Here is a 103,339-nt window from a genome sequence, read left to right as displayed (position 1 = left end):
TTTATTTCCTGGTTTAATATTGCAAGGAAGAGTGAAAATGTCAATTTCATTAGGAAATGACTTTTTTTTTTAAAAGTTTCGATTTTAAGCAACATGTTTCATGATAGTGTTAATCAGAGGGTTTCATGACACAACTTTCCACCACCACACGGTGTTCCCCACCTAAACCTACCCGCCATCCCACTGCCCTGCTAAGTTCTGTAGACCAGCACTCACATGCTGTTGCCTTGGCCATTCCTTAAGGAAATTACTTTCTAGCTATTTCTGAACCTGCTCTCTTCGTTTTGCTTGGTGCCAAAGAATAATAATTTTATTGTGCCCCTTCCCTTCCATGTGTTAGTGTTGCTGTGACAGTGGGTAGCTGATTGCTGCGTTCACACAGTTGCTTGCTGGGGGTGACACACTTTGGTCATGGTGCTCACAACTAAATTGAAGTCATAACTTGGCTGCAGTCCTCCAGAGGAGCTGCCTTGCTTGTGCTGCTGGGATCCTATGGCCAGAGCTGCCCCCTGCCTGGGTGATGTGGAGCAGAGCTGGGCACGGAACTCTCGTCCCCGTACCTGCCAGGCCAGTGCTATCCCACTGCCTCATCCCTGGTACAAGAACAGTCACTTGCCCGAGGGATAGGACAGCAGGAAAGGCTGTTGCCTTACACACAGCCAACCCGGGTTCCATCCTTGATATTCCATCTGGTCCCCCAAGCCCGCCAGGAGTGGGCCCTGAGCACTGCTGGGTGTGGTCCCAAAGGCCAAAAACAAACAAACAAACAAACAAGAATAGTCATTTTATTCTGCTACTGTTCCTCTCGCAGAACACTACGTTCAGAGCTCTACCTTAGAACTGGGCTCCTGGGATCCAAGTGAATGGGACCTCTGGTGTCTCTATAGTCAAATCCAGGTTCTCATCAGAACCATGGAATGTACAGCTGGAGGCTGCCCCTCAGTACTGCCAGGTGCGGCCCTTGGGGCCCCATCACTGCTAGGCCTGAGTAGCATCGCACACAGACAGCCCAGTAGGCCGAGTATTGCTGGGAGTTGCCCCTTGCTCCCTAATCACTGCTTAGGATGAACCCCTGCAAAATATAAGAACTTGGTGATTTTAAAGGTGTCTTCGACCTTTGAGACTATATGACATTAATATCAGCTCCACAGAAACTATTGCAGAAAATTGAAGAGAGGGAATACTTAGCAACTCATTTGTTGCAGAAAATTGAAGAGAGGGAATACTTAGCAACTCATTTGAAGGACAATATTATACCAAAACCAGACAAAAGCAGTACAAGGGGAAAAAAATCACAGAACAAAATCACTCATGAACTTTAAATACAAAACCCTGAGCACAGAGCCAGGAGTAAGCTCTGAGCACTCAGGGTTATGGCCCAAACTCCTCCCCCCAAAAGAGAAGTAAACAGCATAATTAAATGGGATTTCTTTTCATTTAATTTCCCCCATAATTAAATGGGAAGTTAAGTGTTCAATATTCAAAAATCATTAAGTATAATCCATTTTATTAACAGACTAAAGTAGCATAATCACATGATTATATAATTGATGCATAAAATTAACAAAATTAAATACCATCCCATAATTAACACTACAAGCAAAGTAGGAATACAGGCAGCTTCCTCAAGCTAATATATAGCTGACCCTATATTTTATTTGTTTTTTGTTTTGGGGTGGGCACAACCAGTAGTGCTCAGGGGTTACTCCTGGCTCTGCACTCAGGAATTACTCCTGGCGGTGCTCAGAGGACCACATAGGATGCTGGGGATTAAACCCAGGTCAGCCATGTGCAAGGCAAGGGCTTTACCCACTGTACTATCACTCTGGCTCCAAGCTTATCCTATATTTTTTTTGCTATTTGGGGTCACACCCAGCGTTGCTCAGGTGCTACTCCTGTCTCTGCACTCAGGAATTACTCCTGGTGGTGCTCAGGGGACCATATGGGAATGCCAAGGATCAAATCCGGTTTGGCCACATGCAAGGCAAATGCCCTATCCACTATACTATTGCTCCAGCCTGATGATCCTATTTTTTAAAATCCTAGAACTAACACATATAATAGAGATTGACTGCCTCTTCAGACCAGGAACAGCAAAGGCATTACTCACACAGCAATTAAGTCAACATGCTCACTAGTGCAGTAAGAAATGGAAATTAAATATAGACTGGAAAGAAAGAATTCAAACAATCCCTATTTGGAGATGACATAATCATCAACACAGAAAATCTCAAGGAGGGGGGCGAAAGATAGTACAGTGGATAAGGTGCTTGCCTTGAATGCAACTGACCTGGGTTTGATCCCTGGCACTACATATGGTTCCCAAGTCATAACAGGAGGGATCCCCTAAACACAAAACCAGTAGTACAAGCCCTAAGAACTGCTGGGTATGAGAGGAGGAGGAGGAGGAGGAGAAGGAGGAGGAGGAGGAGGAGGAGGAGGAGGAGGAGGAGGAGAAGGAGAATATTGGTGGAGAAATGGACATATAGATCAATAGGACATAATATAACCCGGAAATGGACCAAAGAAGGCAAATTCAATGAAAAAGTCTTTCCTGCAAATGAAAATTGGACATCCATAGCAAATACACACATGACTTCATACTAATGTTTCTCATATTTATAGTTTGCCTCTTTGTAATTAATTTTTCATATAGTATAACCGGGTTGGAGCGATAGCACAGGTAGGGCATTTGCCTTGTAACACAGCCGACCTGGCCAACCCAGGTTCAATTCTTCAGCCCCTCTCGGAGAGCCCAGCAAGCTACCAAGAGTATCTCGCCCTCACGGCAAAGCCAGGCAAGCTCCCCATGATGTATTTGATATGCCATACACAGTAACAAGTGTCACAATGGAGACATTACTGGGCCTGCTCGAGCAAATCGATGAACAATGGGAGGACAATGACAGTGACATAGTATAACCGTTCCCAGTTACCTTTTCAAAAAGGAACCTGACTTAAGTATCTGAAAATGTTTGCTTGTGCATACAAAGAATGTCAGGAACAGGCTGAACTATGGCCCATTCTTTCACTGATACCATCTAATTTTTTCTATCCTTTGATTGACTTTAAGTTCCATTTTAGTGAAACTAAGAATGCTTAGTAATATTTTTGGTCAGATTGAGATGAGAAACCAGCAATGATGCTAGACAAAGCAGTATGTTTTTAAGTTTGATGCTTTCTTTTTTAAATTTTATTTTATTTCTATAAAGTTGTTCACATGATTCATTAAGGTTTTATGCTTTCTTATCTTTCATTTATTCTCTTCTTGAATTTACTAAAACATTTTTAGCCAAATGCTGAAATGCAATCATTGAAGAAGCTTAATACTGCAAGTAAAATGCTGAATGATTTACAGAGAGGAGAAAATAACATAGTCTACTGATTTCTATTTTTCTGTTTCTGATAACTGTTAACCAAGCACGACTGTACATATAATCTTCACATAGAAAATTGGGCGAGGAAAAAATATTCACAATATTCCAACTGCTTTGTTGAAGTATAATTGACATTGAATGTTTTGCACATATTGAAAGGACAATTTGATAGTTCTTGTGTGTGTGTGTGTGTGTGTGTGTGTGTGCGCGCGCGCGCACGCGCACACACACACACCAGGGATAAACAATACCTGCAAAGCGTGTGCTCTACCACCGAGCCACATCCCAGACCTTGATGAGCTATGATAACTGTGAACATATGTATGCACCAAAAAAATCATTACCACATAGAGACAGACTGCTGGGGGTGGGGCAGGAAGGCGGTGGGCAGGGCGGAAACTAGGGATGAGAAATGTAAACTGTTGAAGGGATGGGTGTTAGAACATTGTATGACTGAAACTCAATCATGAACGACTTTGTAACTGTATATCTCACAGTGATCCAATTTTTTTTTAGTTTTGGAGCGATAGCACAGCGGGTAGGGCGTTTGCCTTGCATGCAGCCAACATGGCCGACCCGAGTTCGATTCCTCCGCCCCTCTCGGAGAGCCCGGCAAGCTACTGAGAGTATCTCGCCCGCAGGGCAGAGCCTGGCAAGCTCCCCGTGACGTATTCGATATGCCAGACACAGTAACAACAAAGTCTCCAATGGAGACGTTACTGGGCCCGCTCGAGCAAATCGATGATCAACGGGAGGGCCTTTTAAAAAATCATTATCACAGTCAAACTAGTAAGCATGTCATTCATCACATCCCCATCATTTTCCTTGTGGCCTTCTGCTTTTCCCAGCCTTCACCTCCAAGCAACTAATCTTTCCTTTTGTGCTGTTTTGGAGCCACACCAGCAGTGCTCAGGGTTTATTCCTGGCTCTGTGCTCAGCGATCACTCCTGTCAGGCTCAGGGAATATATGGTGCTGGGAATCGAACCCAAGTCAGCCACATACAAGGCAAGTGTCCTAAAGGATGTACTGTCACTCCAGCCCACAACCACAGTCTTTCTGTCCTTATTAATAAGTTGACATTTTCTCGTGTTTTAAAGAACTGGAATCGAATATTGAATACTCCTTTCTCATCTGCTTTCTCACTCAACATAATATCGATGTAAATTTTTTCTAGCGGTGCTCATGATTTACTCCTGACTGCACTCACACACACACACACACACAAGAACTATCAAATTGTCCTTTCAATATGTGCAAAACATTCAATGTCAATTATACTTCAACAAAGCAGGATTCTGGGGACCATATGGGGTGCTGGGGCATGAACCTTGGCCTGCTGCACTCAAGGCAAACGCCTTGCATCTTTAGTGCCTTACTATATCTTCCACCCAAACTCAATTATTTTGTTTGCATTATCAATAGTTCAGCTGGGTAGTATTCCACTGTTTAGACAATTTGTTTCTTCATGTTGGCAGTTCATTCACTGATAGACAAATATTTGAGTTATTGGGGGATATTATAAATAAAACTACTTTGAACACTTATGTCAGAATTTGTATAGCATAGGATTTCATTTCTCTTATATCAGTTTTTATTTTAAGCCATTCAGATAAGTATGAAGAGGCATTTCATTTCCTCAAGGATTAATGCTTCTGAGCATTATTTTTCTGTACTTATTTTTCATTCCTATGTCTTCTTTGATGAATTGTCTTGTAAGATCTTTTGATCATATTTATTTTGGGTCATGTGTTTTCTTAATGATAGAGAAACATTTTTTATTTAATTTATTTTGGGTGGCAGCACACCCAGCCGTGCACAGGGCTTACTTCTGGCTCTGCACTCAGGGATCACTCTTGGTGGGGCTCCAGAGACCAGATGGCGTGCCAGGGATCAAACCAGGTTTGGCCACGTTCAGTGCAATCACTCTACCCACTGCACTCCAGGGCCAACAGAGGAGACTTGTTGTTACTGTGTTTGGCATATCGAATGCGTCACAGGTAGCTTGCCAGGCTCTGCCGTGCGGGCGAAATACTCTTGGTAGCTTGCCGGGCTCTCCGAGAGGGGCGGAGGAATCGAACTCGGGTCGGCCATGTTGGCGGCTTGTAAGGCAAATGCCCTACCGCTATGCTATCGCTCCAGCCCAATCAATGGCTTCCCTTTTTATCCTCTTAAAGTTGTCTAAATTTTGATGAAGTCTCATCAGCTTTTTCATTAGGTGAATGGGTCATCCCAAGTTGTGCTCAGGGACTCTGCGTCATTCATGGAAATACTCTGACTGGCTCTTCTGAACTGATGGTTCAGTGCCCGAGATTGGCAAAGCTTGGGCCTCTTGGTGGTGGCTGTGGTCACTAGGGCCACCTCCAGTGGCTGCTTGTGGGTCACTAGGGCTGCACCAGAGGTACTTGTGCTCAGTGGCCAACAGTTTTACCCCCTGCAGAGCTGGTGTAGAAGGTGGAGTCAGAAGGTCATTGGGTGTCACAAATGACACGCAAGGTTTTGTGCATGCAAGGTATATGTTTCAGCCCTTTGAGCTGTCTCCCTGATCCCAAATTTATCAGTTGTCTAAATGGAAGATTCTTTTGCTACCCTATCTAAGAAAACTTTGACTGACCTAAGGTCACAAAGATTTTCTTCAAGGTTTTCTGGTTTCTGGGTGGCGGGGAAAGGGATGAACCCAGCAGTGCTCAGGGCTTACTTCTGGCTTTATACTCAGGGATCACTCAGTGCTTGAGGAACCATATAAAGTGATGGAGACAGAATCTGGGTCTGCCACGTGCAAGGCAAACACATTGCCTGCTGTACTATCTCTCCAGACCAAGGTTTTCTAGAAACTTTATAGTCCTAGGCTTTACATTTAGGTATATGATTTGTTTTTGAAATATTTTGGTGAATAATATGCTGAATATATGGTGTGAAGTATGAATCCAAGTTCATTTTTCTAGACTGAATAGTATCCAAGCATTCTAGTACCATTTGTTGAAAAGCTATTTTTTGTTCACTGCATCGCCTTTATACACTTGTTAAAAATAAGTGGTGTCTCTCTATTCATCTGGATTTATTTATAAACTTTTATTTTGTTCTTTTAATCTACTTTACTATTTTTGGTTTGGGGGCCACACCCAGCTGTGCTGAGGGCTTAATCCTGGCTCTGCACTCAGGAATCACTTCTGACTGGGCTCAATGGACCATATATGGTGTTGTGGCTTGAACCCCAGTTGACTGTTTGCAAATAAGTGCCTAATTCTCTGACATTTTTTAAAGAAAAAAGCCTGCTAATTATTTGGGATTGTGTTGAATCTAAAGATCAATTTGGGGAGGAAACACATTAAACAATAAACATTCCAGCCCATGAGTTAGGTATGCCTCTCTACTTAGCTGTTCTTGATTGTTAATCAACAGTATTTTGAAGTTTTAATTTTTTTTGTATTTTATAGTTTTCGGTATACAGGTCTTCCAGAGCTTTTGCGGATTTATCTATCTCCAAGCATTATATATGTTAATGTGCATTAAATTGCTTTTCAAAATTTCAATTCCTAATCATTTCTTGCAGATATATAAAAATAAAATGGATGCCTGGATATTGCTCCTGTACATTCTACCTTGCTAAACTCATTTATTCTAGAAGCTTTGTTGTAGGTGCCATCAGATTTTTTACATGGATAATCATGAACAAAAATTCAATTTCCTTTTCCTTATCTGGAAGCCTCTTGGAAAAATTACTTTGTTGAAATTTAATTCTTGTGCATGCAATTCACCCAGCTGATTGTATAATTTGATGATTATTAATAAACTCAGAATTGCATAATCATCACCAAAGTCAATTTTAGAAGAGTTTAATATCACAAAAGGAAGCATCATACCCATTAGCAACCATTCTCCATTTAGCACCCTACTGGCTCCAGCCCTCGGTAGTCCCCAGTCAATTATCTGTGCCTACAGATTTACTTATTCTGGACATCTCACATGAAAAGAATAATGCAACCGGTGGCATTTTGTCTGATTCATTTCATTTTGCACAATATTTTCAAGGTTCTGTGGGTTATAGCACCTATCAATAATTCATTCCTTCCACATTTTTAGGGTACCAGGAATAAAACCCAGGGTTCCACACATGTGAAACACATACTATACCACTGAGCTACATCTCTGGATTCTTCCATTTTTCTAAGTGTGGTAAAATATACAGAAAGTCAATTTACCCCTCACATATCTGTCTCATCTCCACTGCCTCTTGTGCCTCTTTTTCAGTTTTGTTTTGTTTGGGGCCACACCTGGTGGTGCTTAGGGCTTACTCCTTCTGGCTGTCTTCAGGGATCACTCCTGCAGAGGCTCTGGCGACCATAAGTGGTGCTGGGGATGTGATTAATCAGTATTCTTCCTGGGCAGGCCAGGTTCAAGGTAAACTCTCTACCCACTGTACTATCAGTTGGCTCCTATTGTGCTTTTCAATAAGCATCAAGATTAAATCAAGTTCACAATTAATCCATATCATTTTCATATCCCAATATCTTTAATTTTGTAACATCTATAGCTTCTTCCCTTTCCTACAAAAATGCAACTCTCACAAGTCTTAGAAAATAAGATTTGGGCATGTTTTTAAGGTCATTATTCAGCCTGCATATGTTTAACTTTGTAAGACATTGCCAAACTTAGCCAGAGAGAAAGTGCAGGATAAGGTGCTTTCCTTACACACAACTTACCCAGTTCACTTCCCAATATTACATATGGGATCCCCCCAAAACCACCAGGATTGACTCCTGAGCCAAAAGTAAGCCCTGAGTACAGCTGGCTGTGACCCCCCAAACTTAATACCCCCAAAATTACATTTCCAAAATTTCCCCAAGTGAATAATACTTTACATCCCCGCAGAAACATCTAAGCACTTGAGGTGTCCCCTATCCTGACTGGTCACTTGGTATTATTAATCTTTTTGTCTTGTTCAATTTAGACGGAGAATGGTATTATATTTTGTTAAATTTTAATTCTTCCTCCCTTCACTTTCTTGTTATTGCAATGACGGGGCTCACGACTCTCATTACTCGCCAGAGGTCACACATATTAGCTGTGGTGATCCCACATACTAAGTTGTGGTGCACTCGAGATAACACCCTCGGTTGAGATGGTGGGAATCCCAATCAGCAGTGCTGCTGAGATCATGCTGGGGAAACGGGATGATGCCAGGAATTGAACCCACTGGCCTCAAGCCTTCAAGCCATGTGCTCTGCAACTGATCCATCTCCAGGCCCCTCCCTCAATATGATTTTCATTTACATCTCCCTAATGGCTAGTGATACGGAACAACTTTGCTTATGCTTATTTGTCATCCATGTATCTTCCTTAATGAACCATCTGTTCAAATATTTTGGCCGTTTTGGGGTTGAGTTATTTGTATTCGTATTGAGTTTTGCTAGTTCATTATGTGTTTCCGTTATAATTTCTTTATCAGATAAATATCTACTCTGCAAATAATTTCCTCAGACTATTGTCTTTCTCCTTTAGTTTGCTGAATAGGGGATAGACCAAGTGTTTCTCAGTTGCCCAGGCCCACATCCAGTGGTGCTAAGACCTCGCAATGCTCAGCACAGCTGTTCATAAGGGCCTCTAGAGTCACTCTTTTAGATGCTTGGGGACAGGTGATGGGGGAAGCAGGCAATGGGGGAGAATGCAGGGGGAGCACGCACTGCTGTAAACTAAACTCGGGGTTTCACACACGCTAAGCATATGCTTCACCATTTTAGCCACATTCCAACCCTCTTTTTTTCCTTTTCTAAAGAGTATTTCTTGCACTGCTATAAATTAAACTCAGGGTTTCACACACGCTAAGAATGTGTTTCACCATTTTAACCACACCCCGACTCTCTTTTTCCTTTTCTGAACAGTATTTTTCAAAGACAGAAAATTTTCATTTTGGTGAGGTCTAATTTATCAATTTATTATGGATTATCCTTCATAGTGCCTGAAAAAAAGTCCCAAGGATTTTCTTTTGTGTTTTTTTTTCTAATTTGATCTGGGTGTTATATCTGAGCCTGTGGTGTATGCTTATTTAATTTGCATACATGATATGAGGTATGTGATGGGGTTCTTTCATCCTTTCTTTTTTTGCACTTTTGGGAACTACTCCAAGTGATGCTTGGGAGGACATGCAGTCCTGGAGGCCAAACCAAGGGTGCCTACGTGCAATGCATACCCTCTAGACCTTTGAGTCACTCCCTCAACCCTGTCGTTCCTTATTTCCTTGTTTTAATGTGTGAATGAATGTTCAGTGATTCTAGAAATATTTGTTGAAGAAACTGACTTCCTGAAAATCACAGAGATGGAACCAGAGGGTACGGCAGGCAAGGCACTTGTCTTGCATGCAGCTGACCCAGTTTCAATCCTGGGCCACATATTGTCCCCTGATCCCAGCCAGGAATGATCTCTGAATGCAAAGTCAGTAGTGTGCCCCCCCAAAATCAAAATAAACAAAATTGTAAAAATCACAGAGCCCAGAGATGTGTCTCAGTTGTAGAATGCATGCCTTGCATAAAAAGATTCCTTTGCACCTGTGTCAAATATCAGTTGACCTATCAATGGACCTATCTCTGGACAAATTGTTCTGTTCCAGGAACCTATGACTCTATCCTTTTGCCAATGTCACACTGTCTTGGTTACTCTAGTTTTATATTACATCTTGAAGACAAATATAGTGATTTCACCAGCTATGATTTTCTTTCTCAAAAACTAGTTTTTGCTTTATGGTACATAATTTTTATGATAAAGTCAACTTGAAAATTTCCACATTTTTTTTTCTGGAGCTAAAGAGTATGAGCTGGTAGGGCATTTGTCTTGTACGTGGCCAACCTGGGTTCTATCCCCAGTACCATATATGGTCCCAAAGCCCTTTCAGGAGTGCTCCCTAGGCAAAACACCAGGAGGAAGCCCTGAGCAATGTTAGGCCTGGCCCAAGAACCAAACAGAGTGGGTGGGGGTGGGGGGAGTTTTGTGTAATTTTGGTTAAAGTCTAAGGTAAATTTTACATGGAGTCTAAGGTAAATTTGGGGGAGAATTTATATTGTATTATCTGTTTCTCAAAAAAACAAATTAGCCCAAAAGTAATCACCCAACAACTTTGGATATCTATTTCAGATTCTGTGGGTAAAGAATTTGGGTGAAACTTAGCTAGGGCCCTTTTCCCAAGGTTGCAGGACTGAGCTGAAGGCTCTGCTGGAGCTGGTTCTGCTCCAAACTCACTCATGTAGTTGTTGACAAGATTAATTTTATTTTTATGGTGACAAGAATGGAACTGAGGGTCTCCCATATGCATGCCCAGTGACCTACCACTGTTCCATCTCCCCAGCCCAGGATTCACTCTCTTGAAAGCTGATAGACAGAATGTTTCGATTAATTACTGAATGTTGACTGAAGGACTTTCTCATTTCCTTGACATGGGTCTCCTTACAGGGCAGCTTACAACATGGCAGCTTGCTTTCCTTAGAGCATGCATCTGAGATTGCTCAAGGCAAAACCCATAAACTTGCTGCCACCTAATCTAGACAGTATCATCATTTTTGCTTCATTCTATTCATTAGAAGTTGGGGCCGGAGCAATAATACAGTGGGTAAGGCACTTGCCTTGCATGAGGCTGACCTGGTTCGATCCCCAGCATCTTATATGGTCCTCAGAGCACTGCCAGGAATGATCCCTCAGCGCAGAGGGGTAACCCCTGAGCATCACCAGGTGTGGCCTAAACTCTCCCCCTAAAAGTGAATGAGTAGGACTAAACCAGTAAAGGAGGCAGAGAAGTTATCCAAGGCAATGAATACCAGAAGGTAGAGCTCATGGCGAATCATCTAAAAGGGCACTGCCATAGATATCTTAATAATGAACCTTCTCATTTATGAAGACAATATGTCATTATTTCTCTTTAGATACCCTGATTTTCTTCATTGCTGTTTTGTAGTTCAGCATAGATCATGCACATATTTTGTAAGACTCATACCTAAGGATTTCAGGTTGGTACCGTTGTATATGGCATTATTTAAATTTTTCCATTTCTGAGTATTTATGACTAGTATGACTATGGCTGGAATGATAGCACAGCGGTAGGGTGTTTGCCATGCAAGCCACCAGCCCAGCCGAGCCGGGTTCAATTCCTCCACCCCTCTAGGAGAGTCCGGCAAGCTACCGAGAGTATTTCGCCCGCATGGCAAAGCCTGCCAAGCTCCCCGTGACGTATTTGATATGCCAAACACAGTAACAACAAGTCTCACAATGGAGACGTTACAGGGCCCGCTTGAGCATATCGATGAACAATGGGAGGACAGTGCTACATGACTAGTATACAGAAATACAGTTGATTTGGTTGTGGTTTCCCCAACTCCAACTGCTGTGTGAGATTGTTCCAGCTGAACTTGACAGAGTTGCCCTTTGGCACTCCTGCCTTTCTGTAAGGGTCTCCAAACTGCCCTCTCTTGTTGTTTAGGCTCTAGGCTTGTTTCATGTCCAACCCCACATCCATCCTCAGTGATGGCTAATAAAAACCTGAGTCTAGGGGCTAGTGGGGAAGTACAGGACTTAAGGCACTTGCCTTGCATGCACCCATCCCTAGTTCAATCACATATGGACCCCTAATACTGCTAGGAGTGACCCCTGGTAACAGTCAGGTGTAGCCCATCTAACTGCAAATTATAAATGAATAAATAAAATCTGACTCTATGTTATCAGAAAAATCAGCATGTACCTCCGGACTCTCTAGATCTCTAGCTCTTCTAGCTCTGGTGGGTTTGTGTTTAACTGTCATTGGGCGGGGGGACACCCAGTAATGTTCATGGTTTACTCCTGGCTCTGTGCTCAGGGACACTCCTGTGAGGTTTGGGGGGGCGGTATATGAGGTGCCAGGGATAGAACCCAGGTTGGCTGCGTGTACAAGGCAATTGCCTCGCTTGCTGTATTATTGCTCCTGCCTTTCCTATAATTTCTGCTCTCCACTCTACCCCAGGGATTCTTTTCTTGCCACTTTGTATATTAAAATATGAGGAGTTCATTCTTGGCATTTAATGTGTTCTGGACTAGAAGGGGTTTCTAGACAACTAGTCCAGAATAGTGTTGGAAACACAAGTCCCACTGTTAAAATACTAGTATTTTCCTTTGCAGAAATAGTTCCTGTGCAGCTCTATAATCTATATAACAAGAAAATGCCATGCACCCTGCTTTATAAACTGTTGAATGTCATTTAACAATATATTTCGAATATATCTTCTTATGCGACTAAATGTGTTGGTGGTGCTATGAATGGGGTGCCGCAGGAAAGCAGTTCTGAGACAGAAATTTGAGTGCAGGTGGCTTATTAAGGACTGCTCTTGAAATCAACACCACTGGAGAAGGAAATAAAGTGGGATTAGGCAGAAAGGAAAGGTAAGCAATGGTGCAGCAATAACAAAGGCACTGGCTCTGGAGCTGGGAGGACCCTGCAGAATTGCCCCCAAACTGAAGAAAGCATGCTGGGTCTTTATGCTCCTGTAGAGTTTAAAATGAGTTGCATCAACCACAACACCCAAAAGGAGAGAGAGAACAGAGGGAAATGCCCTGCCACAGAGGCAGGGGGGGATGGGGGGTTGGGGGATGGGAGGGATACTGGGATCCGTGGTGGTGGGAAATGGGCACTGGTGGAGGGATGGGTACTTGATCATTGTATAATTGAAACCCAAACACAAAATTTGTAAGTCTACAACTGTACCTCATGGTGTCTCACTAATAAAAATTTAAAAAAATAATAAAATAAAATGAGTTGCATCCTGTTTAGCAGAGGTGACAGGGCAATGTAGCTGACTTCCATGGGGTGCAATTGCTGGTGGTCCCTGGCTAGTGAAGCCCTCAGCCTCTTTCACACTCTAGAATCTGGAGACCCCAATGGGGGAAAGGGTGGCATCCGGGAAGCACAACATAGTATTCACCATAGTTAGGGCCTCTATGGGCTCCAAATAAGAGGAAATGGAGCCCACCCTTACTTAACAAATAGCGATTTTCCCCCAACTTAGTATCAGGCTTTCAGTAGATCATTGATGATGTCAATAGTATCTAACCCTTCTATTAGAAAAGCACAAGACTTTCTCAAAAGGCTCTAGGGGTTGGGGCCGGAGTGACAGCACAGCGGGTAGGGCATTTGGCAGACCTGGGTTCGATCCCCAGCATCCTACATGGTCCCCTGAGCACCGCCAGGAGTAATTCCTGAGTGCAAAGCCAGGAGTAACCCCTGAGCATCACCAAGTGTGACCCAAAAAGCAAAAAAAGGCTCTAGAGTCAAGAGAGTAGGTCAGGCACTTGCTTTGCAAGAGGCTTACTTGGGTTCAATTCCTGGTACCCCCAAGCACCACCAGGAGTGATCTCTGAGCTCAGAGCCAGGAGTAAACCCTAAGCACCGCCAGATGTGGCTCAAAAGCAGCATAAGATACATCTCCTTCATTTCATTTACCAGACCTGGATATCATGGCCACTTCTAGGTACAAACGAGGCTAGAAATGTGGGAACAGGACTGTCATGATTTTCTGCCTGGAGCAGTAAAAAGCTGCTGCCCTGAACTGTATCTGGGTTCTGTTAGTACGGAAAAGGGGAAATGATTTTAGTCATGCAATTAGTGGAGCCTGACACAAATAGACCTCTAAAAATTCATTCATTTTGAATAATTGGATGTGGATACTAACTAATGGAACAGTCCCTATTTGCTGGACATTTTTATTGTTTTCAACAGTTTGCTATTAGCCACTGTACCCTCACCTGCCCAGATCCTCAGTTATTTCCTGAGAATAAAATGCTAATTGAATTTTCTAGACCCAAATACTTTTCTTTTTGAATGCTTTCTTTTAATTGAATCACCATGAGATATAGAGTTACAATGTTGTTCATGATTGGGTTTCAGTCATACAATATTCCAACATCCGTCCCTTCACCAGTGTACATTTCCCACGACTAGTGTCTCCGGTTTCCCTCCTGTACCCCCCAGACTGCCTCTAGGCAAACACCCCCCATGTCTTGGTATCTCTGTCTCTCTCTGTCTCTCTGTCTCTGTCTCTCTCTTCTTTTAGGTACTGTGTTTTGCAGTGCTGTTGCTGAAAAGTTATGACTATTTTTTGGTTTGGAGGGGGCCACACCCAGTGGTGCTCAAGGTTTACTCCTGGCTCATGACTCAGGAAACACTCTTGGCAGGACTTGGGGGACCAAATGGGGTGCCAGGGATCAAACCCCAGATTGGCTGCATGCAACACAAATGTCCTGTCAGCTGTACTATCACGATGATCTCTCCTTTTGAATGATTTTGGAGCCTATTACCAAGATGTACCTCAGAAAGACTGTATAGATTTGTTTCCAAGATCAGGGAGTGATGAGACCCAGCTGCCCTAGATCTTTATGGGCTCTACATAATTACTTTCATCTTAACTCTCCTCAGTCTTCTACATAAAATCTAGACCCTTATCTTAATTGCATTGTTGCTGCTTGGCATTTGTCATATTTATTCATTTCTTTGAACTGTAATCCAAACTTGGGCTTCTAATATATATAGTGTTTTGATGTCGTGTTATAAAAGTTAATCACAGCAGGTCTGGTACAGTTTTGGTAACACTCAAGGTCCTGCTTGAAGCTGACTCCTGGCCAAAGGATGAAACATTGATATTTAAAGTATTTCTATGTAGTCAGGAGTGAGTCCAAAGAATTTTAGTTTGACACAGCTTGTCAGTTTTGTTTATTAATAACAATGATATAGACCAGTAAATAAGGTGCTTGTTTGCATGTGGCTAACCCTGGTTTGATACCCAACACTGCATCTTGTCCCCCAAAAACAAACACTACCAAGAGTGATCCCCAAGCATAGAGCCAGGAGTAAGCCCTGAGCACCGCCAAGTGTGGTCCCCACGTCCTGCAAAAAAGTGCCAGTTAGTGCAGCTACTATTTTTGGCATATTTAATATGCCAAGGGGAGCTTGCTAGGCTCTGCCGTGAGGGCAGGGTACTCTCAGTAACTTGCCGGGCTCTCCAAAAGGGACGGCGGAATCACAATGGAGACGTTACTGGTGCCCGCTCGAACAAAGCGATGAACAAAGTGAGGGCAGTGCTGCAGTGCTACAGTGCTAGTGCAGCTATATTATCAATCCTTGTATTACCTTTCTTTGAACTCTAGTTAATAGGGTATCGTGGGGGCTAATGAGAGAGTATGAGGCCAACCCTGGTGTTATCCTTGGCACTGCATATGGTCCCCCGAGCATGGCCAGGAGTGATCCCTAAGCATAGATCCACAAAGAGCCCCTGGGAATGGCCTAACCCCTTCCCCCCAAAGTTAGAAGGCTTGAAGAGGCTTATTTCTTCCAGGAAGCCATTAAGCAAAACTTATTAATTGTATGCAGTAAAATTTTAACTTTTTATGTTTTGATTTTACACATTTCAATGCCATTTTGTTCAGATTTTTTTGGTCTCAGATTCTACTAATTTAAGTATTTTGAACTTCAATTTCATTTCATTTGTCCTCATTTTGTAGATTTCCCCATTTCCTTACATTGATCTTTTTGTGCCACTGTGTGATTCTTTTAAATAACATTACATTGATTTTTTAAAATCCATTCTGGGAAATTTTATCTTTAAATACAGAAGTAGATTTCACTTATATTTATCATTATAATAGAGTTATTTATGATGTGTTCTATTTTTCTATGGTGATTTTTAAATGTTTTGCCACTGCAGTCAAGGAGATAGTACAATAGGTAGGCCATTTGCCTTCACGTGGCCAACCTGGGTTCGATCTCTGGCATCCCACATGGTCCCCCAAGCACCAGCCAGGAGTAATTCCTGAGCACAGAGCCAGGAGCAACCTCTGAGCACTGCTGGCTGTGGCCCCAAAACAAAAAAGTTTTGCATTTCCTTTATTTTGCATAATAATGCTTTCTTTGCTTTTATCATATTCATTCAGCGCAAAGTACCCATATTAACACTGTTAAGTATGACCTTTAATATTCTTTGGGTGAAGAGGATATATAAAAGGTGTTTTAATAACAATTTAACTGGGCAGGAGAGACAGTACAGGGGTTAAAGCACTTGCCTTGCAGTTGGCCACCCACAGTTATGTCATCTACTTCTATGAGCACCACCATAAGGACCCCTAAGCACAGAGCCAGCAGTAGTCACTGAGCACCACCAGCTGTGGCCCAACTCTCTCGCCCAAATAAACTTGTTTTCCTTTGAATGAGTTTGTGGCTCTATTTGTAAAACTGCTAAATAAGATTTATTTGCAGAAAGGAACTTTTAAAACATTCTATAGGGACCAAAGAGATAGGATAGAGCTTAAGGCTTACAGAGTCAGCCTTACATGCAGCTGGATCTGGTTTCAATCACATATGGTCCCACATAAGGTCTCAGACAACTGCCAAGGGTTACTCCTGAGCATAGAGCCAGGAAGAGTCGCTGAGTAGTGTAGAAGCAAGGCCCAAATTCTCACCACTACCACTAGAAAATACATCAGGATCCTCCGTGAACTGTATTACGGATTCACTACCAGGATCTCACCATTCTACAAAGAAGTGATCATCGATGTCAAGAGAGGGGTTCAGCAGGGTGATACCATTTCACCGAAACTCTTCAGTGCCACCCTCGAGAACATCATGCAACGACTGGAATGGGAAGGAATGGGAGTGAAGATAGATGGTCGGCAACTACACCACCTCCGCTTTGCTGATGACATTGTTCTAATAACACCAAACATTAGCCAAGAGGCACAAATGCTGGCCTACTTTGACCGTGAGTGTGGAAAGGTCGGACTACAGCTGAATCTTACAAAGACCATGTTTATGAGAAACAGCCTCATTCTTCTTTAATTTTTTTAATTTATTTTTTATTTATTTTATTAAAAAAATTTTTAATAGTGAGACATCATGAGGTACAGTTGCAGACTTACACATTTTTGTGCTTGGGTTTCAATTATACAATGAGCAAATACCCATCCCTCCACCAGTGCCCACTTCCCACCACCACACATCCCAGTATCCCTCCCGCCCCCATCCCACCCATCCCACCCTGACTCTGCGGCAGGGCACTCCCCTCTGTTCTCTCTCTCTCTTTGGGTGAACAGTCTCATTCTTGACTCTCCATTTGGTCTCAGCGGAATGACCATCTTCGAATGCAACAGTTATGTGTACCTAGGTCGAGAAGTCAACATGATGAATGACCTGGCACCTGAGTTGCGCAGGAGGAAGAGAGCAGCTTGGAACACCTTCAAGAGCGTCAAAGAAATAATTAAGAGGATGAAGAACCTCCAGCTCCAGGCACATCTCTTTGATTCCACTGTTCTTCCTGCATTAACAGACGCCTCAGAGACGTGGGCCCTATGCAAACAGGATGAGAATGCTATTCGGGTCTCCCAAAGAGGAACTGAAAGAGCTATGCTTGGAGTATCATGCTTCTCTCAAATGAGAGAAGACTTCTTCATCAAGATCCTGAACGATCGGTTTGAGGCTCTTTGTGTTCCTAGAAAGAACAGATGCCATTGGGCTACTCTAGCACGTGACAGGGACAAATGGAGATGTTACTGGTGTCCGCTCGAGCAAATCGACGATTAACGGGAAGTCAAGTGATCAAGTGAACACCACTACAAAGGGGAGTTGGGTAGGGCCATAGTATATTAGGTAAGGTGCTTGTGTTGCACGACCCCCAGCACTCCATATGGCCCCTTGAGCCCCATGCCAGGAGTGATCCCTGAGCTAAAAATCAGGAGTAAGCCCTGAGCACTGCCAATTGTGGTTAAGAAAACAAACAAACAAAAAAAAAACATGAAGTGCCCTAGCAACAGAGCAATGATTTCCACACTTTATGGTAACAGAACTATGTTTAGGGAAAATTCACAAGAGTAATGAAGCAACAATAAAGGGACACAATCCATTTCATGGCCTGACCTGGCAAAGAGTTTGGGAGGTATTTACTTTAAGAAATGACTTTCTGTAGGTAAAGGGGTATACCTGATAACATGTCAGTATCTGTACTGCAAACCATAAGGCCCAAAGGGGGAGAGGGTGGGGACGGGAGGGAAACTTCGGTGGTGGTGAAAAATGTGTACTGGTGAAGGGATGGGTGTTGGAACATTATATGACTAAAACTCAATCGCGAACAACTTCATAACTGTGTGTCTCACGATGTTTCAACTTTTTAAATGTTTAAAAGGAAAATAAAAGAAAGAAATTACTTTCTAGGTTTCTAGGTTGACCAGAAATCAGATTATGGATAAAAAGGCTAAACTGAGTCTGTGCGCTGAAGCAGAGCTTGTCAAACATGAAAGTGCACATGAATCCCCAAGGTACCTTGTGCAATGCTCTTGTGAGGCACGAGTTCTGACTGGGGCCCCAGATCTAGCACATCCCACTGGCTGCCGGGTGGGGCTCATGAGGCAGGGGGCCTGGGGGACTGGAGGCCTGGGAGCCTCCTCCCACTGACTTTCCCGAGAAGTCAGCTACCTGCAGCTCCAAAGACATCTAAGAACAACCCGGGACAGGGAGATGGCAAAGACCCTATCCCTCTAGGGGAACTGTAGAGGGCAGAGCCAGAGCACAGCAGTAGGGCGCTCGCCTGGCACACGCTGACCCCGGTTCCATCCCAGACATCCCCGAGTCACGCCGAGAGTGATCCCTGAGTGCGGAGCCAGGATGAAACCCCGAGACCTGCCTGGTGTCGCCCCGCCCTACCCCAAAAAAAGGGAATCATAGAAAGGGGCTTGGTAGCCACTGGTTTAGAGCCACGTTTCTCATTGGGTGTCCTATGATCCCCCTGTGTGAGCCACAGGTGAAAAATCGCATCCATGGGGGCCGCCATATGAAATGAGGGGATCACAGAGGGAAGTGAGATGTAAGAACAGAGAGAGAATTGACAAAACAGTGGGCAAAGGGTTAGAAACGCTGGCGTAGAATCCCCTGTGGGCTCTCTATGGCCCAGGAGGCTTGGAGAGGAGAAAGGAGTCGGCTACTTTGGGGTGAATTGCATCAGCCATGTCCCCACCCAAGGAGGTCAATAGAGGCAGAGAAAGAATGATGAGAGATGACAGATATGAACAAAGAACACCAAGATACTGATACTTGCTGTTCCAAGTCGAGAGCTGCAATAATGAAAGATATATTAAGGAAAGGTTTTATGAAGCTTAGGAAAGATCTCTATCTGCACCCAACTTTGGAGAAATTGGAGCTCAGCAACAATTCAGCGAGTATGGTGTTTGCCGTGTATGTGACCCACCCGCGTTTGATCTCTAGCACCCCAGAAAGTCCCCAAGCCCACCATGAGTGATCCCTGAGTGCAGAGCCAGGGGTAAAGCCTAAGCACCAATGGGTGTGGTTCAAAAATTTTGGGGGAAAATTATCTTCACATAGAAACATTTGGCACCCATTCTTTTTTTTTTATTAGTGAGACACCATGAGGTAGAGTTGTAGACTTACAAATTTTGTGCTTGGGTTTCAATTATACAATGATCCATCCCTCCACCAGTTGGCACCCATTCTTAACGACAAGGAATCCACACCTGCAACCACGAGACGGGAGGAAACCCAGCATTTCTCGAGAGCTTACCTTGCTGGAGCCCTGCGTGCTACTTGACGCTTCACGTGAATCTGCTCCTACAAAGCTCAGAGTGTCCCACAAAAGTGACCGCGCTGGCCTGGCAGTCAGGTGACTGGACTCAGCAACTCGTTTGCTCGGGCTGCCTCTGCGCTCCAGCTGTCTCAGCTCTTTCATGCTGGGCGGAGGGGACGGGAGGGGGGCGGCCCAGCGCCCTCCACTCCCACCACACACAGACACAGACACACACACACACACACACTTCCTCTGGGCACAGCAGGTGCCGCCACACTCCTCTCCTCACTCCCGACCCCACCGGGGCAAAGGCGCTCGCTCTTCTAGCTTTACCAGGCCAAGTCTTCCGTTGTCTTTACATGGGGTGCCCACCCCTTAGATCCAGCACATTGGCCAAGAGAGTGAGGAAATCCATGAAGGGGCCAGGGGCTGTGGGTGCTTCTATAGTTAGAAGCCCAGCTAGAGCCGAAAGGTCTGAGTGAGAGAAAGCAAATACACAAACGCAGGGAAGGAAGGTTTGGCCAACAAGAGCAGGAGCCCACGACAAGCAGGTCTCTGGGTTGCCACTTTGCAGATGACCACCCTAAGAATCAGCGTCAAGTACCCCACTCCTGGACACGCATCCTGTATGACTGGGGGCAGAATACAAACCAAATCGATCTAACCTGATCTCACCAACCACTACCACGTGCAGCTTTAGAGGGCCCTGCCCGCCCCACCCGGTGTGGCCCCAGTAATCTCCGGCACTATATCCTCAGGACTGACGTTGACCCTCTAGGCGCGTTGACCAAAAATTGCCTGGAAAGGCCCCCCGAGCTTCCTGAGTACCTCTGGACGAACCTCTTCTCCAAATGACTTTTTTCATCTGACTTGGGAAGGAAGTAACATTTCAGAAGTATTTCCTTACTCTGAGTCTTCCAACTCTTTTTTTTTTATTCCATTGTCTTTATGGGTAGGTGCCAATTTGTTTTCTCTTGAACCTTCCACACGAATGAGACCTTTCCAGACTTAATGAGCATGCGCGTTGCCTGTAGTTCCTGTTACTAGCCCGTTTATCTGCAGCTGCAAAGAGTTAGGTTGATGGCCTGGCTTCCAGTCCTCTTGGCCTCCAGCAGCTCTCTGCACTCTGGTAGTTACCACCCTGCTCTCATCAGCCCTCCCAGTACTGGAAACAAAGGGCAGTATGTGAAATGGTTCTTCCTCTTCGTGCTCACTGCTATGAGTAACAGGGAGGATATGCTTTACACCCCAGCCAGTCTGCCCGTAATTCTTGATTCCTGGGTTGTTTTGAATTAACGTAAAAAATGTTTTCCAAAAACATGGGTAGAGGGATCTGAGTGATAGTACAGTGGGAAGGGCACTTAGCTTGCACGTGGTCAATCAGGGTTCGATCCCTGGCACCCTATATGGTCCCCTGAGCACCACCAGGAGTGATCCCTGAGTGCAGAGTCAAGAGTAATTCCTGAGTACCACCAGGTGTGGCCCACAAGCTAAACAAAATAGCAACCATATGTAGAGGGAGGAGGACCAGGAGTTTTGAGATAAGGGGCAAAAGGCAAGAACAAAATTGTCTGCCTTATGGTATTCTTCCTTGGAATTGAGAGAGATGTGGGTCTTTGGCTAGTAAAGGCTGAATATCTCTGGCAGGTCATGGTTGGTAGAGCAAGAACACCATACCTTTAAAAAATAAAAACCCTTCCAGTTGCTCTCCTTCCTAAAGGGAATGCTGAGTAGTCCAGACGGTGAGCTATGGATGTTTTTCTCAGTCTAATTCCATTTGCCTTAAAAATTATTTTCAAAGCTGCTCACACTTTTATATTACATTGTCTATCAATCTCTCATTATTTTAATGGGTTTTTGTTATTTTCCTGTAAGGTCATGGGATAGTTTAGTGAAAAATTGTGAGGAGTTTCTCTGGAGGGCTGTAAGATCCAATTTTTCTTTTATCCTCTTTCAACAAAGAAATCTGCAGATCCGCAGAATATTCATGAATATGACTTTTTTTTTTGCTTAACATCTGCTCCCATAGCTCTGTCAGTGAGGAATTCATCATTCCCAAAGCATTCCATATGCTTTTCCACTCTGCATTTACCCATGCAATTTCCCCTGGCACAAATCCTCTTCATTTCTTGGACTCTAGCTACTCAAGAACAGGATGTTTCGATCCTCTTGCTTTGAGCCCGGAGGACACTGTGACTCCATGTTTGTGAGGACTAACATTTGAATCAGAATTGTGCCAACATTGGTGAAATTTTGTGAATATTTTTCTGAGCAAGCTCAAATCAATTGATATCAAATCTCTGATATCAATTTTCGAAGTAATTCACATAAAATGTTTCAAGTATCTCTACTTGCTTTTATTTAACTAAAATTATTTTCATCTGGAAAATTCTTAGTCATATCATTGTCACCATAAAGTATTGTTTTAAAATTTGTCTAAATAAATATATTGTTAAAAATACTGTTAACTTATTACAAAGTCTGTGGGCCTAAATTTTGTCGAAATATGATTCTTAGGGCCAGAGCAATGTACAGTGGGTATGGTGTTTGCTTTTCACACAGTGACCCCGGTTTCAGTCACCAGCGTCCCACATGGTCCCCCAAGCACCATCAGGAACAATTCCTGAGTGCTGAGGCAGGAGTAACCCCGGAGCATTGCTGGGTGTGTGCCCCCCACCAAAAAAAGAGAAAGATATATGATTTTTTTTTAGTTAGGAATGTAGCGCAGTGTTAAAGTATTTGTCATGTATGTGAGAGGCCTTGGGTTCCATCCCTGGTCCCCTACACACATACACAGACAGAGAGACAGAGACAGAGACAGAAAGAGAGGAGAGAGATGTGTTTCTTTCCATAGTTTTAATACCATGCAGGTAAGAGAATTTAATATCAGAAAATAGCAGTGGCCCACCCACACCCTCTTGGCACTCAACCTTCAGTACACAAGCCTTTGAGGAAAAACACTTAAGATTCTCACCTAAGGGTTTTCTCTTGGCTGACAATTCTGGGCCAGAAATGCTAGGGGACTAATGTGCCTAAGCCAATGGTGGTTAAAGGATACCTATCCTGGGGCTGGAGCAATAGCACAGCAGGTAGGGCGTTTGACTTGCACGCGGCCGACCTGGGTTCGATTCCCAGCATCCCATCTGGTTCCCTGAGCACCGCCAGGAGTGATTCCTGAGTGCAGAGCCAGGAGTAACCCCTGTGCAACACCGGGTGTGACCCAAAAAGCAAAAATAAAAAAAAAAGGATACCTGTCCTCTGAAGATGTTGAGGTACGTTCTACATGTTTCTCCATGAGGGAGTGAAAGGGAGGGCACTGAACTTAGGTGCCCCTGGAGAATTGCTTGATGATGCAATTTTTTAATTGATCTTCACACCCCCTGTCTTACCATTGCCCGCCCTGCTGATGCCTTCTAGAATGACCTCCAAATTATCAAACTAATTCTCATATAAATCACCTGTGTTCTCCTTCTGCCCTAGTCTTGTGCGAGTCAATATTACAGGAGTCAATATTACAGGGACCATAACCTGAAACTAGAAATCTAATTGAATAAAGTTTCTAAGGATGTCAGTTTGATTATGTTGATTTTTTTCTTTTTGGTCACACCCAGTGGTGCACAGGGGTTACTTCTGTCTCTGCACTCAGGAATTACCCCTGGCAGTGCTCAGGGGACCATACGGGATGCTGGGAATCGAATCCCGGTCAGCCGTGTGCAAGGCAAATGCTGTACCCACTGTGCTATTGCTCCAGCCCCATGTTGATTATTTTTAGTCTAAATTTTAGTCTAAATTGTCCATGGTATTTTACAAACCAGTCTTCAGAGCATTTTTTTTTCATTCGTTGCAATTTTTACTAGCCAGTTTTATGCTGTTCCCACCAGTACCAGAACCCACTTGAACAGAAGACTGACAGGCTGCCATTAGTGGTGGATAAAGGCCTGGGGGCTGGCTGCATGCCTAGGTCAGAGCCTCCACCTGTGCTTCATGGTACATTCTCTCAAAACCCCTTTCTCATATTTCTTACCTAGAAAAATCCTGCTTTATCCCCATGACCAAGTAGAAAATGCCAGTCTTCCATGAAACTTCCTGATTCTCATCAGTAATTTTAGTAACTTGCTGCGCTCCCACGTTATCCTGCCTTTACCTCTAATTTAGTATTTTTCCTTAGCGTTTTCAGGGGGGCACTCCCAGGGGTACTCGGTGGACCACATGGTGTTGGGGATCAGATCTGGGGTTCTCATGTGCGAAGTGTGTGTTCCTGCTCTTTGAGCTATGTCTCAGGGACCCTGAATGCTTTTCAGTTGTCTGTAACCCCACTAGACTGACAGCAGAACAGCTCTTCTGTGGTTTTTTTTCACTCCCACCAAACATCATTCCCACCATTCCCACAAAGTTATTCACTAAGTTTATATTATGTTTATATTTTGTTTGGTTTTGCTTTTTTTGGGTGGGGGGTCACACATGGCACAATGCACAGGGGTTACTCCTGGATCTGCACTCAGGAGTTAATCCTGGTGGTGCTCAGGGGACTATATGGGATGCTGGGAATCGAACCTGGGTTGGCTGAGTGCAAGGCAAAACACCCTACCTGCTGTGCTATTGTTCCAGCTCCTATATGTTTCTATTATAGAATGTATATCTAAGGAAAATGCTGTTTTTTAAGCTTTTAATTAGGATTTGTTTTGAATCTTATGTATACAATGACTTTCTCGATCATGATCAACTTCTATCCCTCAAATGTATTTGATCATTTTGTTCTATTAGTGTAATTCTCATCTCTCTTATTTTATCTACATCTGCTTTCCACATTTAATGAAATTTGATTATGATTTTTAAATGACCCAAATAATTAAATATCATTATAGTAATGGAATACTCAAGTGTGATGAGTTGATGAGATGGTGCTAGAGAGATGGTACAGTGGGTACGGTGCTTGCCTTGCATGTGGCAGATCCCAGTTTAATCCCTGACATCACTACCAGGAGTGATCCCTGAGTACAGAAGTAGGAGTGTGTGTGCCCCTTGTACAGCCAAATATTGCTAACCCCCTTCCCCATAAAGATGAAAACCCATCCATACAACACATATCTTGGGCTAGAGAGATAGTATAGACATTAGGGCTCTTGCCTTATATGCAGCCAACCCTGGTTCAATCCCTAAAATTGCATGATTCCCCAAGTACCAGCAGAAGTGATTTCTGAGCAATGCTGGTTGTGTCCCACTCCCCTTCCACAGTTGATGATAAACCTTCAAACTTAATAATGTAGCACAAACATTCCATTGAGAGATGCATAAATTATACGAGCAGGAATTAACAGTAGAGCAAAATGACATGTGAAAATTACTCAATACCGTAATCAAAGAAACAAATTAAAATACAATTTTCATTTATTACATTTACCTAGTGATTTAATTATTGAAAGATATGATAAACTCATTCATTGCTGATATGGATATATACATATTTCTGAAGCTTAATTTAGCAGTACTTGTCAGGGATTTGAATCATTTCTTTAGGGCTACTCCATAGAGATCACTGACTTTACCTCCCGTAGCCCTGATGTGATCAATGGACCATGTAGTACTGTGGAACAAACTGGGGACTCCAGTATGCAAGGAATACACTCCAGACCTTTGAGTCATCTCTCCAGTCTGAAATATTCTTGGTGGGGGTGATTTGGGCCACAGCCTACAATGCTCTGGGTTTATTCCTGGCCCTGGTGGTGCTCGAGGGACCGTGTGGAATGCCATGTGCAAGGAGAGCACCCTACCCTCTGTACTATCTCTCCAGCCCCTGAAATGTTTTTAGTTCACCTTTAGAAAACTACGTTGGGTGTTGTTCTTTGTTTGGCTGGTTCGGGGACCACACCCAGGGGTGCTCAGAGCTTACTCCTGGCTCTGCAGCTGGGAGCGGTGCTCAGGGGATCATATGGAAGGCTGGAGATCGAACCCAGGTCAGCCACAAACAAGGTAAGTTCCCTACCCGCTGTGCTTTTGCTCTAGCCCCAGCATTGGGTGTTGTTGAGTCTGTTGCCTTTCAAGGTGACATGTGAGGTAGAGAGCTAGGGGTAGGATTGGGTATGGGAACACTGGTGAAGGGAAGTTGACATTGGTGATGGGATTGGTGTTGAAATATTATATGCCTAAAACTCAACTATCAATAACTTTGTAAATCATTATTCTCTAATTCAATTTAAAAATTTTAAAACTACATTGGGGCCAGAGAGATAATATAGGAGGTAAGCCTTACACACAACCTACCTCAGACCCCAGAAGTGCATATAATCCCGTGTACCATCAGGAGTAATCCCTGAGCAGAGCCAGGAGCAAGCCCTGAGCACCACTGGGTGTAGCCCAACAACCAAAATAAATGAAAAGTACATTGATGCATCAGAAGTGTGGGTGCTGACAAATGTGTATACCTATATTCAAATAGGAGAACTACTTTTAAAATGTAGTGATGTCTCATAAGAGAAGAATGGTAGAACTGATACCTTATGATATTGTGTTAAAACAATTATTGTGGACTTGTGAAATTGTTCCAAGTTTATGTGGAATACAAGACAGGAAACTATAGTGAAATCTGATTATTACTGATGTTGGAATTTTCTATTAACTCATTTTGAGTATGTTTTTGTTTTGTTGTACCTTCCATAAATTTTTGTCGGTGAAATTACATTTTGTATATGTTGAAGGCATTTATAATTTTCAGTGATTTACCTAAACAAATTCTATGAATTTTATTTTCCACTCACTTTTCCCACCCCACCAGTCACTGCTCTTTTATTTAAAAAATTTTAATTATTAATATATCCCCACCAAGATTATTGAGCTAAGGGACAACACCCAGAGACCCACCTTTGCACTGAAAATTTCCCAAGCCCCGCCACTCTCCCCCATATACATCAAAAAATAACACATTTGAGGGGTTGTTCCTGTCTCTGTAGTTGATTGAGCCCCAGCAGTGCTCAGGGTACCCTATGTGGTTTGAGATTCAAACTGGAGTTGGCTGCATACAAGTGCCTCATCTCCTGTTTGGGGGCCATGTCCAGTAGTACTTAGGGATACTTTTAGCTCTGTGCTGAGGGGAAACTCTCAGTACTGCTCAGGGCAATCAAACCAGGGATTCCTGCATATATCTGTTCATTCCACTGACTTCTCCAGCCCTTTTTATTCTGGAAACAAGAATTTTTCTATCATCCTTATGCAGGAGCCTTGCTAAATTGTCTATCTTCCAATTTTAAAGCATGTGATGCCAAAGTGAGAGCCTTGTAAGCTTGGATTTCCAGGGACCAACTATCAATTATTGACAGGCCAGGAATTAGGCTTTTTTCTGCAGCAGATGCTTGTCTCTTGCCAAGGTTTACACAACACATACAAGTGTCCTTACACTTTCTCATTGTGATAATCCAGACTGAATTGGGGTACAAAGGAATAAAAGAAATACTTCCAACACTTGAAGTCAACGAAACTCCCACCCTTTGCTGATGAATATGTGATCAGGGCAATGCAAAGCTTGAGCAATTTCCAAATCTACTCCAGCTTTTGTTTGCAAGGTGTCTTACTAGCTAAAGTAGTAGCTCCACTTAAATGAAGTCTTATCTATCCCTTTAGGACCAATATGGATAAGGTGGACTGTCCCAAGATAGTGTAAATATTTCTGGGAGCTGGAGAACAGGAGTTAAGGCACTTCCTATATGTAGCCCTTACTGCTTGATTCCCAACAGTTTGGTTCCCAGCACCCACCACATGGTCCCCCAAGCACCACCGGGAGTGATGCCTGAGCAGCAGCTTGTACGTTTCAAAAACAGAAAAGTTTCTTGGGAGCTTCCCACTCTCCTGCTAAACCCTATCACTACTTAGACCCCAGGCTAAGTGCAATGTAGGCTGCACTGAGAGGGCATTCTCCACTCCAAATAAAGGCAGGACCTTGCAAGGGCCTAATAGAACTTCAAGGCCACAAGGCTGGCTTTGTGGCCACAAGGGAACAAGGGCGTTGGGATGAGAGCAGCCCACCTAGTCATCGACTCCCACTGATCTGTTGGGTGGGGTTGAGTATTTTCTTAAAATGATTCCCTAGCTGCATGCTTTCCATTCATATTTATTTTGGGGAGGGGGCAGGTTTGTCCATTGCTTTTAAGGGAGCAAATCTGATGAGCTGCATACTTGGTACAGTAGCTCATACAAGTTGTACAAATTATGCAAGTTCATCCTACTCCTTTGAGGAGGTGAGATTGTTCCTGTCGGAGGAAATCTTTTTGTTGTTTGGGGGCCACATCGGTAGTGCTTGGAGCTGAATCCTGGCTCTGCGCTCAGGGATCGCTCTTGGAGGACTCGGGGAGGATCTAACCCAGGCCAACCTTGGCCACATGCAAGACAAGTACTCTACCTGAGGTACTGTCACTCCAGCCCCTGCAGGAGGAAATCTTTTTGTAGATTACAGTAGCTGCAATATGGCCTTCTGTACTTATTTTGTTATGTCTTCACCTATTTCAAAATTATTCATGGGTCATATATCTATCTCATAGGAAAAAGTCGTTAATCCCAGAGACAAAATGTCTCATTTACACTGAGTTAAACAAAATCAACACGAATTAACACCAGAACTTTTTAGAAACTTTATTAAGAATCTGATTATACTCTCTGAGAAGTGAGCAGTGGTCTTGCTTCTCAAGACTGCAGCCAGACTCCCCCTCCCCCCAAGGAGTCAAAATAAAGAACACACTTCGGTCTTGATTGAGTCTGGATCCAAAACACTGTGCTTCTATGGGAGTACTTGTTGACCACTGTGATAGCTGATCTACCTAGATATGGTACACGCATCAGTAGAAAGAAAGAAAGTCAATTTTGGTCATCAAATTCTTTAAAACAGCTGCCCTTCTTACCAAGAGCATTTCATGGATTTGTACCGAGTTTATGAAGGACTACTATGTGCCACACATGGAGTCAGACCCGTGGAAAACAAAGATTTTTCTTAGAGTATCTACCCTCAGGAATACAGAGAAGAGCAGATCACATAAGAGCCTTAGAGGGAGTGTGTGGGGGGGGCAAGGGGGGGTGCATTAGGCAGCCACAAGGTATTATGGTTAAGGCCAAGAGGACAGGTTAATTTAACAAAACTGACAGACCATGATGATCCCCAGTTGTTTTTAAAAAATTATTTGCTGGGCTGAGGATTCAACCAGTCTTACACATGCAAGCCAAGTGTTCTACATACTGACACACATCCCTGACCCCTCAGGTTGTTCCTTGAAGCAGAAAAAGATGATTCAAGTCCAGGAAAGGATGATGGATAACAGCATGTACAAAGACAGAGGCTGAACTCCAGCCTCAGAACTCCAGGTAGTCTGCAAAGCTAGAAAATGGGATGTGAGAGACTGAACAGACAGAAGGAGTATGCTAGGAAGCCTGTCTTATTATCAGGTGGATGGAACAAGAACAGATTGTTAAACTGAGTCAGGCATTTGTCTTGAAAGGTCCCTCTGTTAAGTACTGTAAAATACGGATTTTGGAGGTAGATCAAAGGGAGAACTAGGAAACCACTAGGATTTATGAGGGCATGAAGGTAGGGAGATTCAGAACTGACAGAATTGGATGTACTAAGATGTTGTTTGGGATGAAGGAGAGTGTCATCCAGAGACCCACTGTTCAGGGAAAAGAGATCAAGGGGTTGGTTTGGGATGAGGTAATGTGTTCAGTTTTGCACTTCTTTGTTTGAAAACGGTGATAATTAAAGAGGTTCACAGGCTATGTTGGAACACAAGAGTTGAGAAATAGAGATTTAACAGATACTGGAATAAAAGCATTATGTATAGATGAGATTAGGCAGGAAGTGTGTACACTGAAAAGAAAGCAGAACATATGTAAACTCATGAAATTTTTAGATGCTGCAATAAACCTTAAGTGTTTATACAAAAATTATCAGTAGATAAGGGTACAAAGAATAAAAGGAGGTCCTTTCATCCAAGAAAACTATGAAATAGTTATAGAAAAATAATCATATCCAACTATGATGCAAAATGAACTGGGAGTTCTAAATGTCCTGTGTATAAGAAGCAATTAATTCCATGAAAGACGTAAAGGTTTTAGGTTTGAGTTAGAGTTCACAAACAGGAAGGGGAGAAAAGTAACCTGAGGCTGAATATTAGGACACAAAGGTTATAATTAAATGAAATATGGATAGTGATACAAAGAGGCTGGCCAGGCAGTTGGATCAGGATGTAGTGAATTCTAAGATTTCTCACACTCCATTTTAAAGACACATGTGCCTGATGTATATAAAAGCCTCTGGTTCCAATTCAGCAACTTATTAAGAATTAGCAGCCTAATTTCGGAAATGCCTCTAAGAACAATAACCTTTCAGCATCTGTATTGCAAGCCATAATGCCCAAAAGAGGGAGAGTGAGGTAGAGGGACAGAGAGGGAGGGGGGTAGAGAGAAGAATAAGAGGGAGGGTAAGAGAGAGGGAGGTAGAGAGAGAGGGAGGTAGAGAGAGAGGGGGAGAGAGGAAGAGAGGGAGGGAGGGAGGGAGGGAGGGAGAGAGGAGAGGGAAAGGGAGAGAGGGAGAGAGAGATACTGGGGACATTGTGGTGGGAAATATACACTGGTGATGGGATGGGTGTTGGAACGTTATATAAAAACCCAATCACAAACAACCTTGTAACTGCATCTGACTGATTCAATTAAAAAATCAGACCAGAGTACGGGGGCAAGGCACTTCACTGCTGGGTGTTACCCCTCCCCAAAGAATAATGTAACAAAAAATGCTAAAGGAAACCTAAAAAAAGAAAAGAAAAAAACACTATAGATTTAAGCTTATAAACGCTCTTTCTCAACACTGTTTCCATTATGCAAAACTCTTGTTAGTGGAACTCTTAATTACTTGGCTTCGTTATGAAATTTCCATTGCATATCAATGTAAATAATTTCAACTTAATGTTCTCATCTGAATCTGTGGCTGAAAGTATCACTAGAAATCACATTTTTGTGGCACTTCCTTGGCAAACTGAAGGAAAACAAAATGTATACTACTGAACAAGTCATGCATGACTTTGAAAGCAATGGATTATATATAGTAAATAATAAGAGATAAAGTATATTTTAAAGATTAAAAATATTTTATTTAAACTTTCTTCATAAACACTTTTAACATTTTTTCAATTTAAAAACAGAATGGATAGCATAAACATGTTCGAATAGATTATATTCACGGCTTGGGAAAAGTTACCTGACAAAAATGTAAAGGCTTTCAAAACAGGTATAAAAGGCAAACCTTAAATTATTCTAAGATTTTTAAGTTGGCCCTACGATTATTTGACTACTGGCCCAAAATGTACCTAAAGGTCAAAATATTTTTCTATAGACAAAGTATGCCCAAGAGGTATAGGGCATATACAAGTTAGGTAGAAAATAACCTCTCCAATCACCTCACTGGAACATTCCTTCAGAAAGCAAACACCTAATCCTTACTGATACACTGATTAATAAGTTTTTTATGTAGTTGTTCCCAAAGATGTAAAAAGAAAATCCAACATTATAAAGGGGGAACAAACCAACCTGATGGCATTATTTCAACGGTACTTGTACAATATTTAAGTAAGATTGGTATACTGAAAGAATATGACTTCCATGAGTCCACCTATTCCCATCTATGCTTATGGAATTTACTTTATAATCTCTCAATAAACTAATTTTTTGGAATCTTTCACCATAAATTTCTTTTTAGAAGACAGTTATTCCCAAACCAACTGTAATTCGATTAAACAAAACATATGATCCCTAAAAATGTTCAGAGTACAAAAACAAAACCAAAAATGTATAATAGGAAAACAAGAAAAATGGCACTAGCAGTCTTACTGCCGTATAGCCCTCAATTATATCTAATTTACACTATCATCTATGTTGTGTTTTACTTCAGTCTAAAACTTTAAATTATGTATCCTCAAAAGAGCTAGTCTTTTGAGATATAGCTTATAAACTGAAATAACAATTTATATTATAAACTGAAATGTTATGACCTACAACCACATATACATATATAAAAATAGTCCCACTGAACGTCTGACATGTTTAGATTATGCAGCTCAAATAATTTGTTATAAAATATTTTAAAGCTTAGTTTCATGTAATTAAGACAAAACTCTCCATTTTTACCACTTCTCCTCACACAAATGTGTCCTTTACTATGACACGAGCAGGCTTCCCAGAATGAGGTGTCCAAAGGTGCTGCTTTAGAAAAGATAAGTGAAGGGCTCAGTCAATATTTCACAAATTATAGTAACACAGAGTAGAGAAATGAGGACACAGTGAAAGCTGTCTCAAGAAAACTAATTCTAGTAAGCATTGCTTTTCAAAAACCAGTAGTATTTCTTCCAATACAAAACCTTCAATGTGAGAATTTTGACTTTTATGAAAAGGTTGTAGTGCAAGGATTTTCTTTAAGCAGATTAAAATAAAAACTTCGAAGGTCAAAGACATGGAAGAGAACAAACACTTCTAATTAGATGCAAGTAATGAAGATTAGCTATATTTGTCAAGTCTGGCATTGAAAATTTAAAGTAAAAATTAACACAAAGAGCAAAACAGTTCAACTGTATTGTTTCAGATCTCTTTGAATTTTTAGAGAACTATTTTGAGCGTATACAATGTTTATCAACAAAAATGGTTCCAAATGAAGCACACAAATACTTGAAAATATTCTATGAAAAAAATTTCCATAGTTTAGTATAACAAAAATAAATCTCTTTCAGCAATTAAACCAGAGTTTTAAATGGGAATGTAATTATGGATTTAAAATAACCTAAACTAGCACTACATATAAACAGAAGAAGTTTCTCATACATTCAGAACCCAAGCAATAGCAACTATTTTTAAAGCTCAAAACTGATAACAGCTAACATCAGGTCAGACATGACTTACATGTGAAGCTGAACCCAGAGTTAGTTCAAGTTAAGGTTTCACAAATTTTCTAAAACATGAACTTTGAGCTTGGCCATATGCCTTGAAAATGGAAGACCAAGAATATTTCACTTATTTGCCCAGATCTTAGCCTAATGAGGGCTAGGAAGTCATATCTAAGCAATTAAAGAGAAGCACCACTGGAGTATATATATAAAGCCTCTCATAGGTCTTGGACCGAGATCCCATCTCGGTCTTTACCAGCAAAATGAGGAAAATAACAAAAACATTATTGTTATTTTCTTTAAAGCAAGAAAGCACACATAACTATACCCAGTAATATATTAGGGAAAAGAATGAAATGGCTAACCAATGCCTAGTTTTCAAAGTAAACTAATTTTAAATAATTTTTTAAACGTAGAAAACTTTTACCCATATTGGCATGGGGAAAAAATTATTCTTAGAAACTGAAAGCAAATGATAGGAACATCTGATAAAAATTTAAGTGTCACATACAAAAATAAATGTTAATAACTTGATTTCTAAAACCTATGCCAATATTTTTCTTGTTCAAAAACTACCTGTGCATCTGGCTAAATCTTAAATGCCTTCAGTTTGGGGACTTTTTATTAGAGTAGTTAGACAACTAGTCTAACTGCAAACAAAACCAAAAAACAAAAGTCTTCACATTTCCATGACTTCACGCTTCCATTTTATGTTCAGTGGTGGCAGCAGCAAAAAAAAAATTTTAAAAAAAGTGTAACTAGAAAATTTATACAACAGCCATATAGAAGGCATTGCAATATTGCACTGATATCCTAAGATCTGGCATGTTTTGCCAGTGTAGTTTTCTAGTCTGTATGACACACAGACTTTTATTTGCTCAGGAGAAAATGGCACCAATTTGAATGATCCACTCCCCTATTATTCTTGCTTAATTTTGTCTACTACATTTTTCCTTCAAGTTGAAACAGTTGAAAGGTGCGGCAAATCCTAAAAACACTTATTACAAATGCTTTTCAAACAGTTCTTTTTGATCCATTCTTAGCTTTTGGGTTATTCTCCATGCTAGTAGCTTTCTGTGAAAGAAAAACTGGGGATTTTACACCCCCAGTGCCGCTAAGTATTTTGTACTAAATAAACAAGTAGATATGACCAGTAAGATTCTAATTCTATCCCTTACCTCTATGTCAAAACTGAGCTCAAATTTCCACGAGTTGCTACTTTCCATTCAATAACAGATGCAGCAGCAGTATTGAATGTAAAGAAGGGGTTGCACTTACTTTCAGGGGGCCTTTACTAGGAGTCTGGTATTACCTAAATTCTCTTTAAAAGTGCTTGCACGCTGCAGGGCCAGGGCTTGTCATATACCACTCCAATTCTCACTAATAACAGGGTAACATTAAACAAACTGCAAAGAAAAACATCTTCAAAAACAAGACAAACATCGATAAAGAACACTAATGTTTACATTTGGAAATAAAATACAAAATGTTAGTTTTCATAAATCCATACATGTTTCAGGAATACAGAGTTCAAATATTACTGAATCAGTATGGACTAAAGACAGGCTACTCTGATACCAAATGAGGACTCCAGTTACTTTAACTTTCTAAAAATGTTAATACACGAAAAGACGTTACATCTAAAATTCAACAGTATGGCAAACTGTGTGCAAGTGCACTAGCTTAAAAATATAGAATCCTAACCACGCATAAAAGGGGATGTGCCTTATATATTTATAAGATGTATGCAAGTGTGGATATGCTTTCACTAACACAATGCAGATAAGAGAAGGCAGCTTAGAAATAGTGTTCTGAATATAAAAAAGTTACCTTTGTAGAAAATTTATATTTTTGCATTTTCAGCAAAAAGCCATGCAAAAAAGGTCATGAGTTTGAAACTTAATAAAACCAAAAGGTCTAACAGACTGAAATACACTGAAAGAAGTCTTCGAAAAGATTTCAGATAGATATAGGAACTGAAATTGCATCCCAGGTCTTCTCTCACAAGATGCATACCTCCTATACTGGTATCTGAAAGAAATGTTTAAAGCATAAAATCAACTTCCCGGGTAAGTGGATCATTCTATTAAACTGCTTCTGGAAGTAGATTCAAGAGCTAGTGCTTAGAATTAACTTATTGCATGAATTTGAGGTCACTAAAAAGAAAAAGAATGCTAGCACAGAATGAAAATTTATGATATAAGACCAATGGCTTTGATAGTAAAACTGGTGAGGTTTTTCTTTATGCTTTAACTACGACACAAACAAATGTTCTTGTTTGGCTTCTTTTTTGAGTGAAAAAGACGTCGTTTTAGTTGCAACGTCTGACCTCATCCAGTATATATTCTGGGAAATGCAGGTTGCAGACTTGTAAACCATCCAGCTTGCAGGGCATTCGTGGATACTCATCTTCTTTCCATTTGTTTTCATCAGGATCAAAAGTGAGAATGGAATCGCTGTAGTGACCGTTGTAGCAAAGGCCTCCAAGAACCATTATTTGTTTGTCCAGCACAGTCACACCATGACCACTTCTACCAATTGGCATGGATGCCAATATGGTCCACTGATCAGTCTCTGGGTTGTACACTTCGGTGGACGGGCATCCCTGAGATTCAAAAGAAGCCCTCAAGATCACACAAACACCACCGAAGACATAGAGCTTGCCGTTGTAAGAAATCATTTTGTGAAAGCATCTTGCGTAATTCATTTTGCTTCTATTCTCCCAGCAGTTGGTAACTACTTGAGTTCTCCGGGTTCGTTGCTCGATGGTCCCTTCTTTGCTGGGGTCAAAGACACACACTTGTTTGGAGGTGGAGGATGAGGTGATACCACCAGTGATAAACAACTTGTTATTGAGCACAGTCCCTTCATGTCCATATTTGTTAACAGGATAAGGATCCACAAATTCCCACTGGTCATTGGTGATGTCGTATCTCTCAGTAGAATAGAAAGTCTCATCTCTGGTTCTGCCTGCTACAGCGTAAATGAACTTTCCAATGACACCAACTGCAAATTCTGATCGTGGTACAGACATGTCTGCCATTCGGAGCCAAGAATTTTGTCTTGGGTCATATCTGAATACTTTAGAGGAAGCATGGAATTCTCCATCTGGGCCTAGCTCTTCTCCGCCCAACAGGAACACAAAGTTATTGACAATGGCAAGGCAGTCTGGGCGCAGAGGAACTTGTGGGCCCTCAAGCTCCCACCAGACTCTTGGTTTCTTTAAAAGAAGTATTTTGCTATTAACCATACTATGTCCAATCATTCCTCGGAATACTGTAGTCTGGGGTTTGGCAGATCGAATACGGCTAGACTTCATATCCAATAAAGGTTGCTGGTGAACATTCTGAAAGTAATTCAACGCCTGGTCAACTTCATAACGCAGCTGTCGGGAGTATCTGTAAAATTCTGATGTTTTAACCTAAGAATGCAAGTTTGAAAACAACACAAAAATTATTTAACCAAAAAGAAAGACCACTAGTATCAAATAATATAACAAAATCTAGTAAGACAACTTAGGGATTTAGGCAAGCCTTACTAAAACTTTCTTCTAAACTTTCTTCTAAACTTTCTTCCTATTATTTTCTACAAAGCTTTTATGCTTTTTATATCTGTAATAATCTCTGGTATTTCTAAGCTTTTTAAAGCAAACAATTTATTTTCCAGGAAACCGCTTAAGTCCCCTTATCAAGTACACTAATCCCCTTATCAAGTCCTGGGCTACAAGTGGCAGCTATAAAGATAGAGGTTTCATAGTAGAAAGAAACCATGGGGATGGTTTTTCCCAACCACAAAAACACTATTAAAAATAAACACTAAATAATTTGGGGGATTTGTTAGTGAGTTAGTAAAGCATCGAATATATACAAAATATTGATTCAATCTGTAAGAGAGAAAAGACAAGTGTCTGCCATAGAGGCAGGCTGTGGGGAGGGTTAGTGGGAAGGAAACGGGATCATTAGTGGTGGGAAATGTATACCGCTGAAGGGATATGTGTTGGAACGTTGTATATGACAAACAAAATCATGAAACTTGTAACTGTATCTCACAGTAATTCAATAAAAATAAGTAAAGATGATCTGATATCATGATACAGTACTAATTCAGATGACAAGAAAAAACTTGAGTTGGAAATTTTTCTTGTTTTAACAGTTGTATCTACCTAATTATAAGACCTCATAAATCACCTTTAAATATGCTAAATACCATGAGATTAGGGCTAGAGCGATAGCACAGCGGCAGGGCGTTTGCCTTGCACGCAGCCAACATGGCCGACCCGAGTTCGATTCCTCCGCCCCTCTCGGAGAGCTCGGCAAGCTACCGAGAGTATCTCGCCCACACGGCAGAGCCTGGCAAGCCACCCGTGATGTATTCGATATGCCAAACACAGTAACAACAAAATCTCCAATGGAGATGTTACTGGGCCCGCTAGAGCAAATCAATGAACAACGGGAGGGCCTTTACTTTACCATGAGATTAAAAAAAATAAGGTGGTTCCTCGAAGGCATGTTTCCTCAAAGAAATTAGAATATATTTGAAGTAAAATATTTACCAAAAAGTAAATGTGTAAGTTGACAGGTATGAAGCTGCACAGTTCATCTGAAAATGCTGTTAAACTTTAGCTATATAATGCTTAAAGGAATACTTTGTGAAGAGACAGGAAGCTAGACCAAACAGAATAAACCTGTGTCATAACTAATTTGTGTCATAATGTAGAGGGAGTCAAAATCTTTTTATGAACTCTTTCCTTTTATCTACTCTTTCTCTACCACCGTCCCAAACAAGTATTTGAAAATGAAAAGTACCACAAACTTGTTATTTTAATAACTGCATTTCAAAATGAATTTTGCTATCTCCTGATAAATGACTTCTTAGATAAAATTTATTATGCAAGCATCAAAACGTCATATGCTATCACCCTCAACACATCTGTGCTATCTACAGGGATAAATTTTAAATATGCAGTTCAGTATTAGTCCAAATGTCACTATGTGGCACATGACTATACGTATAAACAGATGTTTTCCCAGTAAACAATGGGCCTGACCCCTGTATTTTATTAAAAATATACTTCAAAAAATTAAAAAATAAATATATGTATATACTTCAGTATTTTAAAACAAATGTTTCACATTTTCACTGTCTATTCATTTCTTCTATGAATTGCCTAATAATGTGACTCACTCATTTTTCTCTTGAGATCTAAAAAGCAATACCCTGAAAACCAGCAAGAAACATAAACCTCAAATTAAATAGTTAAGCACCCACTGTGCACAGCCAGTGGTCTGAGAACTACACAGGTTTTGAAGTAACAGAATCTTGTCCAGAACAGTAATTAAGCACCACATCCAGCAGTCCAGCATGGTGATTAAGAATCTGATTTAGGAAATATGCAACTTAGGCACTCACAAGCTATGCAGTCTTGTGCAAGCAAGTAACTCATCTTTTTGTTTTTTGTTTTGTTTTTGTTTTGGGGACAAACCTGGAGATGCTCAGGGGTTACTCCTTGCAGGAATCTCTTCTGGTGGTGCTCAGGAGACCATATGAGATGCCAGGCTCAGCGAGTTTCCAGCAAATGCCCTACCTACTATACTATCACTCTGGCCCAGAAACTCAACATCCTTAAGCCCATTTCCTCATCTGAATTGTTGGGAAGAGGAGCAGCATCAACGCCTTATGACTCTAAAATGTAAGACAAATAAAATAATCTATGTGAAAGAGAGTGTGGGGCCTATCATGTGGCAGTGAGAAAAAAATGCTGTTAGTATTACTGACCAGAGGACATATCTATGCAAGTGTCCCTCTGCTTCCGTCAATGCAGCTGACTGTGCTTTTGGTCAATGCAGCTGTGCTTTTGGTCTGTGTAAAATAAGGGAGACTCTTTCTGCACCTTATCCTTACCAGTAAAACACGACTGGTGAAACATGACTAGTAACACACAAGGAGGGAGCTTTAGAGAAAGCAGCAGTGTTATTTGGAGATCAAGAAAGAAAGACTGCTGCACATATTGGATAGGCAGATTTCAAGTTTTTCAAAAGGAAATTAGGATTTATTCCAAGATCAGAAACTGTAAAGAAGCTTGGAGGCTCTCAAAAACATAATGATAAATGCATAATTGCAAAACACACTGATGGGGGGGGAGGAAATATCTAAAAAATCTGATGTGCTTCAGAGAACATTCTGGAATTCAGATGTTTAAAAAAAAAAAAAACCTCTTGCAACAGATGGTAAAAAAATCCAGGAAAATAAAACAAGTGTGATAAAGAGTGAAATGGAGTTATAAGATTGTGAACTGGGGCTGGAGAGATAGTATAGCAGATAGGATGCTTGCCTTGCATGCAACTAACCCAGGTTCGTTCCCCAGCATCCCATATGGTGCCCCCGAACACCACCAGGATGAATTCTTAAATGCAGAGCCACGAGTAACCCCTGAGCATTGCTGAGTGTGACCCAGAAAGAACATAAAAAACTAGTAATATAAACACGTTAAAGCCTCAGTATTGAACTGTGACTTCACAAAGTGCCAGCTACTAAATAGATGGCACTGGTGAGGCTAAGTATAAGAAAGTGTGATTATTAACAAAGACAAAAAGAAAATAGCTTCACCTTCACCCTATTTTATTTCTGTTCTCAGCTAAAAATGCTTTAGTCTTTCAAAGACCAAATACAGTGACTAATAAGAAACTTAAATTCAAGACGGCTCGGGCAAAAAAAAAAAAAAAGCAAGCTAGATATTCTAAGTTCAAGCCATTCAATCTCATAAATCATGTCCTGGGGTTCTGAGAGGCTTACAAGATAAATGCTGTTTAATTGCCTTCTGTAATCCACGAGGAATCATAAAGAATAGGATCAGATTAAGAACCAGCCACACTCCTGAACTATAGTCTGGTTAGCTTGAGGCTGATCCTGAATTATTTAAAAGAAAACAAACAAACAGCTCTTACAAAGTGCTACACACTAGGAGGCAACACGAAATCAAGTAATGCCAAAACTAACCACTTTCAATTAAATGTTGACAATGTCATAGCTCAAGAAAAGGATGAGAAAAATCTGTAACTTGTACAAGATAATTAACAAAACCTCATCAAAAGAAATATTGGGGACCCATGAAGCACCTGAAATTGCAGCAATAATGTTAATGCATTTATTAGGCAGCATGAGGTGGCAGAAGTCCATTATGGTATAATCATGCACTTCATATACCACTGAAGTTCAAATACAAAGCTTTAAAGACTATTCTCATTTCAATATAAACTATGTTATATGGCAAACTTAAGCATCAGTAAAAGTTTAGGCTGAACAAAAAAGTAATTTCACTTTCTTTGATCAGGTAGAATCACAAGTGTTCAGTTGCATCACTATAGTTCTACATCAATAAAGCAGACCAAAGACAGAGAAGTGATCCAAATCGTATAAAGAGTGGTCAAGAGAATAAGGATTTCTTCAGCCAAAGAAAGGTTTCAGAAAGTCAGCTGTTTTCAGGACCAGTAAGTGAAAAGAGGGGAAAATTATATATTAATATAAGAAAAATATTTGTAATTTTAAAATGTTAAAATAAGGGATATTCACTGCATTATTATTGGAAGCGAATGAAAACTAGAACACAAACATTTAAAATGTCTTGCACATGGCAGACTTGGGTTCAATCCCCAGCACCACATATGGTCCCCTAAACTGGCCAAGAGTGATCCCTGAGCCCGGAGCCAGAAGAAAGCCCTGAGTACAGCCAAGTGTGACCCAAAAACCGAAAATGAGTAAGATGTCACATCTAAACATCTATGAGTAAGATGTCACATCTAAACATCTAATATAATGATAGTCTCAAGTGAAATAGTGACTGCTTTATATAGGCAGTATATGGAGGAGGAAATATATGTATTATGTACACAAGATAAAATTTCCAATGAGCTCCTGGGGAACTTAGCCCTTTTTTTCCAGTTCTGCATTAACTCTGATTTGACCTTTTCATAGGACCTATAATAAAGGGGACATGGGCACATTATTTCCCAAAAGTTAGAAACTGCCAGGAACCACTAAGTACCCTACAAGGAAGGTAATGAAGATGTGCGAATGTATACCATGTAACACAGGAGAAGGGATTTTTTAGTACCTAAGAAGGCTAGGAAGAATGGCCTATAATGACTAGCCATCTTGCAACTCTGGTTCTTACAGATCCAACTATGCCAGTTCAACTGTTTCTTAGAATCATTTCCTAGTGTTTGCATTTATCCTCAGTCCTCTCCCACTGGAACTCTGTACTTCTTTAAAACTTGGGATGCAGACTTTATGTGTCACTTCAACTAAGTCCAAATCAAAGCTATACATTCTTGGAGTCAGAGAGAAAGTACAGTGGGTAGGGCACTTACCTTGCATGCAGTCAACCTTGGTTTAATCCCCAGCATCCCACACAGTCCCTCAAGCCTGCCAGGAGTAATCCTTGAGTGCAAAGTCAGGAGTAAATCCTGAGCACCGCCAAGTGGTTCCAAAACAAACCCAAGCCCCCCCAAGCTACAAGCCCCAATAAAATTGAAACCGTGCTTTAGCTCCTGTTTCCCCCTTCCAAGGCCAGTAGTTCTAGATCTACCTTATCCTTTCCTCAAAAGTACTTCCTATTGTTTTTCTCTAAAACCACACTAAAAGTATCCTCTTAATTAGATCTAACAGGCTTTAAAACAAAAATGTAGGACTGAAATTGTTTATGCGCATGAAATCACTTAAAATGTAATAATGAAAGGAATAATAAAAAAGAAATATGTGGCACATCTTTTCCTAAAGGAAGTACATTGGGAACCAAGGAGAAGAGTACAGGGGTTAAGGACCTTGCATTGCATATTTCCAACCCCAGTTCAAATCCCTGGCACCACATATGACCTCTAAGCCTGGCCAGGGGCCACCCCTAAGCACAGAGCCAACAATAACCCATGAGCACCACTGTGTGTGACCAAAAACCAAATACAGTATTTGGGGAGAAGGGGGAATGGCTCAAAGAGATACGGCTTGTGCTTTGTATTCAGAAGACCCAGTTTCCATCCCTGCCAGCACCAGTGTCCTCCAAACATACCCCCCCCAAAAAAACACACATTTTTTCCAGCACTGACTACTCATAGAGCAACTTAATTATCCAACAGTATCAGATATCCTCAGAGGAAATATGAAAAACATTACTTTTCTTTCATGTCTGGAACACCTTTTTTAAAACCCTTTTGTAAGATTTTTAAAAGCTGTCTTACTTAAACCTTAAGAGAGCAAGAGAGAGTAAGGGGTAAAGGCATCCACCTTGCAGGTGGCCTACTCTGATTCAATCCTCAGCACCATGTGATGCCAATACGTCCAGGAATGACACCCTGGGAGTATCACAGAGCTGGCATTATCACCCAAGCACCACAGGGTGTGGCCTAAAACCAAAAACAAAATAAAAAAAACCTGGAAAGAAAACTTTCCATACCATTTTTCTTGTTTTGAAATTTCAAAAGATGTACAAAATCATTTGCTTTACTCTGAATACAAAATGGAAGCATGCATTACTTCTTAAAAAAAACAATCTAAGGGTCAAGGGATAGGAGGTTAAGGCACTTGCCTAGAATGCAGCTGACCCATGTACCACCTATGGACCCCCAAGCATTACTAGATCTTCCTGAGAACAGAGCCAGGAATAACAGCCCCAAAACACTAGGTGTAGCCCAAACGCCTGCTCCCCCCCCCAAAAAAAAGCAATTTAAAAACTGACCATTTCAAGTCTTTAAATATAACTGTACATACATGTACTTAAAAACATGAGCAATTAATTTTAAATGTTTCTTAATTATATTAAGTTGAAGAAGTAATCATCGAGCATATTAAGTATCTAACCATTATAACTGAGCACGTTTCTTCAATGTGATGCAATCCACCTTACTAAACTCTTAACTTTTAAATGTAAGGTAAAGGTAAAGGCCCTCCCGTTGATCGTCGATTTGCTCGAGCGGGCCCAGTAACGTCTCCATTGGAGACTTTGTTGTTACTGTGTCTGGCATATCGAATACTCTCGGTAGCTTGCCGGGCTCTCCGAGAGGGGCGGAGGAATCGAACTCGGGTCGGCCATGTTGGCTGCGTGCAAGGCAGACGCCCTACCCGCTGTGCTATCGCTCCAGCCCTACCCTGGCAATTACAATTACAACAGGCATTTCTGAAGTTTCCTATCTGATCAAAAATCTCCAACTTATGGGACTGGAAAGATAGTACCACAGGTAAGGTATTTGCCATGCATGCAGCGAACCAATCCCCAGCACCCCATGTGAACCCCAAGACCTGCTTCCAGGAGTGATTCCTCAATGCAGAGCCAAGATTAAGCCCTGGAAACTGCCAACTACGGCCCCCAAACAATCAAATTTTAATTTACAATTTTAAAAAAAAAACAAAACAGGCTTATCTAGAATTTCAAACTATCAAACAACCAATTTAAAAATAGCTATTTTGCCTTTTGAAGTTTCTTTTGGGGGGAGGGTTGATAGATCTCACACTAGGCAGTGCTCAGGGGTAACCCCTGGTGGTACATGGAGAGCCATATGTGCCCCTGGGTATTCAAACAGGTTGGAAAGATGAAACAGTGCCTCAAAACCCCTGTACTCTCTAGTTGTTATTCCTTCAATTCCCAACACACACTAAATCAAAGAAACAAAATGGCTCTTACTAGTTTACTCATCAGTTAAAGTTGGGGTGGGAGGATAGGTGCTAAAAGCTGGAACGATCCTTGAACTCAAGATCCCAGGTATTTGGCTTCATACTGTCCCTGTAAGTTTCCAGTTTAGATCTCCAGGGCACCACCCTTTATAAAAGGAGTCAGTTGTATAACAGACTCCTCTATGGCCCCTTCCTACATGGAATAGGCTAACCCAATTTTTTTAATGGAAGATTGAGTCCTGGCTCTCAGTTTTCTCATTTCTTCTCCTTCGTGATCTAATCTCTAAGAGAAACATTCAAGACGAAGGTAATTATCATGAGGCTTTAAAACTAAAAGAAATGATACTTTGAGGAATACAGCTATATTTAATGTAATTTTGAGATTCAGTAAGATGTAGAACAGTCTTCATTGCAAAAAACATCTACTCTCATATGAAACAGTACTTAAAATCACGTTCAGAATTTAAACTTAAACTAATTTTTATATTGATTTACTGATTTCATTGATTTACTGATTTAATTTATCCCTTTGTCCTGAAATACTGAGCACAGAAAAGCTGAAAAACATCACTTCCTGCTAAGCACAAATACTTTCAATAATACAATTACTCAAATATCGATAGCAAAGATCTATTTTATTAAGGATTCACCCTCCTATGTAAGTCAAAGTATTACATAATGATCAGAACCTTCAAAGACTGTTTAGGGTAAATGAGGGTAAAGGAAAAGATTACTCACCACAATATTCTAGTTCAGTTGCAGCAACTTTTTTAGTCACCTATTCCTTCAATTTTTCTAAAGTAAAAAATATTTAATTAAAAGTAGTACTAAAGAATTTAATTGGCTCTAAGTCTCCTCCCAATTTCAGTGTGATAGTAATAAAGAACATGCCTTCAAAGTACACATCTAAGGCCAAATACTACAGCAGACAAGGTACTTGCCTTGCATGTGGCCATTCCCAGTTCGATCCCCAGCACGACATATGATTCTCTGAGCACCCAAAGGGAGTGATCACTGAGCACCACACTAGGGGTAAGCCCTTAGCATGGCAGTGTGTGGCCCCAAACCAAAAGAGTGTACAAGTCTAAAAGAAGATACAATCTTTAAAAAAAATTAAGCCAGAGTGATGGCAGTGCGTAGGGTGCCTTGCATTATATACAGCCAATCTGGGTTCGATTCTCAGCACTACATATAGTCCCTTAACGCCACCACAACTGCTAATAGTGATTACAGAACAAGGAGTAGCCTCTAGCACCACCAGGTGTACCCCCCAAAAGATGTGGGTGTTGATCTGAAGCATCTCTGGCACTACAAACAGTGCCCTGAGCCCTGCCAGGACTGATTTTTGCATGCAGAGCCAGGAGTAAGACCTGTGCACCACCAGCAGGTGTGCACCCAAAATAAAATCCCCCCACAAAAATTTTTTAAAAAGTAACTTAAAAACTTTGAGACTTTAAGGGTTTTTAGGGGGGCACACCCAGCATTGATCAGGAGCCACTTCTAGTCATGCTTAGGAACAACATGGTGCCAGGGATCAAAACAGGGACACATGTAAAGCAAGCGCCATAACCACTTGTACTCTCCCCAGTCCTGTAAACATTTTATTCTTAAGTACAGAAGAGTAGAAATAAAGTTATATAAAATATATCCTAAGGGCCTGAGAGAGTACAGTGGGTAAGGGGATTGCCTTGCATGTGGATGACCAAGGTTTGATCCCCAGCATCCCATATGGTCCTCCAAGTATTGCCAGGAGTCATTCCTGAGCACAGAGCCAGGAGTAAGCCATGAGCACATTTTTAAAAATCATAAAATTAGCTCCTGGATGAGCAAGGCTTTCTGTGAAAACATTTTCTGGGTATATATTAAACTTGAGGATTAAAATTTTACAAAGCCTAAATTTTTTCCCGTGCTCCTTTCCTGCTCCCAAATGGTCCTTTTCCATTTTTGCTTATCATTTGGCGTTACCCCAAATTCACTGCTTTTTGGTCATACAATTCAACATAGCTATCCCCATTATATGTTTCCCTTCCTCTTACTCCAATTTCCAATTCTATGCTTCTGTTTTTCTCTCTCTTAAGAGGAAAAATGAATTTTTTAACTTTCAATAGGTATCTGCCTGCTTATTAATATACCCTTTAAGATATCTCTCTCCCAGAGAGTTAAGAGTCAACACACTAGACTGCTACTACTCTCCAGGAATCTGTGAATCAGGAGTGACAACAACCCAAAGCCATGAAATATGAGCACTTTACATCTGTAATAAAATCTGTAATAAAAGTCAAAAGGCTTGTGAGAAGAAAAATATCTTTGATAGTTTTGAAAAACAGACATAGGAATTAACTACAATCATCCAAGTTGATAGGACTGAGAAGAAGGAACAAAGGCATCAACAGTGAAATAGGCTTGAACCCACTGACCTAGTTTCCAACTTGCAAATATGTGAGCAAAATCTGTTAAATTTCAAAATTTCAAACTTATATCATGTCATTATTTTATATATGAAGGGAAACTAAACTTTGCTATTGGAAATTCTAATCTTATTTCACATTTAAAATGCAAGCTGCTATCTTTAAACAAAATCTCTATACTGTTTTTTAGGGGCTGGAGTACATGCTTTGAATATAGAAGGTCCAAATTTGATCCTGGCAGCACATGGTCCTGAGTAATACCAGGAAATGACCCCTGAGCCCCTCACAAAGGTGTGCCCTAAACCCAAACAACTCATTTATTGTCAAATACAGCCCTGTTGGTTTCACATACCACTATGATGTTAAAAGTGAAGGGGAATCTGTTTTTTCTCCTAGATTTGCCTGGCTCTAGCTAAAATTAAACTTTTTTTCAGTTTTCTTTTCTTTCTTTTGGTTTTAGGGCCACACCTAGTGATGCTCAGGGATTATTCCTGGCTCTTCAGTCAGGAATTACTCCTGGGAGTGGTCAGGAGACAACATTGAATGCTGAGGATTGAACCTGGCTCAGCCACATGGAAGGCAAATACCGTACCCGCTGTACTACCGCTCCAGTCCCTTTTCAGGGTTTTCTGACTAAACTGTAAAGACACAATATAGTTAATGATTTGGCTGTTGGACAAATTTTGAACTAGTTAACTTCAAGACTGGTCAAAACAATTAACAGTTCCAAACCAAAGGAATTCTAGAGAGGTCTACGACACCTACATTTTATGTAATTGCATCCTTGCCCAGGAAACTGTCACCAAGTAGACTGTGTCACAATTACCCAGAACATCACAGTACCCAAGTATCACACTATTTTTTAAAAATAAAAGAATATATTTCCTTATGCACCAATTACTAATGAGATATAAATCAACTCTGCTGGTAAGGAAATACCTGGATGATTGTCAGATTTTTTTTGTGAAACCTGTTCTGAGAGATGCTACATTCTTAGCAAGGTCTTCAAGGTATATTCAAGACCTTTGAATTCTATCAGTTTCAGGGTTATTCCAGGACAGCTTATTCCCATTTTAAAATGTAGCTTTTAAAGCCACAAATTCTGGTCGTGAGATAAAAGACATTTTCTTTAAAGTATTATAGTTTGCAGGGCCAGAGTGATAGTATATGAGGTAAGGCACTTGCCTTGCATGCTTCCAACCCAAGTTTGATCCCGAGCATCCCATATGGTCCCAAAGTACTACGAGGAGTGATCCCTGTATGCAGAGCCAGAAATAAGACCTGCGAACGGCCTAGTGTGGCCCAAACCACCCCCTCAAGTATTTTTAAAACTATTATCACTTGAAGCATTATTACTGACCAGACAACTGTATTTATATAATGAAGCTATCTTTTAAATAGTGTAATAATCATCTCTAAGCTGTAAATATCCTTGTAACAAATGAATAGAATGCAAATGATTTGTGAAAACCAAAAACAGTGAAAACCAGCTTTTACCTGATTTTGGTATACTTTAACAGCATTAGGCGTCTAAAATGCCATGAGTTAATTTATCAAACAACGTATATTTGAAATAAAACAAAATACAAGTATATAATCTGCCTCCTTAATATTGTCAATGATAAAATATAAACAACCAATGAAAAATTAATTGTAAAAATGAATATGTTCTTTGTAGGATTCAAGAGATTTTCTTTCCATTTCAAAAACTGAAAGATCTTATGATTATAATTAAAACTATTTTAAGGGGCTCATCGGTATGCTGAATCTTACCTTATGCATATTCATGAACTGAAGATGCCCTGGGTTCAAAAATATCAAAAATGTCACAGTACTAAAGAATCAACATATGGGTATTTTAATGAATAATTTAACAATTCTGCTAAAGATGTTTTCATACAAAAAAAAGCAAAGACACATTTTGCCAAATGTACAATTATTTCATGTGATTCCGAGCACCACTAGAAGTGGTCCTTGAGAGCATAGCCAGGAGTTAAGCCCTAAGCACCGCAGGGGTGGCCCCAAAACAAAATAAAGCATACAAACAAAAATAACAGAGGCAAAGCTCAGAGTTAGTAAAAATAAATGGCAGAGACATTTACATTATGTAAAAACTTAAAAGTTTCTAGTTCTACAAATAATCATCAGAATTCTTAAATAACTATGTCAAAAGGACAAGTTCCTTAAATTTATTTTCAGCTTTGATTATACAGTAAAAATTCCAGATGTTTCCCCCACATACTTTTTTTCAGTGCCATTAAATTTCTTAAACTATGTTTTGTTCATGCCAAATTAGAATTTTTTTCAACTCTATAACTTCTAAATGACCTATGCTGGGTTAACAGCATGCTTCTTGCATGTACCTCATGGGTTCTTCCTCCCTACATTATCAAGTCTACAGAAGAACTTACACTGGAAAGCAAGACTCCAACTCTGGTCTGGCAGTGTCACTTATTCTGAAAAAAGCTCAAGCAGAGCATTCATATATAGCCTGGCCACATATAAAAACATTATGTAAAAATTTATCTTCAAAGTAATGTTTCTCAACCCTTAGGGTTACCATCTGATCTTGCTTTCTTCCTATGGGCCCCTGCCCAACCAGCTGAACCCCTAGTCTCATGCTATGGTGATGATTTTCACCTCTAACCCCCTTGATCTCTGGCTATGTTTCTACAGAATATTCAGTACTAAAGTTAAAACAGTTTATTTCAACTGGGGGGGAATCTAGAAGAGAACTTGGAGAAGACACTAAAAAAAAATAAACCCCAAAATTTAGGCACAGCTCGAGGTTAGAATTCAAGTCCCTAGACTCAGTAGGGGACTAGTTTTGTGGGAGAGGTAGAATTCCCCTCTTTCCTTCATGAAACCACTAACATTAAAATTATTATGGATTCCTTTACCATTATGCAGTTACTTCTGATTTTTCCCAAGTCAAGAAAACCATCAGATATTCCGTGTAACAGTTAAGTTCATTTATACTAACTGTACATAACATTTCTAAATTCAAGAGATGGATTAAACATGTGAAAGGCTGTTGACTATGTGCATATTTTCAGCTCACTTCCCGAACTTCTAGAGCAGTACTGTGCAACAGAAATAGAATCTGAATCACAAATGAAAGCCAAATTTTCACTTTCTAGTAGCCACATTTTTAAAAAGTGGAATTGATTTTACATCAGAAGCAGCCCCCTAAGTACCAAATTGGGAGTAGACCCTGAGCACTGTCAGGTGTGAGCCCCCACCCCAAAACATAATACTGATTTTCATGTACCTCATTTAGCCCAATATACCCAATGATTTCAATATATGATATAAATTCATAAGGTACCTTGCACCGTCAGTTTGGATTTTAAGTTCTCAATTCAGAATTACTGTATTTCAAGATTTCAGTAATCATAAATCATATTGAACCATAAATCATATCAAACAGTGTAGTTCTAAAATCATGAACACTTTTGGGGTAGCGGGGTTGAAGGTTGAGCCACACCTGGCTATGCTTGAGTAACCATTTGTGATGTCAGTGTTTCAAAGTGTGGTTGGTCATGTGCAAAGCGAGTGCCTTACATCCTATACTATCTCTCTAGTACAAACACTAATTTTCTTTCTGTTTTTTAGTTTTTAGGCCACCAACCCAGTGATATTCATGGGTTACTCTTGGCCCTGTACTCAGGAATTACTTCTGCCCCTGCTTGGAGGACCATATGGGATGCCAGAGAACAAACCTGACTCAAATACATGCAAGGGAAGTGCCCTATCGGCTATACTATCTTCCTGGCCCCCAAACACTAATATCATAAGGAGTGATTTGGGGCTGGGAAGGATTCGAGTTCATATGTAGCATGAGGAAGCCCGTGGATCAATCCCCAGCATCATTATGAAGCCCCTGAGCAGCACCTGGAATTATGCTAAGCACTGTGCTATGAAATGTCCCCTGTACTCATCAGGTGTGACCCCAAAATAAAACCCAAAAAAGGGATTCTTTAAAATTTTGACTTTAACTGTAATTTATTTTGCATTTTAGGCCACACCCAGTAACACTCAGGGTTGCTCCTGGCTCTGCACTCAGGAATTAATCCTTGTGGTGCTCAGGGGACCATATGAATTACTGGTGATGGAATCTGGGCAAGCTGCATGTAAGGAAAGAACCCTATATAATGAAATACCTTCTCTGGTCCCATATAATTTTTCATTTTGAAGAGCGAGAAATTCTATGAATTTAAAACAAGCCTACCACAGAAAATTGTGAGTAAAATTTTTTCAGTATTTTATTAATACTGGGCCATGTACTAAGTACAGGAAAAATAGATGTGCCCAATTTTCAAATTTTTAAGCAAACAGAATCCATGTGAAGGTACAACTAACTTTTTAGGTGGGAGGGATACTCAGGAGGCCCAGGGCCCCACCTTCGATGCTCTGCCACTTTGCTGCTGCAATCGCAAGGGCATAAGGATGTGGTGTTGTTCAGTATGACTCTGCAGTGCCAGGGATTTACCTAGGCATGGCCCAGAAGCCCCAAAGATCGCATCTGGCTAGGCATGTGCTATTTCCTAGCCCCTACGACTCACTATTTACACAATTTATAAAATTATCTTATGGTAACTCTTAAAACTGATCACGTGTATACAGAAAGGCTATCTTATCTCAACACCTAAATGTCACTTAATGCTATCATCTATTACACGGTCGCTCTCATAGAAAATTCTATTTTCTAGAAGTACTTCCATTTTGACTGAAGTTTCAATATATTGTTTTAGTAGGAGAAGGTATTTATATTGAAAGACAAGTCAGGATTCCCCGAGGAAAGGGAAAAAATAATGAGGAAAAAAATTCAAGAGACAAATGATTTCATACTTTACAAGGGGCTGATTTATCACTAAACAAAAAAAATTAAGAAATACATGCTCTATTTTCTATTGTTTGACGTATTAATACAAGAAGATATGAAACTGACTAGCTATTAGAAGTTAATAATATTTCACAACATTTTGAAGGGGAGAAAAACATGCCAGGTTGCTGAGTGTCATTCAAAGGTGCAAGTTTGTTTGTTTGTTTCAAATGGTGTAAACAACCTCCTTTGAAAATATTATATAATCACCAGGTATGATAACTAAAGCTGAGGAAATATTTAAACATGAAAGGTGTCGATCAAAGATTTAAGTGTGCTTTCTAGAAAGAAAAAAAAAGATTCAAGAGGTAAACAGAACCCCAGAGGTAATCATGTGATTAGAAACCAATTAAGCTAAGCAATTACTGAAACTGCTTTCTCTCCTTTGGGCAAGAAAGGATCACAAATGAGGCTGATATAAAAATGAAAGTGCGAACACAAAAATTGGCTAAGGCTGTTTTGTTGGAGAAAAAGATTTTTTAAGATAGTAGAATATGGTATATGTGCACAGGGATGCTTAATCCATGTAAACAGAGGACTTAGAGTCTATTGTTTAGAAATGCCAAAAGGATAGTTTTAGATGTGTTTTTTTTTCAAAACGGATAGTTTTAGATATGTGTTTTTTTACATTAAATTTAGTTAGTATTCAGTTAAATAAGTAAAGAATTTAGTATTCAATAAAAGAGAGGAAGAGCTAGGGAAGAAGTTTCCAAGAGCGATTTTATATGTCCTTATAGTTCAGAGGAATACAAAACTTATTGTACATCATTCAAAACTACAAAACTAATTTCAACATTATTAAATTTAAAAAAAAAAGCTAGTCTGACCTAGTTCAGATTTAATTACTTGAGAATGAAAGCTAAAGCAAACGTGTAATATTTTGCATTAGAAATTACTATGCTTCAATTTTAAAAGTACTTTAAAAAAATGAATCTGGTCTTGCACCTACCTGGTTCATTTTTCACCCACAAGATTTGTTTTTAAAAACCTAAATGCATAAACTATGACTAAAACTAAACTTTATGTAGACATAACTCTTATTATAACCTATTCTCTTTATGGCTCCTGACCAACGCTGATAATCTTATCTATCAAGACATTCGGTATTAACTAAATTACAAGTCTTGTTAATTACTTTCAAATGCACCAACCTTCTCAAAAACACTGGAGGGAGTCATCAAACAAAACCTGATGTTCTGAATGATGGTATCAGTGTGTCGCCAGCGTCTTCTATCATGTCGTAACCACGACTGTACAGCCTCATACAGCTCTATTTCTGGAAATCTGCTCAGATAGTCGTTATCCAAATAAGACATGAGCTTCTCAAAGCTCAGGTACGAGAGGAAGTCGGGCCTGGACATGAGAGGAACAAAATTGTCGAGGAGAAAGGTGTCCAGCTTCTCCCTTACTCCTTCGATGTTAACACCAAAATCATCCAGCAACCTCATTATTTCTGCACAATTTTCTAGGCAGATTTTTGCTAACAAAAATGAACAGCAAAATTTCACCACCTCTATAAGCTGAACATACATAGCTGCCTGAAGAATCTCATGAACGGTATTCATACTCAGTTCTATAGTTCCATAGTACATAAATTGAAGGACATGGCTGAAACCAGTAGCAGTTAGGCCTTTTAAATGAATTTTGTCCTGATCTCGCTCCCTCATATCTGCAGTAAACATGATTCTGAAGTAGTCACTCTGGGTGGCCAAGAGTGCTTTATGTGCCTGGAACTGATGATCTTCAATAACCAGAGTGACATCGAGAAGCAATCCCTCCTCATACAGTGCTCTGAACCCAGCAGAGACACTGGTATCATGGATGGAGGAACAGAATCCTTCCACGTCCCCTGCCATGAATCACCTGGAAAATAAATAAAAAACACGTTAAGTGTGAAAAATAAATGTTAAAATTATATATAAAAAGGTGGTTAATCATTTTCATACGTTCTGAACACATTAACTTAGAATTTAAACACTCTTTAATGACCTCACCTCCACTACTTAAGTCCTGAATGTGAAACCTCTTTGGGAAAAGAAAACCTAAAGGTTTACAGGTTAATGTTTCTTGCTTCCCTTCCCAGGGAAAACAATCCATTAACTATCAAACAATTGTAAATAATTAACTTACAATATATGCCTATGCCATTCATTTCATGCTGCTCACAAATATATTTAAAAATGTCCCTGTATTTTGAACACAGAATGAATTTCTTAGCCAAATAAGTCAATAAAGAAATTTACCCCAAAAGGACAGCTTATCTTGAAAACTCCTAAACTTATCCAAAGAAATTAATCCGCTGAATACACCAAGTTGTATACACAAGGTTTTACTTATCTTTATATTAAAAAACCAGAAAGCATTCAAAAGTTATTAAGTACAGTGCATTCCTATAATGGATTTCTATAACAACTAAAAAATGATAGCAATATTCCTACATATTCTGACAAATACCTAGTAAGCTAGGTATTGTTATGTGAAAATTTTAATTCAAAAATTAAATGCACTTTTCACTTTTCAAATGATAAAAAGTCTGGGAGATTATATACCAAAACTGATGTCCCTGGATATTGAGATTTCAACATATTTTCAAGTTTATCTTTTCCCCTTAACTTACCTCATTAACCTTATTTTTAAGAGAAAAAACATCAACCATGATATAATGCTTATAAACAAATAATTTTAAAGGAAATTAAACCTCATTTTTGTGTATCAAAAAATGAATTCAAGACAGTGGAATTATAATTAGATCTCCTAAGTAAGCAAAATATACTAATTCAATCTATTAGACTGTTTATGAAGCAAAGCGATTTTCTCCTTTTCAGAAAACGCCTTTCCCAAGCATCTGTCGTCTCCTAAACTCTCTTCCTCACACAGATCCAAGCTTCCTTCCTAATGACCCGTCCTCTCATGCCTGAATTTCCTCCCAACCCATCCCACTGTGCCCTGTGAAACCTTGTTGGATATTACTCTCAATTCCTACAACCTCCTCCCTGACCCACCCCACACTTCCAATTCCCAAATCCCTGGGCCTTGCTACAATCCAGAATTTGGCCTTTATCTGAGATCTTTCATATTTTTTCACTTTGGAGATTACACCTAGTGGTGCTCAGATATCACTCCTAGTGGTGTTCAGGGAACCATGAGGTGCCAAGAATTGAATCTAGGCCTACCGCATGCACAGCATGTGTTCAGTACACTGAGCTATCCAGTCCATATCTGAAATCTTCACCGACAACATGCCACTTTTAACCTTTTTTTAGCCTATCCTGCTTACTGGGCTAAGAGCATGTTTTGCGTGCAGAAGACCTGGGTTTGGTCTCTGGCACCCCATGGACCTAAAACACTGCCAGAAGCAGCATATGAGCACCATACTCTCCTGTATTCTGCTATCAGAAGTCACTCTTAAAAATTCTTCTGTTCCCAGGGAGGAATGCCCTGCCACTGCGGCAGGGTGGGACGGGGGGGGGGGGGGGAGGATGGGGGGTGGGAGGGATGCTAGGACCCGTGGTGGGGGAGGATGGGCACTGGTGGAGGGATGGGTACTTGATCATTGTATAACTGAAACCCAAGCACAAAAATTTATAAGTCTATAAGTGTACTTCATGGTGTTTCACTAATAAAAAAATGATAAAAAAAAAAAAGTAGAAGGCAACCAATCTTAGAGGGAAATATTATATTATTTCGTTTCTGCTTTGGGGTAGGGATTGGGATTCGGGATGGAAATACCCAAAATATGATTGTGGGAAGGTGTAATGAGGGTGGGATTGGTGTTTGAATAGTAAATGTAATCAAATATTGTGAACTAGTTTATAAAATAAAAAAATATTTAAAAAAAAATTCTTCTGTTCCCTTAGGTGAGCTCCTCTGTAAAGTAACTGGTATCAAAGGCAACTACTATTACAATCACTCCCAATCTCACCAATGCTTCCCCTTTGGTTACTAAAAGGAAAAGCACCACCATTATGTATGGTGTAGACACTTTTTTTTCAGGAGTCCCCTTTTGTACAGTTTAAAGTGAAAAAGCCGTTTTAATGAAAAGTAAGGCACCACTGTTAAGAGTTATCACTGGATTTTACTTCTTTTCTCATCAATGTTATTTACAACACTGTATTTAGTTTATCAACATGTTACTTCATTTACTCTGTGGTTATTGTGAGATCATCCACACAGAGATGAGAGCAATAATACAGCAGGTAGGGCATTTGCCTTGCAAGCAACTGCCACATGGTCCATCACAGGGTCCCAGCACAACATTAGGTATCCCTGATTAGGATATGTCCCCAAATTTAGAAAGTACATAAAACAGTAATGTTTTAAGAAATAAATATGAGGAGCCTGACACAGTACAGTAAGGCCTTTGCCTTCCAAGAGGCCAACCTGGGTTCAATTCCTGGCATCCTAAATAGTCCCAGAGCATCACCAGGAGAGATTCCTGAGTACAGGTCAGAATTGATTCTGAGCATTGCCAGGTGTGACCCAAACACACACACAAAAAGAAGAACTATGAAAGAAAAATATACCAAAACATAAAAATTATATTGAGATAGGAATATTAGACTGCTTTTTCTTTTTTGCTAATTTGTTTTACTTTTTTGCTAATGTTTTCTAATATATCTACAAAAAATTTTACTGTTTTTACAAAGTATATTTAGGGGGCTGAGAGATTAAGCTCAAAGGGCTGAGCACCCAACTTTGCATGCAGACGATCAGGGTTCCACATTTAATAATACATGGTTACCCAAACATTGCCTGGGAGTGAAAGCTGAGCACAAAGCCTGAAGCAGCCCCCAGAACTGTGAGGTGAGGTTCAAAACACAAAAAAACCCAAACCCAGTGGTTACAGCTTAGCCCAAATTTCTCAGGATCTTTCTCCAGATACTCCCTTTGGTGTATCACTCCCCCAGCGTCATGACACTCTCTTCCTGATATTCCTTGTTGCTTATTGCTCAATCATCTATTGAGGCTCAGTTTTAAAACTATCTCTTAAATACTGGTGTTAGCCAGGATTCTGTTTCCATTAGTTTTCACTGTCTTTATGTGATGACATCTACAATTACTGTTTCTACTGATAGCTTTTACCAATACTTTGATGGTCTCAGTCCAAATGTTTTTTTAATTTATTTTGGAAGGGAGGGTTTGGCTGTACCTGTTAAGTGTTCAGGGACCTTTCTTGACACTATTCTTAGGGTTCTCTTTTGGATGATCTCAGGGGATCTCTTGTGGTGCAGGGAATCAAACCTAGGTCGGCCACATGCAAGCACCTTATTTCTGTATCTCTCCATCCCCCCAAAATACCCTAATACCCATACATACTATTTATATTGTATTTTCCATTAAACACCTCTTTTACTCTGGATGCTCCAAAGGGATCTCAAACCATATCTAAACAACAGAATCCTACTCTCCACAGTTTTCTTCTGTATTAACCCCATCTTTTATCAAGCATTCTTGTTGTCTTTCTACCCGTACCTAACGTACCCAACGTACCCTTAGATCTTACTGATTATACCACACATTTTCACTTACCTAGGCTAAGTATATGCAAGATAAAAACACATCAATTTTTATTGTATTTCCTTAATATGAAAGCTATAGACTTTCAGTTTTGTAAAGGTATAATAAAGAGGACTACCTGTAATCTGGTAAAAATACGTAAAATATTTTAGACACCGTATCCAAAATTTTGGCAGAACTACTTTACTATCAGGTTCAAGATTAAAGATTTTTCCTTAATTGAGCTTCAGAGTTTTCTAAGTGATATAAATAGGAATACTTACACAAATGTCTACAGTAAAGTAAGTAAAGGCCCTCCCGTTGATCATCGATTTGCTCGAGTGAGCCCAGTAACGTCTCCATTAGAGACTTTGTTGTTACTGTGTTTGGCATATCGAATATGTCACGGGGAGCTTGCCAGGCTCTGCCGTGCGGGCGAGATACTCTTGGTAGCTTGCCGGGCTCTCTGAGAGGGGCGGAGGAATCGAACTCGGGTCGGCCATGTTGGCTGCGTGCAAGGCAAACGCCCTACCGCTGTGCTATCGCTCCAGGGGAAAAATGGAACAACAAAGTGTGGTGTCTGAATAATAAAACATTCTGATTAGAGAAGGCTTTCAATATCACACTATCAATTTTCAAATTTAAATTATAAAAGCAAATTAAACTGGATAAAAAATTGATCCACTTCATTGTATTTCTGAGGATCATCATGGACATCATGGATTCCAACCCTTCAAAATGTATTGGCCACATTTAATGGAGGTTAGTGATAGAGGGTGAGTATCATTGTCCATATACTTCAGAGTAGATCACTTTGTGTTTCACTAAATTGTTCTTCTGCAAACACCTAAAATATCACATACTTCACTTTTTGTTAAAGTTACTACCTCATACAAGAACTGTAAAGATTTCAGTTACCTAATATTTACCTTTTTTTGAAAGGGTGCATTTAAAGAAATCATTTAAAAAGAAACACCATGCTTTTAAAAAGAAGTGTTCTAGATCAAGTTATAAAAGCAGCGGGGGATCAGCGGGAGAAGAGGATTGGTAAATTGTGGGTCAAAAGATTGCGTTCATCTAGGGAACATAAAGTAACAAAATAGGAGACTAACACCCAAGAATAGCCGAGATAAATACCAGGAGGTTTACTCCATGGCTTGGAGGCCAGCAGCACACTCTAGGGGTTAAAGGCAGCTCAGATAGAGGAGGGAGCACCAAATAAAGGGTGTGGGGAGGATCCGCACAGGATGGGAGATGTATGCTGAAAGTAGACTAGAGACCGAAAATGACTGCCACTCAATTCCTCTTTTGCAAACCACAGCACCCAAAAGGAGAGAGAGAACAAAAGGGAGGGGAGTGCCCTGCCACAGAGGCAGGGTGGGATGGAGGGATGGGAGGTGGGAGGGATAGTGGGATTAGTGGTGGTGAAGAATGGGCACTAGTGGAGAGATGGGTACTCGATCATTGTATAACTGAAACCCAAGCACAAAAACCTGTAATGTCCACAACTGTACCTCATGGTGTTTCACTAATAAAAATTTTAAATAAAATGGGAAAGATTTAAGTGCAGCACCTGCCTGATGCCCAGAGCTCTCTTCTGAGTAACTAGCCTGAGGGGGATTCCTACCAAAAAGGCTTTCCACTTTGTGATCCTGTTCCTATTCACATATGACCAGACTGGGCTCCAGGGTATGAATTAAGGTGGACACTTTCTCAAGAATCTGAATGAGATATGAAGATAAAGGGAAAATAAACACGCACCGACTATATGACCAGAACTGGAACGTGTCAAAGAGCAGCCGTAGGCACCAACTTCTGCCATGTGGGCTGAATTACCAGAGAAAGTCACTCAACAGAAAAATAATAAAGCCAAAATAGGGCAGAGAGCACTCCCTAATGCCCCCCCATAAAGTTTCTAGGTCTAGCTAAATTCCTGCCCTTTGGGTATGAAAAAAAAATCCTTAGACTCTTAGTGTAACTCCCTACACCCTTTACTATCTAGGTGGGCTTTTCCTATATATAACCAAAGTTCTTAACTAGTATAGTTTTGGAACATGACTAGCATAGCTTTAGAATTGTACTTTAAAAAGATATAATTTAATGGGTATTTGATCATTGTATAATTGAAACCCAAGCACAAAAATGTGTAAGTCTGCAACTGTACCTCATGATGTCTCACTATTAAAAATTTTTTTAAAAAACTAGTATAAAAAAAAGATATACTTTAAGTTATTCAAACTTGGTCTTTTCTCTGCATTTGTAAAATGAGAGCATTCAATACGATCTCTTAAAACTCAATCATAACTCATTTATTCTACTCTTTTATATGATTTTACACAGGTGTAATACACATGTGAGAGTACATTGCCTATAGAGGGGTTTTGTTTGTTTTTGGCTGTGTTCAGGGCTTACTCCTGGTGGAACTTGTGGGACCATATGCAGTGCCAGGGATAGAACCTGGGTGGGCTGTGTGCAAGACAAGCACCCAACCTGATGTATTATCTCTGCAGCCAACCACAGCCATTTTCCTAGCAATGAATTTGTGAAGCTGATCTGATCCAAACTGACTGAGATTAATTTGTGAGAGCTTTAGAGATCTGAAGTATCTTTTCTTTAAGAAAAAGCTTAATGCAACCATCAGTAGGACTAACAGCTTTAAAGAAGTCACAGTAATTTACACTTTGGTCGGAAGCATTTGTGTAAGAAAAAATATTAACCTACATGATAGTCTCTAAATGAAAGTAGTGAGTTGTGAGTATAGGTCTGGAGTTAGATGTTTGAATCTCACTCTAACCTCTAATTAGCTGAGACCTTGGAGCAAGCAACTTAGCCTCTCTGCACTAATAGAAGCTATTTCACGTAAAAATACATGTAGAATACTTATAGACAGCATATGACAATACTAAAGTACACTGTAACATTAGGGCTTATTGTTATGCTCCTTCACTTGATGCTACTGGAAACCAGTATGATAAAACTTATTCTTTTACCATAGTTATGGAAAAAGACCAAACAACACTATTTCAAATCCAGTTCACCCTCTTAGTCAAGTCTCTTAGAATCTGGGACAACTTGACAGACGACAACACTAAGTCAACATGTAAAGCTTGGGAATTTGTCTCAGTGGTAGAGCACATGCCTCACAAGTACTTCAAGGACCTGGATTCAATCCCAAGCACCACAAAAGGAAAAAAAAAGAAGCAGGGCCAGATCAATAGTACTTTGGGTAGGACACTTGCCTTGCATGTGGTAGATGTGGGTTCGATCTCCCAATATCCCATATGGTCCCCTGAGCATTGCCAGGAGTAATTCCTGAGTGCAGAGCTAAGAGTAACCCTGAGCATTGCCAGGTGTGACCCAAGAATCAAGGGGGAAAAATGTCTACAGGCCAACTTTTTATCAAGGTCCTATATCTAATAATAAATAGCCTTAAGATTATGATATGAGGAGGCCTGAAAAATAGCACAGTGGGTAGGGCATTTGTCTTGCATATCCCTGACCCAGGTTCAGTTCCTGTCACCCCATATGGTCCCCTAATGCCCACCAGGTGTGATCGCAGAGTATAGAGCCAGAAGTAAACCCTGAGTACTGACTGGTATGCTCCCCCCGGGTCCAGCCTGCCACTGTCAAGACTACCATCACTTGATCCCCCGTTATTCATTGATTTACTCGAGCGGGTGCCGGTAACGTCTCCATTCATCCCTGTTGCATGCTAGCGTAGCCCAATGGCATCTGTTCGTTCTAGGAACATGCAGAGCCTCAAACCGATCATTCAGGGTCTTGACGAAGAAATCTGACCATCCTGTAGGAGGGCGTCCACGCTATCTTTTGACGTCCCATGGAATCCAGTCAGTAATGGCTCTAGTCCAGCGGTTGTCTGTAAACCTCATTACATGTCCAGCCCATCTGACTTTTGATGCCTTGGCAAATGAGAGAGCGTCCCTGATTCTTGAGCGTTGACGGAGATCAGAACTCCGGATTCTATCTCTCATTTGAGTGAATCGTGATATTCCAAGCATATCTCTTTCGATTCCTGAGAGACCCAAATAGTGTTCTCATCCTGTTTTCGTAGGGCCCAGGTCTCTGAGGCATGTTAATGCAGGAAGAACAGTGGAATCTAAGAGATGTGCTCGTAGCTGGAGGTTCTTTGTCCTCTTAGTTATTTCTTCAACGCTCTTGAAGGCATTCCAAGCAGCTTTCTTCCTCCTGAGTAATTCAGGTGCCAGGTCATTCATCATGTTGATTTCTCGACCTAGGTATATGTAACTGTTGCATTCGGAGATGGTGGTTCCCTTGAGAGCGAATGGAATGTCGGGAACAAGACCATTTCTCATAAACATTGTCTTCGTAAGATTCAGCTGTAGTCCGACCTTTCCACACTCACAGTTGAAGTCGGCCAGCATTTGTGCTGCTTGGCCGATTTTTGGTGTTATTAGAACGATGTCATCAGCAAAGCGGAGGTGGTGTAGTTGCCAACCATCTATCTTCACTCCCATTCCGTCCCATTCTAGTCGCCGCATGATGTTCTCGAGGGTGGCACTGAAGAGTTTTGGTGAAATGGTATCAACCTGCCGAACCCCTCTCTTGACATGAATGGTTACTTCTTTGTAGAATGGTGAGATCCTGGTAGTGAATCAGTAATAGAGCTCACAGAGGATCCTGATGTATTGAGTTTGTACGCCCTGATTGGCTAGGGCTTCTATGACCGCTTCCATCTCAACAGAATCAAAGGCCTTCTTTAAATCAATGAACGTTAGACAGAGCGGCATCTTGAACTCCTGAGAAACCTCAATGAGCTTAGTAATCGTGTGGATATGGTCGATGGTACTGAATCCTTTGTGGAACCCGGCTTGTTCACATGATTGTCCTTCATCTAGTGTTCTGCTAATCCTATTCAGGATGACTCGAGTGAACAGTTTGTAGATGACAGACAATAGGCAGACTGGGCGATAGTTGCCAATGTCGTGGATGTCTCCCTTCTTGTATAGTAGTACAGTCTTGCTGGTTTTCCATTGGGATGGAACCTTGCTTTCAGACAGGTAGCGTGTGAAGAGCCGAGCCAGTGTATTGATGAGTACTGATGGTAAGTTCTTCAGATGTTCAGGTCTGATCTTGTCTGGGCCAGGTGCTCTTTGTTTCTTTACTGACAAGATGGCGTGTTGAATTTCGGAAGGGAGAACATTGGGAATGATATATCCATCGTGCGGAATGTGGTATGTGGGCAAGTAGACGTGGGTATTAAAGAGATCTGAGTAGAAGTCATGAATAATCTTCTCCATTGCCCTTCTGGAAGATGTGATAGATCCATCAGGATGTCGGAGGGCAGTCATCTTGGTCTTGTAGTTGGTGAAGGACAGGCGGGCATTACGAATGCTTTTCCCAGCTTCTGCCACATCTACCAGCACTGCTGCTCTCCTGTCTTTTAGGTCATTCTTGATCGCTTCTCTGCATTGTTTTGCCAGCTCGCATGTTCGCTTGCGGTTGCCTGAGGCATGTGCTAAGCCTCGTTGGAGAATAAGTTCAAGAGTGTTCGAAGAAAGGTGGTTTTTTATGGTTATCTCTCTCTTGGCATTCCTTGCACAATCATGGAGGTGCTGAATCATTCGATCGTATTCCTCATCAATGTTGTCAATGATGGAATCTGCCATGTTGCCGCAACAGAACCAAAGCGCTCCCAGTTGGTGGTCGTTCTGGGAGTTCTCTTCTTAAACTTTGCATTCTTTTCTCCCCGTTCTGTGAAGTAGAATTTTGCACGAAGGAGACGGTGGTCCGATCCCGTTTGGAATTTTGGAACAACAGCAACATTGGTTAGGCAAAACTGCCGATTGAATATGATGTGGTCTATTTCATTATGGAACCATCCACCAGGAGACTCCCATGTCCAACGTTTAGATTCGGCCTTTTGGAACTGTGAGTTACCATGGAAGGTCTTGGTTGACATGATGAACTCAGAGAGTCTGTCACCCTGTTCGTTCCATTCTAGGCCATGGGTCCTGATGTGGAGTTCATCGGCTGATCTTCTTGGTCCTATCTTGGCATTAAAATCACCAACAATGATCTTGTAGAAGGTGTGATCTTCTTTATAGAACTTCTCCAGCTCCATGTAGAACTTCTCAACTTCTCTTTCACCATAATTGGATGTTGGTGCATAGACAACAAAGATAGCAACTGCTGGCAGTGAGCCACATCTATTCAAGTGTAATCGTCCTATTCAGGTTGTTAGGCATTCGAGTGAATCAATGCTCATGGCTAAGACTACCATATGTTTTGTAAAAAAAATGCTAAACACTAGGCCCAGGAGATAGCTCAAAGGGCTGAAGTAGAGCCCCAGGTTTAATCCTCAGTACTGCACATTTCCTGAAGCACTACTGGATGAAGCCCAAAAGACAAAACCAAAATACCAAAATATTCTGACTAGAAAGAACAAAACTTTTGAAACCAGAAGAATACTAGTACTTAACCACCTGTGTCCTGAAGATTTAACTTCCTGACCTCCGTTCTCATCTATGAATTAAAAATAGTAATTATCATCTTACTGAAAAGTTGCTATGATTAAATAAATTATTGCCAAGTTAAACATCTAGTGCTAAACAAGGCATCCCCCCAGAGATCAATGTTGGCCTCCCTGACCTCACCCAACACTTGCCTAATGCTCTTTTATTACAAGACTGCAGGAACTTAACACCCCTCAAAATCCTTTCAATAAGACCCCACACCTCCCTAGGGTTTATGCCAATGCAATTTTCTAATATGTAAGAGATTAAAAAACGTATTGGCATCAGCAGTCAAAACACTGGACCTTATTTTATAAAGGAGTTGTTCCCTCCCCCCCCCCATCATACAAGCTTTATGTTGTAGCTCTTCTGGATTTCACAGGCTTTCTGCCCTAATCAGAATGGCTACTACTCTCAATTTGTGTGCTGGAAGTCACTAGCAATAGAGCTAACTGAACTCTTGAAGCATGATTAGTTCAAACTGAGACATTCTGCAAGAAAAATCAAGTTTCAAAAACTTAGTACGAAGGGACTGGAGAGATAGTACAGAAAGTAAGCTGCTTGCCTCACATGCGCTGAACTGCATTTGATTCCTGGCATCCCTGAATACTACCAGGAGTAACTCTTAACTGCAGAGCCAAAAATAACCCCCTGAGCAACACTGGGTGTGACGCAAAACACAAACAAAAAACTCTTAGTGCCAAAAATAATGCAAAGTATCTCATTATGTAAGTTTTTACACTGGTTACATTTGAAACCATATTTTACCATACTGATTTACATAAAATATACTAAAATTAATCTGGCCTGTTTTTGTTTTGGGCAGGGTCACCCCCAGCAGTGGTTACTCAGTGGTTACTACTGGCTCTGCACCAAGGAATTACTCCTGGAGGTCGTCAGGCCATGTGGAGTGCCAGGGATCAAACCTGGATTGGCTGTAATGAAGGCAAGCGCCCTATCCAATATACTATCTCTCCAATCCCATAATCTCACCCGTTTTTAAAGTTTAAAAAAGAACTGAGTCATCAGAAAATTTAAAAACATATAGCTTCACTATAGACTGTTGAGCACCACAGATCTGTAATATCAACGTTTAAGGCCAAACTTACATAGAAAAGTACACGAAACAAAACCAACTTGTTCACAAACATTGTACCCTGGAAGCTACAAAGAAAAAGAAAAAGAGGTGAGACCATACAAATTCTTATGCATAAGAATTCCCAGAATAAACACTTGGCACTTTTTTTTAATTCTTTATTTATTTATTGAATCGCTGTGGCAAAAGTTACAAAGCTTTCAGGTTTAGGTCTCGGTCATGTAAATATCAATCACATTTCCCTTTACCAATACTTATTTTTCACCACGAAGAACCCCAATAAACCCCCATCCCCCACCCCCTCCCAATGCCTGTGAGGCAGATGAATTCTAGTTAACACTCTCTACTTTGACTAACTTCATTGTTTCAATAAAAGTTGCACCATTATTTTTTAGAGTTTACCCCCCCCCAATCAGCCATGCTGAAAAAGCATTGTGAAATGATTTGCTTTCTACAGCTGGGTTCAAGAATTAAATGATGTTGCGGCCACGTGGTTTTGGATATCTGCTATTTTACTTATTAACCCTGGAAGTATTTCCACTGAGAGTCAGATAATTAAGAGACTGGTTTCTGTGCTCTGGAGTCATGGCTGTGCTGGAGAGCCGCTTGTGGGGGGCAACTGGTGACCTCGGTAGGGCGTGAAGGACAGGCCAGAATGCCCCACTTCCCATGAGGTTTCAGTCACACCCCCACCCCCAGCTCATACCTGCTGTCCACAAGGCTCCCATGTGGCCGCCATCTAACACTTGGCACTTTAAGGAATAACATTAATTTTAAGAACTAATCATTGTGAAACTAAATATTTTTAAAATATGTATATCAGAAACTGGAGAGGTAGTACACTGGGTAGGGCGTTTGCCTTGTATTCAGCCAATCAACCCGAGCCTGGCACTCTATATGGTACCCTGAGCCCTACCAGGAATGATCCCTGAGCACACAGTCAGGAGAAAACCCTAAGCACTTCTCGGCTTGCCCGTCTAAAAAAATATACTATTTAATCAATGAGGGCTCAGAGAGAGAATATCCATTTACAATATTTTTTACTAACATACAAAATGCCCAAGTACAAAAATTCTGTATGCTCGGTATTGCAAACAGTCTACTAGACTAAGGGAAATCAGGGTTAATGAAACTGTATTAAGCACATATTCTACATTTTGGCTTCCAGGATTTCAAGTGGTAGGGGTTTTATTCAACCTAAAGGCAATGATTTTTATTTTGCTTTTTGTGTCACACCCGGCAGTGCTCAGGGGTTACTCCGGGCTTTGAACTCATGAATTACTCCTGGTGGTGCTCAGGGGACCATATGGGATGCTGGGATTTGAACCCGGGTCAGCCTTGTGCAAGGCAAACGCCCTACCCGCTGTGCTATCACTCCAGCCCCTAAAGGCAATGATTTTTTAAAAAATTCTATTAAGGCATTTTGTTTACAAAGTTATCCATAGTTGAGTTCAGGCGCACAATGTTCCAGTGTATGGAATCCTACCACCAGAGTCAACTTCCTCCAATGTCCCTAGGTTCCCTCCCACCACACCAGCTTGTCTCCTCCTTAAAAATAGGCACAGGGCTGGAGTGATAGCACAGCAAGTAGGACGTTTGCCTTGCATGCAGCCAACCCAGTTTCGATTCCCAACATCCCATATGGTCCCCTGAGCACTGCCAGGAGTGATTCCTAAGAGCAAAGCCAGGAGTAACCTGTGATCATCACCAGGTGTGACCCAAAAAGCAAATTAAAAAAGAGGCACATTTTTAAGATTGGTTGTTGTAGCTGGGTCTCATGCTTAGTGTTGTTGACTCTTTGGCATGGATATACATATATTTCACGTCTACACCACCAATGCTCCAGAAGCCCCTGCCCACTACCCGCTGCCCCTGTTAATTTCAGTTTGTCTCCTCTTGTGTTTCCCCTAGACCGCTTTCGTTCCCTGTCCTTCTTATCTCTATAATCTAAGATCAGGGCAAACTAGGTATCCCACCTTTGCTATCAAAAGCAGAACCAGGACTGGAGCAATAGCATAGAGGTTAGGATGTTTGCCTTGCATGCAGCCAACCTGGGTTCGATTTCCAGCATCCCATATGGTCCCCAGGAGTAATTCCTGAGTACAGAGCCAGGAGTGCCCCTGTACGTCGCTGGGTGTGACGCAAAAAGCAGGGAAAAAAAACAGAACCAACTTAGATTAAAATGAAAAAAAAAAAGCATTGTTATACTATTACATATAAAAGAACACCTCATCATAAACTTGACAAAGACTAAAGCAAAAAAAAAGCAAACCTCTCACTTTTCTATGCATAAAAATTACTGCTTTAGGATTGGCAGATGGCTTAAAGGACTGAAGTCCAAGTTTTGCATGCAGGCGTCCTAGGTTTGATCCTCAACACTACCAGGAATCCCGCCACCGACTCCCGCAAAAAAAAAAAAAAAAAAGAAAGAAAAAGAAAAAAAGAAAAGAAAAAAAAAATCCTTCAGTGCAGTCCAGGGACAACTGCCATCCCAGTCAGTTCCCTAGAAGAAATTTTCAAGGTCAAAAATATTTGCAGAGTAATAATTTGAAGCCATTTATCCTTTTCACTTTCATTCAGTGTTTTCCAGAGATAACTTTTGCCATGTCATAACAGATCAAACACAGAAGATAACAAGTCCATTTTTATTAATCCAGACATTAAATTTGCAAAAACATTATACAATGGCTCCCTCTCCACACCAAGAGTTTTCGTTTGGAAAATAGATTTTTCAATTTGAAAATGTTATTTAGATTAACGTACAATTGAATTTTTATTTTTTATTTAAGAAGTCAATAAAAGTACAATTTTGGGCTGAAGAGATAGTACAGTGTGTAGGATACTGCCCTGCATACAATTGGGTTGGGATCAAACCAATGCACCCTATATGGTCCCCCAAGCCCCACCAGGAGTAATCCCTGTGTGCAAAGTTAGGAGTAAGTCCTGAGAGCACAGTTGGATATTGCCCCCAAACATGTGAAAATACATAATACATATTCCCAGTTTCAATTTCTATGGCACCCTCCATTTTAGAGTTGCCTGTATTCTGAAATCAGGGTAAATAACTCCTCTTTATTTTATTCAGGAGCCCCAGATTAGATATACAGCACCCTATGGTTTCTTTAACATTGCCATATATGCCTCCTACTGAAAAAGCTCTTTGGGGAGTCGGAGATAGTATAGCAGGTAGGGCACTTGTCTTCCAACTAGACAACCCAAGTTTGACCCCCCCAGCATCCCATATGGTTCTCAGAGCCTGAGAGGAGTGATTCCTGAGTGCAGGGCCAGGAAGAACCCCTGAGCACCGCAGGTGTGGACCACGCCCCCCAAAAAAAGTTCTTTAGAATCCAAATTTGCAAAGGCAGAGGGGAGGAGGAGGGGTGCTGGAGATTGAACCCAGGGTACCTCATACATGAGTGGAATGCACTCTACCACTGAGCTACATGGGACCTAGAATCTAATGTAGGGGGAAGCTGCCCACAACTGGCAATGCTTAGGGTTTTCTCCTGGCTCTGCCCTCAGGAATCACTCCTAGCAGGGCTCAGGGTACCCTATGTGATGTTGAGGATGGAACCAAGGTGGCTGCATGCAAAGCAAGTGCCTTAACCCCTGGATTCTATCTCTCAAACCCCTGGATAACAATTTTAAAGAATCTAACGAATGTCTGAAAAGTCTGAATACTACTGAGTAGTAAGAGATAAAAGACAAAAAACACACCCCAAAAACTATTATTATTCTTTATGTCATAGAAATTTCTAACAGTTACAACTCTCAAATGACCAATAAACAAAGCCTGGGGACCAAAGCACTAATACAGCAGGTAGAGTGCTTGCCTTGCACACAGCCGATTCAGGTTCAATCCCTGGCATCCCATATGAGCACTGTCAGGATTAATTCCTAAATGCAGATCCAGGAGGAACCCCTGAGCATTACTGGGTGTGGGCCACAACAACAACAAAGTCTGGTGGCAGCAAAAGTGGATAAGAAATAATAGGCAAAGAAATTAAATGTTTCATTTTCAGTTAGAAGACTGCTCTTCCGCTATGAAAGCAAAATTCTGGGAAATTCTATCAAATGTTTCAAAACTTAACCTCCACATTCATGCCATAAACCTTAAATAAAATTCTACACAAATATATTACAAACAAAACTCCAATTTCTATTAACCTATAAAAATTTAAGTTCAACAATTCAAAGCAAACCTCAGTTTGGGGAGGAGCGCACACCTGGCAGTGCTGGGGGATTCCTGCAAGCAAAGCATGCGGTTCAGACTTTTAAGCCGACTTCCCAGTCCTATTTTCTCAATCTTTTTACTTTATTAAAGCACTGTTATTTACAGAGTTATTTATAGTTGGATTTTAGACATACAATATTCCAGCACCAATCTCACCACCAGTGTCAACTTCCCTCCATCAGTGTTGCCAGCTTCCGTCTCCTACCCTCCCACCCCCAGCCTGTCAACCCAAACTTTAACAACCAAACCTATTTTCTTAATCGTAAAGAAAAATTTGACAGGGGGTGGAGAGGTGAGAGGGTTGGAGAGACAATGCAGTGTAGGGCACCCTTGCATGTGGCCAACTCTGGTTCAATCCCAGCATCACATATGGTTCCCAGAGCACTGCCAGGAGTAATTTCTGAATGTAGAGCCAGGAGTAACACTTGTGCATCACCAGGTATGACTCAAAAACCAAAAATAGAGAAATCTGAAAATAGACTAACTTTATTAGCAGTCATTTTACCCTACATTACTCAAATTAAACTCAGTTTAATATGGGAGGAAAGGCTGCTTTAATTTCTAAGTTTTAACTTTTTCAAGTTAATTTTAATACTTGTAAATGACCATTAGGCTAAGCTTTCAAGAAAACTTCGGGTTCTCCAAGTATCCAGGTTGAGTATCTACAATATTATTCTATAAAATTACTTTTCAGGTATGTTTACTGTTTGTAGTAACCCTTGTACAAGACAGAGTGCATGGGAAAAACACTCAGGCAGGAGAAATAGTAGAGGGGTAGGGCACTTGGTCTTCCAGGAGACTAACTCAGTTTGATCACATATGGTCCCCCCTCTCCCAAAACCAGGAGACCTGAGCACCACTGAAGTGTGTCCTGCTCCTGGCCCCCATGCTCGCAAAACAAAGAAATCTCTCCTGCTTCAACGTTGTTTTGGGGTCACACTGGACAATGTTCAGGGATTTACTCCTGACTCTGCACTCAGAAATTACTCCTGGCACTGCTGAGGGAACAGAGCCCTGGTTGGCCGTACATGGTGAGCGCACTACCTTCTATATTATCTCTATGGTCTCAGTGCTATTATTTTATAGCATTTTAATTTAATGCTACTCTGCTTACTCATCACTATAAGTAGTAGACCAGGAGTGATGTCATGGGAAAAAAAGCTCCCCTAGCCTTTAGAGATTATATCCAGTGAGAATTCTAGGAAACCCTCTTTTTTTTTTTTTTTTTTTTTTTGCTTTTAGGATCACACCCAGCTATGCTCAGGGTTATTACTGGCTCTGGGCTCAGCAATTACTCCTGTTGGTGTGGGGGCAGTGGGGTGCATAATAGGATGCTGGGGATCAAACCCAGGTCGGCCACATGCAAGGCAAACACTGAACAGCTGTACTATCACTCCAGCCCTGGAAAAGACTCTGCTGGGGTAATAAAACTCCAATTCTTCTAAGTTACATACTGACATTTACCTTAATAGTAACCTTATAATCTTCCACAGAATTATGTTACTAAATTTTTTAGAAAGTCCAATGTTATTATAGGATTCTTACAAATATTTGAATTATGCAAAGTCATTAACTTTTACTTTTTATTGTTGTCTCGTGGGAGGTGGGGTTCACCTACATCTGCCATGCACAGGGGCTACCCAGGCTCTGTGCTCAGGGCAATAACCTGGGGGGTATAGGGATCCAAGAGTCACTGAGTGAAATGCAAGAGCCCTACCCACTTTGCTGAATAATCTCTCTGAACCCAAATTCAGTCTTCCTATTGGAAGACTAAAAATGAATTTTTTACCTGTTCTCATTTGTTCTAATTATTTACCCAAATGGACTTTAAAGATCTTATATTTAAAAGGGGGCCAAAGTGATAAGGGGAAGGATTTTTTATTTGCATGTAATTGGACTGGGATCAATCTCTAGCATCCCATATGGTTGCTGAATAAGGCCAGGAGTAATTCTTGCATGTAGAGCAAGGGGAAAAGAAGAGAAGGAGCTGAACAGAGGGCCTCACCATAGTGACTCTATTCCTGGCCCATGTGGCTGCACTTGTGGCCATGTGACACCTCACACTTCACACCACTAATATACCGAGTGGCACACCACATATGATTGGATTTAAAGTAGAAGGTAAGCAATCTTACAGGAAATATATACACGTATGTAAATATATATGTATATATAAAAGCATACAAGGCTCAAACTTTACCATATTACTAATCTCTTAGAGAAGGGCTTAGTTGCTCCTGGGTTAAACACAATGATCTTCACACAACTTAAGAAATTTTTTTCAATCATTTTTAGCAGGTTATTCATAAAAAGCAATACAAAATAAATTACATCCATTCTGCTTTGGGGGCAGGGTTTGGGGTACAGGATGGAAACATTCAAAATGTAATGTGGAGATGTAATGGTGGTGTGATTGGCGTTTGAATATTAAAGGTAAAACATTGTTAACAACTTCATAAAAATAAAATATATAGATAAGAGGAGCTGGGGCAGAGGTAGTACAGGAGATTGGGTACTTGCCTTGCATGTTGCTAATCTAGATTCGATCCCTATATGAGCTCCCTGAATTCCCTAGCACTGACCTGAGCACCATGAGGTGTACTAACAGGCTCACCAAAAGTACAATTTAATCAGAGGAGCTATTTTGTTTGTTGTTTCTTGGTCTGTAGTCTTATATTAAAAAGAGTACTTTTAAACTAGCAGCAACATACACAAACCCATAGCAAAAACCAACGACCTCTGCCTCTTAAATGGTCCTGAAATGGCAGTTATTGCTGTTACTCTCCCCGTTTGAAACCGCCACATCCACACCCCAATACACCACCCCCTAAAACAGCCACACATCCACCTCAACGCCGCTATCAAAGCGAGAAGTTTCCTGTACTGAAAATATAAATGGCTGCCTTCAGGTCTTTACTCCATGCTCAACTCCGAGACAGCTCCCCAACCCCTCCACGTCTCGCAACTCTCTTTGATAAAATGGGCGCCAGGAAGTACGCGAGTGCACATGCGCAGAACTGCCCACGCAATGCATTCAAAGAAAAGGCGCATTCCGGAAGTACGCTGCAAAATGGCGGTCCTTTGGCTACTCGCCCCGCCAACCTGATACAAAATGGCGGGTTCGGAGACAGCAGAGTGCCCAAGTCAACATACAGGCCACCTTTGATCCCAACTGCTGTGCCCCCATCTCCTCTATTCCTCAAATGACGGCAACCAAACCAAACACCAAACCAGGCCCCACCAATCGGAGCTGTGGCTCAGAGTCTGAGAACATGCTTCTCCAACACCAGGCACTCACTGGACACCAGCCAGCACCCTCGAAAAAATAATAGTAATAAAAAATGGGTAAAAAATGAAAAAAGCCCCACTAGGTTCAATGAACCTGATAATTCCTGCTTTTCTTTTCACTTAGGATCCTACACGGTATTGTTAAACGGTGGTAGCTTATTTTCCTTAAGATATTTAAAGGGGGGTTTCCTTTCATGGCTCCAGTATCCCCAGAACCTAAAACTCTTTGACAGTATGCAGGCAAGTATTTAATTACTCAATGATATCCCACGGCAATCCTTATCCTGTAGCCATCTGTGATTAAAGTGACGAAAACTCAAAACTCAGGCTACTTAAGGTGGTCAAAGAGTACTGTTACTAAGCTATAGGTTGGGGACCGCTGGGCTCCGAGCCTGTTCAAGTGAAACCAACACCTCCCACATTTGGCCCCAAAGCCCTTAGTTTCTCTTTAACCCAAATCAACCTCCCATTAACAATTTTAAGCAATCCATACTCTGACAGGGCCATAAGCCCTTCCCAACACCCCGAGTTAAGGCTAACCAGAATACCAGCTAGGCATACTGGGACACAACCTCCCTGCAAACACTCCCAAAATATGAACGACCTATTGTTCAAAAGCGGGGGGGGGGGGGGGGGGATGTTGTACTAAAATAACCAAGTTTTTTCCTCCTCCAAAATTTGCTATTTAACAACTGCTAAGGAAAAAAATGACCATTAAAATTATTGGCATGACTATTCGTATTCCCCTTGATATCATCCAATTCCAGTCTTCTACCAGATGACTTTCCTGAGATCCGTAGAAGCCAACCCAGCCCCATTCCAAGATTTTAGCAACAGATAACCCAAATCAAGGTACAGAGGAAAAACCCTCAAAATCCGAACACAGCAGTGATTTGACATTATCTCTGAAAACAGATTAAATCCAATGTGTAAAAAGCTAGGATAAGGCTGGCGCATCAAAACAGTGAGGAGGGCTTTTGTCTTGCACGTGGCCAACCCAAGTTCCATCCTCAACATACCGCATAGTTCCCAAGTAAAGTCAGGAGTAAATCCTGAGAGCAGCCTGGAGTAAAACATTAGCATCCCTGGCTGTGCATCAAAAAGCCAAAAATAAAAATAATAAGATTCGGGGCCAGAAACACTACAGGCACTTAAGTGCTTAGCTTGCGGTGTAGAACTAGGTTCAATAGGCAGCCCCACATATGATCCCCAAGCACTGAGAATTCACTGAAGCACAATCCTGTGTGCTCACAGATATCCCCCCCCCAAACAGTATACTTGAAGATCTATCTTATTGGTTCTTCCTAGTCCAAATAAAATTTCAAATTCAAAGAAAGTGTTTTGCTTCTAAACTAGGAACAAAAAGTTACACTCAGAACAAAAATTAACTACAAGCCCCACTTCAAGGGTCCTGAAATGGCAATTACTGCTGCTACTCTCCCCTTTTCAACCGCTGCCCCCAACTCAATACACCACCCCCTAAACCAGCCACATAACCCACCTCAAGGCCGCTACCCCAGAGGGAAGTTTCCTCTGCTGAAAATATAAACGGCTGCCTTCAGGTCGTTACTCCAAACTCATCTCCGAGATGGCTCCCTGTGCCCCTCCGTGTCTCGTGCTGCTGTTCAACAAAATGGGCGCCAGGAAGTAAGCCAGTGCGCCTGCGCAGGGCCGCCCACGCAAAGCCGGAAGTGCGCCTGCAAAATGGCGGCCCTTTTGCTACATCTCCCTGCCAAACTGATACAAAATGGCGGGCTCAGATGCAGCAGAGTGCCCAAGTCTACATACAGGCCACCTACAATCCCCATTGCTGTGCCCCCCATCTCCTCCACTCCTCAAATGATGGCAACCAAACCTAAAACCAAACCAGGCCCCACCAATCGGAGCTGTGGCTCAGATTCTGAGAACATGCTTCTCCAACACGAGGCACTCACTGGACACCAGCCAGCGCCCCCAAAAAATAATAATAGTAATAAAAAATGGGTAAAAAATGAAAAAAACCCCACTAGGTTCAATGAACCTGATAATTCCTGCTTTTCTTTTCACTTAGGATCCTACACGGTATTGTTAAATGGTGGTAGCTTATTTTCCTTAAGATATTTAAAGGGGGGTTTCCTTTCATGGCTCCAGTATCCCCAGAACCTAAAACTCTTTGACACTTAGTACGCAGGCAAGTGTTTAATTACTCAATGATACTCCACGGCAATCCTTATCCTGTAGCCATCTGTGATTAAAGTGACGAAAACTCAAAACTCAGGCTACTTAAGGTGGTCAAAGAGTACTGTTACTAAGCTATAGGTTGGGGACCGCTGGGCTCCGAGCCTGTTCAAGTGAAACCAACACCTCCCACATTTGGCCCCAAAGCCCTTGGTTTCTCTTTAATCCAAATCAACCTCCCATTAACAATTTTAAGCAATCCATACTCTGCAGGGCCATAAGCCCTTCCCAACACCCCGAGTTAAGGCTAACCAGAATACCAGCTAGGCATACTGGGACACAACCTCCCTGCAAACACTCCCAAAATATGAACGACCTATTGTTCAAAAGGGGGGGTGGTACTAAAATAACCAAGTTTTTTCCTCCTTCAAAATTTGCTCTTTAACAACTGCTAAGAAAAAAATGATCATTAAAATTTTTGGCATGACTATTCGTGTTCCCTTTGTATCCAATTCCAGGATTCTTTCTACCAGATGACCGTTCTGAGATCATCCATGGAATCCAAGCCAACCCCATTCCAAGATTTTAGCAACAGATAACCCAAATCAAGGTACAGAGGAAAAACCCTCAAAATCCGAACACAGCAGTGATTTGCCATTATCTTTGAAAAAAGATTAAGTCCAATGTGTAAAAAGCTTGGACTGGTGTATCAATACAGTGGGGAGGCTTTTGTCTTGCATGTGGCCAACCCAGGTTCCATCCTCATAATACCGCATAGTTCCCAAGCAAAGTCAGGAGTAAATCCTAAGCGCAGCCTGGAGTGACCCATAAGCATCCCTAGTATGAGCCAAGAAGCCAAAAATGAAATAATAAGATTCGGGGCCAGAAACACTACAGGCACTTAGGTGCTTACCTTGCGGTGCAGAACTAGGTTCAATCGGCAGACTCACATATGATCCCCAAGCACCGAGAATTCACAGAATCACCGCCCTGTGTGCTCACAGATCTCCCCCAAAACTAACAGTATACCTGAGGATCTATCTTGTTGGTTCTTCCCAGTCCAAAAAAATTTTCAAATTCAAAGGAAGTGTTTTGCTTTTAAACTAGGAACAAAAAGTTACACTCAGAACAAAAATTAACTACAAGCCCCACTTCAAGGTTCCTGAAATGGCAGTTATCGCTGTTACTCTCCCCTTTTCAACCGCCACCCCCACACCCCAATACACCACCCTGTAAACCAGACACACACACACCTCACGGCCGCTGTCTCAGCGGGAAGTTTCCTCTGCCGAAAATGTAAATGGCTGCCCTCAGGTCTTCACTCCACACTCATCTCCGAGACGGCTTCCCGTCCCTTCCCTGTCTTTCGCCTCTCTTCGATAAAATGGCGCCAGGAAGTAAGCCAGTGCGCAAGCGCGGAGCTGCCCACGCAACGCAAAGAAAAGGCGCATTCCAGAAGTGCGCCTGCGAAATGGCGGCCCTTTTGCTACATCTCCCCGCCAAACTGATACAAAATGGCCAGCTCGGATGCAGTGGAGTGCCCAAATCTACATACAGGCCACATTCAATCCTGAATGCTGTGTGCCCATCTTCACCACTCCTCAGAAGACAGCAACCAAACCAAAAACCAAACCAGGCCCTGCCAGTCTAAGCTGTGGCTCAGAGTCTGAAAACACACTTCTCCAACACAAGGCACTCACTGGACTCCAGCCAGTGCCCCCCGAAAAAATAATAATAGAAATAAAAATAAAACTGATACGCTGAAAAAAGAACCACCAGGTACCAAAAACCTGATAATCCCTACTTTCCTTTTTCTGTTTAGTATCCTACGTGGCACTAATAAATAGTGGTAGCTTATATTCCTTAGGGTATTTAAAGGAGGGTTTCCTTTCATGGCTCCAGTATCTACAGAACCTAAAACTATTTGACACCTAATAAGCACGTGTTTGTTTAATTCCTCAATGATACCCCTTGGCTATCCATATCCTGTAGCCATCCGTGATTAAAGTGAGGGAAACTCAAAATTCAAGAGGGTACATAAAGTGGTCAAAGAGAACTGTTACTAACCCGTGGGTTGAGAACCACTGCACTCCGAGCCTGTTCAAGTGAAACCACCACCTCCCTTATTTGGCCCCACTGCATTTAATTTCTCTTTAACCCAAAACCACTGCCCATTTAACCCAAACCCACACCAAATTTAAGCAATCAATACTCCTATGGGTGCATAAGATCTTCCCAGCATCCCAAGGTAAGACTAAGCAGAACACCAGCTAGGAATACTGGGACACCACCTCCCTGCAAACACTCCCAAATTATGCAGGACCTATTGTTGAAAAGCGGGGGGGGGGGGGGGAACTGCTGTTACTCTCCCCTTTTCAACCGCCGCCCCCACACCCCAATACACCACCCCCAAAACCAGCCACACACCCACCTCAACGCCGCTATCCCAGCGGGAAGTTTCCTCTGCTGAAAATATAAATGGCTGCCTTCAGGTCGTTACTCCACGCTCATCTCCGAGATGGCTCCCTGTGCCCCTCAGTGTCTCGCGCTGCTGTTCAACAAAATGGGCGCCAGGAAGTAAGCCAGTGCACATGCGCAGGGCCGTCCACGCAAAGCATTCAAAAGAAAAGGCGCATTCCGGAAGTGCGCCTGCAAAATGGCGGCCCTTTTGCTACATCTCCCTGCCAAAATGATACAAAATGGCGGGTTCGGATGCAGCAGAGTGCCCAAGTCTACATACAGGCCACCTACAATCCCGATTGCTGTGCCCCCATCTCCTTCACTCCTCAAATGATGGCAACCAAACCTAAAACCAAACCAGGCCCCACCAATCGGAGCTGTGGCTCAGAGTCTGAGAACACGCTTCTCCAACACCAGGCACTCACTGGACACCAGCCAGCGCCCCCAAAAAATAATAATAGTAATAAAAAATGGGTAAAAAATGAAAAAAAACCCCACTAGGTTCAATGAACCTGATAATTCCTGCTTTTCTTTTCACTTAGGATCCTACACGGTATTGTTAAATGGTGGTAGCTTATTTTCCTTAAGATATTTAAAGGGGGGTTTCCTTTCATGGCTCCAGTATCCCCAGAACCTAAAACTTTTTGACACTTAGTACGCAGGCAAGTGTTTACTTACTCAATGATACTCCACGGCAATCCTTATCCTGTAGCCATCTGTGATTAAAGTGACGAAAACTCAAAACTCAGGCTACTTAAGGTGGTCAAAGAGTACTGTTACTAAGCTATAGGTTGGGGACCGCTGGGCTCCGAGCCTGTTCAAGTGAAACCAACACCTCCCACATTTGGCCCCAAAGCCCTTGGTTTCTCTTTAATCCAAATCAACCTCCCATTAACAATTTTAAGCAATCCATACTCTGACAGGGCCATAAGCCCTTCCCAACACCCCGAGTTAAGGCTAACCAGAATACCAGCTAGGCATACTGGGACACAACCTCCCTGCAAACACTCCCAAAATATGAACGACCTATTGTTCAAAAGCGGGGGGGGGGGGGGGGGATGTTGTACTAAAATAACCAAGTTTTTTCCTCCTCCAAAATTTGCTATTTAACAACTGCTAAGGAAAAAAATGACCATTAAAATTATTGGCATGACTATTCGTATTCCCCTTGATATCATCCAATTCCAGTCTTCTACCAGATGACTTTCCTGAGATCCGTAGAAGCCAACCCAGCCCCATTCCAAGATTTTAGCAACAGATAACCCAAATCAAGGTACAGAGGAAAAACCCTCAAAATCCGAACACAGCAGTGATTTGACATTATCTCTGAAAACAGATTAAATCCAATGTGTAAAAAGCTAGGATAAGGCTGGCGCATCAAAACAGTGAGGAGGGCTTTTGTCTTGCACGTGGCCAACCCAAGTTCCATCCTCAACATAACCGCATAGTTCCCAAGCAAAGTCAGGAGTAAATCCTGAGAGCAGCCTGGAGTAAATCCTGAGCGCAGCCAGGAGTAACCCATGAGTATCCCGTATACCTGGTTGTGCATCAAAAAGCCAAAAACAAAAATAATAAGATTCGGGGCCAGAAACACTACAGACACTTAGGTGCTTACCTTGCGGTGCAGAACTAGGTTCAATCGGCAGACTCACATATGATCCCCAAGCACCAAGAATTCACAGAATCACCGCCCTGTGTGCTCACAGATCTCCCCCAAAACTAACAGTATACCTGAAGATCTATCTTGTTGGTTCTTCCCAGTCAAAATAAAATTTCAAAATCAAAGAACGTGTTCTGCTTTTAAACTAGGAACAAAAAGTTACACTCAGAACAAAAATTAACTATAAGCCCCACTTCAAGGTCCTGAAATGGCAGTTATCGCTATTACTCTCCCCTTTTCAACCGCTGCCCCCAACTCAATACACCATCCCCTAAACCAGCCACACACCCACCTCAACGCCGCTATCCCAGCGGGAAGTTTCCTCTGCTGAAAATATAAACGGCTGCCTTCAGGTCGTTACTCCACGCTCATCTCCGAGATGGCTCCCTGTGCCCCTCAGTGTCTCGCGCTGCTGTTCAACAAAATGGGCGCCAGGAAGTAAGCCAGTGCGCATGTGCAGGGCCATCCACGCAAAGCATTCTAAAGAAAAGGCGCATTCCGGAAATGCGCCTGCAAAATGGCGGCCCTTTTGCTACATCTCCCTGCCAAACTGATACAAAATGGCGGGCTCGGATGCAGCAGAGTGCCCAAGTCAATATACAGGCCACCTTCAATCCCGATTGCTGTGCCTCCATCTCCTCTATTCCTCAAATGACAGCAACCAAACCAAAAACCAAACAAGGCCCGCCCAGTCAGAGCTGTGGCTCAGAGTCTGAGAACGCTTCTCCAACACGAGGCACTCACTGGACCTCAGCCAGCGCCCCCCCATAAAAAATAATAGAAATAAAAATAAAATGGATAAAATGCAAAAAGCCCCACAGGGTGCCAAGAACCTGATATTCCCTACTTTGTTTTTTCCTGTTTCGTATCCTTTGTGGCAGTATTAAATGGTGGTAGATTATTTTCCATAGCATATTTAAAGCGAGGGTTTCCTTGCATTGACTCTGGTATCCCCAGAACCTAGAATGGTTTCGCACCTAATACACATGTAAAAAATATTTTTTCAATCATTCAATTATCCTCAAAGCCATCCTTGTCCTGTAGTCATGCGTTATTAAAGCAATGAAAACACAAAACTCAAGGTAAGGAAGATGGTCAAGTGCAGTACTGTTACCAAGCCGTGGTTTGGGGACAGCTGGGCTCCAGGGCCTTCTCAGTAAAACTGTCACCTCCCATATTTGGGCCCACTGCCTTCATTTCTCTTCAAACCCAAACCCACCTTTTGCTGCATACCAAATTTGAGTAATCCATGCTCTGACCTAGACTGAAGTCCTTCCAGTACCCAGAGGAAAGACTGCAGAACAACAGCTACAAGCACAGTGGGGACCCTGCACAAACCCACACAAATTGAAATGCAGGCCTCACTGTTCACAAGCAGGTATGGGGGTACTGAAACATCTAAGTTTTATCTTCTTTAATTTTGCGATTTTCCCTCCTTTAAAAATTTCCAATTGTCTAAGAAAAAATGACCACTAAAATTATCAGCATGACTATTCAGGTTCCCACCAATATTGCCCAATTCCAGTCTTATAATAATGACGCTTCTGAGATCAACCATGTAAGCTAAGCAAACTTTTTCCAAGATGCAGTCCCAGATAACATAAATCAAGGTAGAGCGTTCGAACCTGAAATTCCCCATAGAGCAGCGATTAGCCAAATTTTTAGAGTTTCGGGAGAAGCATAAATTCTATGTGTATAAAGCTCAGATAGGGCCAGAGCAATAGTACAGCAGGGAGGGCTTTTGCCTTGCATATGGCCAGCTGGGTTCAATCCTCGGCATCAATAGGGTTCTCCATGCAATGCCCAGAGTAATTCCTGAGTGACATTCAGCAGTAACCCCTGAGAATTGCAGAGTGTGGTCCAAAAGAACAAAAATTAAGAACTGGGACAAAAATTATATAGGGGTGGGGCTAGAGTGATAGCACAGTGGGTAGGACATCTGTTGCCTTGCACGCTGCCCAACCCAAGTTCAATTCCCAGCATCCCATATGGTCCCCCGAGCACAGCCAGGAGTAATTCCTGAGTGCATGAACCAGGAGTAACCCCTGTGTATCACTGGGTGTGACCCAAAAAGCAAATAAATAAATAAATATTAAAAAATAATTATATAGGGGTTTAGGCACTGAAGCTGAAGACCTGGGTTCGATCAGCGACCCCACATATGATCCCCGAGTTCCTCAGAAATGATCCAAGCACTGCTGGGTGAGCTCATGCCCCTCTCCCAAAAGATAACAGTATATCCAGAGATCTACTTTGTGTGATTTTTCTTAGTTCACATAAAATTTCAAATTCTGAAAAAGATTTCTGCTTTTAAACTAGCAGCAACATACACATACCCATAGCAAAAACCAACGACCTCCGCCTCTTTAACGTTCCTGAAATGGCAGTTAGCGCTGTTACTCTCCCCTTTTCAACTGCCGCCCCACACCCCAATACACCACCCCCTTAAAACAGCCACAACACCCATCTCAATGCCGCTATCCCAGCCGAAGTTTCCTCTACTGAAATTATAAATGGCTGCCTTCAGGTCTTTACTCCACGCTCAACTCCGAGACCGCTCCCCATCCCCTCCACGTCTCGCACCTCTCTTCGATAAAATGGGCGCCAGGAAGTAAGCCAGTGCGCAAGCGCGGAGCTGCCCACGCAACGCAAAGAAAAGGCGCATTCCAGAAGTGCGCCTGCAAAATGGCGGCCCTTTTGCTACATCTCCTCGCCAAACTGATACAAAATGGTGGGCTCGGATGCAGTGGAGTGCCCAAGTCTACATACAGGCCACTTTCAATCCTGACTGCTGTGTCCCCATCTCCGCCACTCCTCAAATGACGGCAACCAAACCAAAAACCAAACCAGGCCCGGCAATCGGAGCTGTTGCTCAGAGTCTGAGAACATGCTTCTCCAACACGAGGCACTCGCTGGACTCCGGGCCAGCACCCCCGAAAAAAATGACGGTAATAAAAATCAAACGGGTAAGATGCAAAAAGTCCCACCGGGTGCCAAGAACCTGATAATCTCTACATTTTCTGTATAGTATCCTACAGTGGCATTATTAAATAGTGGTAACTTATTTTCCTTAGCATATTTAAAGTGGGGGAAGTTACTTTCATTGACTGTGGAATCCCCAGAACCTAGTTTTGTTTGATACCTAATATGCACTTAAGTGTTTCCTGAATTATTCAATTGTATCCCCAGAGCTATCAGTGTCCTGTAGCCATCTGTTATTAAAGTGATGAAAACTCAAAACTCGGAGATGAGATATGATGGTCAACTAGTACTGTTACCAAGCTGAGGGTTGGGGACCGCTAGACCCCAGAGCCTGTTCCAGTGAATGAGCCACCTCCCACACTTGGCAGGCTGCCTATAATTTCTCTTTAACTCGAACCCACCGCCCGCCAGCATACCTAATTTGAGCAAGCCACACTCCGACAGACTGAAGCCCTCCCAGAACACAGAGGAAAGGCTTTGCAAAAAAACAGCTACCAGCATTCCTGGGACCCAACTCAAAATTAAAATGCAAGCCCCACTATTCAAAAACGTGGGGCACTAAAACAAGTTTTTTACCTTAACTTTTTTTAAATGACCATTAAAATTATTGGCATGACTATTCATATTCCCCTAGATGCCCAATTCCAGTCTTACACCAGATGAGCCTCTTAGATCATCCATGAACGCCAAGTCAGCCCTGTTCCAAGATTTTAGCCCCGGATAACCCAAATCAAGGTAGAAAGGTTAAACCCTGAAATTCTTAGTAGAGGATTGATTAGCCAAAAGTTTATCTCCAAGAGAAGATTAAATCCAATCTGTAAAACACTTTGCATAGGGCCACATTTGGTAGTACAGCGGGAAGGGCCTTTTGACTTGCACACAACCGACCTCGGATCCATACCCGGAATGGGTTGCCCGAACAGTGCCAGGAGTTGATTCCTGAGCACAGAACCAGGAGTAAACACTGAGCATTGCCCGGTGTAATCAAAAAGCCAAAGTAATAATAAGGGCTGGGGCAAGAAACAGTACAGGAGTTTTGGTGCCTGCCTTGCACGCAGCTGACCTGGGTCTGATTTGCAACCCCACATATGATCCCCGAGTTCCCCAGAAATGATCCAAGCACTGCTGGGTGTGCTCATGCCCCTCCTAAAAAGATAATGGTATATCTAGGGATCTACCTTGTGTGATTTTTCTTAGTCCACATAAAATTTCGAATTTTGAAAAAGCGTTCTGCTTTTAAACTAGCAGCAACATACACCCACAGCAAAAACCAACTACCTGCGTCTTTTCAACATTCCTGAAATGGTGTTATCGCTGTCACTCTCCCCTTTTCAAGAGCCCCCAAATCAATACACCACCCCCGAAACAAGCCACACACCCACCTCAAGGCCGCTACCAAAGCGAGAAGTTTCCTGTACTGAAAATATAAATGGCTGCCTTCAGGTCTTTATTCCACACTCATCTCCGAGACGGCTACCCGTCCCTTCCCTGACTCGCACCTCTCTTCGATAAAATGGGCGCCAGGAAGTACACCAGTGCGCATGCGCAGGGCCGCCCACACAAAGCCTTCAAAGAAAAGGCGCATTCCGGAAGTGCGCTGCGAAATGGGGGGCCTTTTGCTACTCGCCCCGCCGAACTGATACAAAATGGCGGGTTTGGATGCAGCAGAGTGCTCAAGTCTACATAAAGGTCACCTTCAATCCCGACTGCTGTGCCTCCATCTCCGCCACTCCTCAAATGACAGTAACCAAACCAAAAACCAAACCAGGCCCCACCAGTCGGAGCTGTGGCTCAGAGTCTGAGAACACGCTTCTCCAACACGAGGCACTTGCTAGACTCCAGCCAGCGCCCCCTGAAAAAAAAATGATAGTAATAAAAATAAAACGGATAAGATGCAAGAAGCCCCACCGGGTGCCAAGAACCTGATAATCCCTACTTTTCTTTTTCTGTTTAGTATCCTACAGTGGCATTATTAAATGGGCTAGCTTATTTTCCTTACCATATTTAAAGGGGGGTTTCCTTTCATTGACTGTGGTATCCCCAGAACCTAGAACTGTTTGATACGCACTTAAGTGTTCATTGACTTATTTAATTATATCCCCACAGCCTTCCATGTTATGTATCCGTCTGAGGTTAAAGTGATGAAAACTCAGAGGCGAGATAAGATGGTCAAGGACACTACTCTTACTAAACCGTGGGCAGGGGACCACTAGACGCCAGAGCTTGTCCAGTGAAACCGCCACCTTTCACACTTGGCTCCGCTACCTTTCATTTCTTGTCAACCCAAACCCACCACCCGCTAGTGTACCAAATTTGAACAATCCATGCTCACATAGGGACCGAAGCCGTCCCAGCACCCAAAGGAAAGCCTTTGCAGAACACCAGCTACAGGCATTCTGGGGACCCTATGCAAACCCGCACAAATTACAACACATGCCCCACTGTTCAAATGAGGGAGGGACTAACACAATCAAGTTTTCTCCTTTAAAAATTGCTATTTAACAACTTCTAAGAGAAAAATGACCATTAAAATTATTGGCATGAGTATTCATGTTCCCCTCGATATTGTCCAATTCTAGACTTATACCAGATGACCCTTTTAAAATCATCCCTAGTACCCATGCCAGCTCCGTTCCAATATTTTAACCCCAGAAAACCCAAATCAAGGTAGAGATGTGAAATCCTGAAATTCCCAGTAAAACAATTAGCCAATTTTTTTTCTTGATTAAATTCAATGCCTAAAACCTCACATAGGCCAGAGCAGTAGGACAGCAGGGAGGCCTTTTGCCTTGTAGCAGTCAACCCGGGTTCAATCCTTGGCATCCCATATGGTCCCCTGAGCATTGCCAGGATGATTCCTGACTATAGAGCCAGGAATAACCCCTGACCATTTCCCAGTGTGACCCAAAAAGCCAAAAATAAATAAATAAAAATGAAAAGCTCTCAGACCAGGCTCCGACTTTTGCTAATTTAATCCTGCCTGTCTTATCTGCCTTTTTTACAAAATAGGAAAGAGTATGAAGGACAACTGGTACCAGATTATATATTTAATAACCTATATCAGGAAAAATTCAGAAAACTATTAAGTTAAAAATATTTTTAAATTCTTGTCTTTCCCGGGCTGGAGATAGCATAGCAGGTAGGGTGTTTGCCTTGCACGCGGCCGACCAGGGTTTGATTCCCAGCATCCCACATGGTCCCCTGAGCACCACCAGGAGTAACTCCTGTGGGAAGAATGGTTCCATGCTGATCTGCTGAATGTATGAATCAAAAATTCTCACAGAGTTCAATTTTTAAACCTTAACAAATATTTGCAGTCCCATTATTTACTATTTCTCATTATTTCCCCAAGTTAATCAGCATTAAAGAAGCCAGTTGGCATCCTTCAAGACTAGAAACCTAGTCTAAGCACCTAATGTGTTGTAATAATTTAAAATGAGAATTAAACCACGTAAAGATCACTGCATTATGAAAAAGTTGAAATTTCCTACTCATGTCTCTACTAAGAATTACAGAAATATGAATGCATGTCTCAGCTGTTCAAAAAACATTTTCAAATTAGTCTGTACAGATTAAAGCATCCTGTTCCCTAGATGTGGAGGGGAGGCATTAAAAGGAGGGAACTGGTCTTCAAGGCATTTTCTAAATGATCAATTCAGCAGATTAACTCAATAAAACATCAATTCGGAGAATATTTGGAAAGTAGGAAATACAAGCTCAAATGTAAGGTGTTAAATAAATATTCTGAGTTTGCGGTGGGTGTGGGGAAGGAGCCTTGGGCGACCTAAAAAAAAACTGAAAAGCAAAGCAGTCCAGTAACGTTAAATTTGAATTAAAGAATACCGTTATTTAAATAAGCAGTTAGCAGTTCGGAGGAAGAAGGCCAAGTACCGTGCCCATTCTCTCTCTAGCTGATCTCGAGCCTCTGGCTTCGCTATTCCACACTTATTTCGTAGACTTAAAATATAGGAATCAAAGAGGCAGCAACAGTTAGCCACGACAGCGTTAACCGCTCCGGTGGAGAGAATTGCAAAAGGATCGCCTTGCGATTTCCCACCACTTTACCGCTCGAGATGATTTTCACGTATGACCTCATGTAGTCCTCACTCACTACCCGGGGATGTGGCTATTGCCGACCCGATCTCCGCGATCCGCCAGCCCCAAGCTCAACGAGGGATTTTCTCGGGTACCCACCCGCCCGGGCACCGATCTTCCGCTTCCACGTTTTTTGATTTCCCCGCATTTCGCAGCGGCGATTTCGGGGCATAAACAGCATTTGGGGAAAGGAAGGGACGGGTTCTTGGGGTGCGGGGGGGGGGGGGGAATAATCATGGTACCTGCAGCTAAGCGCTGCAAAAAATGGCTGAATTATGCTTCTTCCTCCCGCCGCCCCCCGCCCCGGCAAAAAAAAAAATTCATTTTCCAACAATTTAAGTGCACTCCGCGCAAAATTAGGTCCCGGCGTCAAGCGAGGGTGGCAAGTCAGGGTCCGGGGCAGAAAAGGCTGGCGACTCCGTGGCCGAGCCGGGGCCGCGGCCGGCTCCCGGGTGGCCGCAAGGCCGGAGGACCAGGGGCGGGCTACATACCTCGGGGGTCTGTCCAGCTCTAGTGGACGGCAGTCTGCATGAGGGACAGGCGGGCCGCCGGGCCGGGCGATGGGCGATCGGGCGCCGGAACGGCACTCGGCAGGGCTTCCTCGAACGTGAAAGCTACTGGCGGCCGCTCCCGGGCCGCGCCGGGCAGCTGCGGCGAGGGGCGAGCGTCGGAGCCGGCGGACCCCTCACAGTCGGTCCTGGAGGGGGGGTGGGAAGGGGGAGGGAGAAGACAGCGCTGAGTGGCGAGCCGACACGGGTCGGGCGATTGCGGCGCGGCGTCGGGGCCGGGGCCGGCCTGGCACACGCCGGGAGCTTCGCGGCGGCCCGCGGCAGCTCCGCGCCCGGATACCTACTCCGACGACGACGACGCGCGCGCGGGGGAGCGGGCTAAGGGGGGCGCGGGCCGCGGCCAAAGCGCCGGCGCTGGCGGCGGCAGCGGCGGCGTCGACGACGGCGTCTCCGGGCTTCTGCCCCAAGCGCGCCGAGCCTCGGGATCACCCACGCCGGGGGTGGAGGAAGGCGGGAAAGGGGCGGGCGAGGGGGCGGAGCCTGCGGGGCCACGAGCCAGGGGCCGCTCCGGGCCGCGCGCCCCCTGTGGGCCGCGGGAGCCGCCCGGGGCCCGCCCAGGAGGAGGGGCCGGCCAGTAGGGGGCTCCGTGCGCCGCCGTCGCGCCGCGGAAACGGGCCACGCGGGCAGCGGGGTGGCGGGGAGGGGGAGTGTCGACGGCCGGGAGGCCGGCAGCCGGGCCGCGGGCCCACAACGGGCCCCCGCGGCCCCCGCCGGCGCCTCCAGGGGGCCGGCCCGAGGCCGGCGGCCCAGAGGGTGTTTACCTTCCCCCTGGTTGAGCGCCAGTGCCGCCATCTTTCAGCCAGCCGCGTCACTTCCGGCGCCGGGGGAGCGGGAGCGGGTGTGGGAGCGGGGTGGGGGCAGGGCCGCCCCACGCCCGCGGGGGCCCCCACATTCTGTCTGGCCGCGCCAGCGGGCCCCGCCAAGGGACCGAGACAACCTGGCGCGGGGGGCCGCGGGGCCCGGGCCGCCGCGGCTTCCTGTGCGGCGTCGCCGTCGGGGCTCAACGCTGAACCGCGCTGGGCACCCCCACCCCCTTGCAGGTCTCTAACTGCGCGAACGGTGGGCTCGAGCCCCTGCGGCGCGCCCATTCTCTACAAATTGTTAGGAAGCCAGGGGAAAAAATACCTCTCTCTTTTTTCTTTCCATCCACGTTGGGGGCGGGAAACCAGGACGACGTGGAGAGGGAGCTTTTTTGCTCTAGCTACCTGTAGTATAAAAGTGTCTAAATGTGCGCCAAATGACATCATTCGTGCAAGGTAACTTGCAGGGGATTATTGCGTCATAGCCCTGGGTATATTGCACAACGGTTACGTTTCAGAAACCAATCTCCCAGAGGGTGGGGAGAAATTCATAGAAAACGGCATGTCTGCACCACACGGAGAAATGCCCGATCTAAACCGCTTCGCTTTCTCTTTGCGTCAAATAAGAGCGCAAGGACGAACACTCCCGCGGCAGTGATTTGGGGGGCGGGGGGGCTCGTTTTTGACAAATCGACAATACAATTCTAGCCACTGCTTTTTTGGTGGAAGAATATAAAACTACACTAGAGGACTATTTAGTAAATGTACTGCGAAACCTCTTTGTGGGAAAAGTGCACACGATAGAAATTCACAATTGGAGACCGGTGGGACTCTAACCTTAAATGAAGTCGTGCATTGCCTATTTCTCATCCTAAACTAAGGGATTGCTCCTCTCGCACACCCACCGCCACCAGTACCCGCACCCCCATCCCCACCCCACCCCCTGCCGCCATTTTCTCTCTAGACCAATATCCCTATGAACTTCTAGTGAGATGTGTCGCGAAAAGCGATCATTATCTCTTTCTAGCAAAGTTGAACATGTCATGTTTCCCAAGAGGCCAAAACAGTACACGGTGTAATGTTTTGCTGAAGTAGACTACTTCGTGGGAAAATACAGAGGATCACCTTAATCTTTTGAAAATGAGAGAAATAAGCTTTCCTTTTCTGGTTCCTATAAATCAAGCTTTTAAAAAAAAACTCTAAAGCCATCAACTTTAACATGGCATGCGTTCAAACTTTCGGGTTTTGTTATTCCTGAACATCTAAATGTGCTGAATTTTGATTTCAGTACATGGGTTAACATGCATTTTAAGCTATACATTACACGCTGTGGCACTAACCTTTCCAGAGATGGGTTCTTAAATCAATCAGGAAACGAAATGTGGCCGGTGTTCCTGTGCAGTAGAAATAAATGCAATGAGTGATGTAATGAATCACTCCATCATACCATTTCTTATGATAACTAGTGCCATGTGACATTTCATTTTGGACAATAACAGCTTTTCTTACAGTACTTTTTTACTGTTTGAAAAACGACTTTTCACCAATCTTTATATTAAGTAGATTCCACTCCTGAAAAAGTTTACTTTAATTTGTGATTTTTTTTACTCCCATTTTTTTTTAAAAAAAGAGAGACTTTAATAAATTTAGTGCTATGAGAGGTATTTTGCTTCTCCAAGACTAAGAAAAGTAAAAACAGGTCATTTAAATAAACTCACGCCTCCAGATAATTACTATCTTCAATTCTTTTTCCCACCAATTACTGGAAAGTAATGGGAGCTCCTAAATACCTTGAAGGCATCTTTTCACACTGGTAAAACCCTGTGAGGCAAATAGAGATGGTGTTTTCCTAGCCCTCTAGCCTAAGTATTTGAGATCAGTCCTTAAATCCTGTGGTTAGCGATGGGCTGGGCAGGCTCTCCCAAGGCAAGCTAGAGGCTAGGGAGGGGAAGACGGCTTGCAGGAAGGAAGTTCCTACCCAGGGAATGTGGGAATTTAGGATACTACATACACTCCTCCACTTCCCCCCTCCCCCACCACACACACACACACACACACACACACACACACACACACCTCTCTTTTTTTTCTAGTTTTGAATCAATTGAGGCAATTCAGAGCTTCAGGGTTTGCAGTGATTATCTTGCAAATCACTTTCCCAATCTTTGTGATTCAGAAGAAATGCCTTCAGCAAACTCTAGTTAAAGCTGTATATGCATTCTCTTTCTGTTTGAAAACTTTTTTTGCCTGGTGCCCTATATAACCTTTCCAGGTGTTTAAAGTATTTTGTGGGGTCTACTCCATCTCAGCATCCCCCCAATCAGTATTAACTTCTGGAGGCCCACACCAGGACTTGTACATGGACATTTCTAAAGGACACGGCATGATTGCTGTAATCTCAGGAAGACATAGTGTAGGATAATGTATATTGTACATTTATTTATGCATAAATAAGTTAACCAGTGGCATAAACAAGCCAATTATGTGGCTTATTAGAATGTGATGAGTGTTATGAGAAATAATAAAACCAGGTAAAAATGTTAGCATAAGTCCACAAGGAGGAGTGCTCCAATTTTAAACCTAGTTAAGGTTTAAATAAATAAGGTTGGTTGTGTTTTTAAAAAAAAAGAAAAGAAAAAAAAAAGGGAAAGAAAAGAAAGCTTGTTTCCGAACCCAGCTGAAACTTTCAAAATAAAATCTGAGGATCCTCAAATTTTCCAACCTTTCAAGTACATTTTTTTTCACAGCCAATACCAGTAACTTGAGCCCTTATGTTGCCAAACCCGAAATCAGTGTGTTAATGAATGTCAGAGGAGTCATGGATGGCTAATGTTTTTATATCTTGGTCATGGCTCATCGCCTGTCACTTAGACTGGATACTCTGAGTTTCTCTCCTGTCACTTTCTAATCTAGATTTTGACTCTCTTTCTCCACTTCCTCAGTCAGCAAAAACTAAATCTATGACAAGGAAACCTAAATCTTCTGAAGTAGGTCACAGATTCTAGAAATCCCTACACAGAGACATCCTCACTGATCATCCCTAAGCCAGATCTACTGTCCTTTGGTGGGAACCTTTCCTAAACAGCAAAATTGTTTTCCCAGCTCCAATTCTCCCCCATTTCATGAGCCCTTCAAAACACACCCCCCTGAGCTTAGCTAGATGATAGGGAACACCAAATCCTAAACATCCCAGGCAGAGGGACATATGTGCAAAACCTACAACAGCGACAAACAAACACAAACTTGAAAGGATACTCTCCCCTGAACAGAATGTGCACTTTTAAACATTAACATTATTTCACAATAATGTGGGGAACTATGTCAAGGAAACTAGTTGATAACATATCTCTATGGCCAAGAGGACACACAATATGATTTTTCTGGCAACCAAATGCTTTTGCTCAATGCTGAAAGCCCCCAGCAAGCAATTCTCTGGTGGTGCTTGTTAAAATCACTGCCTTCTGCCTGCTGCCAGCCATCAAGGGCTCAGGAACATTAAGGCTTGGACTCTGCATCCCCAACATATTTTGACAGGCTTAGATAACATGGATGCTATGTGAGTAAGCATAAGAGTGGGATAAAATCTAGGTGGGGGTAGGGGTCAAGCAAGGCCCCTCCAAAGCAAAGATCTTCAAGGAGAGTCCTAAGGAAGGAAGAAGAGGAAAGCCTGGGGAGAGTGAAGGACACACTCAGGGCAGTGCATTCCAGGTCTGGAAGAGACCACAAAGCACCTTTATTTAGAAAACCACCAATAAGTTAGTCGGGTTACAATGCAGGAAACAAGGGGAAAGCAAAAAGAGCAAAAATTAGCTGAGTATAGATGGTGGCAGTCAGGGCTGAATCCTGTGTAGCCTATTGCCTCCCTTCTCCACTTTTTCCTGCACCATGCTATTATACTAACATCTTAAATGACCATCACTCTCTCATTTGCATTCCCACTTAGGTCTGTAAATTGTTCACTTGTAACCTCCACTAATTTACTTATTCATGCCATAAATATTAATGAGTGCCTACTATATGCCAAGTCCTGTACTGGAGGATCAGGAGATCTCAGTAACTGAAACATGCACAATTCCTTGCCTTCTTAAATAAGCTAATCAGTAGAATAAGCAAGCCAATCATACGGCTTGTTAGAAAGTGATGAGTGTTATGAGAGATAATAAAACTAGGTAAAGATTTTAGTATAAGTAAAGGAGGAAGACTGCTCTGATTTTAATTGGGATGGTCAGGGTATGAGATGTCTTAGTTTTTTGGTTTCAGGATTTGGGGCCTCCTTAGTGATGCTTAGGCCACGAGGGCTAAACCAAGTGGGGCCCAGGAAGTCACATGGTGCCAGGAATCAAACCCAGGGCCTTATGCCTGTTAGGCATATTCTCCAGTCTCTCTTTCTCTTTATATTTTATTTTATTTTATTTTATGGTGTTTGGGCCACATCAGGCTGTGGTTGGGGCTTTGGGGCTTACTCCTGGCTCTGCTTCCAGGGATCACTCCTGCCAGTGCTTGGGAGATCATGTGTGGTACCAGGGATGAAATCTGGGTTGGCCGCAAGTGCCATACTCACTCTATTATTGTTCCGACCCAGTCTTTTGCACTGTACTCAGCCTGAGATTTAACTTGAAGAACATAAAAGATGAGACTACACAAATCCTTCCAGTCCATTGTTAGCACCTGAGCCTTTGAAAACTTAGGACCAACTGGGAACTTTTGAGAAGATGATAATGTGATTAATATTCTAGCAGCTGTAGCACTGTAGCACTGTCCTCCCATTGTTCATCGATTTTCTCAAGCGAGCACGTCTCCATTGTGAGACTTGTTACTTTGTTTGGCAAATGGAATAAATGGGAGCTTGCCAGGCTTTGCCCTGCAGGCGGAATACCCTTGGTAGCTTGCTGGACTCTCCGAGGGGCGGAGGAATCAAACCTGGGTCAGCCACATGCAAGGCAAATGCCCTACCCGCTATGCTACCGCTCTGGCCCATTCTAGCTGCTGTACAAATAATATTTAGTTACGATAGTATGGAAAGACATTATAGTGGGTTGGATGCCTGCCTTGCAGTTGACCAGCCTGGGGTTGATCCCTGGCAATCCTTATGGTCCCCTGAGCATCTCTAGGAGTGATCCCTAAGCACAAAACCAAATGTAAGCCCTAAGCACAGCTAGATGTGACCTAAAAACAAAAACAAGGGGGCTGAGGCAATAAAACAGCTGGTAGGGCATTGACCTTGCATGTGGCCAACCCAGGATTGATCCCTACCTTCCCAGATGGCCCCCCAAGTTGACCAGCAATGATCTCTGAGCACAGGGCCAGGAGTAAGCCCGGAGCACTGCTGGATGTGCCCTCCACTCCCCCCCCCCAAAAAAAAAACAAAAAAAAACAAAAAAAGGAAAAACTTTATCATTGATCACAAGGAAAGACATTTTTCTTGTATCTGTATGAAAAATATTAGCGGAATTTAATGTAACTGTTTCACAACATAAGTCTCTATATCCTACACCTTAATCTTATATAGTGCTGGGTTAGAGAGATGGCTCAAGGAGTTGAGCAAATGCTTCACATGTGGGAGGCCCCGGTCTGATTCTTGGCATCAAGGAGTCCTCCAAGTACCGCTGGAAATGACCCCCAAGCATGGAGCTGAGAATGGCCGGTGAATACCAAAACTAATCAAACAAACATTCAAAAAGAAAACAGAAACAGAGGAGTGTGAATGCAGAGAGCTGTGATGAGTCTGCTCCAACAACAGAATGAGTGATATCGTGTCGAAATCAGAAGTAGCTAAATTTCTGCAAACATTCTGAAGGCAGAGTTAACACAATGTTCTGGGTAGGAACAAAGGAAAAAGAGGAGTCACTGTCCCCAAGATTTCTGACTTGAGTGACTGAGGATGAAGTGTCATTTCTTGAATTAGGGACACTTCCAGAAGAAAAAACGTATTGAAGGAAATTAGGGAGAAAGATTTTATAAGAACCAAGCCTTTAAAAAAAAGTAGGGGCTAGCGGGATAGTACAGCGGGTAGGGTGTTTGCCTTGAACATGGCAGACCCAGGTTTGATTCCCAGGATCCCATATAGTCCCCCAAGCACCTCCAGGAGTAATTCCTGAGTGCAAAGCCAGGAGTAACCCCTGTGCATCACCAGGTGTGACCCAAACATCAAAAAGTGGTAAAAAAAAATAAAGAAAGAACAGAGCCTGTGGGAGGCCCAGGTCTGATTCCTGGCATCAAGGAGTCCTCCAAGCATGTCAAGCTGGAGAATTAAGTCAAGAGACCACAGTGGGGTATCTCCAAGCTGGACAGGCAGGCGGTGTAAGTTGCTGAACACCCACCACCTAAAAAAGTTTGTAATAAATGTCTGCATTCTAACAAATATTTACCTTGAAATACTGTGTTGACAACAGTCCCTTTGAAAATGCAAACAGAAGGACACATCTTAATGTTATTTACTTGGAGGATGCACCTGGCTATGCTTGGGGCCTACTCCTGGTTCAGTGCTTGCGGGTCACTCCCTCATAATATTAAAGGATCACATAGTGCAAGGGCTGTAACTCACAGCTGCACCCTGCAAGGCAAGTGCCCAAAGTACTTACCCACTCCCCTGTTAATAAAACTTCTAAAAATGACTTAGTTTTTTTGTTTGGGGGCCACACCTGGTGGTCCTCAGGGTTTATACCTGGCTCTGCAGGGGACAAATGGGGGTGTTAGGGATTGAACCCAGGTCATCTGCTTGTAAGGCAAATACCCTTCCCCTTGTACTATTGCTCTGGGACTTGTTTACTTTGATTTTGCCGGGAGATGCTATACCCAACTGTGGTCAGGATTTACTCCTGTCTCTGTGCTCATGGATCATTCCTGGCAGTGCTGTGGGCACCAAATGCGGGGATCAAAACTGAGTCAGCCTTGTGCAAGACACGTACCTTACCTGCTGTAATCTCTGGCCCTTGTTTTTTTTTTTTTAATTTAAGAACACATTTTTAAGTCACTGAAAAATCATATTATGCTTCATTAAGAAAAGAATGAGTTCCTGAAGTGTTTATGAGATTTTCCAAGGCAAAGGTAAGTAGAGCAAGGACTGAGTGCTCAGAGATTCCGGTGTTGTCATGGAGAAGAAGTCAAAGAGCTGGGCAAGGAGTAACCCGCAAGATAAATATGAAACAGAGTGTGGTATATTTAGCCAGATAGAAAAGTATTGTTAGTTTTCCAGAGTCTTCTATCAACAAAAGATTAAAATAATGCAAAATTTTAATGTTTTCAATTTTTACTTTTGAAATACAAGGTAAACAATGCTCCTTTGTAAATGAAAATGGTTTGAAAAAAAAAGAAAGAAAAGCTCCCACCAGGGCTAATCATTTTTATGTTCTTTTGGAAGCAATGAAAGCAACACTATACTTTAGAAGCCTCAAGATAACAAGCCTCATATTCATAAGCACTGCATTTCAGAAGGTGTGCAGACAAACACACACACACACACGCACATGCACACGCACGCACACACATGCAGTGTGAATGCCAGAGTTGAGGTGAGGAGGAACAGTGAAGAGCTGCTATATGGTGTTTGCTCCATGTAAGATGTGAAAAAGCCTTCAGTATTCACTCTTGCCAGAAGCACAGCTTTAAGGTTTGGGGTCTGTGGTTAGGGATAGAGACAGGATTGAATCTGGGCTCTGAAGTTATTTATTGGTTCTAAAATGAAGTTGTTTTTTTTTAAATGCAGCAATCACATAACTCTCTCAGGACAAAATGTCTTTTTTGGTACAAGGTAGAAAGGAACTGTAGGTCATTCAGTTTAGGCTGTCTCAGCTTGGAGAGGGAGGTGGGTGAGCTGAAGTAAAGGAATCCCACATGAACAATAAGGCCAGGCTAGGCGGGAATTACAAATCAGCTTCAAGCTGACCAGCGACTTGGGAGAAAAGGCAGCAATTGTCATGGGGAGAAGAATTAGAAAGCTTAGCATAGGTGAGGAAGGATGCCCTCGATATCAAAAGTTGCAAGATTGTCAGGATGGTGATTCTGCCCAAACTGATAAATTCAAAACAAACCCTATCAAAACCCCAACAGATTGTTTTACCAATTGACAAACTTATCCTAAAATTTAGATAGTAATGCAAAGGCTTTAGAAATGCCAGAACAAGTTTGAAAAATTATAATTAAGGAATGTATACTTTCCAGTTCCAAAAAATCCTGGGGGACCCATGATATACCTCAGTGAAAGAACAAGAGTTTCACATGTGTGAGGGTCTAGGTTCTATCCCCAGAGGCAACAGCAATAATGAAAATTTTAATAAAAATACAGGAATAAAAACAGTACTGGCATAAAAATAAACATTAAATTAATGGAACAGAACCAAGGGTCCAGAAATAGAACCATTTGTGGTCAATTTCTGGTCAGTTGATCACTTGACATCCCGTTACTCATGAATTTGCTCAAGCGGGTGCCAGTAACGTCTCCGTTCATCCCTGTCGCGTGCTAATGTAGCCCAATGGCGTCTGCTCATTCTAGGAACAAGAAGAGCCTCAAAGCGATCATTCAGGGTCTTGACGAAGAAGTCTGATCATCTCATAGGTGGGCGGCCACGTGATCTTTTGATGTCCCGTGGAATCCAGTCAGTAATGGCTCTAGTACAGTGGTCATCTCCAAATCTCATTATGTATCCAGCCCATCTAACTTTCGATACCTTGGCAAACGAGACAGCGTCCCTGATTCTTGACCGTCGATGGAGGTTGGAACTCCGGATACTTTCTCTCATTTGAGTGAAGCATGATACTCCAAGTATAGCTCTTTCGATTCCTCTTTGGGAAACCCGAATAGTATTCTCATCCTGTTTTCATAGGGTCCAGGTTTCTGAGGCATATGTTAATGCAGGAAGAACAGTGGAATCGAAGAGATGTGCCCGGAACTGGAGGTTCTCTGTCCTCTTAGCTATTTCTTCGACGCTCTTGAAGGTGTTCCAAGCCGCTCTCTTCCTCCTGCGCAACTCAGGTGCCAGGTCATTCATCATGTTGACTTTTCGACCTAGGTATACATAACTGTTGCATTTAAAGATGTTCGTCCCGTTGAGAGTGAATGGAACGTCGGGAACAAGACCGTTTCTCATAAACATTGTCTTTGTGAGATTCAGCTATAGTTCGACCTTTCCACACTCACGGTCAAAGTCGGCCAGCATTTGTGCCACTTGGCTGATTTTTGGTGTTATAAGAACGATGTCATCAGTGAAGCAGAGGTGGTGTAGTTGCCGACCATCTATCTTCACTCCCATTCCTTCCCATTCCAGTCGTCGCATGACATTCTCGAGGGTGGCACTGAAGAGTTTCGGTGAAATGGTATCACCCTGCCGAACCCCTCTCTTGACGTCAATGATCACCTCCCTGTAGAATGGTGAGATCCTGGTACTGAATCCGCAATATAGCTCATGGAGGATCCTGATGTATTGACATTGAACGCCCTCTTTGGCTAGGGCCTCGATGACCACTTCAGTCTCAACAGAATCAAAGGCCTTCTTTAAATCAGTGAACGTTAGACAGAGTGGCATCTTGAACTCCCGAGAAACCTCAATGAGTTTGGTTATCGTGTGGATATAGTCGATCGTGCTGAATCCTTTGCAGAAGAACCCGGCTTGCTCACATGGTTGTCCTTCATCTAGTGTTCTGCCAAACCTATTCAGGATGACTCAAGTGAACAGCTTGTAGACGACAGACAACAGGCAGATCGGGCGATAGTTGCCAATGTTGTGGATGTTTCCCTTGTACAGAAGTACAGACTTGCTGATTTTCCACTGGGACGGATCCTTGCATTCAGACAGGTAGCATGTAAAGAGCAGAGCCAATCTATTGATAAGTACTGATGGCAGGTTCTTCAGGTGTTTGAGTCTGACCTTGTCTGGGCTGGGTGCTTTTCGCTTCTTTACCGATGAAATGGCATGTCGGATTTCGGAAGGGAGAACTTTGGGAACGACATATCCATCCTGCAGAATTTGCTATGTGGGCGGGTGGAAGTGGCTATCGAAGAGATCCAAGTTGAAGTTATGGGTAATCTTCTCCATTGCCCTTCTGGAATACATGATAGATCCATCAGGATGTCGGAGGGCAGTCATCTTGGTCTTATAGTTGGTGAAGGACAGGCGGGCGTTGCGAATGCTTTTCCAAGTTTCTGCCGCATCTACCAGCACTGCTGCTCTTCTCTCTTTGAGGTCTTCCTTTATCGCTTCTCTGACTGCTTTGCAAGCTTGGACTTTCATTTACGGTTGCCTGAAGCTTGCACCAAGCCACATTGGCGAATGAGCTCAAGAGTTTTCGAAGACGGGCATCTTTTTGTGGCTATCTCTCTTTCGGTGTACTTTGCACAATCATGGAGGTGCTGAATCAGTCGATCGTATTCCTCATCAATGTTGTCAATGATGGCATCTTCCCATGTTGCCGCAATAGTGCCAAACAGCTCCCAGCTGGTGGTTGTTCTGGGAGTTCCCTTCTTAAACTTTGCAGCCCTTTCTCCCCACTCTGTGAAGAAGAATTTTGCATGAAGGAGACTGTGGTCTGATCCCATTTGAAATTTTGGGACAACAGCGACATTGGTCAGGCAAAACAATCAATTGAATATGATGTGATCAATTTCGTTGTGGAACCGTCCACCAGGAGACTCCCATATCCAATGTTTAGAGTCGGCCTTCTGGAATTGTGAGTTACCATAGATGGTCTTGGTCGACATGATGAACTCAGACAGTATCTCACCCTGTCCGTTTCATTCTAGGCCATGGGTCCCGATGTGGAGTTCTTTGGGTGATCTTCTCGGTCATATCTTAGCATTAAAATCACCGACAATGACCTTGTAGAAGGTGTGGTCTTCTTTATAGAACTTCTCCAGCTCCATGTAGAACTTCTCAACTTCTCCTTCATTATAATTGGATGTTGGTGTGTAGACAACAAAGATAGAAACTGCCGGCAAGAGCCACATCTTTTCAAGTGTAATAATCCGATTCGGGTTGTTCAGCATTCGAATGAATCAATGTTTATGGCCAAGTTCATGTTTACAAGGACACCGACACCACTGACGCCTCTTTTGTCGCATGTTCCGAGGAAGAGTTCTTCCCCAGTGTTGAAAATGGTGTGATGTGATTGATGCCTTCTTGTCTCAATCAGACCAATGATGTTGTATTTGATTGTTCGCACTTGCACCATCAGGTGCTCGATGGATGCATCTGATGCCAGCATACGTGCGTTGAAAGTACAGTCATTTTTGTCTTTCTTTTGTTGTGGCAGCCTAGGTCAGACCCGAGATTTTATCAGCCTCTCCTTCCTCATCCTTCTTAACCCTTCTGTATTGGTGGCTCTTTCAGGGTCAGGGGAATGAGATGCATTGTATTTACTGGTTTTGGCATATCGAATACACCACAAATAGCTTGCCAGGCTCTGCTGTGTGGACGGGACACTCTCAGTAGCTTGCCAGGCTCTCCAAGAGGGATAGAGGCTTTTAGGGAGGCCTCTAATAGTCCTTGCAGGTGTTCCCATGGTTCAATCCATATTTCAACGCAATCAAATATGGTGTGGTAATCTTGTATTAAGTGTTTTATGATGTGCCGCAGTCCAGAAAGCGTCCTGGAGTGTGTCAGCGACTGGGTAGTGGAGGTAGTGGAGGTAATGGAGGGCTGCTGGGCTGCTGGGAACAGGCATAGGATCTCTATTCCCGGGTCTGTTGAGCCTGGAGTCCGAGGTCCAGAGTTCCGCTTCCCTTGCTCTGTGGGGCTTCACTCGTGCGTGAGTCTCAGCCTTAGTGTCCGGAAAGCATCCTGAAGTGTGTCGGAGGCCGGGTAGTGGAAGGTTATGGTCAATTTTTATTATTTATTTATTTATTTATGTTTTGGGGGGTCATACCTGGCCATATTCGGGGCTTACTCCTGGGTCTGCATTCAGGGATCACTCCTAGCAGTGTTCAAGGGACCTTATGCAGTGCTGGGGATCAAACCAGGACCAGCCACATGTAAGGCAAGTGCATTAATCTCTGTATTATATCTTTGGTCATTGGTGAATTTATTTTTACAGAGGTGTCCAAGGCAATTCAATATGGAAAAAAAATGTCTTTCAACAAACAGTGCTGGGGCAAGAGAAAGAAAGTTCTTGAACGGCACAGAGCCAATCCTGGTTTGATCCCCAGCACTGCATGATGGTCCCCTGGGCATCCCTGAGAATGGCCCCTGAGCACAGAGCCTGAGTAACTTCAGGTGTGGCACAAAACCCCCTTACCCTCAGAATCCCGCCAAACAAAAACCAAATATTGCTGGAAAAACTGAATATCCGTTTGCAAAAAAAAAAAAGCATTAAACTCTAACCTCACACTGCAGACAAAATAAAGTAAAATTAGACATAAATAGACGAGCTAAAACTATAGACCTTTAACAAGGAAATATAAGATAAAGTCTTCGTGAACTTCGGCAATGTTCTTAAATGTAACACCAAATGCATAGTTCATAAGACAATAAATTTAAAGAGGTCATTAAACTTAAAAATGTTGGGCCAGGGGGTATGGAGCCGCCAGCAGGTCAATCTATACCTGTGAGGTGAGTGCATCAGCAGCCTGATGGCACCTTCAGACTTCCAGATACCCCAAAATTGCCGCTGTGCCTTTGGCCAGACCCCAAAAAACTTGGGGCAAAGTTTGCCAAGAAAGTAAATGACCAAAAGTTAGGTATGTGGGAGACACACACACACACACACACACACACACACACACACAAAACACCACCGGCTCAGCTATATTATTGGTTGGAGGTATGGCCTCTTTGGTTCCTGATCGAACTGCTTAATGGCCATGATCCCAGAGACTCAGGAACAAATCTTGAAATCCAGCTGTTGTAGGCAGAAATGCATCCAGACATGCAGTAGGTTACTGTCGCCAGGCCACACCAGGGGGGAAAGGACAGTCAGATTTGGGTTCACAGTGACGAGACACACAGGGCCTCATGGAATGGGAGTGGAGCTGACCCTTTCCTCCCCATCCCAACGAGACCCCGAGTCACTGCCCATGAACAGCCTCTCTCTGGCTCCTGATCAAGCTGCTTAATGGCCATGATCCCAGAGACTCAGGAACAAATCTTGAAATCCAGCGGTTTTAGGCAGAAATGCATTCAGACCTGCAGTAGGTTACTGTCGCCAGGCCACACCAGGGGGGAAAGGGTGCTGTCCGTCCGCCTGCTCCCCCTAGGTGGCTTGGTGGCCGCCATCCTCCAGAGGCCATTGGACAGTCAGGTTTGGGCCCTCAGTGATGAGACAGGTGGGGCCTCACAGGATGGCGGTGGAGCTGGCCCTTTCCTCCCCACCCTAACGAGACCCCAAGTCGCTACCCACGAACAGCCTTTCTGGCTCCTGATCAAGCTGCTTAACGGCCATAATCCCAGAGACTCAGGAACAAATCTCGGAACCCAGCAGGTTTTGGTGGAAATCCCTCCAGATTTAATTGTTAACATTTCGGAATTTCAAAATCGCGTGACCACTACTGCACCATGCGACATATGTTATTCAGAACCAGCAATAGAGAACAAAACATCTACTATTGCCTTTTCAGCAGATCTGAGTGTTGGGGTAAAATCCCAAATAATAATGGTGGGTCTGGTGTCAAAATATTGAATGTAATCAAAGTAGAGAGAGTAATGTGGAAATCCTCTGCCCCACAGGTAGGGGGAAGGGGAGGGATGGGGATATACTGGGGTTTTTGGTGGTGGAGAATGGGCACTGGTGAAGGTATGTGTGTTTCTTTGTATGACCGAGACTTAAACCCAAAAGCTTTGTAACTGCTCTCATTGTGATTCAATAAATAAAATCGTAAAAAATGAAAAAAAAAGTAAGGTGGAGTTCATGCCCAATTCAATCAGCTAATCAGTGGCTGAATATATAGCAGTTCTCCTACATTAAAAAAAATGTTGAGCCGGAGTGATAGTACAGAGGGAGGGCGTTTGCCTTACGCGAGGCCGATCTGAGTTCCATCCCCGGCATCCCATATGGTCCCCCGAGCCTGCCAGGAATGATTCCTGGGTGCAGAGCCAGGAGTAATCTCTGAGCATCACCAGATGTGACCCCAAAAGAAAAAAAATAACTCCTGGCCGAGAGCCTTGGACATTGTGGACCCAGCCCTGATCTCTGGCACCCTAGATGGTCCCTTAAGCATAGAGACATAAGTAAATCCTGACAGGAGGCGGAGCAGAGTGATAGTACAGCAGGGTGGGTGTTCGCCTTGCACAGGGCCGACCCAGGTTCTGTCCAGATATCCCATATGGTCCTCCGAGCACCACCCCACCAGGAGTAATTCCTGAGTGCGGAGCCAGGAGTAACCGTCCCCCAACACCCCCCCCCCAAAAAAAAGGAAAAAGAAAGAAAGAAAACATGTCGACAGAGGGACTTGTACACATGCTCTCAATGGCATGTCTGTGTCTGGGGGTGGGGGGTATGCCGTGCATGTCACCCACTTCACTCTGGAGAAACCCACATTCTCTCTCCACAGTACGGGAGTGTCTCTTTCTCGCTCTTCTGCTCCCATAAATAAACTATTTTTAAAAATCCTGACCACGGTCTGGTGTGGTCCAAAACAAACAAACAAAAAACAAAGAACACTTTTGCGCTTGGTGAGATAGTACAACAAGTAAGGCACTTGCCTTGCACTCACCCTACCTGGGTTCAAAGCCGGCATCCCGTATGTGCCCCTAAACACTGCCAGAAATAATTACTGAGTGCAGAGGCAAGAATAACCCTGAGCATCGCTGCTATGACCCCTCCCCCCAAAGAAGGTCCAAGTGAAATAAATGCACAATGCCAAATTAATAAAAATAAATAAACAATATTTTTTAAAAAAAATGTTTGCTCTTCAGAGACTCCATTAAAAAGAGGATGGTTGGGCCAGAAGTATAGTACAGCGGATAGGGCACTTGCCTTATGTGTGGCTGATTCAGATTTGAGCCCAGGAACCCCATATGGTCCCCCTGAGCCCCAGGAGTGATCCCTGAGTACAGAGCCAGAAGTAAGCCCTAAGCACCACTAGCTGGGGCCCCCAAACAAACAAAAATAGAAGATGGTTTTAGGCACATTGATGTTGGTGGAGTGCATAACATTGTACATGAAAAGCATTGACATTAGTTTCAAACAAATAAATAGAAAGTAAATACGACCAGAAAAAGAGCACAGAGGTTAAGACACTTACCTTGCATCCCACTGACCCTAGTTTGAATCCCCAGCACCACATATGATCCCAGAGCATTCGCCAAGGGTCACTTCTGAGCACAGAGCCAGGACATGCCCCTGAGCATCACTGGGTATGGCCCAATGCCCCCTCCCCATAAATAATAAATAGAAAGTAAAAAAAATGTTTTTAAAATAAAAAAGACAATATACAGATTGGGAAAAAAAACATTTACTAAAAATTCTCATAATAAAGACTTATTTTCAGAGACAAAGCAATAGTACAGAGGGTAGGGTGCTTGCCTCGCATGTGGTTCTTCCGGGTTAAATTCCTGACACTCCATATGGTTTCTGAACCACTCCAGAAGTAATCCTTAAGCAAAGAACTAGGAGTAAACTCTACACTGATGGGTGTGGCCCAAAAGCAGAGGGGAGGAGGGAGGGAGGGAGGGAGGGAGGGAGGGAGGGAGGGAGGGAGGGAGGGAGAGAGAGATTGAGAAAGATATTCAGATTATAAAAAGAAATGTTTTTCTGGGGGGGGTGTAGTTCCTTTTTTCTGCTTCTTTTCCTTTTAAATCTGCCCTTTTCCAGGTATTAGTTAATGCCCAAGTATTAGTTTATTATTTTTTAGGGGGTTTGGGGCAACACTTGGCTGTGCTCAGAGTTTACTTGTGTCTCTGTGCTCAGGGATCACTCCAGGTTCCACATGGAGATCGGATCTGGAGAAGTATGAGCAAGGCAAAAGCCTTACCCGCTGCGCTATTCCTCTAGCCTCCCAAAGCATCATTTTATCTGGAAGGCAGCGGGGGTTGGGAATTTGGGCTAAATTCAGAAGTGCTGAGGAACTATTTTAGACTCTTAGAGTTGTTTGTGGTGGTGCTTGGGGGAACCTCGTGAGATGCTGGGGACCAAACCCAGGCAGGCCTCCAGCATGCAAAACATGTGCTCCTCCACTAAACGATCTCAACAGCTTTTGGCAGTGATTTTTAATTCCATGAGGTAAAATGGTATTTTTATATTGCACAGGGGTCCTCCCTCACCCCATCTGGAAAGGGAGACCTGCGACTCCCATTTGACATTTAATGGCTAAAGCGACCAACCTGGGAGACGCAGGTGACAAGGCTCTCTGACTTACAGAACTATTGCTCAGCCACAAACAGTTCTGCTCCTAGAGTTTAGGAATTGGGATCAGAAACAACTTGTCACTCACCTCAGAGATTCAGATCTGCCTGCTCTGACCTTCCTGGTTTAAGATTAAAAGTCTCATCAGGGCCTGGAACAATAGTATAGTGGGTAGAGCACTTGCCTTGCATGCAGCCAATCTGGGTTTGATCCCCAGCCAGGAGTGATCCCTGAGCACAGAGCCAGTGCTGGGTGTGACCCCCCCCAACAAAAAATGATAATAAAAAATTAATAAAATCCATCAACTTCACACACACTTGAAAATGTTTTTACAGTTATTGATAGTTGAGCTTTATTTTTTATTTGTAATGTATATTTATTTTTTATCGAGACTCCATGATTTACAAAGCTGTTCATAATAGAACTGCTTCAGACATACAATGTTCCAACACCAGTTCCATCAACAGTGTCCCCAGGGGCCCTGCCATCCCTCAACCTGCCCCTTTGGCAGGCATATAACAAATTTATGTCAGGTTGCTGGCTCCAACAAAACTTAAAGAAACAGCAACTGTACCTCCTGGTGCTCACCACAGGCTGTGTTCTTTACACCAACTGTATAGAAAGAGGAAGTATAGTAATCCCATCCCATATACACCCCAACTCAGGCCCTCTGCCTGGTCTGTATTGTGAACGGGGGACATGGAGGAACAAAAGAAATAGCAATTGGAATTATCAGAAGATAAATGAACAGAAGTTCATTTGTAGTGATTAATTGCTCTATGATTTAAACCTCTGTAAATAAGGGGGCTGGAGTGATAGCACAGCGGGTAGGGTGTTTTGCCTTGCATGCGGCCGACTCAGGTTCGATTCCCAGCATCCCATCTGGTCCCTTGAGCACCGCCAGGAGTAATTCCTGAGTGCAAAGCCAGGAGTAACCCCTGA

At 42.5% G+C, this 103,339-nt stretch overlaps 1 protein-coding gene and 1 non-coding gene across 2 annotated transcripts; one reads left to right on the top strand and one right to left on the bottom strand.

Moving 5' to 3' along the window:
• Positions 1–31,041: 31,041 nt before the first annotated feature.
• On the bottom strand, positions 31,042–86,522 carry KLHL15 (kelch like family member 15). The gene is made up of 4 exons (XM_056131210.1): positions 86,454–86,522; positions 85,251–85,456; positions 51,949–52,660; positions 31,042–36,266 (listed from the first exon to the last, which is right to left on the bottom strand). The coding sequence occupies exons 3-4, from the start codon at positions 52,651–52,653 to the stop codon at positions 35,157–35,159; spliced, it is 1,815 nt and encodes a 604-aa protein (XP_055987185.1). The 5' UTR covers positions 52,654–52,660; positions 85,251–85,456; positions 86,454–86,522; the 3' UTR covers positions 31,042–35,156.
• A 16,446-nt stretch (positions 86,523–102,968) lies between these two features.
• Positions 102,969–103,100, top strand: LOC130039455 (small nucleolar RNA SNORA51). Its single transcript, XR_008794881.1, has one exon. It is a non-coding gene; the product is annotated as a small nucleolar RNA SNORA51 (small nucleolar RNA).
• Positions 103,101–103,339: the final 239 nt, after the last annotated feature.

This window comes from Sorex fumeus, unplaced genomic scaffold, assembly GCF_029834395.1.
Source record: "Sorex fumeus unplaced genomic scaffold, SorFum_2.1 ptg000086l, whole genome shotgun sequence".
Lineage (NCBI taxonomy): Eukaryota > Metazoa > Chordata > Mammalia > Eulipotyphla > Soricidae > Sorex > Sorex fumeus.
This window is presented reverse-complemented; position numbering and strand designations above follow the sequence as displayed.

Excerpts from the sequence above, each read along its gene's own strand:
- KLHL15 (XM_056131210.1), bottom strand. The coding sequence starts at position 52,653 with ATGGCAGGGGACGTGGAAGGATTCTGTTCCTCCATCCATGATACCAGT. Across the intron at positions 36,267-51,948 it reads CCTCCAGTGTTTTTGAGAAG|GTTAAAACATCAGAATTTTA; the intron begins GTTGGTGCATTT and ends TTGCATTCTTAG.